General features: G+C 47.3%; 2 protein-coding genes across 3 annotated transcripts; both read left to right on the plus strand.

Annotated features, from left to right (window-relative positions):
- Window positions 1–26,592: 26,592 nt before the first annotated feature.
- Window positions 26,593–86,492, plus strand: LOC144153821 (sodium-coupled monocarboxylate transporter 2-like). Of its 2 annotated transcripts, XM_077685551.1 has the most exons (16): window positions 26,593–26,681; window positions 31,887–32,296; window positions 36,480–36,545; window positions 41,089–41,140; window positions 42,686–42,753; window positions 48,225–48,382; window positions 59,779–59,919; window positions 63,563–63,692; window positions 68,925–69,013; window positions 70,577–70,686; window positions 71,532–71,599; window positions 77,530–77,616; window positions 83,788–83,969; window positions 84,417–84,520; window positions 85,503–85,603; window positions 85,671–86,491. In XM_077685551.1, exons 2-16 carry the CDS (start codon window positions 31,952–31,954, stop codon window positions 85,764–85,766), a joined length of 1,797 nt encoding a protein of 598 aa, XP_077541677.1. In that variant the 5' UTR covers window positions 26,593–26,681; window positions 31,887–31,951; the 3' UTR covers window positions 85,767–86,491. The 2 variants fall into 2 exon arrangements, with proteins under 2 accessions (XP_077541677.1, XP_077541678.1); XM_077685552.1 differs by lacking the exon at window positions 36,480–36,545 and having other exon boundaries at window positions 85,671–86,492.
- A 23,962-nt stretch (window positions 86,493–110,454) lies between these two features.
- On the plus strand, window positions 110,455–111,066 carry LOC144153505 (uncharacterized). The gene has a single exon (XM_077685139.1). The coding sequence runs from the start codon at window positions 110,455–110,457 to the stop codon at window positions 111,064–111,066; it is 612 nt and encodes a 203-aa protein (XP_077541265.1).
- Window positions 111,067–144,179: the final 33,113 nt, after the last annotated feature.

Raw genomic sequence — 144,179 nt, forward strand, 5'->3', positions numbered from 1 at the left:
GTTCGTTGGACGGGCTCATAAAAATATCGCAATTCTTTTTTAAGTGCTTTCATACGTTTGTAAATGCGTACTTAATATACGAATAATTTTGGACGTATATGCGCGAGACGAGGCTTTCATGAAAGCCTCTGGACGTTTATTTACCTTGTTTATCGCTCGACATAGACACGGGCACAGATATGGTAGATCGCACAACATGAGCTTTAATTGTGCACGAATGATTCCTCTCGCATTCGGAGACGTGCCCTTGATAAAATAAGACCATTTTGAATAATGGAGATTGTTTCAATGCTGACAGAGTTGTACGTGATGTTTTTGCGTGACTACGCTGGCATGACTACATGCCAGCGTGAATAGTTGTGCTGGTGCAAGTTATTTTTGTCAGCAAAAATATTTTGCGCAACAAGCCCCACTTGAACTCGTTTTTCAACCGCAAACTACAAGTTGTACATGTTTGAGATATTTGAGAGTCCTTTCAATAAAAGTGTAGATGCGAGTTCTTCGGTTTCGAGTCTTGTAATATATGCAGGTATACTATTTATTACGTTAGTTAGCGAGCTGGTTTGTGTCCATCTGTTTACGGTTGTGTCGGAGTGTAGCGTGAATATTTACGTTTCTGTTTTCATTTTAAAGCTTCATATTTTGCTGGTATGACTACGTACAATTCAAGCATGCATATCTGTGGGTTGTTCCATGTATTTTCTGATGCGTGCACAGATGCGTGCACACCAAAGGCTATTTGAGGCGCTACAAAAATATGCACTGGATACACGGCTTTTTTTTTTTTTTTTTTTGCAGCGGTCTTGCGCCAAGTAGCGTGCACATACGCAAATGCATTTATGGATCTGTCCTTTTTATTTCTTTTCGGGTACTATGTGCTTCGTGAACGTCGGCGTTGCAGGCAGCTGATCCGCGCAATGTCGTCTGCTTTTATTGGAGAAGGGGCACTTTCTAAATTATTTCGACTTGTATTCCCGCACCACTCGCCAGCGTAATATTTCTATTATTATAACAATTGTGAATTAAAAAAAACGTGGTAATTGTTGTATACTTATTTTACCGTTGTTGTTTAAATTAAGCCGTGTAGCGAACTACTGTAGATGTTTATTTTGTTCTTCAGAAAAAATTCCGCCGCCGCTCCCAGGTAGCGCCACATGTTCATTTGAAACTGCAGTGCACGAGGCCCATAGGGATGCCTTTCACGGGGCGAGGTCCATACAGCAGCCTTTGCTCGAAAAATAAAAAAAAAATATTTTTTTCTTTCTGGGCCGCATGTGTTATCTCTTCTGATAGGGAAAGCGTTCCGTACTAACGTGAACAGCCTAGAGTAGTCTTCTTGGATCCACAATGTTCTAGATGTGAATCGGCGGTTCGAGAACCACGCGCGCCGAAAGATAAAAAGCCTGCAGAGCAGACGCCGGGGTATTCGACTCGACGACGCATGCCTACGCAAGTCACTTTGTTGACTGCTGCTTTGCCACCTGTGTATTCTTTGAGTTGTTAGGGGAGCACAAGTTCGCTCCATTAAACTTGTTTTCCTTCAACACAACTGTGTCGTAATTTGCTTTGTGACAATATCGCTACAATTATCTGCAGTCTGTCTGGAAGGTTTGTTCAGAAAGCTTAGGCGGAGGAAAACCGGAGTGCGCTTCAATGGATAGTTTGTCAGCCATCTAAGGCTTGCAGACAATGTTGTCTTGTTCAGTCAGAGCAGATGGGATTTGCAGCGAAAGCTTTACCAGTTATCCCTCGGCAAGTAAGATTGCAGACGTAAAAAACAACACGAAAAAATTCAAGGTAATGTCGAATCAGCAGACCAAGGTACAGCATTTCCAGCTAGGCAATGATGTCTTGGAAACAGTCACCGAATATGTATATATTGGGAGATGACATAGTTGCTGATCCAAACCATGAACGAGGAATTACCCGCAGCATAAGCTTGGATTGGGATACGTTTGGTAAGAACTCTGGCATCCTGACCAGTAAGCTTCCTCTGTCATTCAGAACACCTGCATGAAATGCAGAGCATTTCAGTAACTCACGATGTCACCCGCGTTGGCGTCCGTAGTCCGCGTCCGCATCGCTCCCCCTACACTATATAAAAAAATAATACTTGCCAGCGCCAGGTTTCGATCCTACGACTCTGCGGGCGGAACGCAAGATGCACGGTACTCTACCAACTGAGCCACAAAGCCGACACAGAATGGAAGGTTACGAACGTGCCTTATATCCTTGACTCATTCAACCGTCGGCCAGAGGTGCGCCCTCTCCCCCGCGTCCTCCTCGCCTTCTCTCCGCTCGCAACGCCCTCTCTCGCCGCGTTCGGTTCGGGCGCACAACAGGTGGGGACGTGCGCAACACCCTCTCTCGCCGCGTTAGGTTCGCGCGCAAGAACAGGTGGGGCGCTCGCATCGCGCTCTCTCGCCGCGGTCGGTTCGCGCTTAAAGCGCTGGACACATGTACGATTTGTACACGCGATTCGCATGCGACTGATCGTCACGACTGTCACCACGACTAGTCGTACGCGTGAATTTGAGACACATGACCCGATGCGTGCATGCGATGCGTCGTCGGCGTCGCTCCGCCCACCGTTTTTGCTCCATGGTCAACTACGACTATCGCTGAGCTGAATTTGTAGATTCCGCGCGTTTAATCGCAAAAAATGGATAAAGCAGGCAATCGTGAAGCGTTTCCTGCCTTCGGAAACAGTTCGCGCACACGCCGGCCGCGCCTGCCAGCTCGGACACTCAGCGGCTCGAACCGGCGCAGACCACGGTAGCAACCGCTTGTCGCTGCTCTTCTGAATCAATCTGGTCGTTAAAATGAAGTTCCACATGCGAGAAAGTAGGTGTTAGTGTGGTGAAAAATTGTGCTTGGGATTGTTATCAGGGCTTATTTTAAAAGCGGCGATCAGATATCTGCCGCGATGCAAGCGTATACGCTGACCGGCCCCCGCGGCGCGCGGCGGGCGGTGCGCCGACCGGTCGAGAGATGGCAATACCTGCGCGGAAGCATCGAAACAGGCTACGCAGATGTTCAACTACGACGATCGCTGAGCTGAATTTGTAGATTCCGCGCGTTTGTTCGCAAGAAATTGATAAAGCAGGCAATCGCGAAGTGTTTTCTGCCTTCGGAAACAGTCCGCGCACACGCCGGTCGCGCCTGCCAGCTCGGCACACTCAGCGGCTCGAACCGGCGCAGACCACGGTAGCAACCGCGCTTGTCGCTGCTCTTCTGAATCAATCTGATCGCTAAAAAGAAGTAGCTTATGCGAGAAAAGGGATGATAGTGTGGTGAAAAGTTGTGTTACGGATTGTCATTCGCAGTTAGACAGATAGCGGCAATCAAATATCCGCCAGGATGCTAAGCCTAGAGTTTCCAACACCCGAGCCGACCAGAGCAACGCACGCCGGTTGCGGGGTGTTGGGGCTCAGCGGGCTCTCATTGGCTGTGGCCTCACGACGATTGCAACGATGGCACGACTGCATCTGGCTTGCCAGACGCACGTCGTGAGCCTCCTCCGACCAGCGATCGACGCCAAAACGGGTCCTAACGATCAATCGTAACGATCAGTCGCATGCGAATCGCGTGCACTAGTCGTACATGTGTCCAGCGCTTAAACCACATATGTCGTTCGCGCGCGCTGCGGTCGCTAACATCTGTGGCGTGATCGTGACGTCAGCATCACGCGTTCGCGTGGTGGCGATTTCGGCGCTATTGGCGGTGAGCGCGAACACAGGCGGCGCTGCGAAGCGCGCCTCCGTGACGTCAGCTTAGGGATTCTCGCATTTGTCGTCTGCTTCACTCAGGATCGCTCTCCCGGCTGTTTCTTTGCGCTCGGTCAACGTCTGATGCTTGTCCGCATCAGAATTGGCGTGTGGGTAACTTTTTATCATAATAATAGGCTTAAAATCGCATACACTAGCTCATGGTGTCAATTAAAGTATAGTTTTGGATACCGCTACGTGAGAAACATTGCCGGCGCCACCCCATTCCTTGCGAAGCCGGTCCTGTGCGGAGCGCGAAGAGTCGGAGCTAGGCGTCAGCTTCTCATGTAAGCATTCGAACAAAAGGAACAGTCAGCTGCTAATAACCGACAACAGCGAAAATGGAAGACCAAAACAAATTCTAGGCCTTCAGGGCTGTCGGCTTTGGCAGAATGCATTACGATTCCCGGTAATCATATGTAAGGTAAAACAGTTTTTGCAACCTTGACATACACTCGAACGTGTTTTGTCACATCACTTTACGTTGTCAAGGCATGAAAGTTTGCCGACATGCACTATAGACAGCAAAAACTGTAGGTTGAGTTCCAAATAACCCAGTGTGTATATACGCGCGTGCTGATTCTTTACCAGGCATCTAACCAATATGGAGGTTAATTGAGCAAAACGAGTCACGTCTTCGTTAAATTTATAGTAACACATATATGTTTGTTAAGACCTGGAGGGATATTTCGGAACATTTTGCACAGCCATATCTTCCCGATATTCGGATAGGCGTTATAGGAAAACTGAACTCAAGAGGAGGAGGAGGAGTAAGTGGAGGAGGCGAAAACTTTTTTAACAATTAAATCAATCTGGTTAGTGGGCCGGGTCCTCAGTCCAGGACAAGAGAGTAAAAGTAATTTTCTTCAAATAATAGAATGCCATCCCGAGTAGTATAGGATTTGTTCTTCGCGCCTGGAAGGGTTGAAAAGCAATAAAGAGCTACTTGGAATTCTTCGGTTTCGAGTCTTGTAATATATGCAGGTATACTATTTATTACGTTAGTTAGCGAGTATATCATGCCTTCAACACCGTAATCATGTCATCATTGTTCGAGTTGAGAGTCAGTTCGTTATGATAACGATATAATTACGATAGAAATTCGGAGCACAAAAGCCGCCTTCGAGTACTGTGGACCACGTTGTTTAGGATGCGATCGCGGTGGCGTAGCACAAACCTTCTCATTGTATTTGCATGTGAATAAACAAAGCACGCTGCGGATATGCACCTTCTTGCACGCAGCCGTAATGAAAGTCAATTTGTGAAGAAGGGAATGATGCCATACAACATGAAGGAAATATCCACACGATCTTTGTGAGCCTCCCAAACATCCCGAAACCTCCTAATAAGAAGTTGGCGACGGCGCAGAAAAATCAATGCGTTGGGCAGAAAAAAAAAAGCAAGAAACATTAATCCGATACAAGACAACAACGAAAGAAACAGAAGAAAGCCGCTTTATTTCGATCCTGCTGTGCGATGAGCGTGTAGAGGCCGCTGCTTGGTATGCCGTATTAGACTGTTGAGTCTTCATAGGAGCATCTCAAAAATACTGCAGGGAAGTCTACGCATTTTGAATACTTATCGAGAAGCTCTGATCGCTGATCCTCGCGAATAAGCAAGAAAGGACGAGTTACACACGATCTTCTGACCGATACTTTGAAGAAAGTTGTTCTCTACCTCTTTGTGTGTTGCAAACTTGTGGGGGATACAGCTTAAAATTATTCAGATGCGTCAGCAGCTGGAAAAATAACTGAGTCGCTATAAATACGCTTTTTAACGCACTAAAGCAACGAAGCGTGCGATTTCTAGCCCAGGCACTGTTGCCCCTCACAAGCGGAGTGTAGCAGACGACAGCGGCGCGAATCCCTAAGCCGACGTCAGAGCCAGGGGGCGCCACTCAAAGATCTCACCGCCAATAACACTCTTTCGCGAGGGGCATTGGATTGGATTCGATTGGATTGGCTTGGATTGGCTTGGATTTGGATTTGATTGGATTAAAGGGGATTGTGTTGGATTGTGTTGCGTCATAGCCGCGCCACGTTGCGTCATAGCCGCTCCACGTTGCGTCATAGCCGCGGCAGGGGGTTCACGGCACGTTTCACCATCGACTTCATCGACAATGTCTACGCTGGAAGACAACAATTACAACAACAACAACCAATAAGTAATCCATACGACTTGCAGGCGCGCCCCCCCGCAGAAATTCTCTGCATTTGATCGTGCCCCTCGCGAGGGGGATGTTTTTACAAATAGGTAGCTCTGATTTTTTTTTACTATTGGACATCAATCGCAAAAAAGTAATTATAAAAAATCTACCACTCCTTCCTACAGACGATTTTTTCGCGCATTTAGTGAACGAATCTACGAAAGAGCTAAATGTATACCGATACGTGATTTATGAGACAAAAATACACTGTTGTACTCTTTCTTCATGATCGATGCATGTATTGTCTTAACCAGAACCATTCCTTTTTTAATCAATCCTTTCGTCCAGTAATGACTTACACGGCAGAGACTTCGGGTCTCACCAAACGATTTGAAAGGGAACTTAGATCGGCACAAGGGGCCGTGGAACGTCGAATGGTAGGGGTCACATTGATGGATAGGAAAACAGCCTCATGGATTAGAGAGCAGGGGAAGTTAGAGGAGACTGTTGTTCAAATTAAGCGAAGGTAAAGAGCATGGGCTGGTCACGTAATGCTAATGAGGGATAACAGCTGGCCCGTCCGTTTGATATAGTGGCTGCCAATAAACCGAAAACGCAATAGAACTCCTTGGCGAGACGAACTACGACACTTTGGGAGAAAAACGGCTACTCAGCTAGCAGTCGATAGGCGTGGCTGGAAATCGTTGGGGGAGGCTTTCGTCCTGGACTGGACACAAACAGGCTTGTGGTGATGATGATATCTATTATGTCGAACTTCTCTTACTTGTAATAGTCAGCTTACAGTGAAGCTGTATACGTTACAGCAAAACTGCCTCTTTTCAATACCTGGTCATCTATGGATGAAGTATGGTTAAAGAAAACGGCTGTAATTGTTCTGTTACAGGAACTATCTTGGAAAAATACATAAAATTACCCGCTAAGACTGCACGAAAATTACGTACAAGAAGGAAGCCGAAGCCAGACGGAATCTTCGTAAAAGCAACCCAAAGCGTCGTTTTCGTCTTCGTTTGGAGGGGTAGGTGTAGAGTATACATATTTCTGATTCCGAAAGTTCACTTTCGGGGTTTCTGTGATTTTTGTAAATTCTGTAAAATAGTTTCTGTAATTTTTGCTTATAAACTTTGGTTATAAAAAAAATGCCTCTACTGGACCACCAATCAAAGCAATAGCCCAGTAGCGTGGAAAAAGCATCAGCTGTGCGCCAAGAAATATTTAAGGGACTACAAAACGATAAAGATAAATATTTCTCCTGCGACCTGCTGTCAATGCTTCGCTCAAACTCGGCTAAATTTTGGCGCATGCTCTCTCGCAAAAGTCAAAGGAACAACATAGAACTTTCAGGCCAATATGGGGAACCAATAGACATAAAACTCGTTGGAACAGCCATAAACAACTACTTTTTTTCTGTGTTCTCCACCTCTAACAACCCCAAGGCAACACTACTACCTAACCATTCCCCTCTGATGTATACTCCGAAATAGCACTTCATCCTGAAATAATCACTAAACTAATAAAGGCTTTTAAAGCATCTTCAACGCCAAGATGCCGCGCAAAAACCCCAAACGTTTAGTACACCCCATTATAGTGGTGATTCAGATACTTTGCCTCATCCTCGATTAGTCCATTGAAACGGGCGAAGTTTCAGATGACTGAAGGGTAGCCCGGATGGTTGAATAACTGTAAAACAAGAAAAAGACCCAATCCCTGACTAGTATTCCTTCTAAATTGCTGGAACACATCATATGTTTCCATATTGCGACTCACTCCGAATAAATAAATTTTCTTTTGAAACCACCAGCATGGCTTTCGAAAGCCGAATTCACCCACGGCCTCCAACGAAATATGGATGATAAACTCCAGATAGATGCTGCAATTTCGGCCGTTTCGTAAGCGTTTGACCACGTTCCCAATCACCTGTTCGTTTGTAAACTTTCTTCCCTCGGTATTTAGCAGAGCATTGTCTAGTGTATAGAACACTTCCTAACTAACCTTAAGCAGTTAAAGTCTCTTAATATTTATGAATCCTCCAAAACTAGCGTATAAGCTGGCGTCCCTCATGGCGCAGGCCTATCACCTATTCTATTTTTATATGTTTAAAGACCTTCCAACAGACATACAAACTAAACTTCGATTATTCGGAGACGATTGTGCCTTATATTCCGCCATTGAAAAGAGTCTAAACAGAACTAAACTACAGCAAGACCTTGGCACAGTTGCACTGTGGTGCAAAAAAGTATTGATGCCGTTAAGCTTAACCAAACGAAACTCGATGCCATTTTCCGGTAAGCGCGCCACTGTTCATCATACGTTCTTTATCGATTCGCTTCCTCTAAACACAGCCACGTTCTACAAGTACCTCGGGGTGCACATGTACCCGTCTCTGTAATTCGCACTGCACGTGCAGTTCATCTGCTCGGACACTCTGCGCAGACTAACTTTACTTCGTCGTAACTAAAAATCTGCCTCTCCCGACATTAAAAAAACTAGCATACCTAACCTATGTTCTCACAAAGCTCGAATGCGAATCGTCTATTGGGAATACATTCCAGGCATATCTAATCAAGGGACTAGAATCACTACAAAATCGCGCAGTTCATTTTATAACCTCCCAGTTTTCCAAAGAAACCAGCGTCACCACCTTAAACCAGTCACTCTACCTGCCATATCTCGTGCCACGCCAGATCATCTCGCGCCTATGCCTCCTGCGCCGTTCCTTCTTCCCCCTCAACCAATGCAGGAACTTTTGAAGCTGGCGAACAGAACTTCTTCCCGCATTTATGGTTCAAACCTCATTGCACAATTTAACAGCCGCACAGCCACTAGAAACCACTCCTTTTTCCCCGGTGCAATTAAGCCGTGGCATCACCTCCCCGGTGTTGGCAATGACCATCCCACCGCTACTCCCAGGTTGTGACTCGTATCCAGCTCGTCACCGATGTTGGGAATCGGCCATCTCACCGCAGCCTCCACTGTTGCGACTGGTCATCCGAGCGCAGTCAGAGGTGTAGCGAAGTTGCCTTGCTCCGTCCGCTATCGACGCGACGCAGAGCAGAGCGAGGAAGTCCTCAAGCCGACGGGGAGTTGAAGCAACATTTACATACAGTATGTACACGGTAAGCAAACGTTACATGACTCGCACAAAGGCGACAACACCCTTCCACTCAGTGCCTCCAGAAAGTGCCGCCGGAGCGAAGCCGCCGAGGAAAGCCGACGATGAGAGCCTCCGGGCTTGTTTCATACCCCGGGAAGTTCGTCGTGGCCCCGAGAAGTTTGAATAGCTCCAATCAGGGCTCTCGCTGCCTGAAGTTTGAATTTCGACGAATGGTAGCCAGGCGGTGAGTCAGCAGCGCCGCCAATTGGGAAAGGAATGGCGATGCCCACGCCGTCTCCGTGACCTCGCCTGAAGGCGTAGCGACATGCCCTTATTTGGTCGTTCTCAGATGCGGGATTCGGCCGCGACGCCGCGACGAAAGGGAGAGGCGCCTTGGCGGTTTGATCCGGTTTGGTCGAGGCGTGGCTGAGCCTCGCTGCCGGCGCGTCGCCTCGTGCAACGCATTTGGGCCAGGCGCTCTGGCACCACTGCATCCCCTGCCAGACAATGCGACGTGAAGACGAGCTGCCTCCACGTGGCTCGGATGCTGGGCCCGCTCGCTCGCCAGGCTCATCCAGGTACACCTCCAGTGCCCTAGGAAAAGGGCGGCTCCACCAAGTTCCTCTGCATGAGCAGGTATCACCTGCCCCGTCCGGATCACAGGTACATCGCCGTGCTGCCCAGGCGTCTCGACCACGGTCGTCCTGGTCTTCCGTTCTGTCCACAGCACCGGTTGCTCATCGTTCTGGATCTTGCAAAGAACCGACCGACAACGGGCAACACCCAGCGCAAGCAAGCACCCTCTGTCTTCTGTCAGAACACCACACTCCAAAAACGTGACAAACTCTCCTAGCTAAGTGTCTATCCCAAATTTGGACCCTCCACACGAAGAGGCCCATGCGGGACGTAAAAACGCTTAAAAGAAGAACTCACACAACGTGTCAAACGTAACACACGACATTAAACGGTAACTAAGTTTGATTACTTGAAATCACGCGGTGAGGGAATAATCAGCTGAGGCCGCAAATTAGGGCAATAATTTTGCTCCCATATTGCTGCTACGGCAAAAGCTTTTCTCGAATAGGCGAAACGAAAGACACGGGGAGGATGAATGTAACAATAGTTGGAACGCCCCGCCTAAGGCGCCTGCGTTAGCGTTACCAGCTACATAGCACGCAAACTTCTGCACTGCCCACACTACGCAGCCACATTCATTTTCGGATGTACTGTAAGCCTCCTCCCTGCACGTTAGCTTGTGGCTTAAGTACAAAAGTGGTCGTTCCCGGCCGTTCGCATCCTCTTGGCATAGTACAGCTCCCATGCCACGATCGCTCGTATCGCACTTAATTGCGACACCCTTGGGAAAAGTCGGGGACCGTTAGAACTGGCTGCTCGCTCAGGTTCGTTTGAGCGTTTGAAACTCGTCTCCTTTTTTGAGGCCCATTTCACCCTGACTGGCTACGTTGTTCTGAGAGCGTCAGTCAAATGACTAACCAGTGTGGAGTATTCTTTTGTCCGGCGATAGTTCGCGACTGCGGCTACTTTAATTTCCGACGCTCTGCGTCGGCCGCGCTACCACCGCCACCTGCGCTAGATACGTCACTTCGGCGCATCCCATCTGACACTGACTGTTTGACTTATAGGCCTGCTTCTTTGCGTCTGCTCAGCACAACTCCAAATTTCTACATGCTCCTACCATGTGCTTAGAAAAGCTGGCGACGTCGTCGAGGTAAGGAGCGCGTACTGTGGCAGGCCACAAAACACCCGATCCGTTAGTTTCGAGAAGCAATACTGCTCGTGTTTGAGTACGAAGCTCAACATGACGGGAAGACCTGCCCGAACAGGGAAACGAACGCAGCGTTACAACTAGCCCTTACCCACAGGGAAGTTCCATCATTCGAAACACGTTCTCTTTCCACTGTCATATCTGCCTCGAGCTTTGCGATCACTGCGCCGCCTGCCGCCGCTTCTCCGTGGAGTTGACGGTATTAGCGCTGCGTGGCCCATGTGGGCTCATGCAATGTTTTGGTTCTCTGTCGCTCCTTTTTGCTCTTCCAAGCGCTAAAAAAACGTTGTGGTGACGTCTGTAAGTAAACAGTACGATTAGGTCACTTCAAGAGCCGCTGTGTCTCTGTAGGGTGCTCAAACACCAACAATAGTTATCCGGGAAAGCGGCTCTGCGTCCTTCTCGGCCGCTGTTACGGGCGTCGGCGAATCGCAGCAGCATACCGCCACTGTCAGCTCCGAATACGTCCGGCACAAGTGAATTTTATTGTCACCTCGTTTATACCTAATACTGGCACAGTGAGAGGTGTGTTTTGTTTTGTAGCGCGGACAACGAAAATGCGCGGCCTCATTACGAATATATGCGTCGTAGAAAGATATATTTCGGGGATGTGATTACCCAATACCTGATAATAACTTGTACCTTTTATGAAAATATAAGCCACGCGAAAATGTTAAGTATATTCCAAGGCTCTGCGTCGTGAAAGATGTGCACTCATGCCTTATAGCAAGGACCAAGAAAAGTGAATTAAACCTCTGAAAAATTAATGGTCTGCAAGACCGGAAGAAACAAAACAGCTCGTACAGAAATGAAAAAAAAAAACTCAGTGCAGCTTCTGAAATGATTAGGCCGGGTTGGACTTACGAGACCTACTAGTGTGCGAAATGCACTGATATTTCGTGTGCCTTGGGGAGGAGGGAGGCGAGGGGGACGCTTACGTATCGTTGTGTACAACTGCGGAGCGAAATCAAGGAAAGAACGTTCTAGTAATCACACACACAAGCTACTCGTTCACGTCACTCTAGTTCTTAGACTTCAACAAACAGCTGATCCCTCGGCGAACGCATTTTTTGAGGTGTACAAGTTCAAAACTGATAACCAGTGTCGTTAGAAGAGTGGAATATCTGATAAGGCCTTCTGATTTCCGTTTGTGCTAGATTCTGCAGGCTCCCTGCGTCATATGACTATGCTTCCCAGAAACATTTAGTCCCGAACGGCCACTACTGTAGAAGCCCTTCTCCGGCCTGCTCGCGGAGGATATATGAAACATATATGAATGTTTGCGGGCGCTTAGCTCACGACAAGACGCCCCAGAATTTTTTTTTGTCGTGCGCTGATCCCGGGTATAATTTTGGATTATTCGTCGCACTTATTTCGTAGAATGTTCATGAAATTTATGTCCAGGGTAGTGATCAATACCTGAGGTATGATATTGGCAAGCATAACTGGCGTGCTGTCAGGTATGAGCGCTACACTAGGTTATATAAGCGCACAAAACTGATTTACATCGTAGTGTATAGCCATGGCATGACCATCTGGGGATATTATGCTTACGGAGACACTGTTAGTAAATTTCAGGGCAGTGGAATCACATTCATCTCCATATGCATATCCCGGTTTCGCTACGCCGACCTGTGACCACACTTGGCGCTTGTACACACCGAATATACCTGACTAAGATCGCGTCACACACATTTACACTCTCGTAAACACACCACATTTGTGAACAGAGTGACTGCTCCACATAAATATGTATTTCCAGCGCCTACAAACGGTAAATCTCAGTCGTGAAGGGGCCCCGAAAGCAACGGTGACAGTAGAAAGTGGGCCGGCGACTCCCGCGGCTGCTTTTGAAACGGGCCGCTAGGGGGATTTCAGTGGCGCCCCTACAGGCCGCGCTCGAGGCGTATACAAGCATCGAAAAGCTGATTCCCGTAACCTCGCGCGGAGCTGACTTTAAGGCCAACATCGCGGCAGGCACGCACGCCTCCCAGTTGCGGTTTCGCTCTAAGCAGAGGGCTCAGAACTTTCGCACTGAGCGGCCTTCGCTCCATTGGCTTGGAATGCGGGTAGAAGTGCCCCACACCGATTTCAAGCAAGTCATCGCAAACTGGGGGCAATATCGAGTTCGCCTCGCAATGCGCGCCCACCTGGATTTCCCCTCCGATGGGGATGACGTAACGCGCTTCGGCCGTCGGCGGCTCCACTAAGCTACTCGCAGAACTAATCGGTCCGCTCGCCGATCGGCCTTCGTTGCTCGATCGTCTCTCGTGTCCCGTTCGCAGGCTTTGCCACAACATCGCCCGCGTTATACCTCGCACCCGAAGGAACACCTGTTTCCGGGAGCTCTAGCGGCTTCGTCTGGCTATCCTAGCTGTCCACACTTTCCTGCGAAACCTCGCTATCTCGCGCACTGTGCGCGATCCTGTTGGAAGTAGTCTCAAAGGCCTACCTTGACTCTGAGCAATCTGCCGAGATCGTTGAACCTGAGACTGACACATGAACGCGATCAGCGGACCCTCACGGCCCTCTATCGGACGTCTCAGCAAGTGCGTTATCTCCCTTAGGTACGCCATTGCTCTCCGAGATGGCGGTAAGGTCTCTGCCAACGTCATTTGCTGCAAGCTCACTGGATTTCTCTCTCGGCAGCGCTTCGACCTTGAACTCGTTTTCGCGTAGCAGCTGATCGGAAACCGGTGACGACGTACTCTTTGTGTCGCCCGGATGCGTTTCTCCACCGAAGGGTTTCACGCAACCTCGCTCAGCTGCTGGCAGTTCGACTAACCTACCGCGAGAGTTTTCGATCGGCTCGTAGTTCGGGCTACGCTGCTCGGCGTGCTTTCACGTCCCGCGCACTGGGGAAGAGTCAAGTTTCTGCGAAAGCTTCCCCGCTTGCGAATTCGTAAGTGCCATGCCCTGGCCGCTGCTCGCGGACTGTGCGCGCGTTTCAAAATCTTTATTTCGAAGCGGCTTCTCTGCATCTACGCCGTTCTCGCTTTCCTGGCTCGCTTCTCTGTCAAAGTATACGAGTGCGGTCGCTTCGCGTTTCTCTTGCGACGCTCCGTCTCACGGCCCTGACCTCTCAACAACGAACGGCGGCCGTTGGTCCCGACTTCTCGGACCGTTCGCCTGAACCGTTGGACAAGTCACGCAAGCCGCCGGCGAACCCTGCCGGAGCTCCGACTCTAGCCTCATCAACTCCAGCCACTTCAGCTGCCTTTCGGCTTCCCGTTCCTGCCACTCGGCTTCGCGTTCCTGCCTTTCGGCTTCCTCACGCTCGCGGCGCTCTTTCTCTTCGACTTCCTCGCGCTCGCGGTGCTCTTTGATTTCAGCCCTGGCCTCATTGACTTCCCCAGCCGTCACGTTCTCTTTCCGCATGATCTCAAGGATCGCATGCTTCCGTCAAGGCCCAGCTCCGCGCAAATTTCGATGAGTTCCTTCACTTTAAAGTCCTCCATCGTTTGCACTGGCCTCTTGCTGCTTACCCACGTTAGAATACCGTTGCCGTTCCTATACTATCGAGCTACTAGTAAGGCACGCGCAAGTAATTCTCTACGCTCTTTTGTTTGCCTCTCGGCACTAGCTTTGGTTTCAACGCACTTTCTCTATGCTTGAAACACTCAGAGCTATACACAGTGCTTCACACAGCCCTTCTCTAAACTACCATAACCTGTGCTAGAGAAGTCTGGTCAACTGAGAGAAAACGTTGAGCGCTTACCACACCCTTGGTAGTAGCCGTTGCCGGTCGATCCCGCAGCTGCCATCCACTGTTGGGAAAGACCATCCCACGGCTGCTCGCAGGTTGTAATTCGCATCTAGCTCGTCACCGATGTTGGGAATCGGCCATCTCACCGCAGCCTCCACTGTTGCGACTGGCCATCCGAGGGCAGTCAGAGGTGTAACGACGTTGCCTTGCTCCGTCCGCTATCAACGCGGCGCAGAGCAGAGCCATGAAGCCCTCGAGCCGACGGAGAGTTGAAGCAACATTTATATTCAGTATGTACAAGGCAAGCAAACGTTACATGACTCGCACAAAGGCGACAGCACCCTTCCACTCGGTGCCTCCGAAAAGTGCTGCTGGAGCGAAACCTCCGAGGAAAGCCGATGATGAGAGCCTCCGGGCTTGTTTTACACCCCGGGGAGTTCGTTGTGGCCCCGAAAAGCTCGAATAGCTCGAATCAGGGCTCTCGCTGCCTGAACTTTGAATGCCGACAAATGGTAGCGAAGCGGTGAGTCAGCAGCGCCGCCAATGGGGAAAGGGAGGGCGACGCCCACGCCGTCTCGTGACCTCGCCTCCAGGCGTAGCGACATGCCCTTATTTGGTCGTTCTCAGATGCGGGTTTTGGCCGTGCCGCCGCGACGAAATGGAGAGGCGACTTGGCGGTTTGATCCGGTTTGGACGAGGCGTTACTCAGCCTCGCTGTAGCACGTCACCTCGTGCAACGCATTTGTGCCAGGCGCTCTGGCACAACACCAGGTACATTGCTGGTATACCTGACCGGACAACATTCCGGGAATAGCAGGAAAACCACTTTGATTCCATTCAATGACCAAGCACTATAGGGATACTGCGTCAACGTACAGTATGTATTCATTTTCACCAATTATTTCCTGTTCTTGAATCTAATCCCCAGTGAAAGTGTTCTTTTCTTCTTTTGTTGTTACTACTCGTGTTTTATCATCATCATCATCAGCCTATCTACGACCACTGCAGGGAATATGCCTCTCTAATATATCTGCAAAAATCCCGGTCGTGTTCTAACTGCGACAAGTTTATCCCAGCAAACTTCTCGATCCCATTTGCACATCTAAGTTTCTGCGCCCCCTTCCACGCTTGCCTTCTCTAGCAATCCACTCTGCTACCTTTAATTACCAGTGGTCACCTTGTCTTCGCATTGCATGCCCCGGCCACATCCATTTCTTCTTAATTTCTACGAATATGTCCTTAACGCGCGTTTGTTCCCTGATCCACTCCCCTCTCTTATTGTCCCTTGATGTTACACCTATCATCCTCATCTTATGTTACATTGCTCGATAAGTCGTCCTCAAATTAATTTGAACCCTTTTATTCAAGGGAGGTTTGTTCCTGTATAATGTCTATTGTTTGTCTACATCAAATAGTGCACAGTCACTGAGTATTCGTTTCCCCTTATTAAATGCCTTGGGCTTTTAAGGATGCAATAAATGAAAGGAACATTTTGTTCGACATTTGTTGCTCTATCATATTGCTTTAATGAGCTGACCCCCAATTATGCTCTTTTACAGTCGCCTGGGGCTACAGAGTTGTTTCGTTTTCACATCTTTTTGTTTGTGTTTTCGTCGTTCTTGTTGGGGCTTGTTTGAGTTTTGTCTTTATTTTTGGTAGAAACATAAAAGGCTCGCATTTTTGGTTAGTTCAATATTACGGTACTTCTGTCTTTTTCCGCTCTACCAATAATGTCCGCTTATTATATTAAAATGGTTAAATTTCTGAACTGCACCAAGAATGCATTGTTTGGCAAAAACAGGGCGTTGAACGATGAGCGTAAATTAACACGCTGAAGCTACCAGTTAAAGTACAAGTGAGGCTTTGGTGCATCCATAGCGGGACCGGTCTCCTGAACCAAAACGCCATACCCTAAGCAGAACAAGACATGTCCACCATGGTAAAGTTTTTGTGCGAACTTTCTTTTCACCAGCGCAATATACGTATGAGCGTATTTGTGTGTCCCGAAACAGATATAAATACGCTGATACTTATTTTAATTCAATTCGGTTTATTTCCCCACACGTAACTGGATAGCTTCCTGGCTCAGCGGCGATCGAGCAGTTTGACAAAGATCCAAGAAGCCGTTACAAGGTACGCTAGACAGTATGCAGACCAAACAGATGTATTGGGACAAAACACTTTTTCAATTAAACAAATAAGTTTCTAAGAAAACTTGTGAGATAGGCGAAAGGGTAAATAACAGATTAGAAACAGGAAATTGAGAACAAGTCACATCATCAATATCACTAGCCTATCTACGCCCACTGCAGGGCAAAGGCCTCTATCATTATTCTTCAGTTACCCCAATCCTGTGCCAACTGTGACCAATTTATGCCTGCAAACTTATTGACCTCATCCGCCCATCTAACTTTCTGCCGCCCCTTGCTACGCTTGCTTTCTCTAGGGATCCACTCTGTTACCCTTAATGACCAACGGTTATCCTGCCTGCGCATTACATGCCCTGCCCACGTTCATTGCTTCTTCTTACTTCCTACTAGTATGTCCTTAACACGCGTTTGTTTCCAGACTCACTCCGCTCTCTTCTTGTCCCTTAATGTTACAGCTATCATTTTCCGCTCCATTGCCCTCTGAGTTGTTCTGAATTTAAGTTGAACCCTCTTAGTGAGCCACCAAGTTTCTGCCCCGTAGGTGAGTACCGGTAAGATGCAGCTGTCATACACTTTGTTCTTCAAGGACAATGGCAGGCTGCTATTCATTATCTAAGAATGTCTGCCCTATGCACTCCACCCAATTCTGATCCTTCGAATTATCTCTGCCTCATGGTTGGGATCCGGGGTCACAACTTGGCATAAGTAGATATATTCTTTTACCACTTCCACTACCTCGCCCCCTATCCCAAACTGCTGTGCTGTCCCGAGGTTACTGATCATTACTTTAGTTTTCTGCATATTAATTTCAGGCCCATGGTTCTACTCCGTTCGTCTAGTTCGGAAAGCATGCTTTGCAATTCGTCCCCCGAGTTACTTAGCAAGGCAACGTCATCAGCAAATCTGAGGTTACTGAGGTATTCTACATTAACCCTTACTCCCACCTCTAGTATTCTTACATAATGCTCATCTACCCCCTGGTTCCGTAATGGCTGAATGACTGCTAGGGTTTCGACCGAGTCAAATGCTTTCTCATAATCTATGAATGCTATATATAGCGGTTCAGAATACTCAGCGCACTTCTCTATCACCTGATTAGTCGTGTGAATATGGTTCGTCGTTGAATAACCTTTACGGCACCTTGCTTGTTCTTTAGGTTCACTGAAATCTAACGTTGCAGAAATTCTGTTAGCTATTACCTTGGTACGCACCTTGTAGACGACTGACAGTAAGCTGATCGGCCTGTAATTTTTCAGGTCCTTCATGTCACCTTTCTTCTGGATTAGGATGATGTTCGCGTTTTTCCAAGATTCCGGTATACTTGCGGTAATTAGGCATTGCGTATACAGGTTTGCCAGTTTTTCAAGTACAATTTCTCCGTCATCCTTCAAGAGGTCTGCTGTTATCTGATCCTCACCAGGTGCTTTGCCCCCTTTCATTTCTTTGAAAGCCTTCCTTACTTCTGTATTCTTTACTCGTGGGTCGTCTATCTCCTCGGAACTACTTTCTCGTTCGGCATTACCCTGATTGTCCCGGCGACTGTACAGATCCCTATAGAACTCCTCGGCCACTGTGATTATGTTATCCCTATCTGTGATGACATTGCCTTGCTTATCTTTATGTGCATACATCTGATTTTTCCCCACGCCAAGACGCCCCTTCACTGCTTTCAGGCTATCTCAGTTCTTCACAGCGTATTCGATCCTCTCCATATTACTCTTCCGTATGTCAGCAGTCTTACGCTTATTAACTTCGAAACCTCCGCTAGTCTATGCTGTCAGCTGGGGTGGAGATTGTCATGATGTGCCGTTTCCTAATTAGACCTTTCGTCTCCTGCGAAAGTTTACCAGTATCCTGTCTAGCCATCGTGGCCCCGAATTGTACTGCACACTCCGTGATAATGCATTTAAGGTTGTGCATGGCTTCCTGTGTCGTAAGCTTGGATTCCTCGGTAATAGCTGGGTATCGGTTCTGTAGCGCGATCCGGAACTCTTCTACTTTACGCCTCACTGTTAGCTCATCAATCCACTTCTATCGTACTAGCTTGTTGCGGTCTCTCTTCAAATCTAGCTTAATTCGGGATCTTACCATACGATGGTCACTGCACCTTACCCTTACTACCAATTCCGCATCCTTCACGACGCCAGGTTTATCGCATAATATAAAGTCTATTTCATTTTTATGGTCCCCATTCGGGCTCCTCCACGTCCACTTCCGGCTCTCTCGTTTACAGAAGAAGGTATTCATTATTCTAGGTCATTTCATTCTGCAAACTCAACTAGTAGGTCCCCCCTGCTATTTATACACCCCAGACCATAGTTCCCAACAGCCTTGTCTCCAGCCTGATTCTTGGCTACTTTATCATTGAAATCTCCCATAACATAGGGTGTACTGTGTTTTTACTTGAGCCATTACCTATTCCACATCTTCATAGAAGCGTTCCACTACCTGGTCGTCATGGCTGTATGGGGGGCATCTCATTGAGCCTAATTGCAACACCTACTGCCCTTTCATTAATGCTATAGTATTCTTCTATGTTGCCTGCTATGCTTTTATTGACTAGAAGTCCCACGCCCAGTTCTCTTCTTTCCTCTAGGCCCCGGTAACATAAGACGGGTCCATTTTTCAGCACCGTAAGGGCTTCGCCTGCTCTCCTAACCTCGCTAAGCCCTATTACATCCAACTTAATGCCCTCTAATTCCTCGAACAACACCTCGAGACTCGCTTCGCTAGATAAGGTTCGCGCGTTAAACGTTGCCAGGTTCAGACTCCATTGGCGGCCTGTCCGGGTCCAGGTATTTTTAGCACCCTCTGCTGCGTCACAGGTCTGACCGCCGCCGTGGTCAATTGCTTCGCAGCCACTGGAGACTGAGGGCCGTGGGTTATTTGGCGCATTCATAGGAGGGTGTTGCTGTTACTACACCCGGGTGGCCAGTCCTGCTCTGGTGAGGGGGTGCGTTACCGGCAATACTCACCCGGGGTCAGGCCGCACCCCACGCACCAACTGCAATTCAGAATTGCGCGTTTTTTTTTTCGGTGGGAATTGTCTGGTACCGGGATTTGAACCAAGGTCTTTCTGAAGGCGAGGCGGATGCTCTACCTCTACTCTCTACCTCTACGCCACCGCTGCACCGCACGGTGGTGCAGCGGAAAATATAAAGTTCCCCGGGGGCACATACCATATCATTGTTCTCTAAACAAGCAGCTTATTTTGTTCCCGCGGCGGAGACTGAGCTGGGTCCCGGGAGTCTTGCAGACGCGAATGCGTTCGTGCTTTCTGAGTTGGCTTTTAAATACACGCCGGGGGATTAACGCGCTCCAGAAGGTCCAGAATTGGAATTCCTTCGCGTGGGGCTGACCTGGGTCTGACCTGGGTCCCGGGAGTCGCTGCGAACGCGAATGCCGAGGTGCTGCCATGGCGCAGTGGTCTCGAGCGTCGCGCACTTTTTCTTGTCAACGTCGCGAGAACAAGTCACAACGAAAATTTAAATTCGTTTTCATATAGCAACTCCAAGTACACTCCGTAGGCGGGCGAGAAACACGGCAGGACAAAAAATGTGACTTTTAATTGTCTGCATTATGTATCACGATAATATTCTAGGCTGTATGTATGTATCGACGATAATATTCTAGGCTGTAATCTGCTGTATCCGACACTGGTTAGTGTAAGGAATCATTATGAGAAAATGAATGAAACATTTATTGTTGTACGAAAGTGTGGTATCGTCCGTATATCGGTGCGCCGTGCGTGAACTTTTGATGAATAATGTTGTTAGGATGACAAAACAATGCCATCGAGTATTTTTGTTTACGGAAATGAAACGCTTGTGATAACTTTGATTTATGTATTTTATCAGCTCGAAGAACTTGTAAAAACTGCACTTTTATAGAGACTGTGCCTTAAAGGGTGATTCCCGTAAGATACTTGTTTGTATGGTGACAATCCTATTCCAGCCACTTTTAGTCGTGGAGGCCAAATATAGGAGGAGCAGGAGGAGGAGGTCGAGGAGGAAAACGTCAGTGTTTTCGGTTTGACCGCCAGTTGGGGCACCTCCTTAGTCCCGAAAGCCCTGGGGCATGGCGGCCCGTCTTGCACGGTATACCAGACGTTTTAGGTGATCTGGGTTAGAACTGGTCAACGTATACCCTTCCAAATATCGGTTCCAGAAATTTATGTGTGACTAAATGAACCATCGCAAAATTAGAGCATAAATTGCAGCTGCTAAATGCTACAAAATGGACTCTTTCGCTGCTGGCATTTAGTAAGAAATTTAATCTGAACTTCCCTGTTGAAGTTTGAATTTTGTAGAGCTTTGTTGTCACTGACAATGGCAGCAAGGTATGTTCATAATTCAGCCGGCACGATAAAGAAACTTGTTTGTTTTTAGCGCTGCGGATGATGTCCTCCATTTTTATTTTAATTACTGTTGTGATTTTTGACAACAGATTATGTTTCATTTCATTTTAGTTTTACCGGATTCAAAGCTCTGCCTGAATGTACAAGCCCGTATCATGCCTGCGTGAAGTCTTGGACGTGTTGTGCCACGTGATCTTGTGTTTTGTACAACCCTGCGTAACTGTACAGAGCCAGACACAAATGACGCTGTAAATGCCAACTCCACTTAAATTTCACTGGGGTCAAATTTATATCGGATGTCTAGTTATACCACCAACCAACAGGGACTTGTCTCGTAGCTCCGTTAATTGCATTTGTTATTAGTTAGAAACATTTGAAATAGCTCAGTCGCACACGACTCTCCACCTGCCGGCGGATCGCGCAAATAGCATTGAAGCGAAAGTGACATGCTGAGCAGCTGGGCGTTTAGTTTTCTGGCTAGCCAGGAGAACCCGCCGCCGGGAGCTTTTCTGCGAGGTCTGTCGTGCTCGCAAGGCGTTGCGCGCAGGTTTCCTCCGTTCGGCCGGCCGCTCGCTCGCAGGCTGCAACGTCACTTGAGCCTGGCCGCAATGGCCACGCTCTTGTGAATTTCGGTTTTGTAGCGTGAGCTACACTGGCCGTGGTTGAGCAGTTTCGCGCTGCTCCTGGATAACCTTGCTGCGCATGCGCGAGGAGCAGTGACGTCACACGTCGCACAGAACGTTGTTCGCTGCCCGGCGTCTCTCATTCACCCCACGCGCCCAGCGTCTTCGCCGACCTCCGTTCCGCACGTGGCATCCCGGTTCACTTGACAATCACGTGAGGGTTGGCTGGGTGTGGAACCGATGGCTCGTGCGTCGCAGCAGCACCGGCGTGCGACCCGCCTAGGTGGCTCAGTGCTTAAAACGTTGCGCTGCTGAGCACGAGGTAGCGGGTTCGATTCCCGGCCGCGGTGGCCGCTTTTCTGATGGAGGCGAAAACCGAAAACGCCCGTGTGTACGATATTTCATCGCACGTTAAAGATCCCCAGGCTGTCAAAATTAATACGTAGCCCTCCACTACGGCGCGCCTCATCGCCTGCGTTGCGTCGCCGTGTAAAAACCTACAATCAGAAATCAGAACACCGGCGTCCGCCTGTGGAACCTTGCTCACCATCCATCCATCACCATCAAAAACCTCTCTACGCCCACTTCAGGGCAAACGCCTCTCCCATTATTCTCCAATTACCTCGGTCCTGTGCCAACTGTGACCAATTTATCCCCGCAAACTTCTTGATCTCATCTGCCCATCTTACTTTCTGCTGCTCCCTGCAACGCTTGCCTTCTCTAGGGATCCACTCTGTTACCCTTAATGACCAGCGGTTATCTTGCCTTCGCATTACATGCCCCGCCCACGTCCATTTCTTCTTAATTTCTACTAATATGTCTTTAACACCAGTTTGCTCCCTGACCCACTCCGCTCTCTTCTTGTCCCTTAATGTTACACCTATCATTTTCCGCTCCATTGCCCGCTGAGTCGTTCTCAATTTAAGTTGAACCCTCTTAGTGAGCCTCCAAGTTTCTGCCCCGTAGGTGAGTACCGGTAAGATGCAGTTGTCATACACTTTCTTCGTCAGCGACAATGGTAGGCTGCTATTCATTATCTGAGAATGTCTGCCATATGCCCCCACCCCATTCTGATCCTTCTAATTATCTCCGCCTCATGGTTGGGATCTGGGGTCACAACTTTGCCTAAGTATATATATTCGCTTACCACTTCCACTGCGTCGCCATCTATCTAAAACTGCTGTGCTGTCCCGAGGTTATTGATCATTACTTTAGTTTTCTGCATATTAATTTTCAGGCCCACGGCTCTACTCTGTTCGCCCAGTGCGGAAAGCATGCTTTGCAATTCGTCCCCCGAGTTACTTAGCAAGGCAACGTCATCAGCAAATCTGAGGTTACTGAGGTATTCTCCATTAACCCTTACTCCCACCTGTTCCCAATCCAACGTTCTGAATACTTCTTGTTAGCATGCTGTGAATAACATTGGAGAGATTGTGTCTCCTTGTCTGACACCCTTCCTTATAGGTATTTTACTGCTCTCCCTATGGAGGATGATGGTAGCTGTAGACCCATTATAGATATCCTCTAGTATTCTTACATAATGCTCATCTACCCCCTGGTTCCGTAATGCCTGAATGACTGCTAGGGTTTCGACCGAGTCAAATGCTTTCTCATAATCTATGAAGGCTATATATAGGAGTTAAGTATACTCAGCGCACTTCTCTATCACCTGATTGATCGTGTGAATATGGTCCATTGTTGAATAACCTCTACGGAACCCTGCTTGTTCTTTAGGTTGACTGAAATCTAAGGTTGCAGAGATTCGGTTAGCGATTAGCTTGGTAAATACCTTGTAGACGACTGACAGTAAGCTGATCGGCCTGTAATTTTTCAAGTCCTTCATGTCGCCTTTCTTATGAATTAGGATGATGTTCGCGTTCTTCCAAGATTCCGGTGCAATTGTGGTCATTAGGCCTTGGGTGTACAGGTTTGCCAGTTTTTCAAGTACAATTTCTCCGCCATCCTTCAAGAGGTCTGCTGTTATCTGATCCTCACCAGGTGCTTTGCCCCCTTTCATTTCTTTCAAAGCCTTCCTTACTTCTTCGGTCGTTCCTGGTGGTATGTCTATCTCCTCTGAACTAGTGTCTCGTTCGGCATTATCCTTTATGTCCCGGCTACTGTACAGATCCCTATAGAACTCCTCGGCCACTGTGACTATTTTATCCCTATTTGTGATGACATTGCCTTGCTTATCCTTAAGTTCATACATCTGATTTTTCCCCACGCCAAGACGTCTCTTCACTGCTTTCAGGCTACCTCCGTTCTTTACAGCGTATTCGATCCTCTCCATATCATACTTCCTTATGTCAGCTGTCTTACGCTTATTGATTAACTTCTAGAGCTCCGCTAGTTCTATTCTGTCAGCTGCGGTAGAGATTCTCATGGTTTGCCGTTTCCTGATTAGATCTTTCGTCTCCTGAGAACGTTTACCAGTATCCTGTCTAGCCATAGTGCCCCCGACTTCTACTGCACACTCCGTGAGAATGCGTGTAAGGTTGTCGCTGGCTTCCTGTGTCGTAAGCTCGGCTTCCTCGTTAAGGGCGGAATATCGGTTCTGCAGCGCGATCCTGAATTCTTCTACTTTATATCTTACTGTTAGCTCATTTATCGGCTTCTTACGTACTAGCTTGTTGCGGTCCCTCCTCAAATCTAGCCTAATTCGAGATCTTACCATGCGGTGGTCACTACACATTACCCTTCCGAGCACTTGCACATCCTGCACGACGCCAGGGTTATCGCATAATATAAAGTCTATTTCATTTTTGTGCTCCCCATTCGGTCTCCTCCAGGTCCACTTCCGACTCTCCAGTTTACAGAAGAAGGTATTCATTATGCGTAGGTTATTCCGTTCTGCAAACTCAACTAGTAGGTCCCCCCTGCTATTTCTACAGCCCAGACCATAGTTCCTAACTGCCTTGTCTCCAGCCTGATTCTTGCCTACTTTAGCATTGAGGTCCCCCATCACTACGGTATACTCTGTTTTTACTTTAACCATTGCCGATTCCACACCTTCATAGAAGCGTTCCACTACTTGGTCGTCGTGGCTGGATGTGGGCGCGTAGCCCTGCACCACCTTCATCTTGTACCTCTTATTGAGCCTAATTACAAGACCTGCTGCCCTTTCGTTAATGCTATAGTATTCGTCTATATTGCCAGCTATGCTTTTATTAACTAGAAATTCCACTCCCAGTTCTCTTCTGTCCTCTAGACCACGGTAACATAGGACGTGTCCATTTTTCAGCACCGTAAAGGCTTCGCCTGCCCTCCTAACCTCGCTAAGCCCTATTACATCCCATTTAATGCCCTCTAGTTCCTCGAACAACCTGGAGACTTGATTCGCTAGATACGGTTTGCACGTTCAACGTTGCCAGGTTCAGATTCCATTGGCGGCCTGTCCAGATCCAGGGATTCTTAGCACCCTCTGCTCCGTCACAGGTCTGACCGCCGCCGTGGTCAGTTGCTTCGCATCCGCTGGGGACTGAGGGCCGAGGGTTAATTGGCGTATTCATGGGAGGTTGTGGCCGTTACTGCACCCGGGTGGCCAATCCTGCTCTGGTGAGGGAGTGCATTCCCGGAAATGGTCGCCGGGGTCGACCCGCACCCCAAGCCCCTTTGTGCAATTCCAACAATACGCGGATTTTTTTTTAATCCGGTGGGAATTGTCCGGCACCGGGATTCGAGCCATGGTCCTCCTGCACGCGAGGCGGGTGTTCTACCTCTACGCCATCGCTGCACCCTTGCTTAGCTCTGGTGCAACTGGTGACGCTGCGGCGGAGCCACTTGATAAATACACATGTCACATAATGCGTATACCGTGTGTGTGTCATTTAAGCAGCAGTAAGCATGATAATCAAGCTAATCCTAGACAACCAGGAGCGCTAAGAATAACTAGCTGAACCTTAGCTCACGCTACGTATATCCTGGCATAGCCGTGTGAAGCTACTTTTAATTTTGTTTTTAATCGCCGATTTATCCCGGTAATTTGCGCTGTGCGGGCAAGTATTTCAGTTTTCATATTTTGTATCTCGGAGTATTTTAGACAGACTCTACGGAAATAGGTTTCTGAAAAGCTAAACATCCCCTGTGCACTTGGCCTTAAAGGCCATTGGCCCCGCTCAATTGACACTGTTTGCAGAGTTTGCCCTTTAGTAGAAGATCAAACCTCGTGGCAGTTGGATTTCATTTATGGAAGACGACAGCCTAAGGCAATGAGGAAATCAGCGCACTTGGTTTGTATGCACTTGTCCTGTGCTCGGAATAGATAGGAAGGTGGTGACAAAAATTGATATTCCAAGCCCACAAGACCTCTTTTAGCAAGCGATTACCGTACTTCGTTGATACAAATGTTTAAAAGTCACGAACTCCGCACGTTGATTGTCTGAGGCTGTTTTTATCGGCGGTAACTTTATATGCGTATTTCGGGGTGCTGTAAAGGCACAAGAAACGAGCTTTGACGGAAACTATCAGGGCTAATCCCGGACGTATAAGATCCCGAAACTAAACCAGGAATTTAGGCTTTCCATCGATGTCCAAGACTTTGTGTCTTGATTGTAATTTTTTGCAAAATTACTGCCCGTTTGTGGCACCCCAATATCGTGCTCTGAACACATCACCTACGTCGCGCAGTTGATAAAATATAGCAGCAATTTTCGTCCGCATACGCGGTGACACAGACGTTGCTGAACCCATAGCGGGTTAGGAGAAGGCTCGACTGCTAAGTTTAATTTGCACAATGTACACCAGGTGCAATTTTGTCGGTCTTTCAATCCACAGGTTTCCACGCGGCTGATGACAAATGAGGGTGCAATGCTAGCTGCAAGTTCTCTTTGCAAATATTTTTTTGAATGTAGGACACAACGCCGCGTACTGCGAAAAAAGAAGCAGTTAATCGAAATACGCTATAGCGGAAACGAGAGGAGGTTCGAGGATGTGAAAAGGGATTCGTGGAACCGGCAACTCAAGCGGTGATAGTGTGATTCCCTGCAGACCTTGCTGCGTTCTGTTCGCGCCACAAGCAGGGATTCCAAACTCGAGGTAAGGGGTCTGTTTAGATGCTTGTTGTCGTTAACTTTGCGTTAGTGGCGTTTTGCCTAGTACTTGCACCATAAAACATTCTAAATCCAAACTCCCAATAGGCAGTAGCAGTTTAGATGTAACTTCCCTGCGCCTAAAGTAGTTTTACTTTTGGAAACATTTCCTTGGAACCTAAATGGTCACAAAGCACAACTAAACCAGTTGTTATAACCGAAGGAATGTCTGGGTTGCGGCTGTTCGTCATTTTATATCACCAATTTTTCTCAGTTCTCACAAAGGAACCGTGTTATCACGAGCATCCTTATCACCTTTCTCCTTGTGCTGCACTAAAAGCCATCATAGGCCGTTCGAAGCGAACCAACGTTCGAAGAGAACAAATCGGTTATTGGTCTATGTTTGCCCCAATCGCAGTCTTTGCTTAATAGACCGCTACTCTGGTATTTAAGCAAGTTATGCCCAAATTTATTTCCACAGTATGGAGGCGCCGAAAATTGTCGGCTCAAACCCCACCTCAAGCGGCAACAAAAGTCCAAACAGACGCGCAATAACGAGAACTACACGCACAAGACAATGAAAACATCCCTCCTCGTTCTCGCGTTCTTGGCTCTATCCGTATATTTCTCTTCCGGTGCTTTTGGACCCTGTAGCGGCACGCCCAGTTTTCCAGGTTACGCGACAAGAGCCTCAACATTTTTCTTGTTTTCCAGTTGTCATTGCTTCAGCAATATACGGATCATGTCAGCAAAGACATTTACCCTACATCCGTATGCAGAGGGACAGAACAAAGAACGAAGAACGCATGATTCGATTGGCACTACATTTTCTCTGCGGCAGAGCATGTCGTGCTCATCTAGTTTAGCGTGAAATGTACGAGGGAGAGGCACAACCTCCTCACGCATAACTAAGTGCTGCCAAAGTGAATGTTAAATTGATTTCTTTTATAAATTCCGCCGCTTTGTTGGCGAGCAGTGATTTTTACGTAGAAGATGACATACCTCGATGTTCCAAACTGTTTTTGTTCGGCTTCGGAATAGTAATGAACCGTGGTTCTGCGAGGTTCCGTTTTAAGGTTAAATAACGGAAGCATTAAACGCCGCATATAGCGATGTAGCCACGGTGCTGGAAATGAAGAGGCAAATTGGCATTAGCATGCCGAAACGCGGCTTGGCGCAACCATTTGTTACCAACAAAGTTCATGGGAATGGTATCGCAGGTGTGTACGCCGAAGACGAAGGGAAGTACGGTTGTGTGCTCCATGCAGGCATAACGCCACACTTTGGGAACGAACGCCAAGAAGTAGCCGCTGCTTGATGTGCAATCAATACGATGCTGCTTCACAGGTCGTCAGGCTTAGCGTTAGGGTATTTAGCGTTAAGCCTAGATATTTAGTTAGAACTAATGCCATGATGTGATGTATAACGTAGCAGTACCAATAGCAGTAAACAAAGTATAACTTCAAGTAGTAGTAGTAGTAGTAGTAGTAGTAGTAGTAGTAGTAGTAGTAGTAGTAGTAGTAGTAGTAGTAATGGTAGTAGTAGTAGTAAATACTTTTATACGGTCGAAACTGCAGGCCAAGCATGCCGACCGCCTGAGCGACCAATCGGGACTGCTTTTCTCTTTCAGAACCAAGTCAGTCGAGCCTGGTGGTAATAAAAAGGGACTGGACGGATGACAGCTCGATAGCAGAGCCGCCTGGCAGTAGATAAGGCAATGGGGTAAATTAGCTTAGGCAGCGCGTGAGTAGAACAGAGCGGATCTGACCAATAGTCATAAAAGACGATAGTCGACTGGCGCTTCTGCCAAGTAAATGCCGCCTTTGTCTTTGCCGCTCATCTGTCATGCTGTTCCCCTCCCGCCTCGTTCCTCCCAAGATAACACGCCAGAGCTTTGCTCAACTGAATTTAAATTTACCGCGTTTCACTGCTCCAAGTCGGGTGACTCGATGGCAGCGCTGCCGTACGACGAAGACGCGCTTGAATGGAGGCACCTTACTACGATGTTTGTAGAACCACGTTGCCCTATACTCGACGAGCGTTCAAAGCGGAACGTGAATCCCATCTAGAGGTACCTTTCGTTGGTATTGCAGTTTGATTTTTTAAATATCGCTAGGAGGTAGCGCGGGCAACAGGAGGGGACGGTTTCTGCGGTTGATGTACCATTTCGATTGCTATCGCAGAAACCAATCATTCCTGAGTTTTTTACTAATGTAACGCTGCAAATACCACTCATGTATTGATTTCCTGCCTTATATTTGCGTAATATCTTGATCTTGTTCAACATTGTTGAGTAGTGTGAACATTGACACCAGACTTAGAGGTTTAGATTTAGCTGTGGGTATACAAGACTATTGTGCAGCTTCTGTTTCGCTTTGGCCGGGTGGCTGAATCGAGTCAAATACAGACAAGGCACTGGTTAAAGTGTCTGCTTACGCAGATGACGTAACTATTTTTTTCCGGGACAAAAAGTGCTGTCCTCCCTCTGGGAAACGCTACACTCGCCCCCATCTATAACTCAAAAATAGTTCGACTCCTGAAGATTCTCATTTACCGAAGAAGGTGTTTCTCCAGACATGTGGCCCGAGTTAGTTCATGATGTTCAAAAGAATGTTGCCAGGGCTAGGTATTTCAACCTCTGTTTTTCGGAGAAGTCGTATCTGATTAAATGCGTTTTTCTTGCTAAATTATTTTTTGTCTCCAGGATTATGCTGCCTCCCAATCATGTTACACACAAAGTGTCCCGCGACATTTTTTTCTTTCTTTTGGGATGGAAGCACGGAGCGTTTAGCGAGGGATGCCCTGCGTCTTCCACGCCGCTCTGGTGGTTACAGTCTCCCTTCCATCGACCTCATGAGCCAGTTGTTGGCCGTGAGACTCGTCTCTTCACTTCTCAGTGACGTAGAAGCTCCGGGGAGACCTTTGATCCTATACTTTCTCGGTCCTTCTAGACGGGTTCTTTGTCCAACTTTGGCCAGAAACCTGCATCCCAGTGCACCTATCCCGTGATGACTCTTCAAGGCCGTCATTACTTTAGCTAATGGAATTTGTGCACTGGATGCTGATCTCGATTTTGGGAATGAACAACCCGCCAGGCTGTGTGAAGAAATAGTTACTGCGAGATCGGGCAGATGTGTGGATCCACCAGATTTTCCCTGGTTACGGCTGACTTCAGGTAGGCTGAAAGAGGACGCCAAAAACATCCAGTGGCCAAAAGCGTGGCGAATTCTTCCCACAAAAGACAGATTATTTCGCTGGGGAGTAACACAGAACTCTTCCTGTCCCAACTGCGGCCAACCAGAATCCACGGCTCACACTTTCTGAAGCTGCAGTGTTGCTTGTTGCTTTTGGCGCATCATACACTGTGCCGCTCCAAGTTTGGGGCTTGTACGGTATCAACTGAGAGAACAGTGCCCTGGCACACCCCTACGCAAACTATTCGTAGTAATTGGCCATTATCTACTATGCAGTAATCGCTGCGCGGCTGTAGCACAGAATCGCAGGCTACGTATGCAGTGGCCCTTGATTTCCTTTTTCAAATAACACCTCGTGACCTTTTTGGAAGGAGAGTTAGCCCTTTTGGGTGAGGAACAGTTTCTGCGACATTGTCTACCTGGTTTATTGAGGTTTCGAACAAAAGGGTTCTTATTCATGTCAGTTTTCCAGACCTGTGTGCTTCGGGATTGTCGTTGAAACAAGTGATTTTGGTGTTAGAATTGTGTGTTAGTGCGGTACAGTACCCGTTCTGACATAAAACCAAACCTGTTCTGTATATTGCTGCATTCTTGAAGCGAATGGTTTTGTATCATTGTTTACCTCGTATGTTAATCTTTTGGTTGTAAGCAACTCTAAATTGTTTGCATGTTAATCTTTTGTCTACAATCAACTTGAAGCTGTTTATATGTTTCTGTAAGTGTCTGTTACTTGCAGCCCTCGCGCTGTATTAATTTTGTAGCAACCGGCGCGGCACTTGTTTAATTGTTTCTAGTTGTTACGTTGTATCATTGATACCAGGATTTTTTGATAATAAATTTATCCTTTCAGACAGACAGACAGGCAGACTACACTTTCTGTGTTTAAGTATCCCAAGAAAGACTATCGTCTTTAAAAAATAGGCGTAAGAGAAGAAACAGCTTTCATTTGGGGGTGCCAGATGGGTCTAGCCTTCGGCACGTAGAGTGTTGGAGGAGGGGTGGGTATAAACGTTTGTTCCAGGAGAATTAGAAAGGACCTCCTTGATGGTGCGGCGTCACGTGTCTAAAGTTAAATAGCATCCCGTTCAAGAATGCCGCCTCTGTTTAATAAGCATTTTATTAACGTACATGTTGCTATCTGTTTGACCTTAACTTTCCTACTTCGCGAAAAACGCATTGCTGTGTTGATTGGGGGTTCCTTATAACTTCCAAAAATTGACCTATAGCTGTTCAATATACAATGAACTACTGACAGTGTTGCTCGAAACGCTCCCAATAAAGTTATAACAACGTATGCTGCAATTTTTGAAGCGTTCAATCGAGAACAGTAATACCGTCAAGCAGTTACAAGAAGAAAACGTAGTGATTGTACTCAGTGCACTTCGAAGCAGCCGGTACAGGTTGGCTCGGTAAGATCCAAAGACTAACTTTAGGCCGCAGCTAGTAAACTCCGGCTCATACCTGACCGACTGTTCGGACTATTACCCTAGCCAGCCATTATAAGAATGCAAATGAACCCACACCTGCCCTAGTTAATTATGCAACGCTTCACCACAAATCCAGGCGAGCCTCTCAATTGGGGCTCAAATGGAAAATGCCAGGACCAGGAACAAACAATCAGGGTGGGGACATGAAGAAGCCCCGCAGTAAAATTGGGCACTAATTCTCTCTCGTTTTTACATTATAGGGAATACTTAGGTATTTTTGTAATATTTTGGTTTGGAATAGACATGTAACCATATATTCCCATCCCACTCTCTGTGGGCCCCTTGTGATTCTATGAATAGCAACAACTTAGGAAGGGGAGCGTTACGCTGAGAAACTCTAGCTAGATTTTAACGCGTGACTATGACGTAGTTCGCAATTTTGCCCTGCTAGTGTGTAAGTATACTTTCGAATGTGCTTTCAGCTAGATTTTAGCTAGATTTTAACGCTAGCTAGATTTTAACGCGTGACTATGACGTAGTTCGCAATTTTGCCCTGCTAGTGTGTAAGTATACTTTCGAATGTGCTTTCAGCTAAACACCCTCGCTACAGCGGAAGTGCAGAATTCAAGAACCAGAAGTGTCTATAGCTTCCTTGCATGATGGTGCAAGTCCTCGAGTACGTGCTCTTTGGAACGGTGATCGCCACAAATCTCTGCCTCGGCCTTTACTTCTCCTTCCGGAAAGCCCCTCCCAGCAGCGGAACTGCATCGCCTGAAGCGGAAATGTTTCTAGGAAGCCGGGCGTTGAGGGTGCTTCCTTTGGCTGCTTCGGCTGTTGCCTCCATGATGTCGTCCACGGGGCTGATTGCCTTCCCTGCCCATTTCTACGCATACGGAATGCATATGCTTTGGGGATTGCCTATGCAGTTCGTATGCCTACCATTGGCGACCCACGTGGTCGTGCCTGTAATATACAAGTTGGGTGTGACATCTATATTTGAGGTGAGTGTGCAGCATCATTCGTTCTTTTTTTTGCGTTATTACCTCATTTGCGGGAAAAAATAGATCCCTTTCGGCACGATTCCCTGCCAGTTCATGGAAAGGCAATGGTCTTTTTCCGCTTCTGTTGCGTAACTGCCGCTCATCCCGCACACCTGCCACGCTGTTACCCTCGTGTCTCCGTCTTACCATGATAAATGCAACAGGCTATTGCGCAATTCGATTAAACTTTCCGGCGTTTATAGGCTGGCCTTCTATCTGTTGGGACATTTTGTAACTGTTTCGGTAGTTAGTCGCGATGGTACTGCTTGATACTCGAGCCCCAAGCTCCACGTTTCAGCACGTGCCCATTTTGTATTTAGTGGGAACAATGTTTTAATGCGCTTTTTCTGTGTGTTTGATATCTAAAAAATTATGCCCAAGTCTATTTTTATTTAAACTTGCACTGCAAATATCAGTTATGTATTATGTTTTCCAACAAATATGCCTTATGTTTTGTTTTTCGGAACAATGCTGAGAATTAGGCTGTATTGTACAACATTTAGTAGTTTGGAAGGCATGGCTTGTTCAACAATTCTCAAGTTTTCGCCAGGCGGCTGAATCGCAGCACAGACAGACAGAAAGACGCACTAGTTGCCAGTTCTTTCGTACCCTAAGAAAAATGTCGTCTTAAAAAGTGGCGCGAGTGTATACTCGAGCACTATTTTTACACCGTGGATCATACCAAACATTTTATTCTTCGGCTGGTCCTCCTACGTCCGCGGCGTGCGCCACCCCTTTTCTGACACCCATTCGCGGAACACCAAAATTCGTTCGTGCTTCAGCATATGAGCGACGACATCCCACTGAGTTCGCTGGAGTACAAATAACACATAAAAAGTAATTTTGATGTTTGAACCGCAGCAGGCTCGGTGGATGCAGGCCCACAGTTTCTACCGAGCAGTTCTGAGTAAAACGTTGCGGCTGTACGCATATATTTTCCGGCCAGGTGCGTTTAAGAAATTTGCTGTGAGTTTTAGTAATTTGGAGGCCGGATTTCCGCTGCCACCACAAAGGTAGTTCGTGCAGAGGCCGAGTGGCAATGTGACCCAGAAAAACAGCTGTCGCTTCTGGTATGCTAACATACTTTTTTGAACTGAATTACTTGGTTCGAGGGTTCGAATCTGAAGTCCGGCAACTTGAATTTCGGGATGCACGTTGTCACGAAGAGAGCCTAGGTCAAACATACACCCAAGAGAAATTCCCGTACCGTTTGTCGCGGAATTCCAGTTGCAAGAGCCACTAATGGTCCAATGCGGAAAAACGACTCCTGTCGCCGTCGGTGTTCACGTTGGCGTCTGAAGCAGAAAACTTGCACCTCAAACACGTGCATTTCGACCGTTCGAGATGATGCAAGAAATCGGTATAACGCAGCGGACAGAGCGAACTTCCACCATCGCCGTCAACGCTCCCAATGCACGGTGGCGCGCAAAACCTGTGGCGCAACGCGTTATATAAATAGGTCAACTAAATTCGAAACCGCAAGATTGAGTATAATCTGGAAGACAGCCGTGTAAAGTGGCAAGAGGACCAACCCGTTAAAGAAACCCAGGCGGAATCAAAGCGTATCAGGCGTTCGATGCGACAACAACGCATTTGCCTTCAGAACACTCAAGGAGTGCTTAGGTGTCCTGCTGCCTATAAAACCCCGCGTTGATTTCTTTTATGCGTGATGAGTGAAGGCGGGTTTCTGTCAGGTGGCCTTCAAGTCTGTGGCGAGGCCCCCAATAATTACACATGATACTTTTATTACCCACCTACAATTACGCATGTTGATTCTGTATTCCACATATTAATGACGGCCATTGTTTTGAGGTGGCTTGTCCTGACAACGTCGTGCTCAACATGTGCTTTCGTCCATTCGCTAGTATATTGTTCATTACGCTGCAATTTAATTAAGCCTCAGTGTTTAATTTTATTGTTTTAAAGACGATAGTCTTTGTTAGGGTACTTCAACGCAGAAGTTTTGGTATGTCTGTATGTGTGTCTGTCTGTGACTCGATTCAGCCACCCTGCCAAGGTGAAACAGAAACTGCGGAATAGTCTTATATGCCCCCAAGCAAATCTACACGTCTAAGGCAACTGTCAATGTTCATACTTGTCAACATTGTTAAACAAAAACACCAGATTAAACAAATAAAAGGAAGAAAATCAATACATAAGTGATGTTTGCAGTGTTCATTTAATAAAAAAATTCATGAATGCTTGCTTTTTGCGATAGCAAATGAAATACTACAGAAACTGCAGAAACACGTGGCCTGCTGTTGCCCGCGCCACTATAGCTCCTAACGGCATTTAGAAATCAAACGCCAACAGCAATGAAAGGTTCCCACGTTCCGCTTGCAACAGTCGTGGAGTAGAACAGCGTGGTTCTATAAACGTTGTAGTTGGGTGCCTCAATTCATACCCGAGTGGGAGCAGAAGAACGCGGTAAATTTAAATTGACTTGAGGAAACATATAGCTAGTTATCTAGGGAGGAATGACACGAGAGAAGAACAGCATGAGAGGTGAGCGGGAAAAAGAAGGCAGGCGTTTACGTGGCAGTGGCGCCAGTTGACTATCGTCTTTCGTCGACATTGGCAACGGAAGCAGCAGATACTCGGTCATTTTTATTTTTGGTGATAACATCACAATTGTGCTTGCTTTTAGTGCCGGTGTCTCCATCACGTATTGCTCCAGCCCTCACAGAGCGGGTTTATAAACCACCATGTTTACTTTTTTCTTCAAGAAGAAGACATGTTTTTAACAGCGAAGCTCTTAAACAAACGACGTGTGTGGTATCCGTAGTTAAAAATACTAGTAAAATGTCGAGCATACCCGCAAGCGTGCCTCGAACACATGTTCGTCAAGCCAAGCATCCCCACATAAGGAGATTGGCCAAAATTGACCTAAAAAAAACTCCAGCATTCGCCGTATGGACGGAACACTTTCTCGGAACGAGAAAAGCATGTCGTACCGTACGTTCCTCGTTCGCTCTGCCTCGTGTCGTCGTGAGTAGGCGTTCTGTACCGTAGAAGACTTGAATGTCGAAGCTGCTGTGGATAATCTTTGGCTTCACTTGGCCCGGCCGCACATAGTTCGCACGGCAAAGGAAGGGGCCGCGCTTCGAGAGGCTTGGCTTGCAAAGCATCCGCTGGAGAGGATTACTCGCGCTTGCAAAGTGGCGTACGAAAACGTCGACCGAAGCGACCGAAGCTCACTGGTATTACTCGACATGAACTCATTCAAATGCCATGCCGCCGTCATCCACCGCGACACCAGGGGCGGTATTCTCGAGTTTTGTCCCTTTTGCGTCCCTTTCAAAAGTGCCTCTTTTGTCGAGCCCTGATTGGCTAAAAGCAAACAACCGGAAGTGACGTAACGCAAGCGCGGCCAACCTACTGCCAACGCCCCCTGCTTAACCGGAAGTACGTCACGATGAAAGGGACTCAAAAGGGACGTTTTCAAAAGGGACAGTTACGAGAATACCGCCCCAGAGCGATGCCATAACTCAACGTCCTGTCGGTCGATGATCACCTACAACAGCTTCGCCATTCAATTCTTGCGCGTGAGTGCAAGCTTCCCTGAATTTGTTTCGTTTCAATTGAATCGGAGGTCTGATGTAGACCAGGGGCGGTATTCTCGTAACTGTCCCTTTTGAAAACGTCTCTTTTGCGTCCCTTTCATCGTGACGTACTTCCGGTTAAGCAATGGGCGTTGGCAGTAGGTTTGCTGCGCTTCCGCTACGTCACTTCCGGTTGTTTGCTTTTAGCCAATCAGGGCTCGCCGAAAGGGACACTTTCGAAAGGGACGCAAAAGGGACAAAACTCGAGAATACAGCCCCAGTTAAGATAACTTCGTTATAGCTTGTTAGACACGTTTGTAGCTGAGGTACTGGAAGAAAATTATGACTAAACCACAACGTTCTGAAATCTTCGTGCTACGTTGAACAAACATTTTTGGTGAAAAAGCAACAAGGCGTGTCTTCTCACGACTACTCAAGTATTGGAGAGGTGTTTAAACGTATGACAAAATTAGGACGACGAGTTTAACGATGGGTAATTTTACTAAAAATTCCGCACTTCTTGCCCTTTGCTGTCTTTTACGTGAGCGTCATCTTACCAATTCTTTTTCTCTCTCCCCTCCGTATTTTCGTTTCATAAAAAGTACCTTCGCCTCCGCTTCAACACTGCTATTTCCTTAACGGCTTGCGCAATCTACATCTTTCTGACAGTAAGTAAACAAATAATATTCATCTCTTTGCGTTATATATCTATATATATATATATATATAAGAAAAGACAACTTATGCATATATATTTCTTGTATTAATAAACCTGCGGGGCTCCAATCTGTTGGGCTCACTACTCAGCAGATGTTAGGGAATGTATCTCACTCACTCTGCTTGCCGCATAGGTAATCTACTTTTCTGCGCTCCAAATAACCCATCCTAGAAAAGCAGACACGTCTGTCTAAAACCAAATCTCCCAGTGGGTACCACAATGATTCTCTACGGTTTACATTAGCCGAACTGCTCTTAGGCAGCCTCAAGAAGTTCACACCTTTAAGATTGTGCGTTTTCACTGGGGTGACTCTTGTTTTCGTGGTGAGAGGTGTAGTCGTTGCTTCACTTCTAGTTTCCACTCGCACGTAGACTGCAGATCCGCAAGCTGAGGAGCATGCGGCAGAGAACACGTGGAATGCTGAGTTGCTCGATTCATTGAATAGCAGGACAGCACGCGGACTTATTTTTTTGCTGCTCTCAGTAGTGTGAAGTGACCTCACTTTGAGCCACATGGGACCTCATGCGTTAGAAGGGCGTAAGTCACAGCAGTTATCATGATCAACCTCCCGCGATTGGTGCCGGGACATGCGCGGGAAATCTGAAGCTGGGGCGCGGCCCTGCTACCAATCACCATCATCATCAGTTTCAGGTAGTGCCATCTATGAGCGAGTGGGAGAGGCGCAACGACCGGAGGGGCCACTTTAGGCTGAATTGCCGCCATCTGTCTAGGTGCTTTCAATATGAAGTTTTAAATTAGTACCGTTTAACTAATTTATTTCCCGTACACGTGACCGATAACATAGATGGTCTGCTCAGCGCAAGCAGAGGCTCTGAAAAGGAAATCTCCCCGCTGAGCCGGGATCGAGCGAGGGACTCTCGGCTGACGAGACCCACTCCTCCACGCGGGCATTCTATTTCCACTTCTCGTACCACTTATACCATTCGTTTTTATAAATGTTTCGACAAACTTTCTCTCCTAGTCCAACTTCGTCGACCAAGCCATCTGAAAAAGTATCTTGGCTTTCACGGTGTACAGAGATATCAGGCCATACGGATGAAATATTTGGGTGGTGAGTTTCAGCATATTGCTCCTCGTGCTAATAATGGAGGCTACGAGTTTCATGATTTCAGTCGTGTCGAACACATAGGTACCCTTTTTGGGGGCTATACTGCGCCAAAATCATTTTTCATTCCAGTGATCGTGAACAGAACGTCATCATTACCAGGGTCGTCTCCTTCAGCAGCGGTCTTTAGCTGCGGATCATTAGTTGTCCATTTTGTATATGCCTGCTTCGGTAATGACTTTCGCAGCATTATCACATAAGAACAAGGCATTCTCAGTAGTACAGCCGGCGCCTGTCTCAAAGTTATCGAAGGAACGGTGATTTTTCATGTCCTTTGGAAGGTTATCATGTGGGCCTGTCGATGTGCATGCTGGTCGAATCCTTAAACCAGGATCGCGAGAGGCAGTATCGTTATTCGTAGCTCATGTGTACTACATGCTGTCGCGAAGATGGTGTCGCCAGTTAGTGTTACCTCCCCAGATAATTCTGCCACAGCGGACTCGTGGTCGGAAAGAGCCATCAGGGATAGGCTACGCGAAAAGAATGGGCGGAACAGCGATCAACTAGCTGATGAGCCCGCATCTTGTATCTCACCAGGACCTTTGGGAGGCTGGCTCTTCCGGCCCACCATTTAAAACAAATATTTGGAGCTCTGTGCTCACTATTGGGATGATATAGGAAGCGGCGCCTTCTATGTCATGGTGTTCACCTGGTTTTTGTGGGCTTAACAGTGGCTTTAAATGGATTGCCAACTATCTCGTGCTCATACGTTGTAAGATAGGAAGAGGAGTGTCGTTATCAGACAAGGAACAAACTGCGTCGGCTATAGCCCGATCATATTGCCTTGTGCCACCTATCGATATGTTTTCCAGCAGCTACATGACACATCGCAGCTCGTAAGCGACATGCGAAGTGAGAAGCGAGAGGCATCCAAGAGGTTCCAATTGTGAATGCACAGTAGAATAGATCCTCCGAAAGCACGCACAGGGAGTTCTTGTACCGTTGCAAAAGCCCGGTATATTCATGCGGTAACAATATGTGATAGCCAACAGGCTACGCAGAAGTACGCCGCGCGGAACGATCGCATGCTGCCGCACAATACCAACACACCAACGCCTTTGTGGTATTAGAAGTACAAGAAGTCAGACAAAATATTGCACATGACACTGGGGAATTCTCGGTAGGTACCCGTTGCGTGATAATATGCCAGCTTTTATGCGGGTGAACATCAAAACCCTATGAATTGAAATTGCTGTAAAATAGCAATTTGACAGAAATTACTTTTATTGATTAGCTCGTACACCGCTACACACAACATTTGGGTAGTGATTTTTTAACTCTAGGACGTCACGCGGACACTCTTACTTTTGTCATAACAGGAGAAGTCTTCAAAATGCGGCGAATTCTTGCTGATAACCCTTCAATAAGGTTCCAATTGTGCCACTGCACTGCTCGTAACCAATGTGACAAAGTTTTACAAACGTTTTATCCAGACTTAAACAATAAAGAAACAGAACAAGGGAACAATTTCCACTAGAAAGTCTGAATTCAATAGTCACTTGTTGAAAACAAAATCTTTCATTAAAAAACATGTAATACAACCCTGATGCGAAAATTACATAAGGAAAACTAAGAGATATCAATGCAGATTGTTATCGGCAGAATGCAACTGTGAAACAAGCATGCGGCATATTCGCGCCAACTACAGGTATGCAGCAAAAACCATTCTGCAGCGTATATCCAGAAATAGATGTGCTGTTAGTGTTAGGAGAATCCTCACACTACAATGTTAGAGCACCGAAACATGCCAAAGTAAGAATCCCAGTTAGCTTCTCGTTGCTCGTGTTGTTCCCCTCGCTCGTTGAGTAGCAGCTGACTCCTCCCTACATGGGGATCGAAGACGAACAGTTTCCCCATTCGAGCACTGAGCGTTGCTCACTTTTAAGAAAATTTTATATTTCCCCTTGAAAGGGCCCGTGCCTTAATGCAAACAGGAATGTTAGGGTTCTTCTCTTAAGAAGAGCAAGGTAAGATGTCCTGTATAAATCGACATTCATTCCTTAAAATTAGACATCTCGTACGAATTTCGAATAATGGTATCACACTTGCATTAATTAGCTCATTTTCTGGAGAAAGCACCGACCCTAGGCCTCGGAAACCGAGTCCCGTCCGCAAAAGTTTTATTTACCGCGTTAATCCTTCCAAACCTCCGCCGAAACCTGTCATTTTAAACGTTAGCCAAAGCGGCCAGGAACAAGTTATTTTAAACAGGAATAAGATCCTCACGCATTCGAAAATATCGGCCCATGGTTTTTTAATGTATTTTTGTTCTGTTTTTTTTTGTGTGGTTGCACTTTGTATTTTTATTTCACATTGGGGGCGGTGCTTTGGGATGCACTGCTTGTGTAAAGAGACTTTTTTACCGTTCTTCTAGAAGAGACATTTTTTGCATGCGATGGCGTGTTGGGGCGCACAGCTGTGCAAAACCAGCAGCTGCACGCCAAAGGGAATTTCCTCTCATGAGCTCGCAGTAGTGTAGGGGGCGAGGAGTGACTACAGTACAGAGATTACACAACTACTTTTTTCATCGCCTACGTTTGCAGGGGTGAATTCCCTCGACGGAGATGCTAAAATTGTGACTCCGCCACTGGCACCAGCACCATGTCGTCATAAATTCTTGAATGCTACGGATACATTGGCGTTGCCAGGTCAGCCTTTTCTAGAAAATGCGTAGGAAGAAATTTATTGCGTGTTTCAGCTCCGCGACACTTCGAATGTTACCAATCACAGAATAAATAGTTCTTCGCAACATAAGCCTTTTCAGGAAAGATAATCAATCGTCAACGCTACCAATCGCCGTCAGATTGTTCGCTGCGACGTCCGCCTTTTCAGAAAAGGTACGCCATCACCTTCACACTCCGCGAAATTTCCGCAATTACAATTATCTATACATGGTTCTTGAGCCACCATTATACCGCTTATTGCACAACTGAATACCAGCCATCCTCGCTGCATTTTGCTCCCTGCCGCTGCGTTTACGTTTGCGGTATTCAGCTCCGTTAGCCCATGCTCTTTCACTAGTCTGGGGAAGAACATTGCACCTGGTGCGAAACTATGTGTAGTACGTGTTGTTTCTTCACTTTTTATTGCTGCTGGAGGTGTCAGCACCTGACTTGCTGGCTTGCTCCGCCTCCGCAAAAAGTGGGTCGTCAAGTAGCGTTGATTTGTTGTTAGCTTTCCTTCTTGCTAGTCAGGTTTCAGCTCATGCCTCACTGCTTTGCTTTTCTACCCGAATGAGGGCGCTTGGAAATTTAAGGTGCTCAAATTAAACAAAGTGCCTGGAAAGATGGCCACTTGCAGCTCGGCTCTAAATGAATACCGATAGTTTTCTGATGCGTCCTGACATATATTTTCTTTTTTTTCCCAGCAAAGCATTGGTGCCATCTCCATTTTTGCTGCGTCGCTTACTCTTGTTACTGGTAAGTTTGTAAAAATTCTCCTGACATATAGTAACTGCTTTCGAAAGAACAAAAAGCAACCTAATTCGCTGATGAAAGCTGCGATTTTCAAGGGCAAATCTACAGCTTTTAAGCTGCAATTTGCCATTTAGCAGGCTAGGCTACTAAACTCAGGCACCGAAACCCCGCCATATTTACATAAAATAGCAGCGACAGTGTAACACCGATGGCTTCACCCAGGCATTTTATGTCAACAGCTTTTCTCACCCTATCGTTACTGTGGAAAGACTGTATTCTTAAATAGGTTGCATTTTGTCGACGGCTTATTCTTTTGGGCGTTAAACTGAAGGGTGCGTCCCACGATTACCCCTCCTCACATCACACTATTACCAGAGGACACCCGCATGTGGCGCATCATCCAAGCGCATACCTTCACTCACCGCACAGTCCTATACCACCGCCCCCCTGCCGTTTCCGTCACAACCTCACCAACTGCCCGCACTGCACTACACTCGACACGCACTTTCTTTCTCTCTGCCAATGCCACGAGTATCTCTACTAACCCCACCCCGCCCCCGAGGCCTGGGAGCCGGCCATATGCGGAGCTGCGAGGTTTCGGTTCAGATACTAGTCATCTCCGGAAGCCTCCAGCTCGCAGCGGCCTTAGGGGTAGCCGCCACCACCCTATAGGGGGGAGCCTTTTGAATAAATGTTATTTCGTTCTCTCTCGCTCTCTGTCTATCACGCCCTCTCCCATGGTTTGCATTAGAGCTTTCCCTCTCCCGCGAGAACTTTATAAGGAATGCGTATTGTCCAGCAGTTTTCTATTACCAATGCCATAAACCAGAACCGACTATTATGAATCCTTTATAGATTTTACATTCCCCGGCAAGCTATAAAGATGGCATGCTTTTGAGCAAGCATGCGAGTAAGTGTTTAAAATCGTGCGGCTATGCGTGCGAATACAACGACAAGCCGCACTAACAACTGTACTCCGGCGAAGAATAGAAAATCATACTTTGTGCGCATTCGTAAAATTAAAGAGCGAGCAATATTACCTGAACCGACTCTAAAGTGCACGCGATCTCGTGAATCACAATAAGCCTCACTTGTTCTTATCTGCCGCGGCTTGCACAATATCAAGGATGCCGTGGTGGCCCCGTGGTAGAATAAACCCCTTATAATGCATTTTACAGCACATGGGTAATTATATGTAATTTGAAAAATGGTGTGTCTTTCTTGTTATGTCTGGTTAGTAAACGGGTGCTGTTTAAGCGGTCGTCTCAAACATGCAGCGCTTGCCTCTTATAACGCGATCCATTGTCTGTCTCCCAGGTGTCAATCAGCGACACCTCTATTTGTTCCTCCGACATAGGGCATGCATTGAACAACTCTAGATGGCGGAAATTAACGCTTAAAAATAAAAGGATAAAACCTAGGATGCCTCGTTTACGTTAAAGAATGATGAGTGCAAGCATGTGACGACATTTCAGAGCGTGCACTATTTTCGCTGCTCCGGTACCAAAACTTGTATGCCAATTCTGTTCTGTTTAAACCCCTCTACAGTGTTTAACGCTCCTCTTTTCTGGAGCAATGTCTTCATCGGGTTATGCGGAACCTTCTACACTGCATTGGTGAGTATTAACGCCGGCGATGTTCAACAGTAAAGAAAAGCTGTAAGCAAGGAGTCATTTACTGTGTCATTTAAAATCACAGTATATTTCCCTAAAATATATTTCGATCATAGTTGATTACATACAGCGCTTAGCTTGTGCCATTTTCTCTCTTGTTTCAGAATTACATTATTGTTTTAGAACATTTTAACGTAATGAAACAAAGCAACGCTTTGCATGTGGTTTCTGATTGCAAGTTTTGGGTTGGGGAACGAATGCCACAGTATAGTGTACGCTGTAATTTTTCCAGCTGTTGTTGTTGAAGACAGCTCAGAGTCCACCCCTGCATACACCCCACCGATGAAAGTGGTAGACCGCCTGTCACTTTGAAGAGACGATACTGATGTGGTGGCTATAGATTATGTTCGCATAAAACACCAGCGGGCGATTTCTTCTGCTACATTAAAAACCCCCATGACAGTGCCCACTGTGGCTGCGCATAGAGTCCGCATTACTAAAAAACTAATTTTCGACTCAGGCATCCGCGATGTTATTACTCGATCCTCGGACGTCGCGTCAACAGATGAGTATAATCGCAGCGACATTGAGTGGTGATGCTCCTCTCGAGCTTAAGAACTTTGCATCATCACCGGAGAACGAAGCCGCCGTTGCGAGAGAGAGCGGCACGACACAGCGCAGTTTCCTGCGAATATTGATATCGACACAAGTGCGCTCGCGTGTTTCCTGCGACTGAGTAGTTAAGCACACAGAAGCCGAATAAAGCGCTGGACACATGTACGATTGGTACACGCGATTTGCGTGCTACTGATCGTCACCACTGATTGTTAGGACCGGTTTAGGCGGCTCAGTCGCATGCGAACCGCATGCGAATCGCTGGCGCCGGTTGTACATGCGTCTATAGCTTAATGCTCCAGAAGAAATTGTGACCCTTCAAGCACTCCCCCTTTGGAATGCAACGGTAGCGTTGCAGAGAGTACATTGTTAGCTCGGAGAATAGCGACATCTATCGGCGAGCGGCCGAGCCTACTACGTCGCCTTAGCAACAGGGAAGCGCCACCAAGGGCATGGCAGAGCACACACAAGGTTGCCGGCATGTGCGCCACGTCAGTGAATACAACCTATAGACGGTATTCGTTGAAAAGTTTAGCGGTCAATTTCTTCGCTTGGCAACACTGGAAACGGCCACAGACATGGCCGATGCGCCTCGGACACGGCGCAGCCTGGGACACTGCGGCCGCACGCCGAAGAAAAAAAAAAGACACCGGCGTGCGTCATCTGCTCCGTTCCAATACGATTATAAACTGTGGCGCCAACAGAGATGTTATTAATCGTACTCACAGTGAACTCGGCGCAATACTTTGTGTTCGGCGAAGAGTTCGTAACGTGCGCACAACGTCGCCTAGCAACAGACGCTTGGCCACAGATATGACGGCGCACACGTGGTTGCCTGCATGCATTCGACGCAGTGGAATACCGAGGATAGCGACACGTGTCCAGTGGCACGCACGAATCCTCTCATTGTCATCATAATCCCTCTTCCTGTGTGACGTTTCCTTCCTCCTTTGGTTACTGTAACTAAAAGGCTTGGTCATCGCCCTTCTGAGCCTTAACATGCGCTATTAGCGTAGAATACTGTTTTGGACAGACCGACTTGCTTCTTGTGCCATTACCACGCTCAAAGTACTCATATAGGTACTGAGCAAATGTCTCTGACACACGTTTCTGACACGAGGGCCACAACCAATTGTCTTGGTTTTCCTTTAGTTTCCTACAACTCCCCAGCTGTGAATGTCCGAGGTCTCCGCGCCCGTTTTTCCGTTCAGGGGACCCTGTCCTCATTTCCGTCCAACAAAAAACTACCCAATTTTGTTTGACTTGTCATTTAAGGTATATATGGAAGCTTCCGAAAGACATTTCTCTTCATAACAATCGTTTTTTTCGGGGCTGCTTTTTTATCCTTTGAGCACTGAGTCATTTTGAGTCCCGTCCCACGGCCAGTTTATGTACCATCCATCGGTCAGCCTAGACCCCCAATTTTGCAACATTGTTAAGTAATGCTTCGCCAAGGTGGCATTCGCGCGGAAGTCATACGAATACGTAACAGCACTGCCGCATTGCCCCATTTTATTTCTTTCTAACGTAAGGCTGAACGTAGGATGCCAGGTGAATGCATAAGACCTATTGCTTGCATCGTCCAACTGAATGCCTTTTATGCCTTCAGCACGATGCATCCCGCGGGTATCCGTCTTCTTCCCGTCTGCTGCGCAATAATGTCGCCCCGAGTACTGGTCTGATGAACAGTCACACAGTTGTTACAAGATGACCTCATGATTATGTTTGGTTGTTCAGGGATGTACATAGGTGCGACGGTTAATGTTCGGAGCCCGGCTCGATTCTCACAACGACATTCTCGATTGCGTCTGGTCATAGGCCGCTCACAGACATGTCAATGTGCGGGACTCTCCGCGAAAGTTGTAATCCGAACACTTTTGCATCGTCCAAAGCCATAAACCTACCTTCCGTTCGGTTTTCTAGCTTCCGGATAAGCCAATGTTAGCGTTGGTGATACTCTGGAGCAAGTTCAACCCCGTTGAACAAATTGTTTGATAGCTGCTACACAGGCACTTTCGTTTTTTTTTTTTTTTTTTGACGAGGGAGACGTGTTCTCAAAAGAAGGTTCGCTGTTTCGAAGGAGGCTCCGAGAAACAAAGGTTCCGAATTCTCGGGAACGTAGGGCTTCATTTATATTATGACATGAGAGAGCGTAAGGAATGGTGAAAACAATAAGAAAAAATAACTCAAAGAACCTCGGCGCATTCATATCGCCTTTGGCCACTCCGGCAGCCCTACACTTCTGGATTGGAGTGCTTTGAGATTAAAGACGCTGATTTATCGTTCACGTTTGCGCGGGGGTAGTGAAGTCTAAATTCTGCCTGCAGCTAGTTTCACCAAAACTGGACCTTAGAGACGTTCTTTGATTTATTGTAGGGAACAAGAGATAAGTCCAAACACGAATGGTTGAGTTCACTTATTTTTAATTGCGTCTTGCAGTGTAAGCACGAGTTTGTAGTCATTTCATAAGGAGGGCTGGGCCGCGGGAGAGGCTTTCAGGAAGCTGGGAAAGGTTTGATTACGGGCCGGGCAGGAGATCGGCTGAGCTCTTGCTCGGTCTTGCGTTGACGGTGTCGCTGATCCCTTGATACGACGTAAATCCATGGCATGTCATCTTCCTTCGGTGGGTAGTCTGGCTTGTCATCTTCACTTTGTTCGTGTTGTATCTCGCTATCTCTTTCGGTTCGACATTTGTTTCTTAGAACAGCCCGGCGCATCCTCCGTCATCGTCGGACACGTCTGGCATTGCCACCATACTGCCACTAAGCCCACAACACCGGCGGTATGCATAGCACACTTACCCGAAGACACCCGTCGTAAATTGTTGAAAAATATACCCACATGTTCTAGAAAAGTACGCTTTCGTGCACAAAGATGAGCGGAACGCGGTGGTGACAGAGATAAATCTATCTGCGATTGATTCTTGGAGACGGTCTGTGCAGAAGTGCCTTTACAATGAATATCTTCAATGGTGATTAAGAGGCAACGGGGTTCACCGTCGTCGAGTTCTCACCATAAACAGCTTAACTTACGACAGAGTATGGCGACAGTTCTTTTTTGACGATTGCTCACCACCTCCAATCTTTGGTCATTAAGTTACGTCATCTGTGTCACACCCCTCGCCGTCTCCTGCAGTGGTGGACTCATCGCAGTTAGATAACAAACCGTGTAGGACTGCCCTCGATGTCAGCCGTGTCTGCTGGAAGTCTGGAGGTTCTTCGCATACATAGGTACCAGTTCAGCACTCCAAACGGCCATACCGAGATCCTCGGAGGCAGCATCGCTTGCTCTTCGGTGTCCTCTGGTAGCGTTTCATTCCCAATGGGTCATAAAGCGACCCATACGATGGAAATCGGTGATTTTGTCGAAGTAGTCATGGGCTTGTTGAAGCATAACCAAAAGTGATAAAGCCGAGCATAACAGCAGCTATCCATCGCTGCTTTACATCGTTTATCAAGTCATTTTATCTACTTTGCGCGGATTGAAGTCAGCAATCTAGTGAGCCGGCTGTACAATCCACGTTATTTCAGCTTGTAATACCGTCACTAGGCGTGGTTGAAGCGAGTCACGAGGTTGGAAAGCAGATTCACATCAACGGCGATATTTCGACCCTGGAGCTCGTAGTCGCCAAAATGAATGCGTGCAACTCTTATTCGGTCTTGAGAGATTGATTGAACAGTGAAACACCTTCGTCTCCATTCGCTGCGCCTCCCTATTATACCCATCTACGTGCATGAAAAAAGCGTATGCAATGTGATTACGCAATAAGTTTTGTTCCGAACGACCATGACTTTGCGAAATGCTTTGCCCATTGGCAAAGAAAACCCAACAATTACTAGAATTGATCTGCGTTCAAACTCCCCAGCGCATGATATTTACGTTTGCGTTAACCAACCTTGTAGTCCAAATTCCTCCGTAACCTGGAAAGTGCCGTGAATAACCAGGTACACAACATCCTTTAGCGGTTGAGCTTTCGTCGTTCTGTCGAACGTTTGTTTCGAGCTTTTTAACGCTCCTCTATAATTCTAAGCAGTGTGTATATTTGAACCCCAATCGCAGAGCTCTTCTAATCTGGTAACAAGGTTTCTGCTGTGCTGAATTCTCGGCAGCCAATACATGACGAAAAGTTCTGTTTGCAGGCGAGCCTGTGATCTTCAATCTATCAGTACTTGATTAAAAACAAAGCACTAAAATATTGGATATCACCTACATCGGTCTTGGCAATTTCCAACCGACAATTCCTTTCAATCCTGAGTATGAGGAAATGTTCAGCACAAGTAAATATTGATAACCTGACCTAGCACATTTTATAATTGAACAAAGGTACCAACCTCATTCGAAAGCGAAGATAAACTAATGAATTGACTTTTCCGTCCTTAAATTGTGTGTACATTTATTTACCCTCAATGCACCAATATAAATCTTTTTGTTTGCAGCTTCGTGCCTTCAGCAATACGTACATAATCAACAATTGCTATGAAAAGGAATTTTGCCTGACATAACGCATACAATTTCCTCAGACACGTCAACGTCTTCTCTGCCTTCACGTCGGTCCTACACATTGGCAAGACGGGTCACGTGTCCAAGAACGAGAGTATTCCCTTTTGGAGTTTATGAAACTAAGCGCAGGGCGATACCAACGCACGCAACAAAGTTCATTTCCCTTGGCCTACAGGATGTATTTGAGTGAAATAACATTGTTGTTTCCTGCATTTGAAGACCTTGTAAGAAGGTTTGTTTGGAAGCCTGACGTTACGTTATTCCGCACTAAAAAATTCAAGTATCCTGAAAGTTGTTAAATTTAAAAAGTTCTAGTATGAATATCGTTAATGGAGCGGATTCTTTTTTTTTTCTTTCAGGGAGGGCTTCGGGGTGTTGTATGGATGGACTGCGTGCAGCTTTTGGCTATTTTAGTCGCCCCAAGTGCACTAGTTATGAAGGTTACGATGGACGCTTTATCTGAGAACTCAAGCATCCAGCCCTTAACTGATTTCAACGTCAAGCAATACGTTGGAGAGTAAGTACTTAGATTTGTATCTCATTCCTTGCCACTGTATGAGCACGATCATAAAAAAATTTTATTTTGCGTTAGGTTCTATTAATTTCGATTTAATTTTAAGAAACGCTAAAGTACTAGCCATAGAAGACAGCCTAGCCCTATAGAACAACCTTTCTTGCGAGTTTCCGTAACATATAAACTATCCCGTGAGGCCAGCGAGCTACTACACACGCTAGAATGACAAACCTTTTATTTCTACCCATTGTTTTGCTTTTTCTTGCATTGCCATTTTCACAAACAATTGTTTACCTCTTCATTAGAGCGCCTTCAGGTATGACCAAAGTTTAAAACCAAGAATACTTCAACAGTGATAAACAGAGGGCCGTTTAGCACAAACGCAATATTGTCCTGATGTCTCTTTAGAGTTTAAACCTAGTCCATGCATTAAGATGGATGTCTTTGTATTCAAGATTCGAAAAGCGCTCGAATTGCATCCATTTCGTCACTTTCCTCTCCAATGTCCCTTTCGCGAACATCGTTCTATACGTTAAGGTGCTTTTTCCCAGGTATTTGGCCAAAAGCAAATTAAGCATGATGCAAACAGACACAGTCTCTCTGCAGAAACTTTAAAGTCCTAATTACTGCATAGTTAAAAACTAGCTGATGAGGCAAGGTTGATTGCTTCACAATATATCCTGATAGAGCATGCACCTCAACCATCTAGTCATGTACCACTGTACTTCCGTTACCGTAAATGATTCTTTATACCACTTTCAGCTGCCTATAAAATATACCCGCTTTGTAAAAGCCAGAAATTTATGAAGTATAATGCAGAGCTGGCTGTCCAGCAGTACATTAACCCTCCACTCGATGTTTATGAAAACTTTTAGGGCTAGCCCATAAAACAAGTCATATCTCGCATCTTCGAACCTAGACAAACCACGGGAACATTGTTAATGTAACAGAGATAATAATAAAAGAACATGAGTTCCCCATCACCTAGGAGCATAAGCCCACGTCGACCCTGTACTCGTATGCAAATTAAGAACGGCGATAGCTCATATGTAGTATCACTCCGCTGAAGCGAACAACCCGGATGTCAACGCGCACGCGGGTTTTGAAAGGATATCGTGTATTACATCGTTTGCTTACTCTCATCTAGTTTGTCTGTCGTCACTGCAGCAATTTAAAAGCAGATGAAGTGTGACGAATGACGGAAACGACTCATTTCATGATCAAAATTATATCGGTAACGCACCCTTCGCGCCTCGTGGAACAACAGGCGCCTTTCGTGGTAGGCGCAGGGGCAGCTTTCGTTGTTGTTGCACACGACTATACGCCATCGCAGTACGGGCAATTGTTGATTTTCGCCAGCCCGCAAACCCTGTTACTGAGCCTTCGCCTCTTTCTTCTGAAATGTCGCTCCTACCGTCAAAGCCTGTAAGGAGACACGTGGGCACCCGTGTTTGACACTGGAGTCCCTCCAAAGCAGTTGAGCTTTTGGACACCCTCGGGCTGCGTTACGCTTGAGGCATTATTTCAGATCGGATCCCATTAAGGCACATAAGCAAGCCTCGCCCTTCACGAGCTATATATCGCCAATCTGTTCAAGCAACGTCAAATAAGATGCAAAACCTATGAAGACCTGGTACAGGTTCCATTTTTGTCGGCACACAGTCGCTGATTGCCAAACTTTCTCGCGGTGCAGGGCTGGCAGAAGAAGAAAGCGAGAGAGATAATAAAGAGAATAAACAAGTTGATTTCGAAGGTCAATGGTGAGAATTTGTCTTTCAACACCCGTCCAGCTCTCACAGGTTCAACAACTTTTAACACGAGCAGGACGTAAATGCGTAAATATCTGTGATGGCAGGCGCAGTTCATTATCGCAAAAAATATAAAACAATAAATTGGTGTAAGCGAATAAAACTATCGAAGTGGGGGGTGTGGGCAAGAGGATGATGGTAACGGAGAGCCGATACATAACCTGCGTCTAGATGCTGTGCATGTTACTGATGGAGAGAGATACAGATAATAAACTTTATTGTTTGCAAAAGGGTTGCCTTGGAGCAATTTTAGCTCAGTGGGAGTGGTTCCTTATTCACAGGTACCCGTATGCTTCCTGAGCTTCCTGGCCCCTGTGGATCAGCCAAAGTTAGTCTTCCAGGGCGGGGCTGGTCAGCACGATCTCCCATCGCCCATCCTCTATGCTGGCGGAGTCAACAAGAATTCAGGAGACTTGAGTTTTGTGCATTCTCCGGTGGTGTGTTTTAGGGTGTCTGGTTTCGAGCATTACCCCCGTCCCTCTCCGTAAACGACGCCAGCCTGCCACAGAGAAAAGCCGCAGCTTGATCCTAAACTGCACCGTCATGCGCCCGCGCGGGGTCACCGAAACGCGTTCTCGTCGAAAGTTGATACGAAATAACGAGGAGAAGGGGTGTCATCGGACAAACACACGAACACGTACGCACACGCACGCACACGAACACACACGCACGCACAGAAGCACACACACGCACGCACACAAGCACACGCACGCACGTACACAAACACGGACGCACGCACACAAGCACGAACACGCACGCAACGCACACGATCTCACACACGCAGGCACACAAACGCACATGCACGCACACACGCACGAACCCACACGAACACGCGCGCGCACGCACACACATACGAACTCGCATGAGCGCCAACAGGAAGAAAGACGCTCGCGGACGCACACACGTGACCCCGCACGCACGCACTCATTGACTCACTCACCCGCTCACTCAAAAGTTACGCCATGCGATTGCCGAGAAAGCGTACTATTCGTCACACCACAGAGTGGTCACAGTATCTCTCTGCTAGTCTGTACACCATTGGCATGCGCACGACGATCTACATACGGGGACAAAATATGAGGAACACTAGACTACGGTGCCCTTTTCAGCGAATTAGAGCCGTAAGCATGACGGGGAATACAGTGTTCGGGCTTACCACAACGCGAAATACGAAAATAAAGTAGCAGAAGAAATTGCGCCTTCATAATTAGCTGGTTGGCGACCGTGAACGGACAAAATGAAAAAAGCAAACTGCCGGATTCCAGGTCCTAATTTCAAGTTGGTCAGGCAAGTTCACAAGCGTAATGGTAAATGACCGTCGATAACAACATAGCAGCGCGAACAGTGCGTATTTTACCTTTCCCGATCGTAAGATATGAAATATAGATTTCACAAACTGCACGAAACAGTAACGATTCGAACTTCCCGATGCGGTAAGGCGAATGGGAAGTCAGACATAACGCACGAATGTTGTCAATCTGCACAAACAGATACGAAACCTTATAATGTGGAATAAACAGGGTTTCATTCACTCATTAAAATTTCAGCGGGAGACAGGGAACAAAACGAAGGGATGCAGTCGGCGAGTCATGATGACAAATACCATATGAAGTCTTGGTGAAAGCGAGCTATTTGGTTTGCTGCATGGTGCGAAAGGTACGCACATCGACGCATATTAATCCATGCAACATTCACGCAACATAACAAAACTAAAAGGTTTTGTGAATTTTGCAATAAAACAGCAGCGGTGAAGTTTTTCGGTGAGTCCACCGGGGTCAGCAGCCAATCACTTGCCTCAGGGCAAGTACCGTAGCTGCCGTTGAAGGATGTGTGGCGCCAGGTCCGCATGAAAGGGAAGTATCATAACAGATTACGTTTAATACGCCAAGGCCTCGAAAATGGACTACTTCTTCCACAACACGCAACCCGCCTATCCGAACGCAACCCGCCTCTCCGGAAATTGCGAAACTTTTTCAAACGAGTACGGGCACTCACAATATGTGTTTCAGAACAGCCTATATAGTGACAGATGTAGCAAAACGGACAATTATGCACACCAAGTACTACGGCACTGTACCAAGATGCTTTTCAAAGCATCCATCGCAGCGCACAACGGTTGTAAAGTGCATTTGCTTTGTTGCGACAACGTAACCGACACAAATTCTATTACGAAGGCTGCGAGCCAGAAACATCATTCGGTGATACTGCGCGCAACATCCCCTCAATGAGTCATGACAGTGAATATTATCAGTGCATTATGGCGTCAGACGCCCACCCATATCGTATTCCTAAATCAACACGCCAGAGGAGAGTTGATTCCACGGTGCCCAACAACGAGGGATGTAGCAGAATATTCGTAAAGCTAAAGGCAATCGCCCTATTAACTAGTGGCTGTGCGGACGAGTGGGTATCGCCAGGAGCAATTACCACATCAAGGGGCTCCTGCGACGAATGCCAACAGGAAGTGGTGCTCACCGCAGTAACACCCGCACATCGCGCAAGAAGCGCGAGTGCACAGCCCCTAATGAGTGGTGAGCGGGGCTCGCCGCGAGTGGAACTCGCACTCGCGAGTGGTGAGTGGGGCTCACCGCGAGTGGCGCTCGCGCTCACTCGTTTGCACTCACCAGGCCAAAACGATGGTGAAGCTCGTTTGAAAAAGTTTCGCAATTTCCGGAGAGGCGGGTTGCGTTCGGATAGGCGGGTTGCGTGTTGTGGAAAAAGTAGTCCATTTTCGAGGCCTTGGCGTATTAAACGTACTCTGTTATGATACTTCCCTTTCACGCGGACCTGGCGTCACACATCCTTCAACGGCAGCTACGGTACTTGCCTTGAGGCAAGTGATTGGGGGTGTGTGTGTGAGTGCACTCATGAGTAAGCCTGCTGACCTATGCCGATCCTTGCGGCGTTCCTCTGTCCCCCTGGGGGATAGGTTCGGACATTTCCTGTCCTATCTTGATATGGGCTGTTCTGTGGCTGAGGAAGTCTGTTACATAGTATTACGTGTGCACACCACATCCTGTTGTTTTTAGTTTGTTGCGGATGCTTCTGTGCGTGACGTTGTCGAATTCTCCCTTTAGATTTAGTGCGAGCACCGCTGTTGGGGCTTGCCGTGTTGCTTGTTTGACAACCAGTTCGTAGAATTATACGAGCACGTCTTGCGTTCCGAGTTGCTTGCGGAATCCGCACATTGTTTGGGGCATGATGTCAGGTTCGTCCAGATGTCGTTGGAGTCGTTTGAGTAGCATTCGTTCCATCACTTCACCGACGCACGAGGTGAGAGAGATCGGTCTCATGTTGTCGATGTACGGGGTTTTTCCTGGTTTGGGTATAATGCATACTTCTGCTTCTTTCCATTCAGGTGCGCGGGTTCCCGGCTCCCATGTCATGTTCATGTGATTGAGAAGTTTCGTCTGGCTTCCGTCGCTGATGTTATGTAGCAGCCTGTACATGGTCGCATCGGGGCCTCGGGCGCTGTTATTGTTGCTTTCGTCTACGGCTGCGAGCATTTCTGTTTGGGTGGAAAGTTAGTCCAGCAATTTGTTTTGCGGACCAGAGTAGTCTTCGATTTCTCCTTCTTCTCTTTCCGTTTTGAGATATTTCTTTTTGAGGTCTTTGATGAAGTCGCTCGCATTTCCCTTGTAACTGTTTTGGTTGGCTGGGAGGGTGCGGTTTGTTGCGCTCTTGCTTTCTAGTGGGTCGATCAGATGTTTGAGCAGGCTCCACGCTTTCATGGTTGACAGTCTGCTTTGCAGGCCGTCGCAGAACTGCAGCCAGTTTTCTGTGCAGAGTTGCATCACATATTCTGTCACCAGTTTATTCAGTTCGTAGATGCGGTTCCGAAGTTTTTTTATTTTGTCTTGTTTTTTTCCACTTCCTCGTTAAGCTGTGTCGTGCCTCCCATATGTGTAGGAGTTTGGCGGCAACGAAGGGTGTCAGCGTTGTGGCCGTTATTATTTGTGTGTGTTTTATGTTCATCAGGGCTTGGCGTTTAGCCCACTTTGCATAGGTGCCTGATTCTGTCTTGGCTTCTTTTGCTTCTTCCTGAGTTTGTCTCAGTCTGTAAGCTGCGCTGTCACTGTTTGCATCTTGAATCTCAGTCCTCTGATCTGGATCGAGATGATGTCATGGTCTGAGCCAAGACTCGTCCCTGTGTTTTCCCACGTGGTGTCGCGGATCCCTTGTACCATAGTGAAGTCGGGGGCAGTGTCTCTCGACGTACTCGTTCTTATACCTGTTGGGGTGTTTGGTTCGTTGAAGGGGGCGAGGCCTTGTTGCTCTATCATTCTGACTAATGCTTTGCCTCTTCTGGAGTTACACCTGTATCCCCACTTCGCGTGTGGTGCATTGAAGTCCCCAATAATGACGACCTGCTGGCCCTGGGTGGTGTCGAGGCTATCCTGGATAATTTCTTCTAGTTTTATATCTTTCTTCGCTGGCCTGCAGAAAACACACAGAGAAGAAAAATTGCGACGAATGTACACAGCTCAAAGCATTAATTGCCAAGCAAAATCAACGAATCAGCGAGCTCCTCGCTAGAATAGAAACCCTGTAAAAATCCAAAACAGGTGATAATAATAATACTAAGCTGAAATGGGCCAGGAAGCAGATCCAACCACACCCACCCGCAACAGTAGATATGGAAACGGAGGCTGCAACCACTGCACAACCACACGAAGCGAACGAACCGGACTGAGCAAAACCATTCCTATGCCTAACACAAATGATGAAAAAACTCACCAATCAGATGAACACCATCGCGAGCCACGGCGAGCAACTGTCCACCAAGGTAGGAACAATCGCAAAAAAGATAGACAACAATGTAGAGCAACTCAGGCTAAGAATAACGCGGTGACCGCTCACAGAGGTGGCCCAACACGCGAAAGGCTGTACAAGAGAAATACAAACACGACACACTTCCAAAAGCGTAACGATGGGGAAGAAGAATACCGGAAAACACAAGAACACGATAATATATCAATGGAGCTGCAGAGGCGTAAAACACAACATTCGGAAACTCCAACCATACATAGATAACCCAGAAAATAAGCCAGACATCATAGCACTACAGGAAACGAATACAAAACCCAAATTCCCAGGCTACGTGTCATACACGAATCCCAGTGGTAAAGGAACGGCCACCCTAATCAGAAATAACATTGCAGCCAGACCACACCTCACTCCGCAGAGAGGAGGAGCGCACGTACTGTTTTAAATACACAGCAAGAATGTAGGCATCAAAGTGGACATGTTTATCCTCGACGTGTTACTGATGAACGGCTAGCGCTTCCCGGATCTCTTGGCTCATGGATTCAGGAACAGTGGCAGATGCGCGTTCTGGTAGCCTATTCCATCCATCTGCAAGTTCTCTTGAACGATGGCAATAAAATTAGCTGGTGATTACGATACTCCCTAATGAGACATTTCGGCGCAGCAGCACTGCGTTTAGGCAGCCCTCACTCGTTGGTTCTCTCGAGGGCAGCGATGATGCGCCTCTGTGTCGGCGGCGCGAAGTGCGTCTCAGGAAAGAACCGCGACCCGCGTCTTAGGCAGGGAACCCACACCATTATCACGGGCACGCCTTCCTCACGTTTTCTCTAGCGTAGCGCAGACGAGCGTCTCGTGCGGCCACAGCATACCAGCCCCCCCCCCCCCCCCCCCCCAACCACCGCAAACTTTTGGAGAGCGCTCGCGCCGCCACGGCGAACCGCCCTCCCCTCACAATTTTTCCACAGTCTCCTCCATGCAGCATAATGCCCCCCTCCCCCACCGCACGCTTTCGGCCAGCGCTCGCGCCGCCACGGCACACTGCCATCCCCTAAATTTTCGAGACATTCTGCTTCTTTGCTTTTATTCACTAATAATTCTCTTTCAATCTTTCACTGCCATCGTTCACTCTGTTACGACGGCGACGCGGCTCAGCCTGGAGACGGCCGCCAAAGGGCGGCGCCCTAACAATCTCCCGATAGCGGGAGGAGAAATAAATGTTTATTCTACGAGCACTAATGCTGCTGTTAGGGCACCCGCCTGGTGGGGGGCGTCCGTAGTCCGGGATGCCCTGGCCTTGGCTGGGTAGTCCAGGCCCTCTTTACCAGTATGCACTGGGTCCCATGGTCCGGACTTTTCGGGCAGGCCACCCGCTGCTCGTAAGAGAAGGGAGGGTTAGGGGGTAGGCCTGGGGTTTGTCCGCACTCCCATACTAGGGGGTATAGTGTTCAGGGCAAGGGGCAGAAACTACAGGTGACCGGGTATATGGTGGGGTAGATCGCGTGAAGAAGGGTGCGACGAGGATAGGAGTTCGTTTGGGTTCTTCTCAGGCTGGTGGCGTCTTGTCTCGATAACTGGGGATATGGAGCCAGGCGTATTCTTCTGCTTTGGAGATATTGGGCCAGAATGACTCCATATGTGAGGAGAGGTTCTGTTTTGGGAGCAGCAGGCGATGTTTGTACCCCGTAGATAATGATTCGGTCGCTACGACCGTTGTTCCGAAGCCTCGCTAGTGACAGTCTCGATAGCGCCACCATTCGCAGAGGGCTAGCTGGGACGCTGTAGTCTGTTTGATAGCCTCTGGCAACATAAGACCATAATTTCGAATCAGTCCAGCGAACCGTCGTTACTCAACGCCATGCCTGATTTGGCCCAACTTTTAGATGCGAAACATCTCATGCTCGGGGCTGTGTCCCTCCCTCTCTCGTAGTCGTTGTCCGCACTTTAATGCGCATGCGCGTCTTTTCAGCCCCGTCAGCGTTTGGGCTGACGTCAGCGCAGTCCACTATAAAAAGAAATAGTTAGGCGGCGCCCGGTTTCGATCCCACGACTCTCGGGCCGCAACGGGACGTACGTGGCGCTCTTCCCTCTGCGCTACAAACCGAGACGGGGGCATGTGCTACGAACGCGCCTTATGTACTTCACTTATTCAAACTACGTCAAGAAGCTACTTATACAACGAAGGCACGCGAAACTGAACCTCAATGGAAACGAGGAACTGAAAACTAATGGAAACTTTGGTCGACCCGATGGCTGGGGTCGACTAGGATCCGACATCAGCCAGAGGTGTGCCTTCTTTTCCTTGAGCGCTGAGAAGGGTTGAATAGCTTTCAAGTTTGCGATTTCTTGGCAAGGCCAGCCTGCGCTAGCGACTCTCTTAGAGCTGCTGGCACAGTTATTCATTATCGCATCAAATATAATAGCAAAAAATGGTGTAAATAAAATTACGCCCATCTTCCCGCGAGGGAACCCTGGTGTGATGCGACACATCGGGGGGTTCGTTTGGAGTGGCGCTGGTATTAGATTGTGTCACACCACTTGCTGAAGGGACCGTCGCTTCCATCATATCTTCATCGGAAGAATCAAGTCAAGCACGCAGTCGTCAAGCAAAGTGACGCGAAGTGCAACGAGAGCGAGCGCTGACTGAACCGCCGCAGCGCGATACCCGCTTTATATTCACAGCCCATCAAGGAGAGGAGACAACGGAGGAGAGTCGCGCATGCGCACACTTGCGAGACGGGAGCGGAGCGAAGCGAGCGAAGCGCGCACACAGCTGTTGTTTATGATAATGAGACGGAGTGAGAGCGTTGCGCGCACAGCTGTCGGAGAGAAGACGGCACGAGAGTCGCGCATGCGCAGCTGGCGTGCGGACGCCGGACTACGCCGACGCAGGAGGGACATGCCTCAAAGCAAGAGATGCGTCGCATCTAAAAACTGTGGTAGTGGAAGCGGGGGGGGGGGGGGGGCGGGGTGTAAGTAATAGGGCGTTGGCGACGGAGAGCTGATACATACACCGCATTCAGATGCTGTGCATGTTCGTGAGAGTCTGCTAGCGCTTCGGATCTGTTGGCTCGTGACTTCAGAAATAGTTGCAGATGCGTTTTCTGGTAGTTTATTCCACCCATCTCCCACTTTTTGAGAACGACAGCAAGAATAGTCTCCCGAAAGAATTTGCAGTTAATTTCGGTCGCTACGACCGTAGTGCCGTAGCCTTGCTAGTGACACTGTCTCAATGGAGCCGTCATTTGCACACGGCTAGTTCGGAGGCTATAGTCTCTTTGATAACCTATGGCACTGTACTACCACACTTTCTAATGAGGCCACTGAACCGCTGTTACTCAACACCATGCCTTTTTTGGCTCAACGTTTTCGTATCAGACATGCTAGGATCAGACATAAGCCACAGGCATTCCTTCTCTTCCGCGAACGCTGAGAAGGGTTCAATAGGCTTTCGAATTCGCGATTCCATGGCAAGGTCAGCCTGCATTAGTGATACTATTGGAGCTGCTGGCCTAGAAGTTTTGAGTAGGCAACATCGCTCCGTAGTTCCCTAAAAACCTCCTGGCCAAGCGATTGAAGGAAAAGTATCCTATCCGCAGTCTTTCTGGCGAGTCCCACGGATTGAGCTCGACAATGAGGTCACATGCTTTAAGCCTTGCCCTTCCGTCAAGGCGCCAGCGAAGAAGCTGGCAGACATGCGGAGCAGCACAAATATCACGAGTGTGGTGTTTGCGGCATTCCTTCTTTCGGTCGATAGGAATGGCGTCTTGTGCCGCCGCAATAAAACATTCTGTACTTTAAATCCAGGCCATGTTTGAGAAAGACTGTAACTTGGGGATGAAGTGTTGACGGTTTGAATTGAAAGTGGGCTCCCAGAAGAGGTCTTCGGCATTTGTAATGTTGTGTGCACCACTTCAAAATGTGACACGAACCACAGCTGCGTGTTTCTTGCTCTGAACTTGCCCCAGGCGACGTACAGAATGTCCAAGGAACGGTACTAAACGAACAAGCGCTCGAGCCCTGCCTCTGAACAGCGAGCATCCCGATCCCGGAACGATGATCATGACGCTACGGCTGGATGCTTATCCATAGTTATCACCTGCTGTATAGGGCACGAAGTGTGCACTTTGTTTACTCCTCATTGCATTCGGCTCTGCTATTTGGCATTTCTGAGCAGGTGACAATACAAGCTTAAAACATTGGCTAAATTTGGATATGAATAGCAGGCACACCGAGGCGACAGAGCGAGCTGTCACCTTACACATTCTACACCTGCGGCAGTACCGGCTCAGTGCAATAGGAGAGTGTGGCCGGTTACTGTTTTTCACTGCGTTAGAAGAAACCGTTTACGCATCGGAAACATTAAAACTAATTGTGAGATTGAAATAACAGCTTTAATAACTAATTTTGCAACAGATATAACACGGTGGGCTACTTAGCAAAAGCTGCACTTGGTAAGAAGGCTGAGACGTTTCGGTGTGGGTTTAACACAGGGGTGCAAAAGGTTTCCATGTTTCAGGCGACCATACGATCAATCGTAACATCGTACATCGTAACATCGTACATTGCACATTGAATACCAGTATATGGTTTGGGGCTACGAAAATTGATTTATGCTAACCAATTCTCAAAGTGAAATCCCGAAGACCAGTGAGTTGAAGAGTTGAAGACAAATAGAATTGATTGTTTTAACAGAACTGCTTTCGATATCTTGTAAGAAAGCCCTGAGAAAACTTCATTTGAGTTCTTTCGACCAACGCACTATGGTACGCGCTATAGACGCTCTCTTCTAATCGACATTTGTTTATGCTGTTTTTCTTTCTGCAGTTTCAGCCTTGACTTCACCAATGATGAAAATGTGTGGTCTGTTGTCTGGGGCGGTGCAGCCTTTTCCTTGTACCGACTCTGCTTCGATCAAGTGGTTGTTCAAAGACAGCTAGCATCACGAACACTTCAAGAAGCAAGGAGGTAGGGTAAATTACCCGATGGGTATTTAGATACAAAATTTGTCCCTCTAAGAGACACCGCTTTCGTTTACACACAGAGATAGATGCTGGGCAGTAACAAGCTTCCTTGTAATAATGTGTTTCCGTGTTGTGAGTCTACATTGTAAAAGAAACAATGCTAATGGCTTTCAACATAGGGGCTAGGTTCATTTTCACATGTTGCTAGCTCGGCATGCCATAGGTGATTGTTATAACATAAATTTTAAATCCATAAGCTGAAGCTTTCAACAAACAAGAGGTGGTGGATTCATTTAAAAGGGCGTTGATTGTTAGTTCGCGCGTATATCTTCTGTTTACATGCGAAATATCAATATATTGTGAATTACTCAGACATTGTGGCACTTTTTGAAGATTCAGGAAGCTCAAAGCAAAGATCGCTAAGCCCGCATACAGTAAATATTTGAAGCGTGCCTTCTTGTTTCGCCGCAGAGGTCTTCGAAACACGGTAGCGTACTGCCGCCCATGCCGCGTAAAACCTTATAATGTCCCCCTCTTCACCCTGCAACCTCTCCCTCCTTCCTTCCGATCCTCCCATGACGAGTTCAATAGAGGTTTGCACAGTTTAATTTAATGTTCCTGCTTTCGCTACCTTCGGTGACCTGATGTTTATCTGATGCTCTGAAGAGATGTTATCTTGTGTTACAGTGTTTTGGTTTATATCGCTTTTCTTCGCCACTTTTTTAGGGAGTTGTTTTTCATTCGTATCATTCAAACCAATTAAACGTGTATTCATAAGTGAAAAATTCTGGAACTCTCGGTACATAGCATTGTCCCTGAAATATGCCTGCGGTTTCCTTTTGCTCAATAGTGTGCACATGTATGAACCATGGCAGCAGGTTTAGTACTGTGGATTGGGTGTTCGTGTTACACATTCTTTTACCTGCTTTTTGTCGAGTGGCCGAATGCAGCGACAGACAGGAAGACAAAGTAGATACACCGAAGGTCGCGTTTAGGTAGCCAAATAAACGTTGTCGTATTTAAAACTCGTGACAAAAGCTCGTACCGACGTTAACTCTCAGCGGCCTTGAATGAATGGTTCAGAAAGAAAATAGTAGGCACACCCTCGTCTGGCTGGCAGTGAAATGCAGGTCTTCTCGGCTCATGACGACGAGGCTACCCCGACGCGACGTCGGATCATGTTTCTGGCTCACCCAAGAAGTACCCAGTGGTTGCGTAATTTGGCACGTGATGGCGCAGCCCATTGCGAGGACCTGGGGGAGGTTCACAGCATTGGGGACGCGCAACCACTAAGACAGGCGTCTGGCATATTGGTTATTTCGGGGCGTGCGGATCAATAAACTCCTAACGCGGAGGAGGCGGCAAAAAGAAGATAGCGGAGGTTTTCACTACCGGAGCACACTGTAGATGGCGCGGAAAATTTACCCAACCTTCCCCGCACGGAGGTGCCTGCTCGCCGGGAGGCGCGTTGGTGGTACGCCTTTATGGTCTGCTTTAGCGACGGTTGTTTTGTTTTGGCGCAGCTTCGCACAGCTTGAATAACTTGTTTGACAGCACCTCCTGGGTAACCTAGAACCGACGGAATTAAGTGGTCATAGGGCAAAAGTACGTTAACGATTTGTTTCCAGGGTGGAAGAAGAAAATGTAGAGACCACATACGAACATCTGGCCGCTGGAGAAACGCTACCTATAACGCACATGCTTGTCACGACTGGGACTCCATTTTCTAAATTGGTGAATAACAATTCAGTTGTCTTTTAAGAGGTATTAGAAAAGGCGAAAGGAGCAACTGGTTCTTATAAATAGCAATCGTAAAAGTTTCCTCAGCTTTCGCGCAATTCTCAAGCCTACTAAACTAACTAGTTTTAATCGGCATAAATGGGAATCACTAAGCTGACATGCCGAATTGTTCCGGCGTCTGCGCTTGGGCCGTGCAGTGGTGTAGCCCTGAGCTACACCACTGAGGATTGCTAGGTTCCGCTGTCTCACCCTTCGAAAGACGCTCCTCTCCGTTTTCTTTATAACGTCGCACGGTCGGGCTACAGCCGCTCTAGCCCGGCCGTGCCCCACACTTCTGCCTTCGAGAAGCCGCCCCCGTGAATTCAGGCAACCGCTATCAGAATCTCTCGTTTCAGTCTTTCTAGAGCCACGTGTGGGAATTCAAGTGGCGTCGCATGGGCAATTGTTGTCGGTGTCGTATAAAGCTTTGCTTTCCAATCACCTTCACATGCTGTATTGGAGCCAAATGTATTGTTTTCCTTGAATTAGACAGTAGTATCAGACACATTTTATCAGATCAGAGAAGACATATAAAATTGGACAGGTCCCCCACCTTTTAAAGGCTGTAGTCTTTTTGGAGGTCGTCGGAGCTGTTCGAGCTGTTCTGAGCTCTTTGACCAATACGAAAAAGTATTGATGTATCTGCACGGCACGGGAATCAATCGACTGGCCGAAAGTTGAAACAATCCTCAAAAAACAATTAAATTGATTTAAGACCTTTACAATCTACTAAAACCACTGGCATGCACAATAAATGTTCACCTAAAGCAGCGCGAAGGACACTTTAGGCGTGTTTGAGGCATGGTGTCAGGACGTACCTGACAGAAGAAATGTTCTTTTAATTCACAATAGACTTTGCATTGGTTGTTACGGCAGCACATTGAAAACCGTCAAACTGCGCGAAAGACAAACAAAAAAAAGATGGCGCGTGTATGAAGTGGCGCGGAAAAATTGAATTCAGAAAATCTCCGTAGGGTTACCCATGGGATGGGCTAGAGGAGAAGGGAAGAGCCCGAGGCTGGAGGGGAAAGAAAGGAGGCCATGTCACGTTACAGGGAGGCCGAAATGTATTTTCTCTGAACGACACTGGCAGCGGAGCAAGGCGATTCAGCGCCAACGTTTTTAGATGGGAAGCATTTCATGCTCGGGGCTGTGTCCCTCTCTCGTTGTCGTTGTTTTGTCCGCCGTGCGCTCTCTACTGCGCATGCGCGTCTCTTCAGCCCCGTCAGCGTTTGGGCTGACGTCAGCGCAGTCCACTATAAAATGAAATAATTAGGCGGCGCCCGGTTTCGATCCCACGACTCTCTGGCCGCAACGGGAGGTACGTGGCTCTCTTCCCACTGCGCTCCAAACCGAGACGGGAGCATGTGGTACGAACGCGCCTTATGTCCTTCACTCATTCAAACTACGTCAAGAAGCTCCTGATACAACGAAGGCACGCGAAGCTGAACGTCAACGGAAACGACGAACTGAAAACTAATGGGAACTTCAGTGGACCCCATGGCTGCTTCGCATACTACTCGGGGTTCCCCTACGGGAAGATGGTGTAATTTTTTCTATGGTCCTTAGCTCAGTTGTGACGCTTCGACAAAATTGCAAGCGGTGACCATGTTCCTATTTCTCGTGTTATTCGCTACTCTGGGTGCATAAAGAAGGACATACCCGATGAGGGAGCAGTACATGAACAATGCTGTGTGCCCATGCGGCACGAGGAACCCAGAATTTTCTGAAATCAGCCATAAAGCCTAACACGCTACATTAAATGTTCAGATCTACATGACTGACAGCGACGCTTTCGCGTGCACCACACGCACCAAACGCAGTTACTATAATCTGTTTTTTCTTACTGGCCAAAACTTTCTTCGCAGAACTGCCCTGTCCAGCACGGCCCTCATGGTTGTGCAATACCTGATATTCAATGCCATGGGATTCGTCCTGATCGTTTGGTTCCGTGGCTGTGACCCGGGATTGCTGGGCGATATAAAAAGTATCGATCAGGTAACTTGAAGCCTTGTATGCTTTCAAACTTTTTTGTCAATTCCAGAAGAAAGAAGTACAGGCGGCGCGTATGAGCCTTATTTTTTATTGATTTCTTGAGTTTCTGTCTTGCAACAGCTAACGAAGGGAGAACGAAACTCGTCACTGCTTAAGGTGGCAATGCGAGTCGTTTCAACGCCTCCGTTTTGAAGTACCCAAAGTTCCCAAAGAAAGGCTGAGCTTTATTTAAGTCAGTGTTGCTGTTTTTAGAGCGAAGAGTTTTGCCTCTACCCACCAAGGGGTCTGTCGCGATCTTTGGTGTCAACAGAAAAATCCCGCGCACAAATAAAAGAAGTTCCTAGCACCACAAGGAATTGAACCTATAACAAATAGAGTGACAGCCCGACAGGCCGTCGTCTTACCGACTTAGGTACAAGCCCACGCCGAGCTGGGCGATGCTGACGGTGCACTCACCGAGCACTTCGGCGGGTTTACTCTCTGTGTTCTTGCTGAATGCCACGTTATAGCGTTACGCGACCTCTCGCGCCGCTGTGCCCTACGCCAAGGCACGTGTAGCGTCCGTGCGCGTAGCTTGCGCATGCGCTAGCAGTTATGAAAAAAGGAAGCTCACACCAACGCAAGGAATTGCACTTCACCTCCGTCCTGCCGCCGGTCTCGTCGCCTCAGTCGGCGGCGGCAGAGACGCAGGAGAAATGCAATCGCCTAACATCGGGTTTGAGCTTCCATTAATTTTGTATAAAAAGAGTTTCCACTCAAACGTTCACCCATACAACTCAAGCAACCACCGTTCATGGATCCTGAATTCATTTAACCTTAGCGAGTAATGTCTCTTTGCAGTAATGAAATGTGTGGTTAAGTGCATTTCCCTTCTCTCTCGTTTCACTCTTTGTAGACCCACGTGTGTGAATTCAAGTGACGTTGTATGGACAATCATTTTGGGTTTTTTTTTTACAGTTCCCTTTTCAAACACCTTCACAGGGTGATTGGGGCGCATTTTTTTGTTGTGCGCGTGAAATAAAATTTACTTACACGTGCTAGACGTTCACTAAATAGGGTGCCGGGCCCTTTTTGCCCATACATCAGCGCTGTCGTTGGCTTTGCTGGCTTCTATTTTTCTGGCCGCCGGCTCACATCCTTCACCAACTTCTGGTTGAAGGCGTTCACATTTCTTCTCGCATTTAATGCGGGACCCTAGAGTTTCGGGGCAAGATAGCGCGCCGAAAACACAACATTGATTGATTGTAGGGTGTAACGCGCCGACGCAACGCCGGTGATGAGGCGCGCTGTAGTGGAGGGCTCCGGATTTCATTTCACCACCTGGGAATCTCTAACGTGCGCAGAAATCTCGTATACACGAGGGTTTTAGCTTTTCGCCTCCATCAGAAAAGCGGGCACCATGGCCGGGAATCGAACCCGCGTCCTTGTACTAAGCAGCACAACGCCTCAGCCACTGAGCCTCCACGCATAGGGGAAAACACAACATTCTCGCTCACGACGCGTTTTCGAAGGTTTCCGCCAGCTGGCGTCCTGCTGGGGCTTGTTCAGGGACAAAATTGTGGGCTTAGCGTCGCAGCAGTTATTTTGCCGCTGCCTTCACGGGCAGCGTGGAAAACGAGGTATTGTGACACTTCTTACGACAAAATCACTTTTTTCGCCCGTGTGGAACTTTTGTTCCACCATACTGGCCAGCGGCGACAAGCTGTACTCCTGTAGCTGCTTCAGCCTTCTTTGCTTACAGTCGTAGTGCGTGCTTAAAGGCACTGCTTACAGGCAGTGCTTACAGGCAGTGCTTACAGCCGTCGTGCGCGAGGACTGTTTCCGCTTGCGCCGATTTTACATCATGCAGTAAAGCGTCTAGATTACTGGACATTGTTTCCAGGCAAGAAGTAGATACCAGTGGTGAACAGTGAAGTAGCCCGTTGTGTGAACCATGGTGTAAGTGCTGGACCACGTTTCGAGACAAGAATCATTTAGCCAGCGAAAATAACCACCAAAATAGTTCGTATTGTGACTAGTGGTAAATTATAGACGCTGTTTCCAGACAACAGCATTAAAGTGACACTAGGACCAACCCAAAAGTTCGCCTTATGAAACTTTGCCTCAACGCTAGACCTTGCTTCCAGACAAGGAGCATTGACGTAGCACAAAGTAGGGCTGCGCCGCCACAAAACGCGAGAGAACCACTTCCAACTTCATGGAGTTGACGTATTACTGCAAACGGGTGGTGGTGTGTGCTGTCACAAGCAGGTGGTACAGATGTCTCTCGGGTATCACTTCACTATAGTACTGAGCACGCTGAGGACGTGTCGCTGGTCTAGCAATGTGAGAAGGAACGGTACGAGCTGCTACGCCAAGCTCAGATGGAGAGATAGACTAGTCCCGAAATACGCTGCGGGATTCACAGATAGTACGAAAAATTACACGTGTCGAGACAAGTCATAGACTTCGCTGAAACTCCACCTCAATTTATTGTAAAGAAAACACAAATGTAAGCCTCCCGCCAAACCAAAGGGTTATCTCTCGGCGTGTGTAGACCGTCAGGTCTTTTTCTGATAGCACCATAAAAATAATGCTAACGCAGGCACCCACAAAATTCATTCCGGTATAATGATTTTACCAGTCGCACGTGCTTTTGGCCTGTTCATTACCTGAAGTACGTTCTAGGTCGGGTGGGAAGGTGCATAGCGCTAGAGATTGCCACAGGCCCAATATGCCTATAGTTTGCTAAATACGAGTTCTGGAGCATAGGTACAAGTGAAAGTTTAATAAAATAAAATTTCAAATCTCATTGAACCCACGAATGGCTCTAACCAGAAGAACCACTTCAAAAAACAATTGTTTCAAGCGCGCAATAAGATTTGCGCGTTGATTGCGATCTAATTTTCCGGTCGCTGCACTTTACTTTTTGTGCGCGTCAAATATTGTAACTCGGCTACTGACTGCTATCATTCACTGCTTCAAAAGCTGACATAAAATAAGGTACCTGCACGTTTCGCTAGTGTAAAAGCACAAACTATACTATGCATGTCGGAGTTCTGAATAAATAGTGAGCATTAGAATACGGGACTGTGGTTAACAGTAAACCGACCCCTCTCTTCAGCCTCAACACTCTCTTCTGCGGCGCGCATGTGGGTACACCCCTTAGAGTGCTGATGGCAACGACAATATTTTTAAAGCGTGCCCTTCCATGTATTTTGTCTTGTTTTTCCAAGGTGTATTTCGGTCAATTGCGGCTGGTAAGATGCCAGCAGCCGTTCCTCCTTTAGAGATCGAGCCCTTTCGGAAGAGTTTGACTCGCATTGCCGATCATGGATCCTGCCCCCACGAAGATCGGGACGCATTGGTAGCTTTCGCCATATTTAACTAAATTCCGTCTTATTCTGAGCCATACCGCTAAAGCACATCAGCAATGATCCCAACCTTGCTAGCGTTTCTAAGCTAACCATTACCAGATTGCACCATGTAATAACATCACAAAACTTTTACAAGCATCAGAACACATGACTCCGGCCTCTGTATGAGCGTAGTAAAAAATCCCTCGCTACTAGTCGTGCAAGCGTATTAAAATGAAGTACTTTCCAGCCTTGGTTTGGAACAATGCGTTAAAGGAGCCATGAAGACAAAACACAAGCTTCTGTTATTCGAAAGATTTCGTGTTTTATAGTGCCCCCACCGCTTGTCTGAATGCAAGCGATGCTTTATTCACTGAGAAATTAAGTATTTAAGTAAAATTATGATTTCGCCGCTAAATCGTGCGTTTTTGTGGTCTGCAATGACATCACAGGGCCTTGTTTACCGTTAGTGAACCTAGATGGCGCCATCACACCGCGGCAAGCCGTTTTCTGCCTTTGGTTTGTTTGTGAATGTATTCGTACCTGGCTTGTTTTGTTCCTGGAGGCAATCGGTCCTCGCTCGACAGATACGGTCGCGTAAGACATCGTCGCTTGCGTCAATCGGCCAGTGTCGTCTGAAACAACCCCAAAGCACCGCATTCACTGCAGTCCTGTGCAGCTAAACCAATAATGGTGCGCGAACTACGAACAGCAGCATACGCATCAATATTTCAATGTTTACGTGTGCTTTTATAACTTCCACTGTTTGACCCACCATTCTTAGGGCTTTCAGAAAAATGTGCCCTAAATGCAAGCGCAAATAGCTCGTTCGGAAAGCTTATCAGCTGTGTCTAATTTGCGTTTGCTTTTGCCGCCCTCCGCCAATCGCAGAGCTGTCTGGTATGACATCATAGGTTCTGTTGCGGGAAATGACCTAGTGAGTCGCATGGCCTTTCCCTTTTCTCCTAGTTATGTAGCTTGTTTGAGCGAAGTTTACATTAAAAGTGGTGTCAGTATGATTCTAACTAGAGAATCTTTTGAATGAACCAAACTTGTGTTTTCTCTTCATGGCTCCTTTAAATGCGGCGTGAAACAGACGTTCAACGGTCTTATCGCTATAACGCTCCGCTCGCCAGTGCTGTTCTCGAATTTTAGCGTCATTTATTTGCTTTGCCACTAGTTGACGTTAAATTTAGCTTTGAACACGTAATCACAGAGCAAACTAAGATGAAGGGAATATCTGAACACCATTTACTGCATCAGGAAAACTAGGTACCTCGCCATAGTAGCACCATCACAAGCAAATCTGAGTACAAATGCATGCACGACCCTGAAAGTCATCTTACATCACGTTGACTGCTAGGCATTACATCCAGGTGTCGAAAAGATCGCTATAATTCTCTCGGACTAGCCTTCCATAGCCATGTCTTTCACGGTGCAATGGCCTATGGAAATGATAACTACCTTCCATCCACCTGTGTCGGCCTAAGGTAAAAAGAACATCGGGACGCCTATAAGTTGCCTCAAATGTTTGAGGAACGTCTTTCCTCGGGTACCTGAAACCGTCATTACCGATGACAGTAGTCGTATTGCTCAAGTATTCTACATGGCAACTTTGCCCATGTTAAAGCCTTCAATTATAAGTATGGCCTGCAAAGAAGTAGCTCGATTCGGGATTATTCCCTCGTATGACAATAATGCTACTTCTTTTAGATCATTCTGAAATGATCTGATTTTTCTTGCAATATTTTCTCCGCACCATATGCTTCTCCTACGCCAGCTATAGCTTTACAAGGATCTTGCACTACTTCAGACAGTTTGTTCTATTAAAGGCAGGGTTCTGATAAATCACTCTTTTTTGACAAAATATCCCTCTGAATTTTGCATTTTCATTTCCCAGATGATCCCTTACTACATAAATAAATACCTAACGGACATACCGGGATTTTCTGGGCTATTTCTTGCTGGAGTGGTCTGTGCTGCAACAAGGTGACATTGCTTTTTTTCTCTATTGCCTCTTCATGTTTGGTTACATAGTCAATACCGCTCAAATATAACGCGCCAGACCCAAATTTGGTATGTTAAACATTGTGGGGCGAAAAAAAACCACCTGGGAACAAAAGGACGGAAGTTGAGCGCAGCGATCCAGGTGTTTCGATTTTAGGATTTCTTAAGCGAAGAAATTTCAGGGAGACACGCACATGTGTAAGGTTACAAGGCACGCTTTATTTTGAGAAAACACATTCAGTAGCACGGGTGGCAGGAGCAATCTCTTGCGTTGAACATAAAGAACTGTGAAGATATCACGAGTGGGAGTACGTGGGCGATGAGTGCCAGCTCCTCACTGCAGTCACCAGAGAAACTGCTGCGCTCGGGGAATGGACGGTGGGCGCTTTTCTCGCGCCATTTTTGGGTGCCGCAGACGAACAGCCGCTCTTCCAGCACTGTGTTGCCCGGCTCGCAAATAAAATCCATGGCTTCCCACCTCATGGCCCCGTTTTACCTTACAATTTCAAATAAAACGTAAACGGGAAACGTTAGGGCTGTATACTTGTCAACCCGTGTGTCCGTCGGTCTTTTTTGGTATCCGTGAGTGTGTATGTGTGTCTGTCTGTCAGTGTGTCTCTTTATCTAGCCCTAGATTCAGCCGCCAGGCCAGTAGTTGATGAAATGCTGTAAAAAACTATACATATGGAAAACCTTTCAAAACTTCCCGGTTGATCTGTAAATCTGTCGCATATTGCTATTGCATCTATGCTCCTGTGTAGTTTATGATTACGTGTATTAAGTCATATTTCGTGCTATACTCATGTAAATGGTTTTTGTTTTAATTTCCGCTTCCATTCTTCGTTTGGTGCATTTGCAATGGGCGTGCTGAGTACGACTTCGGCCATGGGACCTTCCTTTGTACTACAACACAGCTGTAAACAGGCATAAATTAATGCACTAAACTTGAAACTGCTGCAACCAGTGACATGTTTCATACATGTCAACATTGATAAAAAACATTAGGCGCCGCTGACAGAAAAGAAGCGCATATCTCACACTTGCAGCGTTTTGAGTGATATAAAATAAAAAAACTTGTTTAAACGGTGTAAAAGATACGTAAGCTAGAATCAAAAATTAAAAAAGGCCTTTTGCGCTCGAGGCACACAAAACCAACGGCGACGGAAGTTCCCAAAAGATAGCGCGTGCTTTTCCACGTGTGTACAATCGCACGTTTCTGCCTAGCAGCCATAGAATCCAGCGGAATTCTATTGATCAAATATGAGCTACGTTGTATTTGCACACGGAAATTTCGTTATGCCTGTTTACAGACTCGTGTTTACATGCGCGTTTTTTTTAGCACTTTAAGAAGTGCTCAAAATTTGTATTCGGGCCGCATAACCATATTTCACATTCATTTTGATAGTTGCCAGTTGTGGTTGCAACTTGTGTAACAATATTTTATTTTTCTCGAGTCCATGGCGGCCTGAGTGAGGTTTGCGGTGTCAGAAGAACTACATTTCTGGTTGTGTTTGGAAAGCCCGAACTGTTGTTTTCCCTTTCCAGTACAGTATCATCTATAATTAACTCACAAGCTGCTATCTTGTACGTCGACATCATCGCTCCTCGATACAAAAAAGCTAAACAACACGTGTTGTGGATAACACGAAGCATTGGTGAGTTAGGGTTTCATTTGGAGCGTTTTGTCATTTCTCAAGTGCGCATAGCGAAAATACAGAGTTTTGTCAAATCGGGTCAAGCTTCAGAAAAACAAGAAAGCTCGGAAGAGAATTGCAAAAATCCTAAGTTTTATCTGAGACGTAGGAGCTATGCCATGAAATCTTCAGTGCAAAGCCTTGTTTGCAGGCACTTTACCAGACCCTTTTTTCATCAGCTGACCAAAATTTTGTTTTTGTGTAATGACAATGACATGCGCATAAATTTATGCCAGATGCAATAGCTTACGACATTTAATTTTGACAAGTTTGCTGCTCAGGCTTCCCTAGATGAGGGGAATAAGCTGTCACCTAAATACGCAAGCTCCGTTGAATAAGGTTAACGCCACGCGGGAGCTAAATCTGAAGGCCTTCAAATATAAATGCCATGCATTGTTCGACAGAATCACGTGGCAATATTTTACAGCCTTATACCCCTTTAGCTCAATCAAAAATAAGAATGTAACATGCACCACACTTACGGGGATCGCGCAGTGCGATAGAATGTGGTCAGACTTATTCCTGGAAAAAATCACCAGTGATGGTCTTGCACCTGCAACAAAATAAACAAAAACATAAACTGTCAAGCTTGGTGGTTTCTGGGTTAGTACGCCCTATTTTATTTGCATATCATACACAAAGAACTTTAAACACTACCATGCTTGATTTATTCTATACCTTCAGTTTCATTCAATGAGCGGATGGCATTTACCCTAGATAGAAACTTAATCAAAGCGTTCTGTCATTACGTTCGACGTTTTGAATAGCTGCGTATCAATTTTGTCATGTGTTTTATTTTCCTGCAGCTTTTTTTGTCGGCACCCTTATGACACTCTACAGCACCCTTTGCGTTCACATGGGATCATTGACAACGGTAATTATAAACTTTCTATTCATCTCACGAGTTACTTGGTGTTAGCATTGAGGTTGCTCTATTCTTCTCCTGGCACTCCGGCGTAACAAGAACAGCAATGACAGACCACTGTATTCCCTGTTGTGAGAAATTTAAATCGCAGTCGCAGTCTTTTCTCAAAAGTGAACAAACAGTTAAGTAGCACTTCTCATGTGACACGTTCTAGATGCTGCACGGTTGAGCACTAGTTGGCGAAACGCCTAAAATTATACCTAGCCAAAAGATGACCACCGCTGCCGCAAGGTGTTACAAGAAGTTATCAATAACGAGCTAAGAAAACTTCACCAGCATTTTTTCCTCGCGGCCTTACGGCCTAGATCTTGGGCGTTTTGTTTGACACACCTTGCCGTATCTTAAAGCTAAGCTTTGCATGCATCACTCACGGCGATTGTTTCGCCATCACAACGCACTGCACGAAATCCAACTTTACGAAGTAGGTTTCACAAAACGATGATAATGATAAACAAAGGCACTTCAAGCGCTTAAAGGAGCCATGAAGACAAAATACAAGTTGGGTTTAATAGAAAGACTGCTTAGTCCCGATAACAATGATACCAATATCATCACAATCTTCGAACAAATAACGGAGATATTAAAGAAAACGTCTGAAGCAGTCGCGACCCCATAGCCAATTTCCCGCAACTTTTCTATGACGTCATGGAACCTTGTTTGTGCGATTGGCTGTCGCCTAACTGACCTGTCGTGACGACACATGACTGGACGTCTGTAATGTGGCCTCTAGTTCCATTTGACCGCATCACTTGAATGCTAACGTGCCGTTAACGCAGTGAAAATTATGTTTTATTGTTGGCCCGTATGACGTCATTCATGCTCATAACACGTCACTGTGGCGCGAAATTTGAAAGTTTTTAAATACGTCTTGCTTTTTGTTCGTTAAAAAAAAATCTTTTGTGGCTGTAATAGAGCTGAGTGAGATAATGAATCCTAGTTCTTTCAAATTAAACGAAGTTGTATTTTCTCTTCATGGCTCCTTTAAAGCGCTTGATGAAAAAGTGCTTCCCCTGGTCGAAACCGAACCTCGCTCCCTGGTGTTACGAAGCCGACGTCTATTCAATTGCGCCATTCCAAAGTGGTCGAAGGAGTTAGATTTTTCAGTTTGACACAGGTTGTATAGGAGAAATCTTCATGTTTTAACTGTTTGCCTCCTAGAAAAGGGCTGCAATTTTTCTTAGCGTATCAAGCTGATGCCATGTTTGCTGGCCTTTGTATACCATTACCGTCCACTGCTAACTCATTTCAGTCCCCGCTAGCGAGCTTCTGCGGAGCACCTTCTGTTTTTGCGTGACCGGTGACGCAATGTGGACTATAGGTGTGATTATGTGGGAGTCGGTGTGGCAGTTAATTGCAGCTAAGAAGCGCCTACATATGAAACTTTAACTTATCAAACGTTATGTTGATACGTTTACCTGCGGGAGAATAACAACAATCGCCCGCATGTTGTCATTCTCCCGCTTTACGACATGCGGGGGAATAGTGATTTCGAAAAGATGGGTTTTAAAATCCCTAACTACATCTCACAGTCACCCAGCTAACCCATTTCATCCGCCACGTCTGCCCTCAACTCCACAGCCTAAATGAATTACCACCTGATCGGCGCCCCTCTGCTTACTAGCGTAACATATTGTGCTCCTTACTTCCAGCTGAACCAAGAGAACATTTGAAATTCGACGCGCTCAATCAGAAATTTCACGAATCTTCGTAGGCCTTGTTGGATTTACACCCACTTCCAAGCTCTTAAGCTCTGCCTTCACAACACGCTCGCAGAACTACTCGAAGCACAACTTATTCAGCTCTCCGGCCTCTGTCTCACCGCTACGGTTGGAGCAGTCGTTGCACAGTGAGGCAGCCGCGTCCCCACATCCATCAACCCCTCACAACCGCTCCCACCAGATGTTCGCTGATGCATCTCGGTATGCTTAATTACGCAACACATAAACCAGACGTATAATGCGGGCATGCAGGAGATAAGACCGAGTACGCCTCCTCCAGAAAGAATACTCCAGTAATGCACATACCCGGTTACGGACGTTGCAGCCTACCCTAATCTACCAGCTAATGCTCTCCCCGACCTCAACCCCTATGGATCACTCCGAACAACGGCCATCCCCACTCATGCCACTAGCAGCACCACTGCCCAAACTGTCATTTCGCTCCCAATGAGCTCTCCATTGCTACGTCGCGGTTCTAACAGACTGCCAGTAAGCAAGCCGCAATTTCGTTACCGGTGCCGTATTCTCATCTGGTCGTACGTCGGAGGAACGAAGTTAGCGAAAGGTATTTCCGGACTACTGGGACCGCAACCCACACAACGTACTGCAGAACAGAAAAATGTGGGACCACTTCCCACGTGGCGCCCGCGGGCAAAGCACGACGTTCCACGTGTCCCGCGGTTGTCGAGGGCTGGCGCTAGTTGACCGGTCACTGAGCACCTCTTCATCGAGCACCACTTTAGTTGGGCGTCGCCACCGTGGTTGCTCAATTGGTGGAGAACAGCACGAGGAACGCTGTGTTTGCGGGTTCTACCCCGCCTACGGACCACGACTGAGCTTGTCACGACTTTCATTTCTCTACAGTCCAATCCCGATATAACAAAGTCACCGGAAGCGTGAATTACTTCGTTAAATTGAGAAGTTCGTAAAATGGGGCAATCATTTTGCAAGTTCTCGTAAAATGGCTGTGTGAAGGGAGGCGCATCCCAACAGCAACCATGACATCGTAATTGCGCAAGCCGCACCACTAGCTTTTCGATAGTTTAGCAATGCGCTATACGTCCGCAGTGAAAATAACGGCAATAAACCGGTAGGGGTTCCGGGGGAAACGAATTTATTTCCTGACAAAAAAGCCTCTGTTTTTCACCTGCGGACGCGTCGTTAGCATGGGGTGGGAAGAATGGTGCGGGAAGCGCACGTGGTCAACGTATCCTCAGTTTCTTTGTGAGATCCCAGAACAAAGAATCCAGCGAATACAGTCAAACCCGACTATAACGAACCCGGATAGAGCAAATTATGCTATATATCAAACAAAAATAAATCAGTTACGGAAATGCACGCGAAACATGTTCCTTATAGCTAACTTCACATCTGATATATCGAACTCGGCGTGCAAAGAATGGCCGCCAAAAATGCACGGTCTCGGAGCGGCGATTTAGAGGTTGATTTGCCGCGACCCCTGCGAAAAGGCCACGACTGATACATTGCGCCTCGTATGGAGTGACATGACGCCCAACACTTTCCGTAACAGCTTCCGACGCGCGGAACTCACGCCCGAACCCGCCCAGTCAGTGAGTCCGGACCAAGACAGCAGATCGCCAACCCTCCCGATGCCTCGCGGAAAGGAGTGTCCTTCGAAGGTTTCCTGAGTGTCGACGACGACGTTGCCGTCACTGTAAGCCCCTCGGACGCGGGCACCCTCAGCAGCACCTTCGTAATGCTGATGAAAAGCACCGGGGAGGCAGAGGATGTTGCGAGTGAAAGCCGACTGACGCTTAATGAAGTGCTTCCGGCTGTCGATGTCCTCCGCGAATATTTCTTCGATATTCAAGGACACGGACTCGAACCGGTGCAAACAATGTCTCGTATAAAGAATGCTGGGCTAGTTGACGCTGCCAAAACGAAAGGAAAAACAAAAACCACCGCTTTTTTTTTTGAACTAGGGTGTTAAGGCGTTAAGCCGGAAAGTAGCGTTATTATTTGCAATAAATCGATTGTTTTGTGTATGGTAATGACATACTTCATTTTGTTCGTTTCTGCATGGGGGGATGGCAAGGGGATTCCCGCGTATGGCGAACTCTTAACAATAAATTCGTTATAGGCGGGTTCGGCTATATCGAACTATTGGATATATCGAACTAATCGTGGCACATATTGCAGTTCGCTTTGACCGGGTTTGACTGTACGTATGCACAGGCTCAGAGAGAAACCACGGGTAGGAGTACCGTAAATTTCGCAGAGAACGGCCTCTCCCGAAACATCGTCCGTCCACCTTCAGGGGTGAACTATTCAATCTACTAAATGACCCCAAAGATCGCCCACGCCCAAAATCGATGGGTTTACCGCTAATGATTGCGGAAAGTAAACCCGTATTATTTATTCATGTGTTGTTGCGGTCACGTATTTGTGCTTTCCGCACATGACCCCAAATTTCGCCCATCTCGTACTTTTTGTTGATATCTCCACGTTTTGTGTGTGTGGTGCGGCCACTTGTTTGTAGATTTTAGCAACTTACCCGCATGTTCGTACATCCCGTATTTTACACTTGATATCTTCGTACTTCGGGCGGTGGTTTTTCTCCCGTTTTTCCTTTGAAAAAAATCCGCATCTATCAAAGATAATAAATGACTCACCGCATTTTCGTCTTTAATTTCCTTGGCTTTCTTAACTGCCTACTATTATTTCTCTCGGAATTTACGATCCCTTTTTCTCATTCAGATTTACTACATGGATAGCGAGGGTCTCGGCTCAAGCAGTCTTGGTGCCATAGGTTGCTCAAGAGGGTTTAACGCTGGTCAACCACTATCGACATGTCGTGGACGTTCGAGTGATGGCCTGGAGGTTATAAAGAAGGTCCCCTTCACCCCGAGCGGATGGAGTGGCGCAGGCTACCACCCCCAAGAGCATAAAACAATTAACTTACCATATAAACCGGAGAAATTGGAGTGAGCACACCCTTGCCGGTAGCGTAGTGCTCATCGCACCAGATACCTCTTCTGGAGGTCGTGGGTTCGTATCCCACGAGGCGGGCAATGTTTTTCTCCAATTTCTTTCTTTCGAAAAAATTTGCATCTCTTAATGATAATAAACGACTTACCATATATACATACTTACATACGCACATACATACATACATACATTCATACATACATACATACATACATACATACATACATACATACATACATACATACATACATACATACATACATACATACATACATACATACATACGTATATACATACATACACACATACATACATACATACATACATACATACATACAGAAAGGAAATACAGCTCCTGAAAACAAGGACTTCCTAAGAGGGATAGTTCGCTAATTGTTTGCGTGAAAATAAAAATGTTTTTAGGGAAGGGATTTACAAATTGAGAAAATTTGTTTAGTTTTTTATTTTTATTTATGTTTTTGTAGTGTGGGCCACACCAGGTCTAAGCAGCAAGGGCATAGGCTGGATATACACGTGCAAGTAAAATTACAACTCAAGTGCGACAAGAAATGCAATACCCCACGTACTGCGTGAACGTGTTCCCCTCAGAAACTCTGGAGAAAAAAAGAATGCATAATCGTATCAGTTGTGAAAAGAAGTGGGATATGTAAGTTAGAATGGAAGTACCTTGTTGGTCTTGTTGGAAAAAAGGTAAGTTTGGGGATGGGCCTATTGATTGATTGTGGTTCAGCAATAAAAAAAGAAAATCAAGTGGCAAACAACGCCTGCGTGATTCAAGCGTCTCGATGCCATTATCAGGCATTAGCTGGGACGAGGAATGGGTCGGTGAGTATTTGGAGTACATAAATCGAATTACCATCATTTGTGTTGTATAGAGTTTGCGGTTAGATTCAAAATCTTAACTTTGGTATTGCCTGTTTGATGCTGTATCGATTGCGCTGACGGACTGCCCTTATTTCTGCACCTGCTCTGACGCATTTACTTGTCAGTGATGCATTTATTTGCGGTATTTCAGAACTGACAGCTTTAGATGCGCTGATTTTTTTATCTCTCCGGCCGTGACTCTACTGCGTATGCAATTCTAACAACAGTTGCCCACTTATAGATCTGGGTAGGAATTGTGCCCTTGTTTGTACCCATTGTTTAAACTGAAAACATTATCGGTACTTTTGAAACGTCTTTATTTTGCAGGTCTTCATGATGGCCAATTCAGCATTTGCAGCGCCGTACGTTGGCTTGTGTCTCCTAGCTGTGCTGTTCCCGTTCGTGCACTCCAAAGTACGTGCGGCATAAAAGTTCTATTTTTTATATGCGGTGAATTGTTGCGTGAGGTCTTCATGACGGGAGCGAAAAATCGATAATGACTATGATGCAGCATGGGTCAAGACCGTGTGCCGCTACCTGTAAAGTTCCTCTTTGAAAACACGCTTCGGCTACTGCATTTATTATAGAACATGAATATATGAAATTGGAGCATGCTGATTTCTCGCCTTAACACTTTTTGCCCCTGGTGGTGTCAATTCAAGCATGACCTAAATGTTTTTCTAGCGCATAGAGATCAAAACCAAGGGTCCTATTCCAGAAGGCCCGAGATTGAGCGGAACTCGGGAAACAGGAGCTCTAGCGCCGCCCACGTAACGTAATGATAATATTTTGAGACGGAGTTCAAGCGCTTTAAAAATGCAGTTCATGCCATTTGCTGATTATTGGGGTGACGTAACCGGTTCATGGCAGCGCGTTCCAAGGAGGGGCGATAGGGCGTGGTGAATTTTTCTCTGTGTTCTCTCGCTCCATTGCTGCACTGGTGGCTACTGGGGGCAAGCAAATCCAACTACATTACTTTGTCGCGCTTTTATTTTATTAGTCTGTATTTCCCTACAACGTTCATTTAGTTCTCATTTTAGGCGTGCTTACGAGATTTTTGTTTGAAATTCGCCGTCCTACGAAGCAGCTTCTGCCCATTTCCGCCGTCGGTGGCAGACAATGCAATCAAGTGACTAAGGCTGACTGGAGCAAAAAGAAAGCTGGCAATGAAAACGCGCGACATTCAAAGTAATTGCGGCTTGGTGTTATGAAACCCTCCGTCCGCTTTGAGATATGAAACTCCCTAGGAACACTTAAGTCTGCTTACGTGATTTCAAGGCGAAAGCGTGGCCATACGTTATAACAACTGATACATGGTACTGCCGATACTCTTAACAACTCATAATTGTACTAGGGATCATTCTTAACTGATATATTGCACTTGCGTTATTTTCTTCGATTTTGGGTCTTTGTCTTTCGGCATAAATTTTGGCATTACTTCCACCAGCTTCTTTTCTGCTATGCCGTGCTTGCGTACGTGTCTTCTCTTTCATTTTATAGTGAACTTGCCAGCAAGAAGAAAGTTCACGTGTCATGCTGAAAGCAATATTCAAGAACGTTTACTTTCCAATTCACAGTTTTGTGAATTTTCCAAAGCGAGCCCATCCGCTCCTAAAAGTTCACAATTGAGAGCAAGTCACCCAATTGTCCATGTGCTACGAAGAAAGGAACAGCAACAACCACAGCTTTTCAAATTTGTTTCCTTTATTTCACTTTGCTTTTCACAGCTTTTCTTCGACGAAGCTCTCCACAGTCGTTTTTTTTATGTGGACTATACTTTCACTCTCCATCTAGCGTTACGCTGTTTCTTTCGGTCTCAATCTTCCCTTCACAAGGTTTTCATGATCCGCTTCCAGGCAGACGACAAAGACGCTGGAGAAAGCCCGTTCAAATACCCAAAGATCGCCTCCGATAATAGACACACACCGCTGATTACATACTATCCTCCGGGTAAAGTTTTCGCAATAATGGTGTGACACGCAACGCCCCAAGAGAAACCCTCTTCCGCGCTGACGATAAATGAAGTGCATGATCATGCAAGGCCACATTGGAAAGTTTTGCTAGCACACAATAACTGAAGCGCGGCCACCCGATGGAAACCTCATTTCCATCGAGCGGTCACGACTGAAGCGTGCGCTCCGGCTGCAGACGGATAAACGCATGGTAGAACCTGTGGAAGCCATGTCCAACGAACCACATAAAAAATACACCATCTTCCTACGTGGGAACCCTGAAGGGATGCAAAGCCGTGGAGTAGTAGCGTGTTAATTGGTTGTTAGAGTAAAGACACGTGTGGTAGCGTATTAAATGTATTCTTTATTTATCGAGTAGTGGGGAACGTTTTGCGGCTTCTCGTTCTCGAAGCGAGGAATCCGCTGTTCGACGCTGGCGTTTCGAAGAGTTGTCTCTTTGCCGAACGCCATCTGGATCAGCTACTCGCCGCTGGTGTTTCAAAGTGGCTTCTCGTTCTCGAAGCAAGGAATGCCGTTTACGTTCGGGGTCGCCAGCTCTCCTCTGTGCAGCCTTGTCTTCGGAGGTGCTCGCGGTTCTGACAGTGTGCTGGCTGGCGCTAGTTAAAGGTGTGCCAGCCAGTTCGCTGACGGAATCGTTGGCGTCCATTTCCAGTCATCGGACGGCGCGGTACCGAAGAAGCAACTGAGCGGAGCGCGGAGGGGTTTATTTGCAGAGTAGAGGGAGTGGAGAAGGGGAGCAGCGCGCATGAGCGTGATTGGACAGCTGGTGTGCAGAGGGGAGAGGAGGGGCAGCGCGCGCTAGCGCACAGGTGGTGTGGAGAGGAGGAGAGGGAGAGAGCGGCGTTATCACAGCTGTTGTGGAGAGGAGGAGAGGTGCGGCCGCCGGACGAGGGAGGGTCGACTAAGAGATGCTTTGCATCTAAAAAGGCGAAACACATGTCTACAGTAATCCCGCTGCGCACACAACCGCTGACTGTCGAGTGGGGCGGTCGCTGATGCGGTCGCTACCAACGCTTCTGTGGAAGGTGTCCGTCGCGTAAAACCGCAGCGCACACAACACTCTCTTCGACAGTCACGGAGGGAAAGCCCCCTCAAAGTCGTCGCAAACCGGGTCGGGCGCGAGATGGCTGCACAGGAAATGCATAGTACTTTCGAGAGACAAAAAAAGGCTTGAAATTCCTCCTCCGCTAAAGAAAACCTCTGTCGGGATAGATATATGCTTTCTACGGTTACCGTGATCAATAAACCATGCCGCAGCAGCCGCCAACACGAGCGTCACGAGCTCACCTCGGCCGTGCAATATCTGTCCCCAGTTTTATACGAGGTCTCGTGTCAATCACACACACCCAGTCCATTGGTGGGTGTGGCGTAGCGAACGAAGCCCCACCCATTCATAGCTGCCATGGCGTCCACTTCTCCGGTGGGGTAGCGTCGCAGCTACGAAGTCGCTTGCGTTTCATGCAAGCGGCTTCGGTAATAAAGCGACCGGTAATAAAGCTTAGCAGCAAACAATGAACGAATGAAATCCCCAGGTCTCCGTCAGTCAAATGCTGCACAGTTGCGGGCAGCATTCTCCCGACTTCAAAGTCGGGAGAAGGGCGCGTTCCTTTCGCTACCGTGACTGACTGATTCTGGGGTTTAACGCGCCGACGCAACGCAGGCGATGAGGCGCGCCGTAGTGGAGGGCTCCGGATTAATTTTGACCACCTGGGGATCTTTATCGTGCGCCGAAATCTCGTACACACGGGCGTTTTTGCTTTTCGCCTCCATCAGAAAAGCGGCCGCCGCGGCCGGGAATCGAACCCGCGACCTCGTGCTCAGCAGCGCAACGCCTTAGCCACTGAGCCACCGCGGCGGGTATTTCGCTACCGTGAACTGCTTCGCTTATTTGTTTTGGGCTTGCCCGAAGCTGCACTGGAGTCACCCTCAAAGCACGTAGCAAACACATTTCAGTAAAAAAAAAAAAAAAAAAAAAACAGAACATCGACAAAATCAGAACCGCCCCGCACCGATTTCAGAGGGCGGCACTTTAAAAGGAGGCTCGGCCAGGCCGGAGTTTAAAATGTATAGCTGCGTTATCTACTTTACGCAACGGAGTGCATATTGCAACTCGATTCTAGATGGCTCAGTGCACGGATGTTTTTCAGTGTGCTTTTTCAACGTGAGGGGCGTCAACTGGGCGCGTTGATTATGTGAAGCGTGCTCCGTGCGACTCCACCGGTGTCGCTTGAGGTTTATCGCAAACCTGAAGCGACACCGCAGCAGCTGAAAACTCGGGAACGAGCTATCTCGGGCCTTCTGGAATAGCGCCCCAAAACTGGTAGTTTTCTGGCAAATTGTTCATCAATGATGCCTATTGCGATAGACATCACTGTTGTGGTTTAGCGGAGCTTCGCGCTATAAAAAAGCAGCAGCTCTGTTGAATATAAAATTGCACGATTGAGGCTGAAAAAAAAGGTTTTATTCCCAAGCTTGTAAATTTATAAATACGTGCATTACCAGTGCCAATTTTTGTTTTGAGCTTAATGTGGACGTAAATCTTAGTAAAGTATGCTAAAAAGATGCTTCTGCTCAACAAGCAATTTTTATTTGCCAGGTGTCTTAATTAGTTTCTTCATTAATTAATCAATTATTACTTGCCTACCAGCTCCACTGTTCGTCTGCGGGCTCATTGGGCCATGCAGTTTAAGAAAACACAGGAAACATTGTTTTGGTTGAAATAATAAAAAAATCAGAGCTGAAAGGTTTGAGAGTAGAATGCTGTTACTCTACTCGGTGATGAGGAAGACCTTGTAGTGTGTTAGGCACAGATACGCACAGTGCATCCATCATATCATATCAAATCAAATCATATTTATTCAACATCTTTCACCAAGATGTTAGGAGCACGGACAAAAAGCCTTTGCAGGATCGGCTTGACTGGGTCCGCACCCCCTCAAGAAGCTGACAGTCCTATAAAGTCAACCAAAGTTGACTGTGCAGCAGCGGAGACAGCGATACATCATTACACAATGGAAACAATTACACAATGGAAACAACATTACACAATGGAAACAAACATTACACAATGGAAAACATTAAACAATGGAAACAAATATTACACAAACATTACAAGCAAGAACCCGGTACGACGAATTAGGTTAACTTTATGTTTTGGCTATGCGCACGTGCCGGTCAGCGGTGGTCGATGTCGGTGGCATCAGGTTCGTCGCGTCGCGCCGGCTCAAAACCCACCACTTTATAATACAACGTGTTCAACGTTGCACACCGTACCGCACTGCCTTCAAAAAACTCCAAGAGACGGTTTCCTCAATGACACGAAAAACGGAGCTAGCCGCAGGCTGAAGCACTCACCTCATCAAGGAGCAGACACACTACATTCTGAATGATGAGACGAGTCTCCGGCAGCCGCCAGCGTGAAATGTAGCATGCCGCTTCTCGCACCAGCTGCCACCGGGACTCACCGCCTACTCCCACGTCATATCTTGGGCAGCGCTTTGTGGTGGCAGTAGTTTCACTGAGTGTCGAGAGTGGCGGTGCGAGATATTTCGTCCACGGCCAACGCCACCGGCGACCCCAGCTTTTCTGCGCCACGGGGCCTAAATGCTCTGCGTAAACGCTATTGCCTACGCGGCACTTAGTCTGTGTGAAGTAGCTCCCTGTGGTTTTACCGTTCCGGTGCCTATTGGAAGAAACAATGACAAGCTCTCGTGGGATTAGGTTGCATTAGCCAAAGATACGTTTTCCAGTGAAAATTACATCCATCTTTCTAACACTGTACTTTAGGTAATTGTCTTTTAGCACGAGACATTGTCATATGGTCCGTACAGCAATAAAAGGAACCGCAACACTAAACATCCGCGCTAGAAGACAAGATACGACTGAAACAGGCGCCATTTATGTCCTATCTTGTCTTAGTCTGACGTCTGTTTTGCACCACGTTTTCTATATTTCAAGTATGATCCAACTCGCTCAGCAGCAATTTCTGTTAGGTCAGTACAATCTCGAACGAATGACACCAGGGGAAATCTTAAAGTTATCTTTTGGCCATGGCTGTTCTCTCTTTTGTGCGGCGTAATGCCCGCGTGGAGTGTTTCCCAGTAACTCAAGATACTGCGTTATGTTATTACTCGATCCTGAATCAAAATTCAAGTTCGAATGCTATTCTATTTCCCTCAAAGTAAGAATAAATCACAAACAAAAAGCTCTTCACTGAGTTGGCTGTTCGTGGAGGCCTGAGGTGCTCGCCATGTGACAGCATACACACCAAGCATGTGTACAAAAAGACGAGTGGCACGGTTTCTCTACTATAGTACGAGTTAACAGGGGAAGAAACACTGTACACAATATTCTTTCTCTCCTAAAAACGGAAATGCATGTTTTCTGTTGCAACAAAGAACCAGCTGTGATTTTTTGCTGCCAAGGCGCAATTCAAAACAAATTTGAGAATTGTATTTGCACCTTACAGCGTTTACACATTCCTGCTATAAATTGCGTTAACCCGTGAGGGATGCCAGCAGCAATTTTAAGAGTAACCAAGAGGAGAACAGCGCGCACTTCAAATCGTGACACGCTTTTCGATCCTGCAAAATCTTGGATTTATGTTTTGCAGGGTGCAGGTACGGCGACGCTGCTTATGGCTGTGTATCAAGTTTGGCACATGGTCGAAAATATCGCTAGTGGAAAACGGCCAGCAAGAATGCCTGTTTCTCTGGAGTATTGCCCAGCCAATTTTACCACGGGTCTTGCAGCAACAAACGGAAGCCGCTCTTATCGTCCTAAATTGGTCACAAGGTACCGCTACTTTCTACAATGCTCCTCCATTCCTTTTTGAAAATCTATACTTGCAGCCCTAAAGAAAAAATTAGCGCATCTATTGAACCGCCACATACGCTAATAAACGAGCCACTTAGCCGTGTCTTCCTTCCAGCAAGAGCTTAAACATTTTACGCATCTTTTTTCTAGCGGTTTCGAAGCACGTATTCGCACCAAGCATGTGTGAAGTAAATTTTCCTATTCCAAAATATCGTAAACACTTTGTTGCTCACAAACCGGACCTCACGGTGTCAAGCTCACTCATTGTTTTGCGTGTATTACCTTGACATGCACTAACTTAGTACGGATACCGTTTTACTTTTTTTTATTCGCGGCACAGCGGTGGTGCGAAGTTTCTTATAGGCCTAAATTAAAAGATCATGTCCTTCGCGAGTTTACAACATCTACTATTTTTTATCTTTTCAGGTCGGAAGACATATTCTTTATTTTTCGGTTGTCCTTTTTTTGGAGCAGCTTCTTCGCAATTCTCGGAACAGTCTTGACAGGAATACTAGTCAGCGCCGTCACAGGTAAATTTTTACACTACAACATGATCACAATGCTCCGGTTATTCGCCCAAATTTATTTGTTTTAGAAACGCACTCACCTTTTTGAGCACGGAACTCTGCATAAATACTATAAAAGCCACGCTTCCACTTCCTAAACATGTGCTCTATTCTCCTAAACAATCCTTAAAAAACGGGAAGTGTTTTGGTTTGAGGACATTCTGATAAATAGTTGGGGTTGGCCGCTTCAACACCAAACTTCTAATTTTCATTCTGTTATGATTGCGTGCGTAAAATACCGTAATGTCGCAACATCTGCACGAAGGCATTTTTATTGGTGTCTTTGAAGGTAAGCAATATTTTTCACGAACAAGAAGGGTTCATATAAAATATTTGATCAAAGCATCTAATTATCATTATTTGTCATACTGCGTAGACTTCATTACCGCCACAAGAGCATATTTGTACATGTGCCTCATGACATTTATTTCCGCCGAATGACCTCGAGCTATGACGGAGTTGTGGAGAAATCTTTGCCCTTTGATGTGACAATTTTAACATACTGGAGAATTGGTCAACTCTGTGTGCCATTGTACATTTTAAAAGAAAGCAATTTGCTTTGGAAATATTCCGAAATCTACTCTTGGTAAAAGCAGAAAAGTTGATTGCAAAAGGAAAGTATATTGCAGCCTCTATAGGTGTAATGGTGTAGGTAGACTATTATGCAGTGAAGAAGGTGGGCTCGCTCTGAAGTAGTTCGAGGAAAGAACAGTAGTGCTCCCGACAACGCAGAAAGATAGACAAATTAACCGTAGTACTCACCTCTCAAAGCTTCAGAGTACCAAATCACAGGCTATTTGAAAATATCGTTTCAATTGCATAAAGCTGTTCCCGCAAAACATTGTCGCTTTCGTAGCAATATCTTTATACACAATTCAACATCGCACTGCTACATGTTGTAGCCTATAAATTCTCTTTGAAGTGTCTTTGTCGCTATTCCTTTTAGGTGAAATGCGATCTAAAACTCGGCAGCCCCATCTAACAAGTGATGCACTTATGCAACTGTGGCGGAAGTGTCGATGGTCATCCCAGCAAAGCAATCGCGAGGTAAAAAAATTAACGTGGGCAACCTGTCGCTATTTGGAGTTACGATTTTGCGTTTTGCTAATTTCAGACACTCGCACAAGGAACTGTGTGCATAAACTACCCTATGCACCAAGCCGAAAGCGGGAAACTGCTGAACCAGGAAGTGGAGACTGTCGCATGTTAAACACTATACGTTTCATAAACATTTTAAACCAAATAAATAAAATTGCTAGTTTGAGCACAGAAACAACAGCAGTGACATGCTGTGCCGTTGGTCAAGGTTTTCTGCAATGTTTTCTGCAAAGTTTTCTGCAATGTTCTGCACTACAATGTTTTATTATAACTATATCATCAAAATTTTACTATATTTTCGAGTTTTATTTGAGGATGCACGTAATCACTTCAAGTTCCGTTGTCATCACCCATCTTGAAATACGTTCGGTGTAAATCTGCCACAAAAATAATTTAGGATTTCGGTTCTAAGGAACGAAACTTTTATTGCGCTATAAGCGTTTATGGATTAATGAACGCCATGTGAGAGTCTTACTCATACGATGATATTGCGTACACGCGTGCTGTTATTGCTGTTGTGTACAGTCGTCACAAAAATGGTCGCCCTGGCCGGGAACGGAAAGTGCGACCGTGGCGTTAATAGTGCAACATCAATGCATCGTTCGAAATTGTAACATTTCGTATTTAAATCTCACGAGACACCGTGAAACGTAATTTATTTGTATAGTTCGAAAACAATACTTTTTATTAGTAGTCCACAGTACTTCTTATCGGCCCTTCTTGAGCTTCTTCAAACGCTTTTTTTATGTAGCAGTCACGAAGAAATGAAGCCAGTAGTTGCGGATTTAGGATACGACCGAAAAGTATAGCTGAACGCAGAAGTTTACAACAAAATTTCTGAATAACGTTGAGAGATTACGAGTTTCTTCAGCAACATACAACACAAGGCATTCGTCTTTTAGATAAAATTAGGAGGAAAAACTTCCAGCACTCAGTGCAGAAATAAAAATAAGCCATCAAGCAATTTACGTTTTTGAGGCCCACGATACTTTCCCTGCAATATATGAAACTACTTGGGCTCAGCGGTGTTTTCGTTGCAAATTTCAACGAAAGACGGTATTCTTTATTCGACATTTGCCTTGTAAATACCTCCCTTCGCTTTACCGTTCACCTCTTATGCTCTTCCTCTGCCGTCTCACTCCTCTTAAAATAAACACGCTAGAAGTTTGCTCAAGTCAATTTTAATTTGCTGCGTTCTACTGCTGCAGGCCGTGAGCCTGTATGCCATCGCTGCCGTACTGAGGAGGCGCGAGTGAATCAAGGTGCCCTACTTCAACGTTTATAGAACCACATTTTCTTACTTCACGTCCGTTCTAAGCGGAACGTTGAACATACCTAGTGGAACCTTTCGTAACTGTTGCCGTTTTATTTCTTAAAATTACGCCAAACGTTATAGTGGCGTGGGCGGTAGCAGGCGTCGAAGTGATTTTTTTTCTGCAGTTGACATAGTTTTTCATTTCCTATCGCAAAAATCAAGCATCCATACAGGAACACTGCGAATATCCCTTGTGTATTGCTTTTGTGCCTCGTATTTGTGTAACGTTTTGTTCTGGCTCAACAATGTTGACAAGTATGATCATTGCCACCGGACTTGGACGTTTAGAATTGGCTGTGGGTACATAAGATTATTGCGCAGTATCGGTTTCTCCTTGGCCGGCTGGCGGAATCAAGTAATAGACAGACAGCCAGACCAAAATTTTCATGTTCAAATCGCACAAAAAAGGTTATCGTATTTAAAAAAATGAAGGTAAAATAGTTAGGGTCAATGAAAAGTTTGAAGAAAATTGAATAAAGTGAGCTGGTGCTTCCAAAAAAGCCAAGAAATACGTTGCCCAGCTCTGCACGCCCTACACCAGCGTTGATGCTTGCCTGGCTCACTACACGTGTGCTCGCACACAAGAACAGCCCTGAAACTCCGCTCATTATCATCGTCAGCTGTACGCGCTGAAGAAAGGGGACAGGAGGCGTTCCCGCAATCGTCATCGTCTTAAAGCAAAGCTAGTTACCTCTACCCCCCAAGGTTTCTGTCGCAACCGTTGGTGTCAACAGAAAACTCCCGTCAAAATATAAAAGAAACAACTGGCACCGCCAGGAATCGAACCTCGAACGAATAGAGGAACGGAGTCTTACCGATCGAGCTACGAGCCCACGCGAAGACGGAGAAACAGACGGGGCACTCACCGAACACATCTGCAGGTTTACCCCATGCGTTCTCGCTGAAAGCCAGGTGATAGCTTCACGTGACCTCTTGCGCCGCTGTGCGCACCGCATGCGCACGATGCGCACGGTTCATAAGCGGGAAAGCAACGGCAGTCCCTCTTGCGCGTAACGAGATTTAAATACCCAGTAGGAGCTCCCCAAAGAGGCGGGACAAATTTTCAAATTTTTTACGCGGAGATACGAAGCAGACGAGATGCTCGATTGAGAGAAGCTTTGCCTACCATTTTCTAGTCACCAAAATGGCAGCCAACCACGTTACCCTGCGGCAAAACTCTCAAAAATGGCCGAAATTCTGCTTGATTGCGTGAATTCTTCGGTCACCGCGAGATATTGAGAGACGTTTTTTACTAAGTTCTCAGTGATATTTCGTTTATATTTTTATTTATGTAAGCGCATGCACAAGGCGCGGCTGGGTTCTCACCTTGCGCATGCGCTAACAGTTCTTAAAATTAAGGGAAGCTCGCACCAAAGCATGGCATCACATTTCGCCTCGATGTCTCCCACCAATCTCGTCGCCCCCGCCGAAGTGCGGCAGAGGCGGAGGAGAAGTGAGATCGTCTAACACCGTGTTTGAGCTTCCGCTAGTTTTATAAAAACAAGTGTTTCCACTCACGCGATTCACCAATACAACTCAAGCGACCACCATTCATGAATCATGCATTGATTTAGCATTAGCAAAAAACATTTTGAAATTATAAAGGGTGTGATTAACTACATTTTACTTGTCTTTGGTTTTACCCTTTGTAGAGCCACGCGTGGGAATTCAAGTGACGTCCCACGGGTAATTGTTGTGGGTGTCGTTTATAGCTTCGCTTTCCAACCACCTCCCGAGGGTGGATGGACGCGAATTTTTGTAAAGCTGCGATAATATTATTATTGCAAATCATTATTTAGAAAGAGTGACTCAACATATAGTCAGGGGTAGAGATGGTGGTAAATAAGGTGAGGCTGCCTGCACCCTCATGTCCATGGTACCTGCGAAATTCCACAGGGATATGACTGAGCCCGGCCCAGAGAAGACCATGCTGACTCCTTGAGGGCCTTGCTGTTTAGCAAAGTACTAAATTGAGCTATGCTCTGCACGTCCGCGCTGAAAATATGACCAACAAAACGCTAGGGGTTCTGCGGTGACGAATTTGTTTCCTCCAAACAAAGCCTGAGGTTCTCGCTTGCGTGCGCTTCGTCACCATTGGGCGGACAGATATTTCATAGCACGCAAGCGTTGAACACGTCCTCGGTTCCTTCGTGAGGTGCGAAAGCAAAACGCCTGTGCACGTATAGCATCCGCCAGCTGGCCTGGAGCGGGCACACGTGCTTAAGCAGTTTCTTTGTCGTCAGAATCTTTGTACACCTTTAGTGTGCCGTAAACTAACTGTACGACATCCTCATTTAAAACCTCCATGGTGTTGGCGCTCGGACAGTCGTGGAAGCTCGGATATGCTGCCACCTCGTTGAGCCCACGAAGCTGGTCCGAGGAAGGTGATTTCTTCTTCTTGCTCCTGCTACGGGCTTGCGGAACTATACAGCCTCGGCGGGGGACGCTACGAAGCCGGCGTGCTTGAAGCAGTTGACGATGACCTGGTGGCCTAATTGCCGTGGCGTTCAGAGAAAACACATTCGAAATTGCTTATGTTTTAAATGTGCTTCTCAAAAAAATTGGCCGCGTATCTGCTCCTTTCGTTGCAAATGTCAAAGGACGATAGTCTTTATCGACTTTTGTCAAGTAAATTCCTCGCTTCCCTTTCCCGCTCACCTCTCATGTTGTTCCTCTTGCGTCGCGCTCCTCCGAAGGTAAAGACGGCAAAGGTTTGCTGAAATCATTTTAAATTTCCCACGTGCCACTTCTCCAAACCGGGTGTCCTGATGCCAACGCTGCTGTATGGCGAAGACGCGCGTGAATCGAGGCGCCCTACTTCAGCGTTTATAGAACCGCGTTTCTCTACTTCACGTGCGTTGCAAGCAGAGCGTGGAATCTATCTAGTGGAACCTTTAGTAACTGTTGCCGGTGGATTTCTTAAAATGCCGCCAGAAGCTATACTGGCGCGGGCGACAGCAGGCGACGGCGGAGGGATTTTTTTTTTCTACAGTTGACAGAGTATTTAGTCTCGCACAAATCGAACATGTACGATTTCTTATAAAGGAACGCTGCAAATATCACTGCTGTATTACTTTGTTGTCTTACATTTGCGTAATGTCTTCTTGTTCGTCACCAATCTTGATAAGTATGAACATTACACCTGACTTGGACGGGCACATTGAGCTGTGACTATATAAGACTATTGCGCAGGTTTTGTTTTAGTTTGGCCGAGTGGCTGAATCGGGTCACAGACAGACAGACAGACCGACAGACATACAGACTGGCCAAAATTTCTGGGTTGAAGTAGCCCAAGAAAGACTATCGTCTTTTAATACTTCGATAAATCGGGAATGGCGCTCAAATTATTTCATGGGTTCGATCGAGTTCATTAAAGCGTTGAGCCATAAAAGCCCCTGCGGGGAAATCCGAATTTGTTCATTAGAACGGGAAAGTCGCCAGATCTGGATTCGTAAGATCGAGTTTTGACTGCAATCGCTACAGATATCCACGACGTTCTGCATGGCCGGAGTATTGTCATGGGTCCATATTGTCCGGGACCATTTTGCCCGCGGCTATATTGTCCTACACCCCCTTTACCCACTGCACACGACGTAACAAGCGCAAACACAACCATCCTGGATTACCGCGTTTAAACGACAGCTGGAAACTATAGTGCTACTTTTATTGCTTCTTCAAGTACCTCAGTATATTAAGCAGCTTTTTAAGCAAATATTACGTGAGTTGAAATTATAATATAGTACTCTAAATATCTGCTGACGTCGCCCGCTTCAGAAATATTTTCATTGATGTTCTGGCGTACGTGCAAGTAATTAGGGGGCTGCTGAACTGTGAATTTAGTTTGGTGGATGAGGTTTGGAGCTTCCGTTTATATTTGTACAAACGAAGGCATGTACGGTTGTGCATGTATTTTATTTTGACGGCGAATTCATCAGCCTCTTGATAATAGATGAGCGTGCAATGCTAGCTGCAGCAACCCCGTTTTATATGCTCTCCTGAATGTCGTTACCTAACACAGCGCACGCTAAAAAACAAAACTGTAAACCACAATAATCATCTTCGCGGTTCGGGGAGGAGAACGGGTGAGGATTCCGCTGCCTGGAAAGCGCAACCTGTGCTGTTTAATTCAGCTGTGTTCACCTGGCTCGCCACGCACAAGCCAAAAAGTCAAGGTGAAGGGTCATTTTTGGTGTTTCTTCTCATTGTCTGTGAAAATGGCATTTATATGGGTACCTACACAATACCAGAGGATGTCAACGTTGCTTCCACCAGGCAGGACCACCATTCCGCCTCGGCGTCTCTGCTGTCTTACTTAGGAACGCAATCAACTTCGTTCTAAATGGCCACTAAGTGCAACCCGGGCTTTGTTGTGACTGCAGGACTTCTCGATTGTAGATTTCTGCAGTGTTTATGCGGGAAACCTGTTTCTAGTTCCTTCCGCAGTGATAATAGTAGCAAGAACGTTCATCGTGCACTTTTAATTTTCATAATGGTTCTAGGACTGTATGCCGGCCATTTTGCGACCACGCGCATGCAGAAACGCCTGCTTGCTAACAGCGAGTGGTGAGAGCTGCCTGAATTCTGTCAGCGTTTCCATGGTAGAGGTTGTCTTTGGAACGCCAATGCAGACTCGCAGGATTTGTGCTTGCATACTTTCTTGCGCTTTGACAGTTCCTTTTGATAGAGGAACCAGAGCTGGGATGCTGTAAGTCATCAGGCCGACGCAAAACGCTTTGTATACCCTTAGAAGAGAATGGACTGAACAACCGCCAGTGTTGGTGGAGAGCAAGCAGAATATGCGGGCGAACGAAGTAATCTTGCCCTTGAGGTGGTGAACATGAGGCGATTAGGTGAGACTACTATCAAATGTTACTCCCAAGAACTTGGGGGTCGGGACGTATGAATTTCCGGTCCCTCCAACAGTGAGGCTATAGCGCGTAAGGTCAGGCTTTGTAAAGGCTATCGCAGCACATTTGTTCCCTGAAATTACTATCATCAAGTGGTCAGAAACGCCGCAATGGAGTCAATTGCTCGCTGCAGTCTTGACCGTAACACTCGCCTATTGCGGCCAGAACTCCATATGTAGATGTTGTGGGCGTACAGAGAGATTTGTACCGACTGTGGCACGCATTTCTCCAGGCCACCTATGGCAATGTTAAAGAGTGTAGGACTCAGCACCTCACCCTGAGGAACACCTCGGGTCACCTGATGTTGCGATGAGTGTCCGCTCCCGGTAGACATGTACACATACCTATCGTAGAGGTAGTCCGACAGCCATGCGTAAATGGGGCCCCTGATGCCTAAAGACTTCAGCGCCGAGCGGATAGCTACATGCTCGATGCAGTCATACGCTGACCTGATGTCGAGGAACACGGCAACAGCAATGTCCTGCCGACACTTTGCTTCTCTTGTGCTATTTGCAAGGGCGATGAAGTTATCGAGGCTGCTACGACCCTTGCGTGAACAAGACATCCATGCGGGTATATATCTCGTATGTTCAAATCCCAGTCCAAGCGGAGTAGCACCATCTTTTCCATCAGTTTCCCGACACAACTCAGGAGCTTGGTGGGTCGGTAAGACTCGATAGCGGTGGGAACTTTACCTGGCTTCAGGACTGGGACAAGGCGAGCGTGTTTCCACCTTGGCTGCAGGCGACCAGTTTCCCACGAATTATTGAAGGCATGCAGGAGGCAAGTTTTTTTCCTTTTCACCTAGGTGTGAGACGGCTGTGTAGGTGATGTCATCCGGGCCTGGGAAGCGGGAGTTCTTGACAGAAGCCAGTGTAGCGAGCAACTCTGCCAAGGAGAATTGCTCGTCCATTGGGGACACCGGGCATGAGAATGCCTCGTTGGGGGGAGAGTGTGGCGAAAGAAGAGCTGCTGGCGCTGCAGTAATTTTCCTGCAGAAGGCGTCAGCGACTTGGAGGTCACTGGTGTTCCTGCTCAGTGAGATGGATTTCAACGGGTGCAGTTTAATCTGTGGGGTCCGCAAACTTCGGAGCTAGAGCCATATTCTAGAGAGCGGCTTCCGAGGGTCCAGCTTGGAGAAGAAGGATTCCCACCCACGCTTTGCGAGCTTATTCATAGGCCTCCGAATCTCCTTCTGGGCTCGTCTTGATGCTCAGGTATCTTCAGGCGCTTGTGTCCGGCTCGCTCGTCTTTCTGCTCTTCGATGCACTGCTCGATGCCTCTCATACTCGAAGTCGGCGGCGGTTTATCTATGCGGAAGCCTTAGAACTTTCCTGCTTGAATTTCGAGCTGTTGACATCGTGTCACCGAAGGCTTCACATGAGCTCACCGAGTCTACGGCTTCCGCCACCACAGTTTTGAATGCCTCCCAGTCAGAGGAGCGAATCACACACTGTAGACGAGAGCCCGAGATACAACCCACTGCAAGGTAAGTCGCCGCACGATCGCTGCCATGGAGTTCAATGTCCACTGCCCAGCTCGTCCTAGGGAGGAGTTGTGACGAAACAAACGTGACGTCGAGGGCGTTCGACATCTTTCCTCGGTAGAAGGTGAGCTCTCCAGAATTGAAAAGGCACATACCTTGCCCGTGGGCAATGTCCAGAAGGTGCCTCCCTTTACCCGTCGTTTTCCTGCGCCCCAGATGGGATGATGAGCGTTGAAGTCACCGGTCAAGATGCGCAGGGCTGGTGTAGTACTGATGATGCGTTTCTAAGCGATTTAACTTCAGTCTTACACGTGGTGGAATACAGGCCGCGATTATCGTGAAGGACAACCCAACACCACGAACCGTGGCTGCCACGTATTCGTTCCGTGCATCCGGTGAAAGACCATGCTCTATTATGGTGAGGTCATTTCTCACGGCCAGTAAAACTCTTGACATTTCTACGCCAGTCAGCGACTGTAGAACTGTGTATGCAGAAAGGGGTATGTCTTCCATCAACCGTGATTCAGAAATATGTAGCGATCACCGGAAAACGATGTTTTTGTGTGAATTGGCGTAGATCCGAACGGCACTGCTTGAGTCCGCAGGCGGTCCACTGTAAGATTGTAGCTTTATCTCGAATTTCTTGTACTCTCGGAACTGTGATTCCACCAGGAGTTGCAGCTAACGCATTACATAAGGAGAGGTAAAACATAATTCAGGAGTCTCAGGATAGACACGGCTACCGGTGATGGAAGGGGAGCAAGGAAGAGGCGCACAACCTCTACTACAGCTGATATCCCAGAACGCAAGCCCCCGGAGATCTGGTCATCCTTTGGCTCACGCTGCTCTCGCAGAGACGTTCGGCGAGCAGGCTTTGAAGTTCGTACAGCTGGAGTCGGAGTCTTGTCTGATTGGCCGAGCAGGCGCGGCTGTCGCTGCAGGCATGGCGGCATCTTTTGAGGGGGCGTCAACTGTTGCTGCGGTAGTTCGTACTGGCAGAGCTACTGTAGGGGGATGCTTTTGCTGCAATTCACGATGGAGGACCGGCAGATCTGGGACATCGTCCTCATTGTTGATGAGTCCGAGACCCGCAGATGTGTTCTCTTGCTTTCCCCCGTGTTCCTTATGCCCAGCCTAACGGCGTTCCAGAAGAGCGTATTTCGATGATATCTAGTCAGTGTTGTTTCTAGCCTTTATTTCAAAAATAGGCTTGTCATAACGACGGACAGAACAATGAACTAACGCCGATTCATGCGTTTTGCAGCAGTTTGGGCGTTCAGGATTTTCAACTGTGCAGGATTCTCGGTCATGAGTACCACCGCACCGGAAACATCACAGCGGGAGTTTGCACATGTTCGCCACGTGCCCGAATCACTGGCAGTTTTTGCATTGTATTAGTGTCTCTACGTAATCATACACGCGATAGCACGTGTAACCGATGACTACATGCTCTGGTACAGTTTCTGTGGCGAACACAATGTGCACACTCTCTGATGATTTTGCCAGTCTCCGGACGGATTTTACAGGCGCTCTGACTCATGTAACGCACTAAGGATTTCAGGGTCAGAGAGCTACTTAGCTACTCCCCTGATCACGCCCATTCCGCAATTGCTCGGTCGTGGTTCATAGGCCTGGACTTTCACGCCAGCAATGGAGATTTTCAGGAGACGCTCTGTGGCATCAGCGTTGCGAGCGTCAATAGCGAGCAGGCTGAGGCGATAATTTCGACATACTTGCAGCTCGCCATCTGGAGCCAGAGTCTCTAATCCTTCCTTGACAGCGATGGCGTTGTAGCGAGTGATACCCTCCGATGAGTCGACAGGTTTGATCACCACAACGACGCAATGCCTCAGGGAACTTGCTATTGTGCTGACATAAAGTAGCTTTTAGACACGCTTAGAGCGACGGCAGCGCTTTGCAGGAATCACAGACTCAAATGGCTTTGACTTCTCAAGTGAAAGAACGGTTTCATTTACGTAGATGACCGTTGCAGATAATCAGTCTGAAAGATCAGACATGTCGTCTGCGTCATCTGGCAGAGGTTCTTGGGATGGTATCCCCATCGAACTCACTTGCCCCGGCGGAAGCGACGACCCGGAGAACACCCAAGATCAGAACAGGGGTGACCGGTAGCTTGCAGTGGGCTTGACGAGGCTACGAACAGCGGGGCAGCCAGAGGTTCCGGCTCCATGACAGGGCCTGGCGGTTGATCAGGCGGTTCACCGATGCACCGCGCGGAGGGCGGCAAGCCCGGGGCCTTGGCCGTCGCGGGGAGCATATGTGACGCTCAAAACACTAGATAACGAGAAATCTGATTCAACTGAAACCAAGCAAGAAGAAAATTAACACAATAAGAGACGGTCGGGGTGAGCCAGGCGCTGGCTCCGAGCTGCTCCCATTGCAAAAGTTCCCAATAGCATAGAAATCACGCAGTGGCGTCACCACGCTTCCTTATATAGAAAGAAAGACCCTTTTAGCCCCTCATTCAGTTCATTCCAGGCCACCTTGGAGAGAACAGAAAATAAAGACACCGAAGTAAATCCAGAAGAAGGATATAAAGCAGATGGCAGCGTCGTTGTGTAGTAGTAGAAAGTGTTGTTAAGTACATTTCACTTGTCTGTGGTTTCGCTCTGCAGAGCAACGCGTGACAATTCAAGTGGCCTCGCATGGGTAATCGATGTGGGTGCTGGCTATGCCGGTAAAAATTGCGGTTTCGTGAGCTACTCCGAGTAAAAAAGTACTCAACAGGAGAGAAATCACGTCGTGACGTCCCCGCTATTTAATAGTGTGGGCGCACTAACACAGTGCGCACGCACGTTGTGGGCGACGGGTCTGCTGGTGATATCAGCGACGCTCCCCACCACTTGCGGGTATATAAGTGTGCAGAGCAAGGAAAGGGGGCTGTTAGACGCCAGCGCGACAGGGACTGGACTTGCCGCTGCTTGAGTAAAATGCATTAAATATCTTTTTGTTCTTTGCTTTATGGGTGTTGCTTTGTTGAGTTCTGTGCTTGCCACCAAGGCGCGAATTCCCATAATATATAAATAGGGAAACCGTTATAGAATACCCCTACCATGCACCTAAGCAAATTTTCGTGGCGATGTGAGCAGAAAACTCTCATCATTAGGAAGGCAGGCACGTACCTACCCAAGGGGTCTGGCCATACCGGTAAAGATTGCTGTTGCGTAAGCTCCTCCGAGGGCAAAAGTACCCAACAGTATGGGGATCACATTGGGACGTCACCACGCTTTCATATATGAAAAGAGAGACCGATGTAGCACCTCCTTCAGTTCATTCCAGGCTAACATAAGTAGATCACAAAAAAATTAAAAAAAACGCCAGAAGAAGAAGAAGATAAAGCAGTCGTCAGTGTCGTTGTGCGCTAATAGAGAGTGTGGTTAAGTACATTTCACTTCGCTTTTTTTAGACCCACGTGGGAGAATTCAAGTGGCACCTCATGGGCAACCGATTCGGCTGCTGGGCATACTGGTAAAGATTACGGTTGCGTAAGCTACTCTGAGTACAAAAGTGTCCAACCGCATAAAGATAACAAAATGACATCACCACGCCTTCATATACAGTAAAGCCCGCTTGAGTGTTTCGCGAAATCAGGTACTGTATTCAGGAACTGATTTCAGGTGCTTTCCATAGAATATTAGTTTTTGGCTGCGGGAAAATAAGTAACATTTATTGAGTAAATTTCTCAGAGAAAACGCACAGTGAGAAAGACAAAAGGAATATGCGCATTGCTCGTCGGCCGTCGCGAGGCACTCCAAGATAACCGTAACGATCGGTACAAAATTGTACAGCTACCTTTTGAAGCAGAAACTCGGCCATATAGGTACATTTTGCCGAAAAGCTTGATTAGCGTATTTTATTTAAGCTGATTGATGAGGTCTGACACTGAAGTGGGTAGCATTTATCAAAAAGCATTTTCAGTTAAGTGCATTTATAGTGCGGGATGTCTATATTTTAAATATTGTGGTGGCGAAATCATTTACAGTAAAGCTTGAAAATGCATGAGGAGTGACACGTAGATTGTATAGCGGTCCGTGGATGATGGTGCCCTGCGGGGGTGCGACCTCGTTGTCTTCTTCTTCCATTGATTCTGTTCGCATGACAGTCCGCAGTATTGACACAGACGCATTGGTGCCATATTTGCCCAACATAGCAACATGCTAAGGTTGTATCAATAGCCCTTCGCCCCGCATGCGGTTGGCGCTGAATGGTTGGAAGTAATTTTACGAGGTATTGTTCGAAAGCATTCCGTGACTCACAGAGGGAAAAAAGCCGCCGTGTTTGAAACGTGGAACACAAGTTTCCATCGGCTGCTATGGGTCCACAGCGGCTCCGTCAGAATTAAAACTCAAGCTGGTCGGCAACCCTTTGGCGTGCGCAGATTCACATCAAAAGCGGATGTGGAGGGATCTTATCAATTAAGATTGGTCTGACAAGTGTAGTGTGATATGGGGTCTACACTGTCTCTCCCAGAATATCACGCATCATCTCCAACGAGCCCTAACCATGGCTGGCTCATCGCCGCTCCCTTTCTCTTCTTCCCCCTCCCCAACTACGGCCACGTAACGTTTCCTATCTCAATAAAAGTTATACAATTCAATTCACTTCCTCTATCCCGCTGGTGGATTGCTCCCCACTGAGTCAGGGCTCTCTGTGTGACGCAGAACGTCCCGTAACGTTCAATTGGTAGCGCAGTTCAAGTGGACGGTGATAGTTTTGCATTGTCATCTGATACTTACGTGTGCTGGAATGTTTTTTAAGTGCAGAACACTTTGCGGGCTCGCCTTGTTGTCGTACCTCGCTAACGGTCGATGCGACTGCCGGAATCAGGCGGCGGAGAGCGATAATGGACAGAAGTATAGCTTTCTGTACCGCCGTCAGGAAGTCACGCTGAGGCTTGGAAAACCGCGCGGTTTAAATAGTCATAACCGTTAACACTTCCTGAACGGCTGGCGCTTGTCATACATCTCCCCGTTCATTAGCGCAAAGAAAACTGCAGGTTCATATGAGACAAAGTCTGTGTATATAAAGGGCAGCCCCACGTTCATTTAGTTATGAACGCTGGTTGGGTTGGTTTTTACTATAGGGTAAATGTTCCCTGTCGCTTATATTCAAAGGCAATTTGTTGGTAAGCAAGCGGAGGGTGCGCTGCCTGTACCCAGTGCCACAAATCACTTGGCAGGACTATTTTCAGTCCGCGGTGAAGGAGTGCGTTCGGCCTTGGATGGTAGCGTTCATACAAGCCTGAGCGTTCTCCAGAGTCGTCGCAGAAGCAGCATGTTCATGGCCGAATTGGCGATTCTCCCTAACATATTCTGCCGCGAATTCAAGGCTAGGCAGACTATGAACTATCGGTCCTTTGCAACTGCATTTTCCCGTCTCCGAAGATGTTCCGTTATCCAGGTACCTGCCTAACTAATTAAAGAACGAAACATTAAAATACCTCGCATTTTTCTATAATAACGAAGTACTCATTGGAGGTGTTTGGTTTGCGGGAACATCATAGCATCATGGCGGGAACACAGCAGTTTTAGAAGGAAAACATAAGTGGGACATTGAGAAAGACGCAGGGACGTACCCAGGGGGGGCGGTGGGGAGGAGGGGGTTCCCCCTTGAAATGTTTTCGGTCATACCCCCCTTCCCCGCGCCACCTCTCTCCTCCCTTCGCACACTTTCTCAAGCGCCGCCATGTAAATCCTGTGTTTGATAGCTATTTGAGAAGTTTTTTTCTTTCGAAATGAGCGAAAGCCACCTAAGAAGAATTTGAGGAGAAATAAACGAAAGTTTCGAACCGGACCTAAATGCAGTGCTGTGGTGATGGTGGTGGTGGTGGTTGTGTGGGATCAGGCGGGGTTAGCCTGTCTAGATATGCCGGCAATTGCGCCGCCCAAGCTCCTCCTAATTAGTCAAGGGTAGTGTCCTTTCACCGCGAGTTTGCAGGTATGTCTCGTGAAAAAAGCTTAGGAGAAGGCGCGACACGTCTCTGCGCAGCATTCAATGTCCCCTCGGAAAGACAATGTGGTCGAGAGTGCTGTGTGGGGCTGCCAGCTTTCGAATCACTGAGAGCATTGCAGTCAGGGTGTCGAACCGGAACCGGAACCGAACCGAAAACCGGAACCGAACCCGAATTTTTGCCCGAAACCGGAACTGAACCGGAACCGTATTTTTACGCCATTTTGGAACTGAACCCGAACTGGAATGAATCGAAGGAACCGTTCCGAACCGGTTCCGGGGCATCAAAAACATAATTTCTAGATTTCCATTTCGGTACCCTACCTTGCGTCTGAAGATATTTTGCTACTCACCAGACAGCACCATGAAATATTTTGCATAGTCTGCAGTTCCCAAGGCCCATCATGTTCTCTTCTAACCATTGCCCTCAATTTAATGTAAAGTTGACCGTATATACTATCAGTTTGAGTTAGGTACTGCCCATCTCTCCCAATTATGTTTTACATTTAGCATGACTCAACTTAGCACGCATATTCCGAGGCAACATATCATGGAATATTCTTCATGGTTTCCCCCGCACGGGGCACCTTGAGTATTCATGGTGACGGTGAGCAGCGACACCGCGGATCCCGCGCTCCCAAACATAAGCTGTGTCCAACCGTGGCGAGGTGTTTAAAGGTGAAGGGTAGAAGCCGTAAACGGTGGCCGGCGGAGCCTTGGTCAAGCTCCGGCCGATGGGCTCCCTGCCTGTCTACCAGACAGTGAGCTCCGGGACCTCTTTGACTACCAGGGTAAGGTCAAAGGAGAAAGTACCCCCGTCTCCCTGCTTTTATATTATGCTATATGGCATTTTCAAAACCCCCTCCAAACGTGATCGGCCTCAGAAAAGGGGCCGCACCGAAGTTTCATTTCCACCTCTTTTAACAACTGTCTCTGCAACAACCGTAAAAAACTATTCCCGTTTTCTTGTAGTTGAGTCAACTGACACAGAAAGATCTGTCGCTTCATTGTCTGTCTTGTTGGTATCGAAGTTCCCGACAAGTATAATTGGTGAGGCGTACAAAGCCAAGAAACAAAGAACTGAGCAATTGCTGGTCGAAGTCACGAAGCAGCAGCAGGCAGAAAAACTCTTGAGCCAGACCTGAATCGGTGATCTTGACATCAGGGTCACGCCCCAGCGCAGCTTAAACAGCTCCCAGGGCGTGATCTCCGATCCCGATCTACTGAACGAAACTGAAGCCGACCTGCTGGAGGGCCTTCGAAGTCAGGGCGTAACAGGGGTCAGACGCATAAACATACGTAGAGAGGACAAACAAATACCTACAAAGCATCTTATTCTAACTTTTGACAGGTCGAGCCTTCCAGAATACATCAATGCAGGTTTTGGTCGATGTCCGGTCCGGCTTTACATCCCTAACCCGTGGCGCTGTTTTAAGTGCCAACGGTTTGGGCATGGCACCAACTCCTGCCGCGGCCGCCTTACCTGTGCAAAATGCGGTCAACATGACCACCCGTCCGAAAACTGCAACACCCAGAGTTTCACCTGTGCCAACTGCCAGGGGCCCCACGCAGCGTGGTCCCGCACTTGTGAGAAATTTAAGCAAGAAAAACAAATCATAAATGTAAAGGTCACTGAGAACATCACCTTTCCAGAGGCGAGAAAGAGGTTCGCCTCTTTCGCTCTGGGGAGGTACGCCGACGCAGCTCGCCGGGGGTCGGAGCGGCGTCTGGTGTCCACAGGGACCCAGTACAGCGACTCTGACCTGGTCCCTCCTCCGCCACCCCCCTCCCCCTGGGGTGCCTCAGGCAGCCCAATCCGTTGCCACGCCGCTTGCTGAGGCAGCAGCGGTTGTGGTGACAACCTCTTCTGTAGGGACCGGTGCCGCTCGCGCCTTCGCCTCCCCGTACTCCAGTGCATTGGAGGGTGCCGACCGGATGGACACCGGAGGCCCCGCATCGGCTCCCACCGCCACCGCACCTCCCGTGCCACCTGTGGTGCCCCGGACGGCCTCGGCGGTGGCGGCTCAAACGAAGGGCTCCTGAAAGCGGGCCAAGTCCGGGGGGCCTGGTCCGCCGGGCACCCTTCTGGCATCCGACGAGGAGATGGATGTCACGCCGTTCGTGCCTGCAACGTAGCGCAAGGAGCGGCCTCCGATGTCCAAGCCGACAGAAAAGCCTAAAAATCCTAGAATAACAGCCCCGAAAGACGACACATGAACAAACACATGCACACTCCAGTTATTCTTAAATTTAAATAATGGGAACAGAAAACATCACCCATATGGAATGCAGAGGCCTCCTTAAAAATCTTGACGATGTGTATGAGATTCTGCATGCCAGTCAGCCAAGTATCATGTGTCTGCAGGAAACCCACCTCAATTCTAAACAAATTTCTTAAATAGTTACATGGTATTCAGAAAGGACAGGGTTGGCTGCACACACTCTTCAGGAGGTGTGGCAATTGTCGCCCGGAAATCCTTAGCCTTCCACCCTGTCACTTTGAACACTCTCCTGGAGGCTGTAGCAATCTGTACGATAATATTTAATAGGTTGATAACGGTATGCTCCATTTACATTCCTCTTGATCATGCACTTTCGAGCTCTGACTTCGAGGCGCTGGTCAACCAGCTGCCCGAACCATACATCCTAACATCCGACCTTAATGCGCACAACTCTCTTTGGGGCTCCTCTAGAATGGATGCCTGAGGGGGCCTGATAGAGAAATTCCTTACATCTTCAGGAGCATGCCTTTTCAACAAAAAACAGCCTACATACCATAACTTAGGACACAATACATACTCGCATCTTGACTTGGCGATTGGTTCTGCAATTCTCGTTCCATGTCTTGAGTGGGGCGTGGCACGGACCCATATGGTAGTGACCACTTCCCCACTTCCCTAACGTACATTGGTAAAGGCCCATGCAGTCCATCTTCCCATAACAGGTTTAATGAATCAAAAGCAAACTGGAGTACATTCACAGAAACATCTAAACTACACCACAGAACCATAAAACACCTACACGTGGAGGAAGCAGCCCAACTCGTCACGGCACACATACTCGACGCCGCCGAAAAGTCCATGCCCCAGGCCTCCAGTGCGTCCCGCAACCCAAGGAGGCCCTGGTGGAACGAGGACTGCAGGCGGGCGCGAGAGGCCCAGAACAAGGCGTAGGGTGTCCTTCGCCGGTAGCCCACGTCACATAACCTCATTTCTTTTAAACGGGCAAAGGCTTTTGGGAAGCGAGTGCGTCGTGAGGCGAAAAGGGAGAGTTGGCGCACCTTCCTCACTTCCATCAACTCATACGCCGAGACTCACAAAGTCTGGACACGAATACGCAAACTAAAAGGACAACAGACACACAGCCTGTCCCTGGTTAGCACAACAGGGGACACACTCGAAGACCAGGCCAACACGCTTGCACAACACTTCGAACACGTGTACAGCTCAGCACACTACACCAACACTTTCATTAAACGCAAAGCATCATGTGAGAAGAAATCCTTGCGAGACAGTAATAGGTCGAACGCATCTTATAACACCCCCTTTTCACTTCATGAGCTGAAATTCGCACTCGGTACTTGTAAACCTTCAGCTTCAGGTGCAGACAGGATTTCATACACAATGATACAACACTTACATGCAGACACGCTTGAAACACTTCTTCACCTCTACACTAAAATATTTCTTTCGGGGCACTTTCCACACTCTTGGAGGGAGGCCATAGTAGTGGCTTTCTTAAAGGAAGGGAAGGACCCTTCCTCTCCTGCCAGTTATCGCCCCATTGCCCTGACAAAGCAGTACTGTATGACAGTCTTCTTTGATCTTGAAAAGGCGTACGATACTGCTTAGCGGTACGGCATCCTCAGCGATTTGAAGTCCTTTGGCATGTCGAGTAACATGATGAACACGCTTGCCAGTTACCTGTCTGGAAGAACGTTTCGCGTGCGAGTTGGAACTGCACTTTCTAGGGTTCATGTGCAGGAAAACGGCGTGCCGCAAGGTGGAGTTTTGAGTTGCTATTTGTTTATTGTAAAAACGAATTCTCTTCGGAAGGCGCTACCACCATCGATTTCATGTTCAATTTATGTAGACGACGTTCAACTCTCTTTCAAATCCTGTAACTTATCTATCTGCGAGCGGCAAGTCCAGCTTGGTGCGAACAAGCTTGCCGAATGGGCAGATAGCAACGGTGTTAAATTTAATCCAGGAAAGTCCACTTCTGTTTTGTTTTCCAAGAATCGTGGCATTCGGCCGGATCCGGACGTTCAACTCCACGGTGTCTCTATTCCTGTAAAAAAGGAACACAAGTTCTTAGGTATAATCTTTGACGAAAAGCTCACATTCATCCCACACATAAAACAACTAAAACATAAATGCTCAAAAACAATGAATATCCTGAAGGTTCTGTCGCACATCTCTTTTGGTGCTGACAAACAACTTCTTTTACGTGTTTTTACCAGCTTGATGGGTTCACGATTGGACTATGGTAGCGTTGTCTATGGGTCAGCCATTAAAACATCCCTCAAAATACTGGACCCTGTGCTTCATCTAGGGCTCCGCTTGGCGTGTGGCGCCTTCCGAACTAGTCCAGTTGAAAGCCTGTATGTGGAGTGCAACAAATGGAACCTACAACGTCAGCGAGCATACACAGATCCCCATTTTGCTTTTAAAATTTCATCTATGCCACACCATCTTTTTAAATCAGTTTTTCATGATACCTCCATGACTGAACTCCTTTTAAATCGACCATCGTTCTCTGCGCCCTTCTCTTACAGAGTTAGAGAGGAAGCGTCAGAGCTTGCTGTCTCCTTTTTAGACACCTTCCATAGTTCTGTAACAGATTTCATAGCACCATGGCATCTCCGCCCTGTGTGATGCGAGACATCTTTCACACATGTAGATAAAAACCGAGCTCCCACATGTGCAATTCTGCAGCACTTCTTGTATTTGCAGGAGAAGTATCAGTGTTCTGAATTTTATACGGATGCCTCTAAGACTTCCACCTCTGTGTCCTGCGCTGCGCAATGGTCCCGGCCTTAATGTCACTAGAACTCTGAACAGTTATACTAGCATCTTTACGGCAGAGGCTTACGGTGTACTTCTTGTTGTTAATCATATACTTCAAAGCCACATCCTACAATCCATTATCTATACAGATTCACTCAGTGTTGGGCGGGCACTGTCGTCAACAACGCCTTCGAAAAACCACATTGTCAATCTGATCGTCAAGGGTATTATGTCTGTGTATGTACGCAAATTTGAACTGGTTCTTTGCTGGGTCCCTGGCCACTGTGGTATAGCCGGGAACGAAGCAGCAAACCGAATGGCTGCTGCTGCTACATCTTGAATACAGTAGACATAACCACATTACCCTACACCGACGTGAAGCCACACATCAGACAACAACTTCGCAAAACATGGAAAACACACTGGAGTGAACAAACAGGCAACAGGTTACACGTAATAAAACCACACTTGGGACCATACATCACCGACTCACGCAATAGATACTCTGAAGTCGCCTTGGCCAGATTATGGATAGGGCACACACATGCAACGCACTTGCACCTTCTCACGGGGTCTCCAAGACCTCTGTGCGGCAGGTGCGAAGAGGCCCTATCCGTGATCCACATCCTCATACAATGTAAGGCACTAGACATTACACGACGCAAACACTTCCCTCAACTACACACGCGACATATTCCACCACACCTGTCATACTCCTTAGGAGGCGATGCCATATTTTCTGTTCAACGCACCTTTAAGTTCCTATCAGAAGTTCACGTCTTACAACTCATCTCATACCACCCATTGTTTTACCCCTGGTCCTATACACCAGCCACCTCATTTATCTTTTAACCACTCTTGTTCTTCATCCTGGCCCTTTACAAAAGCTGTGCTCATAGTTTTTTAACTGATTTTATTTTGTGTTCTCTCCTTATCAAATAACTTTGTGTCTGGCGCTCTTTGCCCATGTCGGCCTCGCGACAATACAATCAAACCATCATCATCATTCTTCATGGTTTCCATCTGCATGGTGTTTAAAATCGTGTAAAGTTTTCAATGTGCTGTTAATTCGCATGCATCCCTGTCCGCTTGTGAAGGCCTTAAGGGACACCATCAACAATAAATCCATATCTTCCACTTATTTTAGTTTGAATGGGCAGTTATATACAAACAGCACTGAGACACAAACAGTCGTAGTTCTCCAAGTTAACCTCACTTTTTCTTGTATACAGTGCCATTGTGTCCTTTGGTTACTGCTCTTAGAGAACATGAGATATAAAAAATGGGGGATCCTAATTTCCACTTTTAAAGTATATTTGATAGCATTTTCATGTTATCTTGAATCGGCTCAACCTTAAACTTTAAAAGCGGATGGATTAAACGCGATTAATGCTGGTTAGCGGGTAGACTGGGGTGGATTAGTTAGGTGAGTGAATGAGCTAATGTGAATTAGTTGGACTGTTGTGTTGATTAATTTGGAGTACAGGAATTAGCGGGTCAGTTAAGGCGGGTTTTACGGTCGGACGACACATAATATTTTTGGGGTCCTTGGCATTTGGAAATTTTGCAGCGTTCTCCTTCTGGACCAATCAGGAAATTTTGTCAAGCACAAAGTAGCCGCAAAGTTATGTGACGACCACCTGAATGCTAGAAAAGGTATTTCTTTATGCCCGTATGGCGCTGTTATGTTGTTTCTATATTAAAATTGACATCTCGCACTAAAGTTAATGACTAATTGCCTAATGAATATTTTATATTTATCAAAGAGTTTTCAAAACGTGTATATATATACGAGGGGAGACGGTTGGAAAGAAACTAAACTGAAAGAAAAAAAGGGAGGAACGATCAACTGGTTTGATGCAAGAGACGCCCGATAGCATCCTTCAATACCTTCTCTTTGTGCTACCGTTCTGCAGCCTCCCACAGGTGTAGCATCTCAGCCGCCGAACACAGCCCCCTTCAAGCTGAGGAAGCGGCGCCAAAACTCTCATAACAGACTCTTAGCAGGCGTGGCCCAACTTTGCCAACGATCGATGGCAAGTTACAACACTTCCAATGACCAATCGGGCACGATGGCATGGGCACAAGCTCATACTGGCATCCCCAGCAAACAAGATCACCAACCTCGTGGCTCGAGATTTGACCCGCTTAGCTGCCATCGACTGCCATATTTTTTGTTTCCTCAAGAAAACAACTGTGGTGTGTAAAATTGCAGTGGTATGAGCCAAAAATAAAATGAAATAAAATCATGAAAATGAAATGAAAATAAAGCTAAACTTGCGGCCGTAAACAGTAATGCTTTCACATTTGTGGCGACCACTGCGCACAAACCTGCGCAGCCTCCGTCTCGTCACTGTTTAGCCTAGCCTGACACGGCCACTCGCTGCAACACGTTTCCGATAAGGGACAGCGACACCGCAGTTTCGCCGGAGGCTTACGTCACCACTGGGGTCGATAAAACCCAAGCCGCTAAGCTCGAGATTATGATTGTTCCTCTAACCTTTCGAGCGCATGCCGGCATGCTTGCCCCGCTGCTGCTTCCACGTTAATAAACAGTTATGTTTTACGTTGGGATGCTGCCTTCTACCGACGCGGCACCCCACATCTGGTGACCCGGAAAACGAACTAACCGCACCGCCATGGCCGACGCAGAAGCCCTCACCGTTCTCCGCCAGCAAGTACAACAACTTCAACAGGAAGTGCAACAAACCAAGCAACAGCCACAATCTCGCAACGCCCCCGCAAACGAGGACGTGCCTACTGGCTCCGCTGAGGACGCCAGAGCTCCTACAGAAGCCTTCCCGCACGCTGCTTCCTGGCGTGTTGCTGTCAAGCTTCCGCCATTTTGGGCGGACTCGCCCGAGGTCTGGTTCGCCCAGGTCGAGGCCCAGTTCTCCTTGGCGCGCATCACGCAAGACCGGACCCGCTACGATTACGTCGTCGCTCACTTGGACGCACGTTACGCCAACGAGGTCCGGGATATCCTTGCCAACCCACCAACGGACAATCTGTACGAACATCTCAAGACTGCACTTATCCGCCGCTTGTCACTCTCGGAAGAACAGAAGATACGACAACTGCAGTCAGCAGAGCTCGCTGAGCGCAAACCTTCGCAGCTCCTGCGCCAATTGCGTGCGCTCGCGGGCAACATGCAAGTCCAGGATTCTTTCCTGCGATCGCTTTGGCTTCAACGGCTCCCGCCGCACGCCCAGGCGATTCTGCAGGCTCAGGTCAAGCTACCTCTCGACGAGCTTGCGGAGATTGCTGATCGCGTCGTCGAGGCCTCCTCGCCGCAGTTGTCGCCCACCATCCAGGCTGTCGCCGCACCGCTGAACACCACGGAGTTTACACTCCGTATCGACGACATCGATCGACGGCTCACCTCCATCCAACAACACCTGGATGAACGTCTTCCGACGCCACAGCGCCGCCATTCGCAAAGCCGCGACCGTAACACCACCTCGTCACCACAACCGGACATCAACGGTCCGTGCTACTACCACCGACGCTTCGGTGACAAAGCCCGGCAGTGTCGTTCACCCTGCTCCGTGGGATATGCGGAAAACGACAGCGGCAGCTCGTAGAGACGGCCGCAAGCTGCCAACCCGGAGGCCGTCGCATCTTCGTCACCGACCAAATCCCAAGCAGCGTTACCTGGTCGACAGCGGTTCCGACGTTTGCTGCTACCCGCGACACCACCTTCAAGGCCCTCGTCCGCCGACATCTTTCGAGCTCAACGCGGCGAACCAGTCCACAATTAAGACGTACGGCTCGCTGCGCCTGCACATCCAGCTCAAGAACCTATGCCGCGACTTTCACTGGAACTTTGTCATCGCCGACGTCGCCGAGCTAATCATTGGCTCAGACTTTCTGGATCACTACAACCTCCTTCCGGACTGCCGCAACATCCAGCTAATCGACGCGAAAACGGGACACTCCACACCAGGCCAGCGAACGACCGCCCAACATACAAGCATCAAGGTGCTCAGCATTGACAATCCCTCGCCGTACCATGCCATCCTCGCCGAATTTCCCGGTTTGACGCGCCCCAGCGGACTGCCACGCAAAGTGCAGCACACCACCGTGCACTACATCCGTACCACTTCAGGTCCCCAGTTTTCTGCCGTGCCCGTCGCCTTGCCCCGGACCGCATGCGCATAGGCAAAGCAGAGTTCGAGGCCATGCTCCGTGAAGGAACCGCCCGCCGCTGTGACAGTCCATGGGCTTCACCACTGCACCTTGTCTCGAAGAAGACCGAAGGCTGGCGGCCCTGTGGGGACTACCGCGCCCTAAACGCTCGCACCATCCCGGACAGGTACCCCGTCCGCCACATACAGGACTTCGCCCATCACATTCATGGCTGCCACGTGTTCTCCGTGCTAGACTTGGTCAAGGCCTACACACAGATACCCGTGAATCCGGATGATGTCCCGAAAACCGCTATCATCACACTCTTTGGGTTGTTCGAGTTTCCCTTCATGAGCTTCGGCCTGCGGAACGCTGGACAAACCTTTCAGCGCTCCATCGACGATTTCGTTCGCGGCCTCGACTTCTATTTCGTTTACCTTGACGACATACTAGTATTTTCCCGCGATACCGAAGAGCACCACAGGCACCTTCGCCTGCTGTTCGAACGCCTCGATGACCACGGTCTACTCGTCAATATCCAAAAAAGCACGCTAGGCACTTCCGTCGTCCATTTCCTTGGCCACGAAGTTTCGTCTGAGGGCATTCGGCCCTTGCCCCAACGCATCTTGGACCTGCAAAATTACCCTCGACCCACCACCGCTAAAGACCTTCGCCGTTTCCTCGGCATGCTGAACTTCTACAGGCGTTTTTTGCCACACGCAGCCGAACACCAGGCTAACCTCCACGATGCTTTGGCTGGGCTACGAGGAAACCAACCCGTTACGTGGACACCAACGTTAGCGAAAACCTTCGAAGATTGCAAAGCCGCCCTCTGCACCGCCACGCTCCTCACCCACCCTGTGCCAGACGCTCCCTTGGGACTCTTCACGGACGCATCTAGTTTCGCCATCGGCGCCGCCCTCATGCAACGCGTGGACAACACCTGGCATCCCTTGGATTTCTTCTCGAAGAAACTCGGAACCCCGAAAACGACCCCTTCAGTCGCCAGTTCCACTGACGAAACCACGACCACCGCCCCGACCAATTTGCCAGCCTACTACAGAGAATTCCTGGCGATATACGAAGCAGTGCAACACTTTCGCCATATTCTCGAAGCACAGAACTGCTCCATCTATACCGACCACAAGCCTCTCGCCTACGCCTTCTCTCAATGTCGCGACAAACTCCCGCCTGTTCAGCAGAACCAACTCTCGTTCATCGCACAGTTCACCACCGACATCCAACATGTCACCGGGAAAGACAACGTGGTCGCCGACGCGCTTTCACGTGTAGCCACCATCAGCTCGGCGCAGATAACAGCGGACGTCCTCGCCGAGGCTCAGACCACGGATGCCGAACTGCAGGAACTCCTCAAGGGCACGTCCTCACTATAGCTACAAGAAGTCCATATTCTAGGGTCGGCAACCTCAATCTGTTGCGACACGTCGACAGGACGAAGCAGGCCCTATGTGCCCCCTGTCCCATCGCCGTGGTGTTTTCAACCAGCTCCACAACCTCAGCCATCCCGGCATACGTGCCTCTACACGTCTCGTAGCTGACCGCTATGTCTGGCCCTCTATGCAGCACGATTGTCGCACGTGGGCGCGCTCCTGCATTCACTGCCAACGTGCCAAAATCACCAGGCACGTCATGTCCCCACTCGGAACATTCCCTCAGCCCTCTGGTCAGTTCGAGCACGTCCCCCTCGACATCATAGGACCCTTTCCCCAGGCTGGACCCTACCGCTACTGTCTCACCGCCATCGACCGATACACTCGATGGCCGGAGGCATGGCCCCTCGAGGGAATCACCGCAGAAGACGTCGCCTCGGCCTTCTTCCCCGGTTGGATTGCTCGTTTCGGCGCCCCCGCCGTGTAACCACCGACCAAGGACGACAGTTCGAATCGCACCTATTCAGGCTCCTCGGGCTGACTATCGGTTTTGGACACTTGAGGACCACCAGTTCCCACCCCTGAGCCAACGGCATGATCGAGCGTTTCCACCGACAGTTCAAGGCAGCCATTATGTGCCACCCGGACTCGACCTGGCTCGAGGCCATCCCTGACGTCATCCTCGGTCTTCGCGCCACCTTCAAGCCGGACATCCACGCTACACCAGCAGAGCTCGTCTACGCGGAACCACTCCGTCTCCCAGGTGAATTTCTCGCAGCTCTGGCATCCAGCACTATGCCGTCAGACCCCACCGACTTCGTCGCCCGGTTCCGACGCACCATCGCCACATTACGCCCGTCACCTGCAGCCCAACGCAGCAAGCCTACACCTTTTGTGTTCAAGGAGCTAGCATCGTGCACGCACGCTTTCCTCCGCGACGACACCGTCCGCCGGCCTTTCCAGCCACCCTATAGCGGACCCCACCTAGTCGTTCGTCGCGACGACAAGAACTTCACACTGCGCCTGCACGGGAACGACGTCTGCGTCTCGATTGACCGACTCAAGCCCGCATACATCGCTGCGAACGAACCGGGCAGCGCCACTCCTCCCACAGGCACCGTTCCACAGCCGCCGACGTCGCAGCCCGCTCCTTTCACGACACGCTCTGGACGTCTGTTACGCCTCCCAGATTTCTACAGACCCTGAGGGCTCTGTACTCCGCGGGGGGGGGGGTGATGTGGCGACCACTGCGCACAAACCTGCGCAGCCTCCGTCTCGTCACTGTTTAGCCCAGCGTGACACGGCCACTCGCTGCAACACGTTTCCGATAAGCGACAGCGACACCGCAGTTTCGCCGGAGGCTTACGTCACCCCTGGGGTCGATAAAACCCAAGCCGCTAAGCTCGAGATTATGATTGTTCCTCTAACCTTTCGAGCGCAGGCCGGCATGCTTGCCCAGCTGCTGCTTCCACGTTATTAAACAGTTATGTTTTACTTTGGGATGCTGCCTTCTACCGACGCGGCACCCCACACATTCATACAAATAGGCAGCCTTAAGTGTCCCGACGAACCTTTTGTTTCGCTTCAGTTATTGTTGTAATCGTTGACCTACCCGTCACGATTTGGCCCGCATTCGTGAACGTGTTAGAGCCGTAGTACCCTCCACCCGAATGACGACCCGCCGCGTGCTGGTGGTGACCGCGAGCGGCTGTGGCTGTGCTCGTCGGTGTTTATTCGGCAGCCGTGCACAATGGTTCCCACCGAGCATGGCAGGGCCACCGTACTTAGCGGCCAACGAAAATTTGGAAGGGGGGGGGGGGCACATACTCGTCACACTACCATAGAAAACGTTTTGCAGTAGCTTGTACAGTTAAACGAGCTATGGAACACTTTAGATAAACTCGCCGCGGTGGCTCAGTTGCTAAGGCGTTGTGCTGCTGAGCCTAAGGACGCATGTTCTGTTCCCGGCCGCGGCGGCCGCTTTCCTGATGGACGCGAAAAGCGAAAACGTCCGTGTGTACGAGATTTCGGCGCACGTTAACGATCCCCAGATGGTCAAAATTAATCTGGAGCCCTCCACTATGGCGCGCCTCATTGCCTGCGTTGCGTCGGCGCGTTGAACCTAGCAATAAATAAATAAATAAATAGCAAAAATCAATCAACCAATCAACACTTTCTATATACGCTTTCACTCTTCTGTGTATCTGGAAGCACTGCGAAAAATATAGCGATTTCCAGCACGGAGCAACAGTACATGATTTGCTAGTCGCTACGGATGCAGCTTCCGTTTCTGCTTCGCTTTTGTGGCTTTCTTTTTAAAGTGGCTATCAAATGCGTTCTATTCTGCAGCTTAAGGAAAGCCGGCAAATAGACTATACACCGCTGTAATGACGTCATTCAACGGTCGAAGAATGCGAAGACCGGGAAGGAGAGAAAAATATTTAAAGCAAATTTCTAAGTTATCTGATAAGATGAGAGCAGTAATTTTTGGCTGACGCACTTTGCGACCCCCTATTCTAAGTACAAGATGTGTTGGTTGACTACTTTCTGCAAGCAATTAAGATTTACAAAAAAGTTGAAAAAAGTGTTCCAGGGTCGCTTCAGTTTAGCCAAGACAAAATATTTGCAGAAAGAAACATTCATTAAGACTTTGTTTTTATGCCACCTTGATAAGGAAACGAAAAACGAGCACAAAAAAATTAACAGAAAAAAATGCCTGCTTTTTTCTTCGAACCCGTTTGAACCTGTTTGAACCGGTTCGAACCGGTTCGAACCAGAACGGAATGGTGTTTTGGAACCGAACCCGAACCCGAACCGAACCCGAAAGGCTTGAACCCGAACCCGAACAGAACCCGAAAAAATTCCGGTTCGACACCCTGATTGCAGTCCGCTCGACACCATGCTCAGGGCAACAGTCCAAAACTATTAAACAACATGTTTTACATGTCAGCTAGGGGAAATCTGTAGCGACGAGCAATTACGAATTATGCGGAGAATTTGAACAATATTAAGAGAGGTTCGGATTTGGCTCGTACGCAGTTGAAACAGACAAGTTGGTGCGGCATCCTTATGAAAATATTGAAATTGACTTCCAAGAATGTTACGATAATGGTTTATGCAAAACAGGCAATAAACATGCAACATTGCTTCAAGAAAAGTAAATTAACATGAGCCGGTAAGTAATTTTGGCAGCATTACCAGCTCTTTTCGAATGGCTCCGTAGGGCACTTCTTTTGGCCCACCTGAAGACACTCATGAAGCTCTTCATTGCCTTGCCATAAATTTCCAAAACGCTTCAAAAGAAGCCTGCACATATAATCTTCTTCGCCTTAATGAAGTGGCTCGTAGCCGCAGAGAGGGGGGCGTTGCAATGGCTTGTAAGCGGCAGCTAATTTGTTATGTACGTAAATGGGAAATATGGGAGTAATACCAATAATAATAACCATATTTAAACCTGTGACACACGGCAACGCTAGATCACCTTTAAACTAAACCCCTTTTTCCCACGTCAAAAGACATTCTGTGGAAAGGAATGGCGCGCCTGACACACAGCCACAAATTGCTAGCGCCATTAAAGTGGCGCTAGCAATTCTGGGGGAAAAGCATGCCCAATAACAAAAATAAAGTGTGGGTAATATATATCTTTATTATTTTATAGAGTATCTGTGCGTTTTATTGTTTATAAAAAACAAATAAATAGGTAATTTCACATATTTGTATTAAACAGCAACGATGGAGTCCGTTTTTATCCTATGATCCGTGCCTAATCTGGCAACAGTGGGCAGATGCTTACAAAAATACATTACGATTGGGCTTGTTTGGTGCAATTTCTTTTCATTGCAATTTTAAGCATTTATGAAAGTATTATAAAATCGCACTTGGTCTCATTAGGTTCTGAGAAACAAGCGCCTGCTTATGAGGCTGTGCTGCTAGCTGCTCCTTTTCGTCCGGGAAAGAATATAGGCGAACACCCGTTACTGGAATTTCCCGCTGCGGTGAAGATTGTAGTTTGTCGTGTGTCACCGAGGCGAATGCTGTTTCGGTAGCAGCCCTTCTCTGCAAAGGCCTTTTAGGCGGCCGTGTGTCAGGGGTATTACTCCGTAAGGACGGGGGAGACGAGATAAAATGATAGTATCATATCTCTCAGTTTTATTTCGTTGCCTTCTTTTCACGTTATCGTACACGTGGGACGGCAAATCATTCGCCGATCTACTCGTGGCTCTCTGAACTCATAATTAGCCAGCTCTCGAAAGCAAAAAAGAAAATTTGATGAAAACACCCACAAAACACCCCGATCAGTCACACCAAATTTGGCTCATTTTGATCCGTGCCACAGCAGGATCTGGCTCATTTTTCATACAAAGTAAGATCTGCGTATACGTTTGCAGGACATTGTCTCAGCTATTTTCTTGCCACATTTTTTCTAGGCGAAGGTTTCGGGGATTTTCTTGGCAGTGCAGTTTTACCTGAGTTAGTTTTGACTGGTGGATTAGGTTCATTTAAAAAAAAAAAAAGACTCCTCGTTTGGTGGTCAACGTGGGATTTAAAAAAAACAGGCGAGGTTTGTTTGCACCGTTTACACAGAAGCCATTACCGCTGTAACTGGCTTCGTGCTGGGTGGTGCACGAAAGGCCACGATTTCAAAAGCCCTGTTTCTTTTGCCCCGCGCTGGAAGCCCCGTGACTTTCGACCCCTTTTCTAAAGTCCCGCACTCATAGGTCCCTGACACAATTTCCCCGTCTCTTTCGCCCCATCTCATTTGCCCCGTCTCATTTGCCCCGTGCCGATGGCCTCGCTCCGAAAGACGCGCCCTTTAAGCGCCGTACTCATAACCTAAACCCAAGCTGTTCTACGTTGGTTTTTTGTTTTTAATTTTTCTATGAATTGAGACGTAAAGGCAGAAGAATAAAGCTAAATAAACGAAAACTTTGACCGAAGTAACTGGCTCGTCTGGTACTGAATGTTTTCGTCCTAAAAGCAGGTGTTGTTTTATTCTAAATTATTGCTGTTCTATTTTTTTTTCTTGCAAATTTCCCGTAGGGATTTTTAACGTGCACCGAAATCTCGAACACACGAGCGGTTTCGCTTTTCACCTCCATCACAAAAGCGGATACACTTAATTTCATTTCACAATGCAGGTTAACGCGCCTTTACGGTAAACGCTAGGTGTTCATTGTGCTTGTACTAGTAGCGTCCGGTACCCTCGCCCTCTCCTCTAATTTGCATAAAAAAGTTCGGTTGGGCCCCCCCGATTAAAAAATCCTGGGTACGTGCCTGTAAAGACGTAAGCTGCGGTGTTCGCGGCCCTTAGAAGAAGCACAGGGCTTTGCTTAGACATACATGTTTAAGAAATTACAGCGAATGTATATATGCGCAAGGGCAATAATGGACGGCACTCAGTTCTTTGGACAGCACGTTCCTTCTGTCGAAAAATGTTTGGTCAAAGAAATAAGTAAAGCAAGCGGAAAAGACAGGTGTAATGTATCAAATGAACACTGAAACAGGCCTGAGCAAGATTCTGCAGCAAAAAGCCCTCTTCAGTTTCCACTCCAGTCTCTATATGTTCCTTATACCTGTTCTAATTATGTCATCCCATGCTCATTTTCATTAATTAGGGGAGTGGGGGCGTGGTTTGAGTAATCCGCAATGACCAGTCCCGTTCCTCGTTATGTCTGACGAAATATAGAACAAAAAAATTCCCCCGCATTTCCCCGAGGGGGAGAATGTGAAAGTGCGAATGCACGGTTGTCGGCCCGCTTGCGGCACTTGCGCTCGGCCCCCGCAGCCCACCGCCTCGCCGCCTTCTCTTCCATCTCTTCCATCGGGTTTGTAGTATCACGTGTACACCACGCAGTTATCAAGCCGCTATAACGCCGCTGAGTCGCCAACGCACGCCGCTGACGACGTAGTTTGAATGCGTTAAAGATATAAGGCGCGTTACTCACACTGATATCAGCTTGGCGTCCGTGGCTTAGTCGGTAGCGCATCGCGCTGCGGCCGCAAAGTCCTCGGATCGAAACCTGGCGCCGGATGCTGTTTCTTTTTTAAATATAGAGGAGCACTGCGGACGCCGCCGACGCCGCCGCCGCCGGCGGTGGATGGTTTGGGGTCGCTTATAAAGTGCATTCGCACTTAAAACCGATAGTGTCCTCAATCGCGGTACATCCCTGGTGATTTCGGGCAGTTAGTACATCCATGGGGAACGCAATTACGTCTCATTAGGAGCGTGGTTCGCAATACTGTGGTTGATAACCTTTTTGTTTGCATCTGTAGGGCGTATGTGTGGGGTTTAAAAGAGGAAACATCGCACAGAGGATGGAGTTCTCGCGTGCTACAGCCTCGTCCATGCCTTTCCGTCTTTCGTGATGCGCCTTGCAAGAGGGCACGTTGTTTCTGGTCGCAGCTGCTCGCTCCATCTCCGTTCGTCCCGTGCGCTCCGAGAACCGGCACCTATAAATTGCACTCGGGCAAGCATAAAATCCTCGGTGCTCGACCGAAGGTTGTAATGATCGGGGCAATTAGCCAGCACTGCTGGGTGTAGATACTGGTCTTGCCTTCGGTTCCATTCATTCGTTAAAACGGCACGTACCATCCCGCCATTTTACATTTATTCTTTATTGCTGGACTGCCTCAACGATTTTAAAGTTTTTCGGGCTTGGAAAGCTCCACTGTTCCGGTCAGTTAGGACTGGCTGTCGTTCGTTCGGGCAGTGTTTCTTTTGCGAAACTTTTTGTTCCTAGCTATTTTTATATGCACAGCAGATTCTAACTAAGCGCGGCAGGTAATTTTGGAGCCGCTTAATGGGCACGGATTTCTGATCACCGGGGCTCTAGAGTGAAAAAAATACTTATGCAACCACGCCAATGTTTGGACTGGACTGGATTTCGTAGGTAGACTGCCAAATCGCCTGACTACAAGCATTGGTAAAAATGTTCCCACATGCCAACAGGTCTCAACGCAGTAGAAAGCTGCGAATTCTTGCACAGACGAGGTTAGTGTTTGTGAAGGAGGGACGAGTTGTTTTGACAAGAATCAGCGTTTAGTTGATTTAATTCAAGGAAACCAATGCCTACCAACCGCTTTGAGAAGCTCGGCTTTCCGAAGTCTTTCTTGTGAGGTGCCATTCAGCCAGGTTACGTGCTCATAAGTGGTACTGTGGTAGTATTAGTAGTGACAAACTCGAATGATGATTGTAGAGTTTAATGTGCCGACGCAACGCAGGCGATGAGATGCGCCGTAGTGGAGGGCTCCGGATTAATTTTGACTCCCTGGAGATTTTTAACGTGCGCCGAAATCTCGTACTCATGGTCGTTTTTGCTTTTCGCCTCCATCAGTAAAGCGGCCGTAGCGGCAAACTTTGTTCAGGGCATAAGTGAGGTGTGTAATAGAATGGCAGTCAGATGATAAGCCTTAGTGCCATTTGGCATTCTGGTCAAGAGGGCCCAATCCATTCAGTCCAGGAGTAAGTTGGGTGGGCAGGGAAGTCATCTGATGCCGATGCAGCAGTGAAGCACTCTTTGTGAGTGGTTGGTAGGGGGGCGGGAAATACGTACATGCAGGTTCCCTGGTAAGTTATATTTGAAGGCGCGAGGAAGACGTGAGAGAAACATTTTAAATTGTGCAGTGTGTATACAGGAGTTTAGTTGCGTAATAATTTTTTTTTCTTTTTCAGGAATATGAGGCAACTGTAAGGGTCGGTGTAAATTGTTTCATGCAGCTATTTTAAATACTAAATAACAAAAGCTGATATGAATGGGTGACTCAGTGGCTATGGGGTTGTGCTGCTGAGCCCAAGTACGAAGTACGTGGGTTTGATTCCCGGCCGCTGCGGTCGCATTTCTGATGGAGGCGAAAAGCGAAAACGCCCGTGTGCTCGAAATTTCAGAGCCCATTGAAGATACCCAGGGGGTGGAAATTAATCCCGAGCCCTCCACTACAGCACTCCTCATCGCCTGTGTAGCCTCAGCGCGTTAAGCCAACAATTACTCGATGACACTAATTGTGGATTGACGGTGAAATGTACATTTCTGCAAAGTTATCTTCGTGGAGATATCAGTTTTACTGGTAGGAACCTGCATGTTCCTCTACAGAAAAAAAAAACGTCAGTGTAAAGAATAAAACACGCTCTCGCGCTAGCGCCAGGCAACAAAGAGCCAGTGGAAACGGACGGTCGTAAAATGGGCGAAGCAGCCGATTTGATTCTATATAAGGCGTGTATTTTCGGGAATAAAATTTCACCGTGCTAACGTTACACTCGCCTGCGCCCGCATTTATTCTCAGCTATAACGTCTCCTGAAATGTACTGCTCTATTTACCGGAGTAGGAGAGATTGAAACCCTTTTTTCTTGTTTTCTGGGCATTTCGTCTTCATTTGCTCTGCAAAACTGACTTGCTGGCGTAACCAGAGCGAAGATAAGGCTGACGGGCAGGCACCCTCTCTTGATGCCCTTCTCGGACTGCATTAGAGGAGACTCCTTGGACGGTCCACCAGTTGAAATGAAGACGGATGGCTGTACTCCCGTCTGCCACCCGTCAGCACTTCTTCCCAGAGCTGGCCGCGGCGAGCTGCCCTACGCATTTTTTCCTCCTGTTCAACAAAAAAATCAAAAAGGAAGAGCGCACCAGGAATGACGACAGAAGGACACCCACCGGCGCTGCTGGACACGCACACAGCGCTTGTTTCTTTAAGGTGCGGAGTACCTTAGCACCTTAAAATGTCCGTCCGCGTCCGTGCGCATAGAATTTACAATCGCAAAAAATCACACAGACAGCGTCAGTATTCGAGCCTGTGTCTGGCAGACCAGACAGAGTTAGTGTCAGTCGTCTTACCCACCCTACTACGACCATTTTTTATCTTTATTACCTTTCTTTCGCACACAATACAAGTCACGGAGAGTACAAAAACCGTCGGCCGAACATCCGCTGACGGAAAAACTTAAAATAACCATAAAACGTACACAGCTCTTCTAGTACAGGGAGCCATTTCAAATTAGGCGTCTGCAACTTCTGAACTTCGAAGAGCAAACTAATACTTTGTGCGAAGTATTTTCTCACAGTGAGGGTGTGAGGATCAGCATGGCGCACCGCCATCCTCGACCTCCAAATGGCATGCAAGCCTAAAGCCATGATGAGGTCATATGGAACATTGTTGTCACTAGGTACGCAAAGAAATCGTATGCCTTCGGGTGAAACGGGCAGGTCTATCTTTAAGGTCCTTTGTAACACATCCGAGAAAAAGATGGCATCCCAGCACTCCATGAAAACGTGCTGATCGGTTTCCGGTTTGTTGCACAAAGTGCAAGTTGTAGGATTAGCGACGAACAAGCCTTTCTCCTGCATCCACGTCTTAACGGGAAGTGTACCAGCGTGTAGTTTAAAGAAAAAGGTTTTCACACATGCTGAGACGGCCATCTTTTTAACACGAGATAACGCGTCCTTGCCACTGATCGGTAAAGTGGCACAGGTAACAACACATCTCTCAAATCTTCAGCAAGTGTCGTTCTTGACACAGTTGCTAGGCACTCCAATGGAAACCGTACTGCTAGAAACCTGCTAGACAAAGCTCGACCTGCTAGACAAAGCTCGACCGCCAATTGGTTGTCTTTTCGCGCATTCTCACTGTTTCGGATTCCCAGTACTCGCGGCTGTCCTGTAAGCTGTCCAGGGGAACTCCCAGATAACGCACTGGTGCGCGTGACCAAAACACATTTTCACACACCACTGCTGCTGCCATCCACTCCTCATGAAAAAAACCCACACACTTCGCCCAAATAACAGAACTCTTTGTAACGCGACAAAATTCCTTTGTTATCATTATTGGTTTTCGGATGCTTTCCTTGTCCTCACAGAATACAGCCACGTCATCCGCATATGTCAATAGCCTCAAGTTGCTCTCACTGCCAGGTTTCCTGCCTTTCTTGTACATTCTTCTTTCCTTCCTTCTCACGTTGTTTACAGGGTCTACAGGGGCAGGGGCAGTAGTAGCTTTCAATACTATGCTGTAACACCTGACACCATCTACTGTGGTTTCTAGTTAGTTGACGCACCTTGCGAATCTTTGAGATGTGAATCTGGCGTAATACTAAAAACACATTTCTCTTATTTTCCAATTTTAAAAGATCGCAGCTGTGTTCAAAATACTTCTTAAGTATCAAATATAGACATTGTACCCTGTTTTAAGAGTTACCTTTAACTGCAAGCCAGCATTATATTCCGCTGCATAGAAAGACAGCATGTTTCGGCTTCGTAGCTTTCGCTGCGTGCCAAAAAACTTTACGCCGAGTCACAATAGTGGGGTGTAGTTGAGGTGTTTCTGATTTCCAATGTGAATCCCAAATACCCTTCCCGCTTATCCTGCGCAGCGCTTTGATGCTAGAAGTATGGTGGCATTTAAGGACACCTAACGTGACGGTGTTTAAGATGCAGGTGTCCCTCGTCCAAAGCAAAAAAAAAAACTCTTTCAAACAGTGAAATACAGCACCGAGGCATTGAGTGCGACCTGAGAACATGGCAGCATGGTGTTACCATTTTTTTTCGATATTTCATTCACTGTGAATTTTACTACCACTCTGTTATGTTTTCTTTTTGAATGAGATAAATGTTACTGGTTCGCAATACAGCTTTATTATGTTATATTTTGATTTTATAAGGCGCTTTTTAGAGGGTGACAGCAACCGGTGAAGGGGCGTGAGCCCGTGTTGACGTAAAATAGAGTTCTGTGTCACTCAGGGAATTTATCAAAAAGACTCAGGGAAAACCTGGAAAACTCAGGGAATCTCAAAATGTCAACTTGGTAGACACCCTGAGCTTTGGCGTGTTAAACCACCGTTTTTTTTTCATGTTTTTGGTATAGTACCAGCTGCTGTAGCAGGTGCAACTTAAAGGTAAAATTATACATAATGTTTCCAAGAGCTAAATATAAAGGCCATATTGAAGTGCGTTTATGGGTCTATCTCATAGCAGTAGTGAAAGGTTATATACTCTGGTGCAGGTTAAGAACGCCAATGGCTCATGTGGTGTAGTCCAGTGTTTGACGGGATGCCGTGTAGGCAGGTAAAAGCATTATTGCAGTGATGAAACGTAGGTCACTGACCAAGTCAAGAAAGCCATTTAACGGTTTGTTGCTTGTTCACGGTGAGCATGTGTCGTGGAAAACGAAGCTATATATTGGGCATTACGCGGCGCAATGAGTTTGCATAGATATGGTGCAGATTGCCATCCATTATGTTGATAATGTTGGGCGTCGTCTGAACAATGAGGGACTCGAGCAGTAATCGAGAAGATAGATTGCACTCAGTTGTCAGTAATTTTGTCTTGTTCCAGTCGACCACGTGTCCCGTCCTCTCACGGTGCTCTGCCAGTGGACTTGTTTTTGCATGGCCCTTGTTCACTTCGTTCCAGTGCTGCATTAATCTTCTGTGCAGATTGCCCGTTTCGCCAATGTACACTGATTTGCATTCAGCGCATGGAATCTAATAAACAATACCCGGAAGCTTGGAGCGTGAGAGGGGGTCTCTCACGCTGACAATGTCAGAACGCAGCTTGCTAGTGGGCACATGCACAATGTATGCACTGCGTGTCTTGAAAATGTGTGCGAGAGTTTCACCGATGTGTGGGACGTAGGTAATTGCTGCACGTTTTGATGCAGTCGTTGTCCTGAATATAATGCCTAAAGCATTATATTCAGAAAGAAGCAAAGAGGGCGACTAGCAAGAATCCACATTGACATTAGCAGGCAGAAGCGTCCACAAGGCCTGTGTCAAAACGTGCTGCAATTCTCGTCCTACACATCAATCAAACTTTCGCACGCATTTTCAAGAAACACATTGTGCACTTCGTGCAGGTGCCCACTAGCAAGCTATGTTCTGACATTGTCAGCGTGAAAGACCCCCTCTCACGCTTCAAGCTTCCAGGTGTTGTTTATGTTTTGAACAAAAAAAGTGCCATTTAAACGTGACACCTCCTTCCTTGCCGATTTCTGATGCCTGATTGTTCAGTTTGTGGGGATACGTTTAGCAGATTGCTCACATGTCTAACCTGTATTTGTGCTTGAGCTGTCAAACGCTGATGTTAGCAGTGAAGCAGGTGAAAATTGTAGTTTGATTGTAGTTGTGTGCAGATTACCTACATTGTGTTAATTCGTAGAAAAGCAAAATTGAGGTAACCCTGCTAACTGTTCCGCATTGCAGCATTTTATTATGCGAACGTTAAGGAGTTCAGCTGCTTGTTAAAGGTGAAATAAACAGTGGTACAAAAAGAAGAGCATCTACTAAACATAAATATCTTCACAATCGCAGGATGCCAACGGTCCGCCTACCAACTTGTGTCCTGCATCGTTTCTGCTGGCTGGAGCGGTTCATGGAGCATTTTCCAGCTTCTCAAAGTTTGTGGTCAAGCGCTCCTCCAAGTGAAAGATGCCGCAGAGGGATCTTTTGTTTTAATGCCACAATTTCCCGTGCTCAGCAGCAAATTTACTCGTAAGGCTTTTTAAATATTCATCACCCAAGAGGGCATGTTACCTTCGTCTTCGGTGGAATGTGTCTGCACTCACGTTATTTGTGACAGAAACAAGTGGACCACGTCATGAGAGTCATTGAGGCCTTGTTGATTGTGCATGCTTCTGAAATGACATTTTCATTAGCTGAATACTTTCCACATATTACGATTTGTGAACAAATTATGGTAAAAGTCATGATTAGTTGTACTACACTGCAGGAAGGAAATGCCAACATACGTTTTAAGCGCCTCTGATATTTCAGATCGTTGGCTGGTGAGCAATAAAACAAAACTGAAATTTTTTTAAAGTAAAATCAAATATTCGTTGTCACCAGTGCATGACCATAGTAAAAGCTATCTAGTCACCAAATTTAGAATTAGACACGAAATGCCAAGAAAAATAGGGAAATAAACTAGACAGCTGGCTACAATAAACCAATTCGTAAAATTCCTCAATGTCTATCAAGTGATGATTCAGGCGGGTTAGTTAAGATGTCAGTGGGTTTACACACCCAACTTGCAGGGAAGCACATGAGCTCCCAATATTAACATGTTTTTAGTGAAGACCGTCTTCCTTCATTAAGCTGCTTTGCACATTGATGCCAGTCTGATAAATGTCCTGAATTTTTGTTATGATCAATCTTTGTATGGGAACCATATATTTTTATATGATGTCGCTGTGTATTTCTGAAACTGTATCTAGTCACTAATTCCAATTTGTCATGGTCAGGTTTTTTCAACTAATTCGTAGCTTTTTTAACAATTATGGTATATTTTGTGTGCCTAAAGGAATGCCTCATTGCATGTTTAGCCTATGTAGTGTTGAAAGCGGACATTTTGCTTCAAAGTGGAATGTCGGGCTAGCAACAAGGTACTTCGCATGCTGCTCACTTTCATTCATGCCATTATTTTTTATATTATCATTTAAAATTAAAAGCCAACCAATTTGCTGTCGTTTTAATTTTGTCACCTACTTTATACTTTCTTTTTTTTTCAACTTTGTGTAAGGATTGACTATCCATATTTTTCTGATACCAAGGCGTTGGACTGGGCTAGCTGGTACATGTTTGAATGGATGAAAAACCATAGGAAAACCCAGGACGCAGAAGAGAACGACGGGACAAACTTGTGCCGTCATTCTGTTTTAACTGTTTAAGTTTAAGTGATTAGTTTAGGTGTGTTCAAACAATTGTTGGCTGCGAAGGCTCCCTGTAGCATTTGTATAAGTGCTCTCTGCTTTTTTTTTGAGCCAATACCCCACCACCAGTCTTCATGAGGTGGTCTTTTTTAGAAATAAGTTGAAATAAATATTTGTTTGCATTGCTTTACATGTTTTGAAAGAATTTCTTGTTCATTCTTGTTTCATTCAACCCCGTTTCAGAATCCTGCTTAAGGCATTTCCTCTGTTATTTTTTTTCAGAACCAGGAAAGGTGCTCATCCTCGGTTTTTGCTGAAGCAGCAGTATCCCTACTTCACACGTGAGCTCTGAACACACAGTAATTATGGTATGAAACATTCTACCAGTATAAGCCTGCTTTGTAGACGTCATTGTAGATGTCAAAGCTCTTGACAGTGTAGTCCAATGTCTGGTGTAACGGGCAATGTCTACAACTTGTAAAAATTAATTTTGTGGCTATAATGTTTGTGATTATTTTAAAATGCACGTCAACTACTATTTAGAATCGCTGTCTAAATTAGCAGCCATTTTCCTGGTGGATACAGAAAGTGAAAAAGCGCATGTGTAGAGATTTCAGTGCAACTTAAATGTCCCCAATTTGCTAAAGCTAATCCAAAGCCCTCCTTGTGGTGCACTTCATATCCCATGTACAGTTTTGCGTAAAAACAGCTAAAAATTTATGATCAATTTAAACTTATTTTAATGTTTTTAGATGCAAATATTCTCAGTTTAAGCTGCCATATTTAGAGTAAAATATTTTGTAACAATTATATAGCTACCAAAGGTTTACAGAAAAGCTTTTTGCTTTTGGTTGTGCACCTTCTTATCAAAAGAAAAATGTTGTTAAGAAAGGCAGAAGAAACCCAACTATGGAAATTAGCAAACCTTAAAGCTGCGGATAGAATGAATGTTTTGTAGATAATCTTTTGCTGATTTCAGTTCTAGTCAACTCTAAAAAAGTCTATCGACGTAGAATGCTTACCGTGAGGCACCTCGTAATACTAGCCAAAACTAATGGGCCCTGGCTGTTGGCTTTTCATTTGCAACAGTGACAAATGACCCCACATCCACCGGCAGGGACATAATGCAAGGCACCATGTACAAGCTAGCCTCATGATAAAATAATGTTTTCTGAACAATGGCATTACATTTCAACCATGGGCTTCACCAGGGAACTTGTATGCATTGTTCTGTGATGTTTGCAGTTCTTGTTATTGCTATGTGGGGTCATTTGGTGTAAAGGTATGTTTATAAAACTCCAAATACCACCAAACCTTGCAAGTGCTGTACCATATGAATATTTTTCCGTAGAGCAAAAAGAATAATGCAAATGAAAATAAATGGCTTGGGTACCCAACTTTTATAAGTAGATTATGAGCCGCAGTACGGAGGGAACTATATTATGAGCCGCATTACGGAGGAAACTATACATTTTGCATTTGGTCTTCCTTGATATTGAACCTTCCTGCTCAGCTCAAGAATAAGGCACTAAACATTGCAGGTAGCTACCTTGATTGGAAGTTTGATGCAATACTAAGAAGCCAAGGGTTTTAAGGTTCAAGGAAGTTTTGTGTGGTTGAAGTGTTGCACACCTAATTGCTTTCACTGCACAGCATGGTTAGGCTCTGCAGTGAATCTCAAAGGATGTGTACTGCAGTTCGGCAAAGTGAACATATAATTGGTTTTTTACGAAGTTTTGGGTAATCAACTACCTCTAAAGTTATAACTGTACTGAGATGTGGCTCCTGACTTTTTAAATTGATGTTTTAACAATCGGTGACACAAGTTCAAGGAAATTATCAGCTGATGTTGAGCTTCAATGGAATGTCTCACAGAACCGAGCTTGGAAAGCACGAATGTTTCATACCATAATCGTGTGTGATATTGTGCAATATGTGGTCTCACACCTGCTGCACCTGTGAACCGAGGATGACGCACCCGTTTTGTACCCCTTTAGGTGGGTGCTTTTGCAGAAGATGCTCCTACAGATTGGGGTGCTAAGTAGCACCCTAGGATACTTTTAGGCGGAAAAGGGTGTTATAAGGCACCTGTCTTCTGGGGTGCTTCACAGAGGGTGCTCCTGCGGCGACAAAATCCAAGCACCCTTAAGGGCGTAAAATATTCAGTTTTTAGGGTGCTCCTGCGGCGACAAGCTGAAGCACCCTTTTGGGCGTAAAAATTTTTAGTGTGTGGTTCAGGGGGTGTCACCTCTTTCGCCGGCACCTCTACCTTGCCCCTGGCAGCCTTCTCTACCTCCTCTGTATCCATGATAAACAAGGACGTCTTCTCGTCGCGTCCTGGTCCAGTGACATTCGCGTGGGTGCGAACGCATCCGCTCTCGTCGTGGCCCAAACGGCGACAAAGACCACAGCGGGGCACCCTACACTCGCGTCGAATGTGTCCGCACCGGTGACAGCGGAGGCAGAGAGGAGCACGCCCGGGCACCAAGACCACGGCTTGCTCGCCGGCGACGCGTACTGGGTGGGAGATGTCCACGGTGACGTCCGACTTGAGCTGTAGGGTGACCAGGCGCGTCGTCGATAGCTGCGCGGAGCAGCCTGGCACACGTCATCGGTCCCGGGTCACTTCCGTGACCCTGCCGTAAAGCCTCTGGGCGCTTCGCACTTCGTCGTCTGGGACATTGTGGAGCACCCAGTGGAGCTTTAACCGGATGTTCTGGGGTCGGGGATCGATGACGAGGCAACGACGGCCCTTCACTTGGAGTTCCCCGGCGGCAGCAGGTTTCTTCGCCCCTTCGGGATCCTTGAAGGTAACCGCCCACAAATGGTTTATCTGGCACGCCCCAAAGGCGATATTCTCGGGGAACAGTTCCAGACGAACCAAAGTGTCGCTGAATTCTTCGACCTTGTATGGCCTGGCTCTCAAGTCGGCATGCAAAAAAATCGTGTTAAGCACAGATGATCCGGACGGAGGTTGCGGCAGCATAATTTGATAATCACGGGTGTTATCAGAACCGGTTGACCTGTTATCGTGGCCTGGAAGGCCCCCCAAAGCCGCTCCTTCGACGGAGCTCGCCATCCTGCGTCAGCACTGCGCAGTAGCGCTGGAAGCAGACTCGACTGGGATACGACCGTCAGTTAGTACCCGAGAGTCAAACGGCTTACTCCTTCGCCTGTAACGATGCGGCTTACCTTAGGGCCCACGAATGTCCGTCCACGTCGATCCGTGCGCACACAACCATCAAGCGATTTAGGGAATAATCAAGGTTCGACTCACGGCTCAAATGGAATGACGGTCGGGGTGAAAATTGGGTGTTACTCTGGGCGCAACATTGATGTCATTTCGAGTCTCCCTACTCCGCACCCTCGCCATCATCCACGAAGTGGAGATGTTGCCATTTTATTATCATCACTCTTGCTGTGCTGTTTTTTCCTATAAAAATGAATTACACTCTGAGATTGTTACTTTAGTGCAATCTGGTATCTCGAGTTCGAGAATGTGGAAGCCGTAGGTACCACAAATACCTTCACGTCAGCAGTTGTAGGGTTCGCTTGAGGGTGTAACACTGCATTTCAAGTTTCTTTTAGCTTCGTTTAAAGCATTGCTAAAAATACAAGGCGCGTGTAGAAGCACGAAGAAAAAAGCCGGCAGGCGTTAGGATGGTTGGTAATGCATACCTGTAGATGTAGAATCAGAACAAGAGAAGGGACGAACGGCAGCGCTAACTTCCCGACAAAGCTTATTTCGGATAGCGTGCAGGTACACTCCTCAGATTTGTACCCATGTTCTCGATAAATATGTGTGCTATTCCGACTGATCTTGAGTATTCAAGTTATACCCTACCTCACAACTCGCTCCTTAGTTGTATTGAAAAATGTATTTACAACTCTGGGTGCATAAAATTTCAACACAGCGCAGGTGTGCCGGCCAGTGTTTTATTTTGGTCCTCCCATCCATTTATTTAAAAGTCACATATATCAAGGGGGATGAAAAGCAGCACTTTTAAAAGGAGGGAATGTGCATGGGTTCTTGAATTGCTCCAATATCACGTGACCTGATTTTAGCCGAACCTGACAAAACTGTTCTGGCGACCTAAATGACAAGGATGCCACGCGCATTTTTATATTTGTTGGTGACTGTCTGACAATTCTTGAGTGTGGAAGAAGATATAGGGGTTCGCTTGGCATGTAATACAAAGAGAAAGAGATAGAGAAAGAGACAGAAAAACTTATTAGGGACAGATGGGTTAAGGAGACGGGATGGCCACCAGGCTGGTGGCGACAAAAGCAGCTCGTTCAACTAAGAGCTGTAATACGAAGGCAAGATAACCGTCGTTCATCAAGGGTAACAGAGTGGATCCAAAGAGAAGGCAGGCGTGGCAGGGAGCGGCAGAGGGTTGTATGGGCCGATTAGATCAATAGGTTTGCGGGGATAAATTGGTCGAAGTTAGCACAGGACCGGGGTAATTGGAGAATATGAGGCCTTGGCCCTGCAGTGGGCGTAGATAGGCTGCTGCTGATGATGATCTGACCTTCTTGACTGTGATTCTAGTTCCCGCGATTCACATGCTCTTGGCAACCGCAATTTCACCAGAAAACATTTAAAGCCCTCCCTCAAACTCCTGACTTGCCAACTAACTATACATAATTTTTATGCGTAGCTCTCATTTTTCACCGTAACCGGACGTACAAGTAAAGGAGCAAAAAACCATTCTTCCGTTCCATTCCAGTCATGAAAAATTTGTAAAAAGAGGCATTGTTGACCTGTGCTTCCGTAATGCCCTACAGACATCGTGCCACCATGCAATGGCCACTAGTTTTAATAAGCAAGCTGATCGGCTCTTTAATTTTGGTTACCCTACGCACATACAAATTTTAGCAGCGGAAACGTTCGTCAAGAAGTTTCATATTTCTGAGCCAGTTCTTCCGCAAAATAGACCATCTGGCTAAGTTTGGTGTGGACCTTTATACCAAAGGATTATCCAACTACTTAAAGTTTATGCTGCAATCCTCCGTCTAACGGTGACGATGGTTGAAGTTGAACGCAAAGCTTTCTCGTGACGGATTCTTTGGTTCTCGTCATCTCAGTTTGGACTGATTTTGGACGATATCAAAATTGGAGCAATCGGATGGACGCCGGCTTCATAACGGGAGGGACTAGGTTCGACTCCGGCCACTGAAGCGCTTTTTCTTTCACTTCGCCCGCGATCATTCATCATCATTGTCACGGAAAGTTGGCTTTCCTGCGCGGATTTTTTCGTGACAGACTCCATAGGTGAGAACACTAAAGTTTCGATTTAAATGATCGGAGTGTGTGCCCTTGTAAAAGTAGTCTTTGCTCTCATGACAAAATGTTCAATTTGTACAAATGAACATTTCACACATCACCGCAAACAGAAGGGGCTCTACGAAGCACAAAACTAGCTTCGTGACTTGTACAGAAAAGGCCATCTGTCGGATGCATCTCTCATGTGGCAAGTAGTTCGTAGGGCACACTGAACGCTGTATATATGATAGGCTCCGGGAATATGATTAGGAACATGATTAGGGACAAGCTTGCTGCGATTTCTGCACGTTGGATTTTAGCATGTGTGGCTGGCAACCGCTTATAAAAAGCCTCACGGCGGCAAAAAAAAAACAAAAATGGGCTAATGGGCGAAATTACCGTGCCAGAGAGACTTGCAGATGGCTGCTTGAATGCATCACTACACGTTACCTTGGGCTCTGTACAAGAGAGTTAATATCCCTTAGGTTATAAACTGTTCGCCCATGGCAAGTGTGCGAACTTTGAAATGTCTCTTTTCGTTTGTTTTTCGCCGTTCGGGGATATTTGTCTGCGCGCTCGCCAGCAAACAAAAATTGCTCGCCATCCCGCCCTGCGAAAGTCGATGTCCAGCAAAACTGTTGTAAAGCACTACAAATTCGTATGGAGGAGGGTATGAAATGTTTCTCGTCGTCACGGCGGGATTGTCGGTCGCACACGGCTAGTGTCTCTAGACAAGGGTACAGAGTATCGGCACTCTTCTATTGTTCAATGCCACCGCCATGATCATTGGTCAGTTCGCATTACGTGATATTTGTTTACACTGCGATGGTTCGTGGGCCCTGCCGTTTTGTTGTTTCCGCGTTTTATATGGTCAACTCAAGTAGGCTTAGCTTTTCCTCCCTGCTCTGCGGCTGTGCGCGGCTGACGTAAGGCGTGTAACATCATTTCAGCAGCACAAGTGTGTCCAAAAATGCCGTTTTGCTGCATTTTCGGCGGTGTTGTTAACAAACGACCCGGTCGAAGTTAACGGCGAGGCCGTCAGCACAGCAATCTCGCAACACTGATAAATGCCAAAATTACCGCCGTTGCTCATTTGCGTTCTTTGGTGGCGGTATTCTAATACCTCATCGACTGACACTACGCCCGGCTTCTCTCGCGAAAAATGCTGGGCTCTGCCTAGCCTAACCCATGCGCTCGGCGTCTTCGGCGAGGAAAGAACTAATCTGTTTAGTGACACTAGTATTGCCTAGCATTCAAAGATAATCTGGAAACGTAATCTGTACCAAGAAAATTTGGGGAGAGGGGGGGGGGCATTTTTCGCAGGCGTCTTATCAACTTTAATGGGGTTTCAATGCTTGTTTTGGGGTTTTCTCAAACGAATTATGAGCTCTATCCTGTATGCCTGATTAACCTGACGCAGGATCTCGGCGTCTTAGGCCTTGGCACCTTGGTGTTTCTTGCCCACGGAAATGAAACCGTTGGGGTGTAGGGGTATGCAGCTTTGCTGTAAGCTTTGCTGTTAGCGTTAGTTTTTTATACGGAAGAGTGGGCGTGTTGGTACAGTTTTACAAGAAAAATCTGCTTAAAAACGACGATGCACGAGAAAACGACGAAGAAAGGACACAGCGCACACAACTAAATTTATTTAACCGAACGTAGTGCTTTTCCCTAGTAAGCATCTTGCCGAAAAGAAGACAAACGAAAACAAACAGTGGCGGGTGGTTAAAATCCACCGGAACAGACAAGGCGTTTGAAGGTTGTCTCGCAAGAACAAAAAGTTACAAACACAGAGAGCGTGAAAAACATAGAGACACTTTTTTACCTTGAAGATAGTGGTAAACTAGAAGCGATAGCGGTACTGGCCACGACAACAACACAGCCAAACAGCCTCGGCAATATTTATAAACAGGCACTCGCTTTCCTTTCAGAAAACCAAATGCATTTCCTGGAACTGAACACACCAGAAGAGATGTTTAATGCCTTTTTAACTAGGAAGGGCGGTGAAAACTAGAAATTGAATTTCGTGAACAAAAGCAGCGACGAGAACGACGTCTAAAACGGCGCTGCTCCTCGGGCAGCAAACATCAGTGCAGCAAGCCCGTAGGTATTCACTGCAGTTCATCGTTTTAAACAGAACCTAATATTACTCGAGCAACCTAGCAAGCTCATTGCAAATTTTGAAAGCAAGTTTGCTTAAATCTTTTAGTGAGACAACTTCTAGGGCTTGCCCGAACACAAAAGGGAAGCGTGTTGATGACCGACTCAGATCGCCGAGATTGGGATTGCAATAAATTGGCGCGCTTCAGCAAGCACTCCCGTCCTAAAAGAAAACGCTTTGATGATTATAAGAGGCAGCCACCGGCGCTAACTTTCTCTTGCATGATTGAAACCCGGCAGAAGCTGGGCTTGCGCTGCTCTGCATCGTCTAATTGCTGATAGAGAGTGCGGGCGCGTAGCGGTGGGCTGTAACAATACCCGCGAGCATAGCTGACAGCAAGCCCACCCTACATATTCCGTTGTTCCAACCGAGGGTGTATATGCCCACACGAAATGCAATTACGACCACTCGTGTAGCCCGTAAAGGAAGCCAACTGAGAAGGAGGACTGTTTCTTAACACGAAAGAATGGGCACAAAAGGAAACTTTGGTCGGCTGAACGAGGTGTAAGGAAAAGGCGCGGAGCTCCGCCAGAATATTCGCGCCTTACACGCTTTCCCGGACGCTTTCCTTCACTTTGGTGTTGCCAACACACACTTGCCTGCATGCATAAGTAAGACACCGAAGGCTGCTTCATACACGCTTTGTTGTACTGGGGCAGACGGTTCATATATGCAGACACGGAGGTGCTTTATCATTTAATTACGGCACTCTCTAACCCGGATAGCTGCAGACTTTGGCGCGGGTTTCGACTTAATTCGTGAGAGCATTGCGGTGCCCCACTTTTAGAGTCCATTGGTATCCGTTTTGGTATCCGTAACGCGAAAGCGCGGAAGTGAAAGGAAAAAAAAACGCTTCCAGTGAGCGGGACCGAACCCGGATCCTTCACGTTATGAAGCCTGCGTCTATCCGACTGCTCCATTTCGACACTTTTTTTTTACTGCATAGAAAACTGCACTTATTACAGCCTACCAAAAATATGAGTCCTCCAAGAAGATGCACGTCACTGCAACTAAAATAAGCCGTCCGTCAAAACTCCGGCAACCAGACGCACGCGTCCAACAGATGCAGCCATTCTGGTGGGTCACTTTGCGCCGCATAAATGCTCCGTACCAACGCAGCTTGCTCCGGAAAACTTAACTTGGTTGAGCGAGGGGGTTCCGAGTGCCTTTCCGTCACGCGGCACTTCCACAAGCTATACAATCCCAATCCAGCAAATATATCATAGGGCACTCCAGTAGCCTCTCGAAAAGGCAAGAACCGAATTGTATAAGGGGTAATGTCTATGTCCTTTTTAAGAGTTCGTTGCAACACATCCCGGAAAAACACCGCACCCCGGTACAAAACAAAACAATGATCACTGGTTTCAGGTTGATTGAATAAACGACAATTGTCAGACCAAGGAATAGACATTTCTTTCACCCGCAACCATGTTTTCACTGCGAGTGTTAATGTATGCAGTTTAAAGAAAAACGTTTTTTGCATTTGGAGGAAGACACATACGTGTGACACGCTTCAAAACACTGTCCTTATGGTGGCCAATGTAAGGCTGGCGATAACATACTCTTTAATAAAGTGTTCCTCAAAGCCTTCCTGGAAAGGGTAAACTGATTTTGCGGGGGAAACGTTGCAGTAAGGAAATGAAGGGTGTCGACCACCTCCTTTAAAAAGCCCCATGGTGGATTCATACAAACGTCACCACTGGAGACAAGCAAAAACGGTTAATGAAAACTTATTCGCTGTTGAATAACCTTTAGGAGAAGTGGATGAGGCGTCACTTTATAGAAGAAAAACCGAGATACAAGCATGGTCAAAGAAGTTTGTAAAACATTGACGGCAATTAAAGAATCTGTCACGAGAAAGCTTCTCCTTCAACCATCGTCATGGTTCAACGGAGGGGTGCATGACTTATTAAAGTGAAAGCTTTCTTAGTGGGATCGATGAGGTCCTGTCAAACAACTGATGCATTTCTCTATAGACCGCTTTGTCGACCGAAAAGCTCTAATAAGATCTCAGTACACACGGCGCGTGCGTGAAACCGGGCTTCCATTCTGCCAGAAAGGTTACTTCAGCTTTGCGAAAAAGGAATGGCTCTAGATAAGGCAGCGCACGCATCGATCATAAAGAAGGAGTACATTAGTTTACCTTTATCTCACAAACCACATATCGGTATACATTTAATTCTTTGGTAGATCGCTTAGTTATTGCGCGAAAAAAAGTCGTCGCATGGGTTCGTTCTTAGTTCGCGATTTGGGTTTTTGAAGGTTTGACGATAGGTAGGACGCACTTCCAGTGGAGATTGGACGTGATTTTAACTTTCGCGCTTTCCTCAGCGTTCTTTAGGGACGACGGTGAGTTTATCTAGCACAAGAAGGCGCACCCGCGGAGGTACATGGGTCCAGTATGAAAGAATAACTGTGAGTGGGTAGGGGACACGGCCTAATTTTTGTTCTTTTTTGCTTGAGAATGTGTCATTTCTCAACATGGCGAACTGGCCTCCACTCATGAGCGTGTTAGACTAAAGAGGTAGCCTTAAAGCAATCAAAATACAAAGTATAAGGAATGGAAATCAACTTTAGATAATCCTAAAGCGCTTTTAGCTGAGAGACTGAATAAACTCAACTTCAATCGGGTGAGCACTAAAGGCGAACGGCAAAGCGCGGGGAACGCGCAACGGAAAGCGCGGGGGCATTTTCCCAACACCAGTGCCATGAGGATGCGAAAAAGGAAAAATACGGAGCCCTCTTGACGCATAATAAATGCGCAGGTACCGTTCGAAGGTTCTTGAGTCAGGTGTTTGAGGCAGGTATGGTTCGTCGGTCGTTAAGCAACCTGAAACCTGTAGTTGGCGGTTGCCCGAGGCACAGGAAAACGGGAAACGATTTCTTTTTGCTGGGAGCTTTTTTTCTGTGGTGTTTTAAAGGGAAGCTCAAACGAAAACTTGCGTTCTTACGAGTGGGTATGCGAGCAGTGTAATCGGGGTCGTATTCGCGCGTTTTGTTTTCATAATGCAGGATCTGGTTGCATTGCTCGTGTCATGGCTGCCCGTGGTATCCTGGTGCTCCGCTTGCTCGCACGCACTACAGGAAGATGTCGTCGGAAACAGCCACTACGCCTGCGCCACGTTCTTAGGCAAGCTTGACAACGAAACGTTCATTGACCCGGACACGTGGATGGAACTCGACCTTCGGTTTCCAGCTCAATCTTCATCGAAATCGTCTTCTCCGGTCAACATAAACGAGCCGCATCCCCTGGCAGGCTTCAATGTGCACGGGACCAGCGCTAACGACGTCGCGTTCGCCCGTGTTGTTTTCGACATGAACGTTTGTAGCAGTAATTCATTACGTGCTAAAAGAATGATGATCATTTCTTATTGCTGTTGCCGTGCCCACGGGTGTTGTGTAAGACCAGTCGAGTGCTGAATATTTTTGTGACTGCTGAGTGCGTGCTGAATGTTTTTCTATGGCCTTAGTGCTGCTGGGTTGAGGTGACATAAAAGGAAACCCCGGTCCTACTACTAGCACTGAAGCATTGTTAGGAGTTGAGTTGCCGCCTGATAACCCTGATGTCAACTCTTCATGTCAACACCAATAAAAATCTCCTTCTGTTCTTGTTGTTCTATCTTTTATTTTTCACTAGTGTTAATATGAAGAGTGAGAATAAAAGGTGCAAGTTCTTTCTTATTAAATTCAGTTGGGGGTCAGCGCTCATCCCGTCGTGTTTGTGCGCCTTCGTTTCTATACGGGCTGTAGCTATTTTTAAATGAACTTACAACTTGCCCAACAGTAGCGTTTTTAAAGCTTCATTTCCATGGTTTTGGTTAAGAGGAATCGTTTAATCTTGCATAAATATTTAGTGCTACAAGCCGGGGTATTGCTTGTGACGGCTCGTTGCAGTAAACATTTACTTTTAGTACACTCAAATTGAGAGAAGTGTTCCCTTCCTGTTATTAGCTTGATTTGTCTCGTGTGGCACGCCCTTCCGTATTTGATAATTATGTTGGTTCCCCAAGCAATTCTTTTTAGTGAAAATAAATGACTTATAATGTTGCTGGCACAGGTACGTCGAAAAACCATCAACCATTACGGCCCGTCTAGCCTTTGCACTTAAGTAAATGTCATCGGTCAATGGTGATTTCCAAAGTTAATTTTGGTGTCAGAGTGACTTTTCCGACAACGATATACATTTTGTAGCCCGCGCTAATCACTATTACATGAGCTTTTTCTAACATCTCGAAATTCTCAGACAACCAGCGACACTCGCAAACGATGTAGGAAGACACATAACCCATACAACAATGCACGAAAGCAGAGCAAGCAGAGGTTGAATCTGCACAACCTATGGGCTAGGCTGAGAAGAGAAAAAAAAAAAAAAACACCGCGGTCTCCGGAGAAAAAGTCGGAAAGTTCGTTTCCCGACTACAAGCAGTGAGGCGTGAAAAATGCAGTGAACCACATGTGAAAGGGAGAGGCGGGCTGGCTAGAAAAGGCACCTCCATTGTTTGGTCGTCGCCCCCAGCAAGACCAGACAGAGCCTTTATAGGCATTCCGGCTTGATTCAAATCAGCGCTGTCTCGGTCGATGATGGAGCTCACTCCCTTCCACGCAGAGGAAAATTCGACAAGGATTTTTTTTAGTTCTACGCCGAGGAACCGAACTTCGGTGTATATGAAGAAAAGTGATTATTTCTTCGGAGTGATCAATTGGAATTGTGGCGGCCGGCCGATTTCGGTGGCGAAAACTCTTACAAAGGCAAGTAACTTTAGTGGTAGCCCAGGCATCATTCGAAAATGACTATTCTGAAAGAGGTTAATAGCTGGAAAGGGTAACTAAAAGCGTCAATCCAGAATTGGTCCAGTATTGACAAAACTAGGCGCTACGCAGAGAGGGCCTCTCAAGTCCGCTTTACTGCAAAATGATTGTGTATTGCTAGAAAGCATGTTTTGCGTACAATATTAGCAATCATATCGAAATTTGCAGGACCTACAGCCCTCTATTACTGCCCCTTGCGACACCAGCTATACCTTTCCAACGCATCCAATTACGTGCTACAGACAGACGGACTGACGAACAGATTTCAGGGCAAGCTGAGAGAAATTGTGGCAAACTATCGGAGCGTCATCGGACCGGCGCCTGCAGACTAGCACCCTTTGTGTACCGCGGTAGTGAAACGTTTAGACCACCAGAAAATGCATCGGCGGTGTTTTTTTTTTTTTTTTTTTGCGGGGAAGCCTGCGATAGCGTTCTCACGGTGAGACCATGTTAGGTAAATGTTTCCTTTTGCCACCCTAACACTTCCAGACTACAGAGCCATAGTAACGGGCGCTGGTAGCGGCCTTGTCAGAGCGGAGTCCATGCCGGACCAACGACTATGCAAAGTGCCATGCAAAGCGCCATTTTTCTTCTGCGAACTCTCCCTTCAATAACGTTTTTTTTAAAACCAAAGCTCTACTTGGTGGGACCGCTAACGTCCTGTTACATTTACCCATAGACCGGTTGGTCGACAGGACAGCAAGATCTCTGGACGCAAGGCACGTGCATGAAAGAAGGCTTCCACTGTGTCAAGACAGTTCGTTTAAAATCGAGCGGCATTAACGGCTGTAGACAAGACGTAAGATGCGCAACGATCATGAAGAAGGAATACAATAGCATCCTTCTATCTCTTAAACCATGTATCGGTATACATTTAGATCGTTCGTAGAGGCACATACTTAGGGCTCGGAAAATAGTGGCATGGGTTCGTTCTCCCTTTGCGATTTGGTCTTTGGAAGTTTGACGGTCGACTGGACGCCCTTTCGGCGAAGGTTGTACACAATTCCGCGAAGGTTTTGACCCACTTTTGATGCAATTTTAGGTCATCGCTGTCAGGTGTTTCCCAAATTTCTAAAGGAAGGGATGGTAAAGTTTTCCGCCACCACCACCACCACAAGCCAGTAGTGAGCAGGAAGCATCTTCAGGCGACGACCCCTACGGGGGTGTGGCAGCGATCAAGTTGCACGTTGGTGAGAACATGGTGCCGGGGATTGTGTTGTAGTGGGGACACTCTGGCCACAAGGATTGCAGGTGACCCCTGGTGCTGCAAGTGCTTGGGACACTGTGAGTGACCCCACGGCAATGTACGGGCACCCTTCGCAATGTCTGCAGCAAAGCCTTCCGTCTCTTTGAAGAATTTTCGCACGATGGGCGGCCTAGGTTGGGACATGCTCTGAGGCTGGGTGGAGGCTGTCACCTAACGCTCCGATGTCGTGATGGTGTAAGGGATGGTACGCTGAAACTCGTGCTTTTGAACCAATTATGTCCCCATTATAAAACTGAGTGCGAACGTAAGGCAGAGGAGAACGAAGATTAAGCACTACTAGCACTCACTCAAACATGCAGGAAACATTGATCTAGGCATCAAACATTCTGGGAAGTCGTGAGTGTGCTGGGCAGTGCATATCATCGCGACGCTAAAGCAGTTGTGACAGTCATTACTAAGTGACTATGAGTCCTGCAGTAAATTCTTTACAGCAACATTTCTTAGCTCGCAGCCGCGGGGCGGAATTTTCGTGCATTTTTTTTGCCCTACTGCCCGCAAATTTTACACCGCTAAAAACCAAAAAAGAACTTTGGAACTAGCATGCTTTTTTTCCGTGACCACTAGTGTCTGCATTGCGAGCGCAATCCTGACTTTTGTTTTCGTGAGTATGTCACTTTTACCTTGCTGAAATTCTTTTCAGCTTAACCTCCACGGGTGCTACACAAAAGCGCTCTCCAACCCAGTACGACGCACAAACTTACGGAAAAAAGAGACGCGGCGTTAGTCTAGAAATATCCGGCTCATTGGCTGCTGCGCAAAGCTCGTAAGACCAAACATCGATTTCAAGAGAGCAGCACCGCGGGCAGATTCCGCGAAAAGCCACGAATACAACCGCTCCCCGCGGGCACAAATCTTCTTATCCCGCCCCTCCTTTTTTGCGTCTGATACTTTAACGACTGTCGTATATTCCGGCGCCCTGCTCCAGAGGATAACAAAGGAAGGTGGGTGGCATACCGAAGGGCGTCAGGTTAAGAAGCAGCGAACCCTCGGGGCTCTGTCGTTAGCTCGTATCGGCTAAGGTGTCCCAATGTACGACTGTTCGGTGTGAGTGGATGTGCCAAACTCCTGAAGGACACTTCCGCGGATAAAATAGCGAAAACTGAGGTTATAGCGCAGGAAACCTCTTGGTTGGCCGCCATCCATATCTCTCCTTCCTTTTGGATTTGGCGCTGTCCTGAAGAGATAAAGTTCACAGCGTCGTGAAAACGGTGTTTTGTATCGCTAAAACTTGCCTGCCTATTTCATTTCCCTGATTCGTTTTTGGCTGTTACTTTTACAGTATCTTGTTGCTCTGTTTTGTTTGCCGTATGATATGCAGCTACGTCGGTGTTCACCCCGAAGCAGTTTAGATGAGCCCACGATGAACGTCCTCACCTGCCTCTTCCACCAGCTCCGCTTGCGCGATCACGTGACTCGTCTTCGAGGCTTCTGTCGAACTCAGGTGTGCGGCAGTCGAAAATTATGCCCCGTGCTCAAGTCAGCTTTTGTACAGGAACGCAACAAGAATGGTAAAGCGCCCGCGTTGTTTCGAATGGGCCTCCAGAAAAACGATGCCGCTACAAGGCTTTGAGGAGCGCGTGTCTCATTTTGTACTAGGCTGCCACGTTAGGGGATTAGATGGAGATTCATGTCAGAAACAAGAACGCGTGCCGGAACAAGGTTGTCGCGTACATTCTGTAAAGGTTTTTGCTTTGCGCGGCACTGTTGATTTTGGTTTTCCCCAAAAGTTGCGGGGTCATATCTCGGCCATGGGCCTTGCCGATGACATTGAAGTAAGCCGTAATTATAACTAGGCTCGTTTATTCCAATTTTGCCTTTTATCGAAGGGTATTGCAGTCGCGACTAAAATTCATGCATTCTAAAAGGGATTATTCGAAGCACTTCGACACCCTGCTCCCCTTAAAGCTAACAAAGAAGTACCGCATGCATACTGACGATGACACTCACAAAGGGTAAGTGGCTTGCGTCCTTTTAAGTTAAACTTATTACTTCAGGTACAAACCCAGGAATCGCATGGAGCGTCCCTCTGACCTTCAAGCTCAGCCAAGGTCAAGCAAGCGCTTCGTGGGGTATCGCGGCATGATGTAAGCGCTACCAAACACGCCTGGGCAACCGACCCTACCAATTAGCTGCGCCGACAGGTTTCATAGTCAAAGCGTCGTTCGTTTTAAGCGGAGGCGTGCAGAGAGGTGGATAGTGCGGAGAGTACGGGCAGGCTCAGTGAAGGTTAAGCCAGAGCTTTGTGAGCTTCCGCTGTGAAAGCGTTTAATCGCTAGTTACTTCCGAGGGAAGGGGCGCGGGATGGGATACGGGGGAAGGGGAAGGGTGTGTGCCTTCAGAACGTTACATAAGAAGGCGCTGGCTGCATTAACGTTCGCTGAGCGCTCCCGCTTACAGCGGCAACTGCGGCGAGCAGCATTTGCGTTTTGTCTTGCCGGGAAATTGTGTGCGCGCTCTCACCGAAAGGGTTGCCGCGTGGAAGAAAATGTTTTTCGCTAGCAAGCATAATTACACGCAGGGCCCTTCGCTAACGCAGTAACCGACGAGTTTCTTTTTGAAAAATAGGGAAGGGTTGAGCAACAGACCTGCAACAAACTTGGTTTAACTGCGTTCAACCACAACAAAATTTATGGCTGGGGTTTCATGTATCTGCCGTGCCCGAGACTCTTCGTTTGGGGTAACCTCCCTTAACACTCGAGAGAAATACCATTTGCTCGGACACTTGCTATGTGTTTTGCATCACCACTTTGCCATGTGCTAGAATAATTCGACGGCCATCCACTTTCGCAAAGTTGAACGGCTCCTAATAATTGCCTTAACGGTCCGCACCCTTCCCTGGGAGTCACCATCATTTACATCAGCAAGTGTCCACCAATACGTATGCGACAATGCGTATGCACCCCACGTGCGCATGTTTTTCACGTCGTATCAGAAGAATCGCTGGGCTAACAAACGTGCTGGTGGGCTAAACCAATCTGAAAAATATCAAGCTACACTTATGTTCGAAAAACTAGCCGAGCTTCACTGAGTTAAAGGAGCCATGAAGAGAAAACACAAGTTTGGTTCATTCGAAAGATTGCCTCGTTAGAACCATAACGACACCACTTATAACGCAAACTTCGCTCAAATAAGCTACGTAATTAGGAAAAAAGAAAATGACCATGCGACCCACCAGCTCATTTTCCGCAAAAAACCTATGATGTCACTCGAGAATGCTCTGCGATTGGCGGAGGCCGGCAAAAGCAAACGCATGTTAGGCAGGGCTTACAGTTTGCATAGTGAGCTATATGCCCGTTAAACATACTGCACATTCTTTTTATGACAAAGAACGGTGGAGTAAACGGTTAAATACCGAACGAACACGCAAGCGTGTGCGCCAATGCGTACGAAACTACCGCCGGCCGACCTCAACATCTCTCCGTCGCGCAGACGAATTTTCGGGTTCGAGGCTCTTAGGGGCCAACGAACCGTTCCAGCACGTACAGCCGCGACCTTGCTTGGTATCTTAATCCCTTGACAGGAGGTTGGCCGTCATATCGCCAATCAGCAAAGGTAAAAATAGAAACGAGGGGAGTAAGGAACAGCAAGAAGCGACGAGATAGTGCCAGTCGTCGCAGAAGTTTCGAATGGTGTTGGCTTGCTGCTGTCGTTACGAGCTGGTTTCCAGTTTACAACCATTGAAAACTTCAGTTTGTTCGAGTACTTTACAATGAAATTTCGTTGCTGCGTTTTGAAATGCCCATGTAGTACGGGCAAATCGTCGAGGGAGTGCGACATCCCCGCCGGTGCTGCCTTTCATGTGCTGCCCAAGGACGAACCTCGGCGAAGCAAGTAACTACGTTTTGTGAACTTTGCAAACGGAGGAGAAAGGGAGCTAAAGGAAGTACGAGTGTGCTCGCTTCATTTCCGACGAAGTGGTTACGGCAGGGACCCTTACGTTAGCTCACTCCTGGGACATGCTGGCGCTCGTCGCCGACTTCGTCAAATCGCCGTCAAAGCGCTCTGACCATGGGGGAAAAGATGCCGTACACACCGCGCATTGACGCTCGTATCTTTCTGGTCGGAGCAGAGAGCTCGCGCGAACGGCTTTCCATACACGACACCGGCCAACTGGCATAAGCGATACTGCTACTGAAATTGAACTATTATTAACCCTCATAAAAATACGGCACATACGTACCAGTCTGTATTCATCCATCGCGACGGGGCTGACGAGGCAGCGGTGCCGACGGCAGGGCGTTCGTATGTTGTGGCTATCGCGGAATGGTCGCTTTCCGGTCCATCCGCGTATCCCACAACTCCTGCCGCTCGTGCACTTATTAGCATTGAGCGTTCGAGTGGTGTGAGGTTGTTAAATGCAAGCCCGAGCTTCTCGGCGAAAGTTTTGTTCTCCCGATCAGGCGATTCCATGACTAGGGCTGCGGGTGCACTAGGTTTTACTAGTATTATAAAATGGCCGCCGTCTCGGTTTCGGCACGATTTCCGGTTCCTGTCTGACTCCCGCGTGTGGGTGCTATATGGAGTCGACATACTAAGTATCTGTTTCATGGACTGCCTCGTATGACGCCATTGTTCACGTCACGAAATCTGCAATTTTAGCGGGAGATTTAAAATTTTGGCTTAAATTGCCTTATTTCTCAGTGAATAAAGCATCATTTGCTTCCGGGAAAGCGCTTGGGGTACTATGAAACACCTAATCTTTCGAATAAAACAAACTTTTGTGTTCTCTTTATGGCTCCTTTAATGTCGCTAACGCTAATGCTGAAAGAGAAGCTGCCTGACGTTCCCTAATCGCAAGGCTAAGATTAATAGAACTTCGCGAAGCCAGAAGATCGCTTCCCGTTCGCGCCAATTAATTTCTCCCGAGTTTCACTTCTCGCGCTATGTACTGGACTCTCTCGCGACTTTCGAACTTGCACCACTGCCAATAGGGGTGCCGCTAGCGCTTTTGTTTTATTCAAGGCGTATTTTTTTATTTGGTATTGCAAATATCAAGCAGTAATGTATTTTTAATTAAAAGAACAATGCAAACATCCCTTATGTAATAATGTCGTGTCTCAAATATGCCTAACGTTGGCGTTTCGCTCAACAATGTCGACAAATACAAAAATTACCACCAAATTTAGTAGTTTAGAAAAATGTTACCCATACAAACGTGTCATTCGAGCATTTCTTTACCCTGCTGTGTGCGTGCTCTCCTCTTCGCTTGGCCATGCCACTCCCCATCGCTGCGACCGCGTTACCAGATTTTGTGCCATAAAAGCCTGGACTAGAACAGCTTTGCTGTTAAACTAATGCGTACAATTTACCCCAGAGAACAACCTGCACTCTTTGCAAAATGGAAAAAAAACTGAGCCACTGAGCGTCGAACTCAGGCCGTTAATGTCTAAACCTGCGTCTCTACCCTTATGCCACTGCGACCGAACGGGCAGCCGTATTGGCAGTAGCTCATCAGAATATGAGTGTTCCAAAGCAAAGCAGTAGATGGGGCTAGGGGGAGGGCGTCTCCTGGTTTGTAATTGCGTGGCCAGGCTGTACTAAGATGGGCCCATAATGATTGCCGAAGAGGTGGATGGCAACGTCACATCAGTCGCGATGACTGACGCAGGTGAACCGCCCCAGCTACGGGTGCTGAAGTAATAGATCTGCCTACGGGCGGCCCTGATGAGAAAGCATCGATAGACAATGCCAACTGTGGTGCAGAAGGTAGGAAGGCTTCCGTCTGTTGCTAAGTCAAGTCCAGTGAGTGGGCTGTGCCGACGACCTCACAGGTGCAGCTTATTTCCAGTGCATGAACGAACTGAGCATGCATACCTCGCGCCCGGCAGGAACACCCGACAGACCCAGCTTACTGCGTTTTTTGTGCCTCAGGAAATGTTTTTAAAGAAAGCTTCCATTGCATCTCCCTTCCCGAATTCCCAGGGGCTGCTGCTGCTTCTGCTGCTGCACAGTGCCACGGCTCGTCGCAGGGTTTTACCTTACCCAGATAACGGTGGCCTCCTCGTATCGCTCACGCGGGTCCGTGGACGCGACGGTCGGCGGGGCGTCCTCGGGAAGCCGGAGTTAAGATTCAGATTCAGTTCATTTCATGTACAAGCACATCAGGTACTTGAGGTTACACGCATGAGCACACGTTTATTGTAACACGTCCTCTGCGCTTGGTGCAGACCTGCTGGCCAGAAGGAGCGTCGTCACTGTGCAAGCCGGGAATGTTGGCGGGCTCTAATCCGTGTGTCAAGGCAACGACGCGTGTCGGCCATGAAGGTAAGACGAGCGTGGTACTCCATTCCTCCCAGAAGGGAGGAATGGAATAACACAGAAAAATCCAGCGCCTCATTTTCGGGCGTCGGTTCGGTGTCATCGGGCGAATAGTCAACGTGACGGTCGACGTGGTCTACTCCCCTCCTGCGCGACGTTCGCTACGACGAGGAAATATACGTCCCCCGTGAAAACATGCTAGTGGAGATGTCAGCATGGAAGCGCAGCTTCGCTTTACGTATACTACCACTACTGTATGAAGTTTTACTATTTTCGTTTCACCGAATATCCCGCACTTCCCACTTCTGCACAGCTGTTATGACTACTATTCGGAAATGCTCATGGAGGCTTTGGGGAGCTATCGGATGTATTGAATTTTTTCGTCTTCCCGTTCACGCCATTATAATGAAGGTTTACGCTATATGCGTTAAACGTTTCTGTATAATATAAAGGAGGCTTCTCAGCTACACCCGATACTGCGGGGAGCGTTTTCTAGTCGTCGATGTAACAAGCAATTACCGTTAGTTTCAGTGAAGCAAAATTTGTGCCACAGTATTGTATTAGGGGCCCATTAGTTGCCGATAGTGCCCTCTTGATACAATCGTAAAATTTAGTACCCACTTCCATCACTTTAGACACAGGCTGCATTCAACATCTGAGCATTTCTTAAGGCTCGTCAGTTTTTTTGCCCGTTGAGCACTTGTATCCCTCTATTCTTTAGCTGGGGGTAACACGCAGACCTGTCTATGAGGCCGCGTGTTAAGCAGGCGGGCGTGTGGCTCGCGGAGGATGATCAACGACAAGTGATGCCATGGGTTCAGCACATGTTGAAAAACATTCTTTGGCGGACACACAAACGCTAGAGAAACGCACTAGGAACGATAACGGTAACACAATGAAGCACACTCGCAACGCGGACGCGAAAAGA

The sequence above is a fragment of the Haemaphysalis longicornis genome, unplaced genomic scaffold (genome assembly GCF_048455015.1).
Source record: "Haemaphysalis longicornis isolate Haplotype H1 unplaced genomic scaffold, Haemaphysalis longicornis Haplotype H1 scaffold_9, whole genome shotgun sequence".
NCBI lineage: Eukaryota > Metazoa > Arthropoda > Arachnida > Ixodida > Ixodidae > Haemaphysalis > Haemaphysalis longicornis.

Coding starts and splice junctions, on each gene's coding strand:
- LOC144153821 (XM_077685551.1), top strand. CDS start 31,952: ATGATGGTGCAAGTCCTCGAGTACGTGCTCTTTGGAACGGTGATCGCC. Junction 36,546..41,088: donor CAATCTACATCTTTCTGACA/GTAAGTAAACAA, acceptor TTTTTTTCCCAG/CAAAGCATTGGTGCCATCTC. Junction 63,693..68,924: donor ATATAAAAAGTATCGATCAG/GTAACTTGAAGC, acceptor TTCATTTCCCAG/ATGATCCCTTACTACATAAA.
- LOC144153505 (XM_077685139.1), top strand. CDS start 110,455: ATGATCGAGCGTTTCCACCGACAGTTCAAGGCAGCCATTATGTGCCAC.